The following is a 138,476-nucleotide window of genomic DNA, read 5'->3' as shown; positions in this document are numbered from 1 at the left end:
ATCACTTAGAACAATAACCAGACTATTTTGTTTTGTCTCTGGCCGAGTTGCTCGAGGAGTCACTCACTTCACAACAATACTTTGGCTCAAACACATACACATATACTTCTTTGCTGGTGCAGCTACTGCTGCCTCCGGTGCAATATTAGGATTAGAGGGAGCATAACTTGATTCCTCCTCCGAAAAAGGAGTCTTATTGTTTACATATAAACTTAAAGCCGGAATTTTCATCAGACCTGTATTGCGGCCAAAATAGTGAAGTTCCTTTTAATGGCTTTTCAGGCCAGACAATTGGACAATACCTAACCATTGCTGTTTTTTTTTTTTTTTTTCCGCTAGTTTTTGGGTTGTTTTTCCAATTCCTTTTCTTTCTCCCCAAAGGACTGCCTTTACGCACAATTCCGAGGATTCTGCTTCTGAAGATCTCCAAGGATGGAGACTCCACAACCCCTCTCTGGGCAACCTGTTCCAGCAAAGACACCGTTGTGTTACCAACACTGTTTCAGCCACAACTCTGAAGCATAGGACCTGCTTCAGCAGCCAGAGAAGCTGCGGGCTAAACACCAGCATGGCACAGCTGTGGCTCTGCCGCTGAAAGCTTCTCCACGGCTTGTTCTGAAAGCAACGAGCAGGGAATCTTCCCGCGGCTGCCCAGGGCTTTCCTCTCGCAGCCCCGCCAGAGCCCGCCTCAAGCAACCTCTCCGCCAGCTCCACCGGCTCCGCTACCTGGTGCCCGCCTTCTCTGGGAGTCCTTCACAGTGCCTAGAGCCACAGGGCTCTGGCTGCCCGGACACGGGAGGATTCCCTGCTAATGCTCCTGCTCAAACTGCACTGCCAGGGCTGCCTGATGGGTGTCCAAGCTCGAGCGCGGTCTCTGCTGATGTGTGGGGAGTCAGGCAAAGAGCCAGGAAGCTTACCCAGATGACCGAGCAGAGCATCTCCCGGCAGAGCAGGTAACGCGCAGCTGATGGGAGCAGTTAGGGAGCTAAGCTGACTCCCCTGAGAAATCCTGACCTGGGGCTGAGCCGGGGGCACTGGCTGGAAGGAGCCTGAGGTGCCTGCCAATCCAGACCTTGCTGGGGCCGTGTGAGACGGTGTCCCTGGGGTGTCCGCCGACCACCGGGGCTTTGTGATGCGTGGGCGGTGGCGTACCCAAAGGCCATTGTGACACGGAGGGGTACCCATGGCAACGGTGTCCCTTATAAGGCCCGAGCCCCGGGCTGCCCACTCACTCTCAGGAGAGCAGCTCTGCCAGGAGGCAGCAGCTCCCCTGGGTGCCCGTTGGAGTTCTCGGTCAGAGGACCTGGAGCGTACCATGGAGCAGCAGAATAAGGATCACTCCCAGCCCGCTGAAGGGCAGCAGAGCGTACAGGAGCAGCGCCAGGTGAGGCTCAGGGACCAAGACAGGGACAGCAGCGTGACGGGACGGCACGGAGAGCACCAGGATGGGAACGGTGCTGGAGCAAGCTGGCCAGCTGGCCCTGAACACCTCCAGCCCGGACACAGTTATTCCCAAACCTGGGGTTTCTCCATGAAGAGCCGACCCCCAGGACAGCCAAAGCCCATGTGGCCCTGGCATTTCTGTGCCCAGAGGCACAAAGAGCAGCGTGGCCTAATTCAACCTGGCTGTCCGCAACCAGGAGCTGCCTCCATCGTCCCTCCATGCGGACAGGCTGCCAGTGCGGTCGTGCCCAGAGAGCGTGCGTCACACTGGCAGCTGCCACACGGAGTCGGGAGCCCCAGGAGGGTTCGGAAGAACATCTTTGGCAGCCCTGGCAGCCTCCGACGAGCAGGCAGCAATTCAGGAGGAGACAGGCAGGGCATTACCCTGGCAAGCCGAGCCCCGCTGTGCGTGGTCCCCTGCCAGGGCATGAATGGGGCCACTGCAGGGCAGCTCACAGGAGCACCATTAGGGGGCCGTGGAGGGGAATGGCAGAAATGACCAAAGTAACCCGGCCTTTCTCCTCAGTTTCTCTTGCAGATGGAGAAGCTGCAAGTCACGAAGACACTGCCACACAGTGGGGTGCGGCAGGAAGAGAGAATCCGTCTGCCAGCCGTGCCGCCTTTCCCAAGGCAGGCAGCGACTCAGGCAGCAGCAGCCAAGCAAGTGCCTGGAGCACAGACGTCGTCATCTGAAAGGGTCACTTGCAAGCTGCCCCCTCTACAAGCAACAGCCTCTTCATCTTCAGTTGGAGGAAGGGCAAAGGCATTGGGCACAGAGGCCTACAGCCACCAAGAGCTTCTGCCACCTCTTCCGTGCATCTCTGGTGAGAGGGACAAGGCAGTGAGGGCAGAGAGCCGGGAACGTGGCCCACACAGCCCTGTGGCCCCTGACGAGGACATGGAGTACACAGTACGGTCCTTCGTCTCCACAGTCATAAGAAACGCTCTAGCCTGCAACGAGGGAGCCAACAGCAAGGCAAGGCTTTCTCCCTCAGGCAGACGTCCCGGGACCAAAGGCTACAGAACACCATCTCTCACCACAGCAGTGCCCCAAAATGGGAAGAAGAAGAGTCAGCACTCGCCCAAAAGCAGCCCTGCAGCCCCTGCCGAAGAAATGGAAGACCCAGTAAAGGTCTTTGTCTCCACTGCCATTAGCAACGCCGTAGCCCGGAACCAGGGAGCCATGAGCGAGGCAAGGCTTTCTCCTTTGGACAGACGTCCCAGGAGCGAAGGCCGCATAACACCACCACTCCTCACAGCAGTGCCGCAGAATTGGAAGAAGAGTCAGCACCGTGCCAAAAACAGCCCTGCAGCCTCTGCCGAGGACATGGAACACCCAGTAAAGGCCTTCGTCTCCAGTGTCATTAGCAAGGCTATAGCCTGCAACGAGGGAGCCATGAGGGAGGCAGAGCTTCCTCCCTTGTGCAGAGGTCCCAGGAGCAAAGGCCACAGAACACCACCTCTCCTAACAGCAGCGCCCCAGGATTTGAAGGAGAGTCGGCAGGCTGCCCCACACTGCCCCACAGACTCTTTCACGGCACTGCGGGACACAGCACAGTCCCTTGTGTCTGAAGTCCTGGCAAAGACAATGGCTGAAAGCTGGGAACACGGCCAACGGCCTGCAGAACTGGAGGACCTGGCACACATGGGGTGCACAGCGACCTCAACAAGAGCAGTCCAGGTCCAGACAGACATGGACAGCAGGTGGACCACTGCTCTGCCAGGGCGCCATCACCAGGCACGTTCAGGAAAAGCGGCTGCTGGCAGAGCCCCTGCACCAGCAAGCCCAGACGGGGCTGAGAAGCAAGGGCAGCAGAGACAGATACACATCAAACCCAGGCAGGGGAGCGGCAAGGATGAGAAAAGCCAGGGCCGGGGCAGGAAGGAAAGTGGTCCTGTGGGTTCGGATGAAGAGGAAGAGATTGTCATCTTCAACTCCTGGATCAACCCCAGGTTCCCCAGCCTCTTCCAGGACCCACAGGCCTTTCCCCAGGAAGAGGGCAGCTCAGCCAGGAGCGCGGACAGGGAGGCTGCAGCACAAGAAGCAGAACCCCCAACAAGTGCCTCACTTGGCTCACTGGACACTGAACCATCGCCTGCTTGCCTGGCAGAGAGGCACGGCACGCCTCTCACCGCAACACAACCGTCAGAGAGCAGGCCAGCAAGTTGTCCATCAGCCCCTGCTTTTGAAGACAAGGGCTACAGAGCGCCTCCCCAGACACGTGGGGAAGAGATTGTCATCTTCAACTCCTGGATCAACCCCAGGTTCCCCAGCCTCTTCCAGGACCCACAGGCCTTTCCCCAGGAAGAGGGCAGCTCAGCCAGCAGCGTGGACAGGGAGGCTGCAGCAGAAGCAGCAGAACCCCCAACAAGCGCCTCTCTTGGCTCACTGGAACCCACGGACACTGCGCCATCAGCTGCTCCCCTGGCAGAAGGTCCAGGGGAAGAGAGGCACAGCACGCCTCTCGGTACTGCAACAGTACCGGCGGAGAGCAGGCCGGCAAGTCCTCCATCAGCCCCTGCTTTGGAAGACGAGGGGAACAGAGCGCCTCCCCTGACATGCCGGGTTCCAGAGTCAAAGCCATCAGCCTGTCCCACTCCCATCGAGCACAGCACTGCAGTGATGGTTGAGAGCCAGGGACGTGCCCAACACGCCTCCAGTGCCTGTGATGAAGATCTGTATGAAACAGCCCGGATCATCGTGTCTGCAGTCCTGCGCCATGCTGTAGCCATGAGCCAGGGAGCCACGAGCAAGGCACCAACTGCTCCCTCGGCCACAGGACCCAGCGTGCCTCCTCCCACAGCAGAGCCTGTAGACTGTACATCCTCGGCCTCTGCCTTGGCTGGAGGTGCTGTAGGGGAAGCCACGGAAGCCCCTCTCACTGCAGCAGCGGCGCCACAAGAAGAAGTGGCTTCTCCTGTGACTGCAGATCTTCTCAGGGAGGACATCACAGATCTCAGTCCAGCAGCAGCTGATGAAGCAGGAGCAGCAGCTACTCCCTTGGCTATGGTTCCGGGGCACCAGGTAAGCACAGCACGAGTGGTGGGCACCGGGCACCGAGGGCAGCCAGAGGCAGAAGTAGCACGTGGGGCGTGCGTGCTGGGGAGCTGTCTGCTGCTCTCCATTTCCAGACGCCCCAGGCACAAGGGCTGACATCCCTCTCATCACCTGCTTGTGCTCTTGCTCTCCCCATGCAGGTTGCCGCCGAGCAGGGAGGCCAAGCGCAGTCCTCCTCCTGCACCAAAGACATGCCAGCGGATGAGCCAGCAATGTCGCAGGCACAAGCACCGTCCCAGGGTCTGTTGGCCGGGCCTGTTCAGCGCAGCGAGCAGCACCAAGGACTAGGTAGGTTGGCAGCACCACGCGCCGGGGGGCTGGCTGGTCCTGGGCCACCCCTCCCTGGGAAAGGCCTTGAAGGGGGGGAAAGGCTTGCCCAGCCCCCGCTCAGGCCCAAACCTACACCTCTCTGTCCCCCACAGGCATCCTTGACCTCGCACAAGCCCCAGCACGCCAGCCACGGCCCTCCCGCCTCAGGAGGGCACTTCGGGCTCTGCGCAGGACTTTCTGCTGCAGCTGCATCGCAGGACAGCGAGAGTAGCGGCGCCCGGCTGCCAGCACCAGGACGGTGCTCGGAGGTGGCAGCTGGCCCTCAGGAAGCTTTGCAGTGCCCACAGAAGCATCACTGGGAGGCACAGGACAGCGCCCCAGGAATTCAGATGCCCCACCACATCCTGCCCCCAGCCTCAGCTCAGCTGCGGCTGCTTTCTGCTGTGAATAAAAGCTCAGGCAGACTTTTGCCCCCAATGCTCCTCTCTGTGTCGTTGATCTCAGGAGAAAGAGTGGTGCAGGCCATGCCAACCTGGCACCCTGGGCCTGTCACAGTCATGGAATTACAGGATCATGGAATCGCTTAGGTTGGAAAACACCTCAGAGATCATCACCTCCAACCGTTATCCTAGCACCGCCGAGTCTACCACTGAACCATGTCCCTAGGCACCAGATTTAGACGGCTTTCGAATACCTCCAGGGATAGTGACTCAACTACTTCCCTGGGCAGCCTGTTCCAATTCTTCACAACCCTTCAATTCAAGACATTTTGCCTAGTACCCACCTAAACCTCCCCCTGTGCCACTTTTTCCTCTTCTCCTATCGCCTGTTGCTTGGGAGAAGAGACTGACCCGCACGGCACTACAACCTTCTCTGAGGTCCTTGTACAGAGCGATAAGGTCCCCCCCGAGCCTCCTTTTCTCTAGGCTACGTAACCCCAGCTCCCTCAACACTCCTCACACGACTTGCTCCCTAGACCCTTCACCAGCTTCCTTGCCCTTGTTTGGACACTCTCCAGCACCTCCCCGTCCTTCTTGCAGCTAGGGGCCCAAAACTGAACACGGTATTCATGGTGCGGCCTCACCAGAGCTGAGTACAGGGGGAGAATCACTTCCCTTGTCCTACTGTGGCCTCCCTGGCCACACTATTTCTGGTACAAGACAGGATGTACCAGATCCTGGTACGGCCTTCTTTGCCACCTCAGCACACCGCTGCCTCATACTCATCTGGCTATCGACCAGTACCCCCACAGTCCCTTCCGACAGGCAGCTTTGCAGCCACTCTTCCCTCAGCCTGTGGCGCTGCATGGGCTTGTTGTGCCCTGTGAGAAAAATCTTAATATTTTTTTCAGACAGAGTCTTCTGTGAAGCTATACAATACACAATTGCAACAGCAGGACTATGGTGAGCAGGAGCGCCCAGCAAAAGTATATCATAACCTTATATTCCCTAGTACCTGATGCTTGATTCCTCCCCTGTTTCCTCATTGACTGAGCACTACAGCTTCACAAACTACGCGATGCTTACTACTATACCATATATGTACAATTTTATCTGACCAACCTTTAATTTCTCCTGTTCCTTTTGTTTTTTCTTCATCTCTCATGACTAGAGGGCCTGTGATTTTTGTTTTTACTCATTTTCAACTGCTTGTCTTGTTTATCTTAGTTATCCTTATTTTGGGACAGCGGGACCCTCCCCTTATCTGCTTAACGTACAACCCACTGCTACGCCGTGCTGTAGCCATAAGCCTGGGAGCCAAGAGCAAAGCACAAACTGCTCCCTCGGCCACAGGGCACAGGGTGATTCCTCTAACAGCAGAGCCTGTATAATGTGAATCTTCAGCATCTGCTTTAGCTGGAGGTCCTGTGGGGGAGACCAACAAAGGCCCTCTCACAGCAGAAGCAGCACCAGGAGAAGGAGACGTGGATTCTCCCTGAGCTGCTGACCCTGTGGGAGAAGCCAGTGAAGCCGCTCTTGCTCAAGCAGCAGCACCAGAGGAAGAAGAAGTGGCTTCTCCTTGGGCTGGAGGCCCTGTTTGGGAAGCCAGCGAAGCCACTCTCGCTGCAAGGTTTCCTTCAGTACGAAGTAAAAGAAAGGCCACTTGGGTCTAGAAGCCGCCCGCCATCACTGACAGCCAGGCTGGGGACAGCCCAAGGCCTCAGCCACCTTGTGGCTCGGGGGGAAAACAGAACTTCAAAATGGCCGCCAGTGCTGACAGGGAATGTATCGGGAGCCGCCCTGTCAGGAAGAGGCATTTCTCTCTCTGTTCACTGAGGCAGCATCTCTCTTGTAGGGCCACCAGTGAGCAGGTGAAAGAAGAAAGAAGCAATGTACTGTCTACAGCAGAGCCTGTAGACTGTACACCGTCAGCCTCTGCCTTGGCTGCAGGCCCTGTGGGGGAGAGCAATGAAGCCCCTCTCAGTGCAGAAGCAGCACCACGAGTAGGAGAAGTGGCTTCTCCCTCGGCTGGAGGCCCTGCGTGGGACGCCAAGGAGGCTGTTCTCTCTGAATCAGCAGCTTCAGCGTCCTCTTCACAGGCCTTTCCCCATGAAGTGTGCAGCTCATCCAGCTGCTCCCTCAGCCACAGGGCACAGGGTGCCTCCTCCCACAGCAGAGCCTGTAGACTGTACCTCCTCAGCCTCTGCCTTGGCTGCAGGCCCTGTGGGGGAGACCACTGAAGCCCCCCTCACTGCAGAAGCAGCACCATGAGAAGGAGAAGTGGATTCTCTCTGGGCTGCTGACCCTGTGGGAGAAGCCAGTGAAGCCGCTCTTGCTCAAGCAGCAGCACCAGACGAAGAAGAATTCGCTTCTCCATGGGCTGGAGGCCCTGTGGGGCAACAAGGCTGCCAATGCCGTGCTGCAGGCTGGCACGGCCCGCAGATCCCAGGCTGCCAAGCCCAACGTGCAGCCGCCAAGCAGGCGCCAGCTGCCAGAGGCTGCAGGAAGGTTCCAGAAGCAGCGGCAGCGCCCCGGGCAGGGGCAGCCACGAGTGCAGGAGCTGCTCGTGGGATGTGGGCTCAGGGGCAGACGCCTGCCCCTGCAGGGGACAAGGCCCACCCAGAGCCTGCCCACCGGCATGGGCCTGCCCAGACATCCTGGGGGGAAGCCCTGGCCACAGCCAGTGATCCGGGGGGATGCAGAAGCCCCTCACAAATGATGCGAAAAACGGGGCCCACAAGTGAGAGGCCATGTCACTTACAATGGAACCCTGCAGTACTTGGAGAAAAGAGGCACTGTCTCTCCAGACAGCAGGTTTCCTTCAGCACAAAGAAAAAGAAAGGCCTCTTGGGTCTAGATGCCGCCCGCCATCACTGACAGCCAGGCTGGGGACAGCCCAAGGCCTCAGCCAGCTTGTGGCACAGGGGGAAACCAGAAGTGCAAAATGGCCACCAGGGCTGTCAGAGCTGCCGGTCGGGAGCTGCCCAAGGTTAGTGGAATTAGTTGGGATCTTATCAATGTTTATAAATACCTGAAGCGTGGCAGACAGAGGCATTTGGCCAACCTCTTTTCAGTGGTTTGTGGGGACAGGACAAGGCGTAATGGCCACAAGATGGAGCCCAGGAAGTTCCGCACCAACATGCAAAAGGACTTCTTCACGGTGAGGGTGACAGAGCACTGAAACAGGCTGCCCAGGGAGGTTGTGGAGTGTCCTTCTCTGGAGATATTCAAGGCCCGTCTGGACACCTACCTGGGCAGCCTGCTCTAAGGAACCTGCTTTGGCAGGGCGGTTGGACGCGATGATCTCTCGAGGTCGCTTCCAACCCCAACAATTCTGTGATTCTGTGAAATTTCCACTGCACAAAACACCTGCCACTGCAAAAACACAACTTTGGTTCTCACAATTCCCCCCTCTTCTTTTCTCACTCCTATTGCTGTTTCTGCACTTCTACACATCCTCCATCCTTGAGTTTTTCCAACATTAGGGCACAATATTTTTCTTCCCAAGTCAGGGGGATGACAGATATGCAATGCCTTTATCATTGTAATACCAACAATACCGCCCTGTGGGGGAGGCCAGCAAAGCCCCTCTCACTGCAGCAGCAGCACCAAAGGAAGAACAAAAAGAAGTGGCTTCTCCTTTGGCTGGAGGCCCTGCGTGCGAAGTCAGCAAAGACCCTCTCACTCCAGGAGCAACGGCACAAGAAGGAGAAGCGGCTTCTCCCTGGGCTGGACAACCTGTGGAGGAAGCCAGTGAAGCCCCTCTTGGTCCAGCAGCAGCACCAGACGAAGAAGAAGTGGCTTCTCCTTTGAGTGCAGAGCCTCTCAGGGAGGACAGCACCGATCTTCTCAGCCCCGCAGCAGCTGAGGAAACAGGAGCAGTGGCTTCTCCCTTGGTTCCTGGGCGCCAGGTAAGCACAGCGTGCGTGGTGGGCACGAGGCCCTCAGGGAGCTTTGCAGCACCCACAGAAGCATCACAGGGAGGCACAGGACAGCGTCCCAGTGTGAGAAAAATCTCAATATTTTTTTAGTCAGGGTCTTCTGTAAAGCTATTTTATTCACGATTGCAATGGCGGGCCTCCTGCGAGCAGGAACGCGCACTGAAAGTATACCATAACCTTATATTCCCTATTACCCGACACCTGACTTCTCCCCTGTTTCCTCATGGGCTGAGTACTACGGGTTTACAACTACTTACGCCTTTCTATACCATATATGTACAATTTTATTTGACCAACCTTTCATTTCTCCTTTTCCTTTCCTTCATCTCTCGTGACTAGAGGGCCCGTGATTTATTTTTTTTTCTACCAATTTTGCGCAGCTCATCCTGTTTGTCTTAGCTACCCTCCTTATTTTGGGACAGCGGGACCTTCCCTTTATCTGCCTAATGTACTTCCCACTGCTTTGCTACTGCCATGCCTGCACAATCTCTTTGGAATATGCAAGGTTAGTGGAATTTTCCACTGCAAAAACACAACTGCCACTGCAAAAACACAACTTTGTTTCTCACAATGCCCCCCTCTTCTTTTCTTACTCCTCTTGCTGTTTCTGCACTTCTTCACATCCCCCACTCTTCTCTTTTTCCAACATTACGGCCCAATATTTTTCTTCCGATGTCACGGGGGATGACATTCGCAGTGCCATTATCTTTAGAATTCCAACAAATAGCTGTTTGAGCCAATTCCATTCAGGTAACCGCAAAAGTCACTTCCTCCCAAATGTTTCTAAATCCCCGGGAAGTGTCATCTTGAGCCGCTCTGTGTAGGATTTGTTTCCTTCCCAAATATTTTTGAGATCAGTCAAATTCGCCCCTTTTGATCTACAGACATACAACAACTAGCATTAATTACAATACACGCTCTCCTGTGAGGCTAAAAATAAATCAAATACCATTTGGTTCTGGAGTACTATTTTTGGCAAGCTTGTTACCTCCTCTTGTAGTGCCTGCACTGCATGCAGAGTGTTATTTTCTAGTTGCACAATGAGTGAAATTCCCTGTTTCCGTTTACTAGAGGATTATCTGGAGTCCTCTTAATTCTGCGTGCGGTCTCAAGGGGGCTTTGGCATTGTGGGTCTTCAATAATAGGAACATTTGGAATTATTGCCCCCAGGCTGCAAGCTTCCTTCCAGCCAAGGGGCAACACCTTCCTGGATGTATTGCCGCATAGCCAGTACCACCCCTTGCCATTCGGGACAGGCCATCCGGTTACAGGATTCTCATGTTGTATCTGCTGTACAAAAACTTCTAAACTGTTACTTAGATAACGCTCCTGCCTTCCTCTTTGTCACACTCAAAATGGTTAAGAACAAAATAGGATTACAAGATACGCCACCGGGCCCACGTAGTGGCCACCACCAATCGACACTTGGATAAAACAGCACTTCCTTTTCGATCTGTCATGCGCTTCGTTCATCTCCGGCCGTTCCCCTCACGGAGAATAACGAACCACGGATCGGAACTCCGCGCTCGCTTCGCAGCGATGCTGCGTCTCACTCCCACAGCACAATCACGCAATCACGCAGAGAGGCCCCTTAAACTTCTCATTCATGCTACAAGGATATATCACTTAGAACAATAACCAGACTATTTTGTTTTGTCTCTGGCCGAGTTGCTCGAGGAGTCACTCACTTCACAACAATACTTTGGCTCAAACACATACACATATACTTCTTTGCTGGTGCAGCTACTGCTGCCTCCAGTGCAATATTAGGATTAGAGGGAGCATAACTTGATTCCTCCTCCGAAAAAGGAGTCTTATTGTTTACATATAAACTTAAAGCCGGAATTTTCATCAGACCTGTATTGCGGCCAAAATAGTGAAGTTCCTTTTAATGGCTTTTCAGGCCAGACAATTGGACAATACCTAACCATTGCTGTTTTTTTTTTTTTTTTCCGCTAGTTTTTGGGTTGTTTTTCCAATTCCTTTTCTTTCTCCCCAAAGGACTGCCTTTACGCACAATTCCGAGGATTCTGCTTCTGAAGATCTCCAAGGATGGAGACTCCACAACCTCTCTGGGCAACCTGTTCCAGCAAAGACACCGTTGTGTTACCAACACTGTTTCAGCCACAACTCTGAAGCATAGGACCTGCTTCAGCAGCCAGAGAAGCTGCGGGCTAAACACCAGCATGGCACAGCTGTGGCTCTGCCGCTGAAAGCTTCTCCACGGCTTGTTCTGAAAGCAACGAGCAGGGAATCTTCCCGCGGCTGCCCAGGGCTTTCCTCTCGCAGCCCCGCCAGAGCCCGCCTCAAGCAACCTCTCCGCCAGCTCCACCGGCTCCGCTACCTGGTGCCCGCCTTCTCTGGGAGTCCTTCACAGTGCCTAGAGCCACAGGGCTCTGGCTGCCCGGACACGGGAGGATTCCCTGCTAATGCTCCTGCTCAAACTGCACTGCCAGGGCTGCCTGATGGGTGTCCAAGCTCGAGCGCGGTCTCTGCTGATGTGTGGGGAGTCAGGCAAAGAGCCAGGAAGCTTACCCAGATGACCGAGCAGAGCATCTCCCGGCAGAGCAGGTAACGCGCAGCTGATGGGAGCAGTTAGGGAGCTAAGCTGACTCCCCTGAGAAATCCTGACCTGGGGCTGAGCCGGGGGCACTGGCTGGAAGGAGCCTGAGGTGCCTGCCAATCCAGACCTTGCTGGGGCCGTGTGAGACGGTGTCCCTGGGGTGTCCGCCGACCACCGGGGCTTTGTGATGCGTGGGCGGTGGCGTACCCAAAGGCCATTGTGACACGGAGGGGTACCCATGGCAACGGTGTCCCTTATAAGGCCCGAGCCCCGGGCTGCCCACTCACTCTCAGGAGAGCAGCTCTGCCAGGAGGCAGCAGCTCCCCTGGGTGCCCGTTGGAGTTCTCGGTCAGAGGACCTGGAGCGTACCATGGAGCAGCAGAATAAGGATCACTCCCAGCCCGCTGAAGGGCAGCAGAGCGTACAGGAGCAGCGCCAGGTGAGGCTCAGGGACCAAGACAGGGACAGCAGCGTGACGGGACGGCACGGAGAGCACCAGGATGGGAACGGTGCTGGAGCAAGCTGGCCAGCTGGCCCTGAACACCTCCAGCCCGGACACAGTTATTCCCAAACCTGGGGTTTCTCCATGAAGAGCCGACCCCCAGGACAGCCAAAGCCCATGTGGCCCTGGCATTTCTGTGCCCAGAGGCACAAAGAGCAGCGTGGCCTAATTCAACCTGGCTGTCCGCAACCAGGAGCTGCCTCCATCGTCCCTCCATGCGGACAGGCTGCCAGTGCGGTCGTGCCCAGAGAGCGTGCGTCACACTGGCAGCTGCCACACGGAGTCGGGAGCCCCAGGAGGGTTCGGAAGAACATCTTTGGCAGCCCTGGCAGCCTCCGACGAGCAGGCAGCAATTCAGGAGGAGACAGGCAGGGCATTACCCTGGCAAGCCGAGCCCCGCTGTGCGTGGTCCCCTGCCAGGGCATGAATGGGGCCACTGCAGGGCAGCTCACAGGAGCACCATTAGGGGGCCGTGGAGGGGAATGGCAGAAATGACCAAAGTAACCCGGCCTTTCTCCTCAGTTTCTCTTGCAGATGGAGAAGCTGCAAGTCACGAAGACACTGCCACACAGTGGGGTGCGGCAGGAAGAGAGAATCCGTCTGCCAGCCGTGCCGCCTTTCCCAAGGCAGGCAGCGACTCAGGCAGCAGCAGCCAAGCAAGTGCCTGCAGCACAGACATCGTCATCTGAAAGGGTCACTTGCAAGCTGCCCCCTCTACAAGCAACAGCCTCTTCATCTTCAGCTGCAGGAAGGGCAAAGGCGTTGGGCACAGAGGCCCACAGCCACCAAGAGCTTCTGCCACCTCTTCCGTGCATCTCTGGTGAGAGGGACAAGGCAGTGAGGGCAGAGAGCCGGGAACGTGGCCCACACAGCCCTGTGGCCCCTGACGAGGACATGGAGTACACAGTACGGTCCTTCGTCTCCACAGTCATAAGAAACGCTCTAGCCTGCAACGAGGGAGCCAACAGCAAGGCAAGGCTTTCTCCCTCAGGCAGACGTCCCGGGACCAAAGGCTACAGAACACCATCTCTCACCACAGCAGTGCCCCAAAATGGGAAGAAGAAGAGTCAGCACTCGCCCAAAAGCAGCCCTGCAGCCCCTGCCGAAGAAATGGAAGACCCAGTAAAGGTCTTTGTCTCCACTGCCATTAGCAACGCCGTAGCCCGGAACCAGGGAGCCATGAGCGAGGCAAGGCTTTCTCCTTTGGACAGACGTCCCAGGAGCGAAGGCCGCATAACACCACCACTCCTCACAGCAGTGCCGCAGAATTGGAAGAAGAGTCAGCACCGTGCCAAAAACAGCCCTGCAGCCTCTGCCGAGGACATGGAACACCCAGTAAAGGCCTTCGTCTCCAGTGTCATTAGCAAGGCTATAGCCTGCAACGAGGGAGCCATGAGGGAGGCAGAGCTTCCTCCCTTGTGCAGAGGTCCCAGGAGCAAAGGCCACAGAACACCACCTCTCCTAACAGCAGCGCCCCAGGATTTGAAGGAGAGTCGGCAGGCTGCCCCACACTGCCCCACAGACTCTTTCACGGCACTGCGGGACACAGCACAGTCCCTTGTGTCTGAAGTCCTGGCAAAGACAATGGCTGAAAGCTGGGAACACGGCCAACGGCCTGCAGAACTGGAGGACCTGGCACACACGGGGTGCACAGCGACATCAACAAGAGCAGTCCAGGTCCAGACAGACATGGACAGCAGGTGGACCACTGCTCTGCCAGGGCGCCATCACCAGGCACGTTCAGGAAAAGCGGCTGCTGGCAGAGCCCCTGCACCAGCAAGCCCAGACGGGGCTGAGAAGCAAGGGCAGCAGAGACAGATACACATCAAACCCAGGCAGGGGAGCGGCAAGGATGAGAAAAGCCAGGGCCGGGGCAGGAAGGAAAGTGGTCCTGTGGGTTCGGATGAAGAGGAAGAGATTGTCATCTTCAACTCCTGGATCAACCCCAGGTTCCCCAGCCTCTTCCAGGACCCACAGGCCTTTCCCCAGGAAGAGGGCAGCTCAGCCAGGAGCGCGGACAGGGAGGCTGCAGCACAAGAAGCAGAACCCCCAACAAGTGCCTCACTTGGCTCATTGGACACTGAAACATCGCCTGCTTGCCTGGCAGAGAGGCACGGCACGCCTCTCACCGCAACACAACCGTCAGAGAGCAGGCCAGCAAGTTGTCCATCAGCCCCTGCTTTTGAAGACAAGGGCTACAGAGCGCCTCCCCAGACACGTGGGGAAGAGATTGTCATCTTCAACTCCTGGATCAACCCCAGGTTCCCCAGCCTCTTCCAGGACCCACAGGCCTTTCCCCAGGAAGAGGGCAGCTCAGCCAGCAGCGTGGACAGGGAGGCTGCAGCAGAAGCAGCAGAACCCCCAACAAGCGCCTCTCTTGGCTCACTGGAACCCACGGACACTGCGCCATCAGCTGCTCCCCTGGCAGAAGGTCCAGGGGAAGAGAGGCACAGCACGCCTCTCGGTACTGAAACAGTACCGGCGGAGAGCAGGCCGGCAAGTCCTCCATCAGCCCCTGCTTTGGAAGACGAGGGGAACAGAGCGCCTCCCCTGACATGCCGGGTTCCAGAGTCAAAGCCATCAGCCTGTCCCACTCCCATCGAGCACAGCACTGCAGTGATGGTTGAGAGCCAGGGACGTGCCCAACACGCCTCCAGTGCCTGTGATGAAGATCTGTATGAAACAGCCCGGATCATCGTGTCTGCAGTCCTACGCCATGCTGTAGCCATGAGCCAGGGAGCCACGAGCAAGGCACCAACTGCTCCCTCGGCCACAGGACCCAGCGTGCCTCCTCCCACAGCAGAGCCTGTAGACTGTACATCCTCGGCCTCTGCCTTGGCTGGAGGTGCTGTAGGGGAAGCCACGGAAGCCCCTCTCACTGCAGCAGCGGCGCCACAAGAAGAAGTGGCTTCTCCTGTGACTGCAGATCTTCTCAGGGAGGACATCACAGATCTCAGTCCAGCAGCAGCTGATGAAGCAGGAGCAGCAGCTACTCCCTTGGCTATGGTTCCGGGGCACCAGGTAAGCACAGCACGAGTGGTGGGCACCGGGCACCGAGGGCAGCCAGAGGCAGAAGTAGCACGTGGGGTGTGCGTGCTGGGGAGCTGTCTGCTGCTCTCCATTTCCAGACGCCCCAGGCACAAGGGCTGACATCCCTCTCATCACCTGCTTGTGCTCTTGCTCTCCCCATGCAGGTTGCCGCCGAGCAGGGAGGCCAAGCGCAGTCCTCCTCCTGCACCAAAGACATGCCAGCGGATGAGCCAGCAATGTCCCAGGCACAAGCACTGTCCCAGGGTCTGTTGGCCGGGCCTGTTCAGCGCAGCGAGCAGCACCAAGGACTAGGTAGGTTGGCAGCACCACGCGCCGGGGGGCTGGCTGGTCCTGGGCCACCCCTCCCTGGGAAAGGCCTTGAAGGGGGGGAAAGGCTTGCCCAGCCCCCGCTCAGGCCCTAACCTACACCTCTCTGTCCCCCACAGGCATCCTTGACCTCGCACAAGCCCCAGCACGCCAGCCACGGCCCTCCCGCCTCAGGAGGGCACTTCGGGCTCTGCGCAGGGCTTTCTGCTGCAGCTGCATCGCAGGACAGCGAGAGTAGCGGCGCCCGGCTGCCAGCACCAGGACGGTGCTCGGAGGTGGCAGCTGGCCCTCAGGAAGCTTTGCAGTGCCCACAGAAGCATCACTGGGAGGCACAGGACAGCGCCCCAGGAATTCAGATGCCCCACCACATCCTGCCCCCAGCCTCAGCTCAGCTGCGGCTGCTTTCTGCTGTGAATAAAAGCTCAGGCAGACTTTTGCCCCCAATGCTCCTCTCCGTGTCGTTGATCTCAGGAGAAAGAGTGGTGCAGGCCATGCCAACCTGGCACCCTGGGCCTGTCACAGTCATGGAATTACAGGATCATGGAATCGCTTAGGTTGGAAAACACCTCAGAGATCATCACCTCCAACCGTTATCCTAGCACCGCCGAGTCTACCACTGAACCATGTCCCTAGGCACCAGATTTAGACGGCTTTCGAATACCTCCAGGGATAGTGACTCAACTACTTCCCTGGGCAGCCTGTTCCAATTCTTCACAACCCTTCAATTCAAGACATTTTGCCTAGTACCCACCTAAACCTCCCCCTGTGCCACTTTTTCCTCTTCTCCTATCGCCTGTTGCTTGGGAGAAGAGACTGACCCGCATGGCACTACAACCTTCTCTGAGGTCCTTGTACAGAGCGATAAGGTCCCCCCCGAGCCTCCTTTTCTCTAGGCTACGTAACCCCAGCTCCCTCAACACTCCTCACACGACTTGCTCCCTAGACCCTTCACCGGCTTCCTTGCCCTTGTTTGGACACTCTCCAGCACCTCCCCGTCCTTCTTGCAGCTAGGGGCCCAAAACTGAACACGGTATTCATGGTGCGGCCTCACCAGAGCTGAGTACAGGGGGAGAATCACTTCCCTTGTCCTACTGTGGCCTCCCTGGCCACATTATTTCTGGTACAAGACAGGATGTACCAGATCCTGGTACGGCCTTCTTTGCCACCTCAGCACACCGCTGCCTCATACTCATCTGGCTATCGACCAGTACCCCCACAGTCCCTTCCGACAGGCAGCTTTGCAGCCACTCTTCCCTCAGCCTGTGGCGCTGCATGGGCTTGTTGTGCCCTGTGAGAAAAATCTTAATATTTTTTTCAGACAGAGTCTTCTGTGAAGCTATACAATACACAATTGCAACAGCAGGACTATGGTGAGCAGGAGCGCCCAGCAAAAGTATATCATAACCTTATATTCCCTAGTACCTGATGCTTGATTCCTCCCCTGTTTCCTCATTGACTGAGCACTACAGCTTCACAAACTACGCGATGCTTACTACAATACCATATATGTACAACTTTATTTGACCAACCTTTAATTTCTCCTGTTCGTTTTTTTTTTTTCTTCATCTCTCATGACTAGAGGGCCTGTGATTTTTGTTTTTACTCATTTTCAACTGCTTGTCTTGTTTATCTTAGTTATCCTTATTTTGGGACAGCGGGACCCTCCCCTTATCTGCTTAACGTGCAACCCACTGCTACGCCGTGCTGTAGCCATAAGCCTGGGAGCCAAGAGCAAAGCACAAACTGCTCCCTCGGCCACAGGGCACAGGGTGATTCCTCTAATAGCAGAGCCTGTATAATGTGAATCTACAGCATCTGCTTTAGCTGGAGGTCCTGTGGGGGAGACCAACAAAGGCCCTCTCACAGCAGAAGCAGCACCAGGAGAAGGAGACGTGGATCCTCCCTGAACTGCTGACCTTGTGGGAGAAGCCAGTGAAGCCGCTCTTGCTCAAGCAGCAGCACCAGAGGAAGAAGAAGTGGCTTCTCCCTGGGCTGGAGGCCCTGTTTGGGAAGCCAGCGAAGCCACTCTCGCTGCAAGGTTTCCTTCAGTACGAAGTAAAAGAAAGGCCACTTGGGTCTAGAAGCAGCCCGCCATCACTGACAGCCAGGCTGGGGACAGCCCAAGGCCTCAGCCAGCTTGTGGCTCGGGGGGAAAACAGAACTTCAAAATGGCCGCCAGTGCTGACAGGGAATGTATCGGGAGCCGCCCTGTCAGGAAGAGGCATTTCTCTCTCTGTTCACTGAGGCAGCATCTCTCTTGTAGGGCCACCAGTGAGCAGGTGAAAGAAGAAAGAAGCAATGTACTGTCTACAGCAGAGCCTGTAGACTGTACACCCTCAGCCTCTGCCTTGGCTGCAGGCCCTGTGGGGGAGACCAATGAAGCCCCTCTCAGTGCAGAAGCAGAACCACGAGAAGGAGAAGTGGCTTCTCCCTCGGCTGGAGGCCCTGCGTGGGACGCCAAGGAGGCTGTTCTCTCTGAATCAGCAGCTTCAGCGTCCTCTTCACAGGCCTTTCCCCATGAAGTGTGCAGCTCATCCAACTGCTCCCTCAGCCACAGGGCACAGGGTGCCTCCTCCCACAGCAGAGCCTGTAGACTGTACCTCCTCAGCCTCTGCCTTGGCTGCAGGCCCTGTGGGGGAGACCACTGAAGCCCCCCTCACTGCAGAAGCAGCACCATGAGAAGGAGAAGTGTATTCTCTCTGGGCTGCTGACCCTGTGGGAGAAGCCAGTGAAGCCGCTCTTGCTAAAGCAGCAGCACCAGACGAAGAAGAATTCGCTTCTCCATGGGCTGGAGGCCCTGTGGGGCAACAAGGCTGCCAATGCCGTGCTGCAGGCTGGCACGGCCCGCAGATCCCAGGCTGCCAAGCCCAACGTGCAGCCGCCAAGCAGGCGCCAGCTGCCAGAGGCTGCAGGAAGGTTCCAGAAGCAGCGGCAGCGCCCCGGGCAGGGGCAGCCACGAGTGCAGGAGCTGCTCGTGGGATGTGGGCTCAGGGGCAGACGCCTGCCCCTGCAGGGGACAAGGCCCACCCAGAGCCTGCCCACCGGCATGGGCCTGCCCAGACATCCTGGGGGGAAGCCCTGGCCACAGCCAGTGATCCGGGGGGATGCAGAAGCCCCTCACAAATGATGCGAAAAACGGGGCCCACAAGTGAGAGGCCATGTCACTTACAATGGAACCCTGCAGTACTTGGAGAAAAGAGGCACTGTCTCTCCAGACAGCAGGTTTCCTTCAGCACAAAGAAAAAGAAAGGCCTCTTGGGTCTAGATGCCGCCCGCCATCACTGACAGCCAGGCTGGGGACAGCCCAAGGCCTCAGCCAGCTTGTGGCACAGGGGGAAACCAGAAGTGCAAAATGGCCACCAGGGCTGTCAGAGCTGCCGGTCGGGAGCTGCCCAAGGTTAGTGGAATTAGTTGGGATCTTATCAATGTTTATAAATACCTGAAGCGTGGCAGACAGAGGCATTTGGCCAACCTCTTTTCAGTGGTTTGTGGGGACAGGACAAGGCGTAATGGCCACAAGATGGAGCCCAGGAAGTTCCGCACCAACATGCAAAAGGACTTCTTCACGGTGAGGGTGACAGAGCACTGAAACAGGCTGCCCAGGGAGGTTGTGGAGTGTCCTTCTCTGGAGATATTCAAGGCCCGTCTGGACACCTACCTGGGCAGCCTGCTCTAAGGAACCTGCTTTGGCAGGGCGGTTGGACGCGATGATCTCTCGAGGTCGCTTCCAACCCCAACAATTCTGTGATTCTGTGAAATTTCCACTGCACAAAACACCTGCCACTGCAAAAACACAACTTTGGTTCTCACAATTCCCCCCTCTTCTTTTCTCACTCCTATTGCTGTTTCTGCACTTCTACACATCCTCCATCCTTGAGTTTTTCCAACATTAGGGCACAATATTTTTCTTCCCAAGTCAGGGGGATGACAGATATGCAATGCCTTTATCATTGTAATACCAACAATACCGCCCTGTGGGGGAGGCCAGCAAAGCCCCTCTCACTGCAGCAGCAGCACCAAAGGAAGAACAAAAAGAAGTGGCTTCTCCTTTGGCTGGAGGCCCTGCGTGCGAAGTCAGCAAAGACCCTCTCACTCCAGGAGCAACGGCACAAGAAGGAGAAGCGGCTTCTCCCTGGGCTGGACAACCTGTGGAGGAAGCCAGTGAAGCCCCTCTTGGTCCAGCAGCAGCACCAGACGAAGAAGAAGTGGCTTCTCCTTTGAGTGCAGAGCCTCTCAGGGAGGACAGCACCGATCTTCTCAGCCCCGCAGCAGCTGAGGAAACAGGAGCAGTGGCTTCTCCCTTGGTTCCTGGGCGCCAGGTAAGCACAGCGTGCGTGGTGGGCACGAGGCCCTCAGGGAGCTTTGCAGCACCCACAGAAGCATCACAGGGAGGCACAGGACAGCGTCCCAGTGTGAGAAAAATCTCAATATTTTTTTAGTCAGGGTCTTCTGTAAAGCTATTTTATTCACGATTGCAATGGCGGGCCTCCTGCGAGCAGGAACGCGCACTGAAAGTATACCATAACCTTATATTCCCTATTACCCGACACCTGACTTCTCCCCTGTTTCCTCATGGGCTGAGTACTACGGGTTTACAACTACTTACGCCTTTCTATACCATATATGTACAATTTTATTTGACCAACCTTTCATTTCTCCTTTTCCTTTCCTTCATCTCTCGTGACTAGAGGGCCCGTGATTTATTTTTTTTTCTACCAATTTTGTGCAGCTCATCCTGTTTGTCTTAGCTACCCTCCTTATTTTGGGACAGCGGGACCTTCCCTTTATCTGCCTAATGTACTTCCCACTGCTTTGCTACTGCCATGCCTGCACAATCTCTTTGGAATATGCAAGGTTAGTGGAATTTTCCACTGCAAAAACACAACTGCCACTGCAAAAACACAACTTTGTTTCTCACAATGCCCCCCTCTTCTTTTCTTACTCCTCTTGCTGTTTCTGCACTTCTTCACATCCCCCACTCTTCTCTTTTTCCAACATTACGGCCCAATATTTTTCTTCCGATGTCACGGGGGATGACATTCGCAGTGCCATTATCTTTAGAATTCCAACAAATAGCTGTTTGAGCCAATTCCATTCAGGTAACCGCAAAAGTCACTTCCTCCCAAATGTTTCTAAATCCCCAGGAAGTGTCATCTTGAGCCGCTCTGTGTAGGATTTGTTTCCTTCCCAAATATTTTTGAGATCAGTCAAATTCGCCCCTTTTGATCTACAGACATACAACAACTAGCATTAATTACAATACACGCTCTCCTGTGAGGCTAAAAATAAATCAAATACCATTTGGTTCTGGAGTACTATTTTTGGCAAGCTTGTTACCTCCTCTTGTAGTGCCTGCACTGCATGCAGAGTGTTATTTTCTAGTTGCACAATGAGTGAAATTCCCTGTTTCAGTTTACTAGAGGATTATCTGGAGTCCTCTTAATTCTGCGTGCGGTCTCAAGGGGGCTTTGGCATTGTGGGTCTTCAATAATAGGAACATTTGGAATTATTGCCCCCAGGCTGCAAGCTTCCTTCCAGCCAAGGGGCAACACCTTCCTGGATGTATTGCCGCATAGCCAGTACCACCCCTTGCCATTCGGGACAGGCCATCCGGTTACAGGATTCTCATGTTGTATCTGCTGTACAAAAACTTCTAAACTGTTACTTAGATAACGCTCCTGCCTTCCTCTTTGTCACACTCAAAATGGTTAAGAACAAAATAGGATTACAAGATACGCCACCGGGCCCACGTAGTGGCCACCACCAATCGACACTTGGATAAAACAGCACTTCCTTTTCGATCTGTCATGCGCTTCGTTCATCTCCGGCCGTTCCCCTCACGGAGAATAACGAACCACGGATCGGAACTCCGCGCTCGCTTCGCAGCGATGCTGCGTCTCACTCCCACAGCACAATCACGCAATCACGCAGAGAGGCCCCTTAAACTTCTCATTCATGCTACAAGGATATATCACTTAGAACAATAACCAGACTATTTTGTTTTGTCTCTGGCCGAGTTGCTCGAGGAGTCACTCACTTCACAACAATACTTTGGCTCAAACACATACACATATACTTCTTTGCTGGTGCAGCTACTGCTGCCTCCGGTGCAATATTAGGATTAGAGGGAGCATAACTTGATTCCTCCTCCGAAAAAGAAGTCTTATTGTTTACATATAAACTTAAAGCCGGAATTTTCATCAGACCTGTATTGCGGCCAAAATAGTGAAGTTCCTTTTAATGGCTTTTCAGGCCAGAAAATTGGACAATACCTAACCATTGCTGTTTTTTTTTTTTTTTTCCGCTAGTTTTTGGGTTGTTTTTCCAATTCCTTTTCTTTCTCCCCAAAGGACTGCCTTTACGCACAATTCCGAGGATTCTGCTTCTGAAGATCTCCAAGGATGGAGACTCCACAACCCCTCTCTGGGCAACCTGTTCCAGCAAAGACACCGTTGTGTTACCAACACTGTTTCAGCCACAACTCTGAAGCATAGGACCTGCTTCAGCAGCCAGAGAAGCTGCGGGCTAAACACCAGCATGGCACAGCTGTGGCTCTGCCGCTGAAAGCTTCTCCACGGCTTGTTCTGAAAGCAACGAGCAGGGAATCTTCCCGCGGCTGCCCAGGGCTTTCCTCTCGCAGCCCCGCCAGAGCCCGCCTCAAGCAACCTCTCCGCCAGCTCCACCGGCTCCGCTACCTGGTGCCCGCCTTCTCTGGGAGTCCTTCACAGTGCCTAGAGCCACAGGGCTCTGGCTGCCCGGACACGGGAGGATTCCCTGCTAATGCTCCTGCTCAAACTGCACTGCCAGGGCTGCCTGATGGGTGTCCAAGCTCGAGCGCGGTCTCTGCTGATGTGTGGGGAGTCAGGCAAAGAGCCAGGAAGCTTACCCAGATGACCGAGCAGAGCATCTCCCGGCAGAGCAGGTAACGCGCAGCTGATGGGAGCAGTTAGGGAGCTAAGCTGACTCCCCTGAGAAATCCTGACCTGGGGCTGAGCCGGGGGCACTGGCTGGAAGGAGCCTGAGGTGCCTGCCAATCCAGACCTTGCTGGGGCCGTGTGAGACGGTGTCCCTGGGGTGTCCGCCGACCACCGGGGCTTTGTGATGCGTGGGCGGTGGCGTACCCAAAGGCCATTGTGACACGGAGGGGTACCCATGGCAACGGTGTCCCTTATAAGGCCCGAGCCCCGGGCTGCCCACTCACTCTCAGGAGAGCAGCTCTGCCAGGAGGCAGCAGCTCCCCTGGGTGCCCGTTGGAGTTCTCGGTCAGAGGACCTGGAGCGTACCATGGAGCAGCAGAATAAGGATCACTCCCAGCCCGCTGAAGGGCAGCAGAGCGTACAGGAGCAGCGCCAGGTGAGGCTCAGGGACCAAGACAGGGACAGCAGCGTGACGGGACGGCACGGAGAGCACCAGGATGGGAACGGTGCTGGAGCAAGCTGGCCAGCTGGCCCTGAACACCTCCAGCCCGGACACAGTTATTCCCAAACCTGGGGTTTCTCCATGAAGAGCCGACCCCCAGGACAGCCAAAGCCCATGTGGCCCTGGCATTTCTGTGCCCAGAGGCACAAAGAGCAGCGTGGCCTAATTCAACCTGGCTGTCCGCAACCAGGAGCTGCCTCCATCGTCCCTCCATGCGGACAGGCTGCCAGTGCGGTCGTGCCCAGAGAGCGTGCGTCACACTGGCAGCTGCCACACGGAGTCGGGAGCCCCAGGAGGGTTCGGAAGAACATCTTTGGCAGCCCTGGCAGCCTCCGACGAGCAGGCAGCAATTCAGGCGGAGACAGGCAGGGCATTACCCTGGCAAGCCGAGCCCCGCTGTGCGTGGTCCCCTGCCAGGGCATGAATGGGGCCACTGCAGGGCAGCTCACAGGAGCACCATTAGGGGGCCGTGGAGGGGAATGGCAGAAATGACCAAAGTAACCCGGCCTTTCTCCTCAGTTTCTCTTGCAGATGGAGAAGCTGCAAGTCACGAAGACACTGCCACACAGTGGGGTGCGGCAGGAAGAGAGAATCCGTCTGCCAGCCGTGCCGCCTTTCCCAAGGCAGGCAGCGACTCAGGCAGCAGCAGCCAAGCAAGTGCCTGCAGCACAGACATCGTCATCTGAAAGGGTCACTTGCAAGCTGCCCCCTCTACAAGCAACAGCCTCTGCATATTCAGTTGGAGGAAGGGCAAAGGCGTTGGGCACAGAGGCCCACAGCCACCAAGAGCTTCTGCCACCTCTTCCGTGCATCTCTGGTGACAGGGACAAGGCAGTGAGGGCAGAGAGCCGGGAACGTGGCCCACACAGCCCTGTGGCCCCTGACGAGGACATGGAGTACACAGTACGGTCCTTCGTCTCCACAGTCATAAGAAACGCTCTAGCCTGCAACGAGGGAGCCAACAGCAAGGCAAGGCTTTCTCCCTCAGGCAGACGTCCCGGGACCAAAGGCTACAGAACACCATCTCTCACCACAGCAGTGCCCCAAAATGGGAAGAAGAAGAGTCAGCACTCGCCCAAAAGCAGCCCTGCAGCCCCTGCCGAAGAAATGGAAGACCCAGTAAAGGTCTTTGTCTCCACTGCCATTAGCAACGCCGTAGCCCGGAACCAGGGAGCCATGAGCGAGGCAAGGCTTTCTCCTTTGGACAGACGTCCCAGGAGCGAAGGCCGCATAACACCACCACTCCTCACAGCAGTGCCGCAGAATTGGAAGAAGAGTCAGCACCGTGCCAAAAACAGCCCTGCAGCCTCTGCCGAGGACATGGAACACCCAGTAAAGGCCTTCGTCTCCAGTGTCATTAGCAAGGCTATAGCCTGCAACGAGGGAGCCATGAGGGAGGCAGAGCTTCCTCCCTTGTGCAGAGGTCCCAGGAGCAAAGGCCACAGAACACCACCTCTCCTAACAGCAGTGCCACAGGATTTGAAGGAGAGTCGGCAGGCTGCCCCACACTGCCCCACAGACTCTTTCACGGCACTGCGGGACACAGCACAGTCCCTTGTGTCTGAAGTCCTGGCAAAGACAATGGCTGAAAGCTGGGAACACGGCCAACGGCCTGCAGAACTGGAGGACCTGGCACACACGGGGTGCACAGCGACATCAACAAGAGCAGTCCAGGTCCAGACAGACATGGACAGCAGGTGGACCACTGCTCTGCCAGGGCGCCATCACCAGGCACGTTCAGGAAAAGCGGCTGCTGGCAGAGCCCCTGCACCAGCAAGCCCAGACGGGGCTGAGAAGCAAGGGCAGCAGAGACAGATACACATCAAACCCAGGCAGGGGAGCGGCAAGGATGAGAAAAGCCAGGGCCGGGGCAGGAAGGAAAGTGGTCCTGTGGGTTCGGATGAAGAGGAAGAGATTGTCATCTTCAACTCCTGGATCAACCCCAGGTTCCCCAGCCTCTTCCAGGACCCACAGGCCTTTCCCCAGGAAGAGGGCAGCTCAGCCAGGAGCGCGGACAGGGAGGCTGCAGCACAAGAAGCAGAACCCCCAACAAGTGCCTCACTTGGCTCATTGGACACTGAAACATCGCCTGCTTGCCTGGCAGAGAGGCACGGCACGCCTCTCACCGCAACACAACCGTCAGAGAGCAGGCCAGCAAGTTGTCCATCAGCCCCTGCTTTTGAAGACAAGGGCTACAGAGCGCCTCCCCAGACACGTGGGGAAGAGATTGTCATCTTCAACTCCTGGATCAACCCCAGGTTCCCCAGCCTCTTCCAGGACCCACAGGCCTTTCCCCAGGAAGAGGGCAGCTCAGCCAGCAGCGTGGACAGGGAGGCTGCAGCAGAAGCAGCAGAACCCCCAACAAGCGCCTCTCTTGGCTCACTGGAACCCACGGACACTGCGCCATCAGCTGCTCCCCTGGCAGAAGGTCCAGGGGAAGAGAGGCACAGCACGCCTCTCGGTACTGCAACAGTACCGGCGGAGAGCAGGCCGGCAAGTCCTCCATCAGCCCCTGCTTTGGAAGACGAGGGGAACAGAGCGCCTCCCCTGACATGCCGGGTTCCAGAGTCAAAGCCATCAGCCTGTCCCACTCCCATCGAGCACAGCACTGCAGTGATGGTTGAGAGCCAGGGACGTGCCCAACACGCCTCCAGTGCCTGTGATGAAGATCTGCATGAAACAGCCCGGATCATCGTGTCTGCAGTCCTACGCCATGCTGTAGCCATGAGCCAGGGAGCCACGAGCAAGGCACCAACTGCTCCCTCGGCCACAGGACCCAGCGTGCCTCCTCCCACAGCAGAGCCTGTAGACTGTACATCCTCGGCCTCTGCCTTGGCTGGAGGTGCTGTAGGGGAAGCCACGGAAGCCCCTCTCACTGCAGCAGCGGCGCCACAAGAAGAAGTGGCTTCTCCTGTGACTGCAGATCTTCTCAGGGAGGACATCACAGATCTCAGTCCAGCAGCAGCTGATGAAGCAGGAGCAGCAGCTACTCCCTTGGCTATGGTTCCGGGGCACCAGGTAAGCACAGCACGAGTGGTGGGCACCGGGCACCGAGGGCAGCCAGAGGCAGAAGTAGCACGTGGGGCGTGCGTGCTGGGGAGCTGTCTGCTGCTCTCCATTTCCAGACGCCCCAGGCACAAGGGCTGACATCCCTCTCATCACCTGCTTGTGCTCTTGCTCTCCCCATGCAGGTTGCCGCCGAGCAGGGAGGCCAAGCGCAGTCCTCCTCCTGCACCAAAGACATGCCAGCGGATGAGCCAGCAACGTCCCAGGCACAAGCACTGTCCCAGGGTCTGTTGGCCGGGCCTGTTCAGCGCAGCGAGCAGCACCAAGGACTAGGTAGGTTGGCAGCACCACGCGCCGGGGGGCTGGCTGGTCCTGGGCCACCCCTCCCTGGGAAAGGCCTTGAAGGGGGGGAAAGGCTTGCCCAGCCCCCGCTCAGGCCCTAACCTACACCTCTCTGTCCCCCACAGGCATCCTTGACCTCGCACAAGCCCCAGCGCGCCAGCCACGGCCCTCCCGCCTCAGGAGGGCACTTCGGGCTCTGCGCAGGGCTTTCTGCTGCAGCTGCATCGCAGGACAGCGAGAGTAGCGGCGCCCGGCTGCCAGCACCAGGACGGTGCTCGGAGGTGGCAGCTGGCCCTCAGGAAGCTTTGCAGTGCCCACAGAAGCATCACTGGGAGGCACAGGACAGCGCCCCAGGAATTCAGATGCCCCACCACATCCTGCCCCCAGCCTCAGCTCAGCTGCGGCTGCTTTCTGCTGTGAATAAAAGCTCAGGCAGACTTTTGCCTCCAATGCTCCTCTCTGTGTCGTTGATCTCAGGAGAAAGAGTGGTGCAGGCCATGCCAACCTGGCACCCTGGGCCTGTCACAGTCATGGAATTACAGGATCATGGAATCGCTTAGGTTGGAAAACACCTCAGAGATCATCACCTCCAACCGTTATCCTAGCACCGCCGAGTCTACCACTGAACCATGTCCCTAGGCACCAGATTTAGACGGCTTTCGAATACCTCCAGGGATAGTGACTCAACTACTTCCCTGGGCAGCCTGTTCCAATTCTTCACAACCCTTCAATTCAAGACATTTTGCCTAGTACCCACCTAAACCTCCCCCTGTGCCACTTTTTCCTCTTCTCCTATCGCCTGTTGCTTGGGAGAAGAGACTGACCCGCATGGCACTACAACCTTCTCTGAGGTCCTTGTACAGAGCGATAAGGTCCCCCCCGAGCCTCCTTTTCTCTAGGCTACGTAACCCCAGCTCCCTCAACACTCCTCACACGACTTGCTCCCTAGACCCTTCACCAGCTTCCTTGCCCTTGTTTGGACACTCTCCAGCACCTCCCCGTCCTTCTTGCAGCTAGGGGCCCAAAACTGAACACGGTATTCATGGTGCGGCCTCACCAGAGCTGAGTACAGGGGGAGAATCACTTCCCTTGTCCTACTGTGGCCTCCCTGGCCACACTATTTCTGGTACAAGACAGGATGTACCAGATCCTGGTACGGCCTTCTTTGCCACCTCAGCACACCGCTGCCTCATACTCATCTGGCTATCGACCAGTACCCCCACAGTCCCTTCCGACAGGCAGCTTTGCAGCCACTCTTCCCTCAGCCTGTGGCGCTGCATGGGCTTGTTGTGCCCTGTGAGAAAAATCTTAATATTTTTTTCAGACAGAGTCTTCTGTGAAGCTATACAATACACAATTGCAACAGCAGGACTATGGTGAGCAGGAGCGCCCAGCAAAAGTATATCATAACCTTATATTCCCTAGTACCTGATGCTTGATTCCTCCCCTGTTTCCTCATTGACTGAGCACTACAGCTTCACAAACTACGCGATGCTTACTACTATACCATATATGTACAATTTTATCTGACCAACCTTTAATTTCTCCTGTTCCTTTTGTTTTTTCTTCATCTCTCATGACTAGAGGGCCTGTGATTTTTGTTTTTACTCATTTTCAACTGCTTGTCTTGTTTATCTTAGTTATCCTTATTTTGGGACAGCGGGACCCTCCCCTTATCTGCTTAACGTACAACCCACTGCTACGCCGTGCTGTAGCCATAAGCCTGGGAGCCAAGAGCAAAGCACAAACTGCTCCCTCGGCCACAGGGCACAGGGTGATTCCTCTAACAGCAGAGCCTGTATAATGTGAATCTTCAGCATCTGCTTTAGCTGGAGGTCCTGTGGGGGAGACCAACAAAGGCCCTCTCACAGCAGAAGCAGCACCAGGAGAAGGAGACGTGGATTCTCCCTGAGCTGCTGACCCTGTGGGAGAAGCCAGTGAAGCCGCTCTTGCTCAAGCAGCAGCACCAGAGGAAGAAGAAGTGGCTTCTCCTTGGGCTGGAGGCCCTGTTTGGGAAGCCAGCGAAGCCACTCTCGCTGCAAGGTTTCCTTCAGTACGAAGTAAAAGAAAGGCCACTTGGGTCTAGAAGCCGCCCGCCATCACTGACAGCCAGGCTGGGGACAGCCCAAGGCCTCAGCCACCTTGTGGCTCGGGGGGAAAACAGAACTTCAAAATGGCCGCCAGTGCTGACAGGGAATGTATCGGGAGCCGCCCTGTCAGGAAGAGGCATTTCTCTCTCTGTTCACTGAGGCAGCATCTCTCTTGTAGGGCCACCAGTGAGCAGGTGAAAGAAGAAAGAAGCAATGTACTGTCTACAGCAGAGCCTGTAGACTGTACACCCTCAGCCTCTGCCTTGGCTGCAGGCCCTGTGGGGGAGAGCAGTGAAGCCCCTCTCAGTGCAGAAGCAGAACCACGAGAAGGAGAAGTGGCTTCTCCCTCGGCTGGAGGCCCTGCGTGGGACGCCAAGGAGGCTGTTCTCTCTGAATCAGCAGCTTCAGCGTCCTCTTCACAGGCCTTTCCCCATGAAGTGTGCAGCTCATCCAACTGCTCCCTCAGCCACAGGGCACAGGGTGCCTCCTCCCACAGCAGAGCCTGTAGACTGTACCTCCTCAGCCTCTGCCTTGGCTGCAGGCCCTGTGGGGGAGACCACTGAAGCCCCCCTCACTGCAGAAGCAGCACCATGAGAAGGAGAAGTGTATTCTCTCTGGGCTGCTGACCCTGTGGGAGAAGCCAGTGAAGCCGCTCTTGCTAAAGCAGCAGCACCAGACGAAGAAGAATTCGCTTCTCCATGGGCTGGAGGCCCTGTGGGGCAACAAGGCTGCCAATGCCGTGCTGCAGGCTGGCACGGCCCGCAGATCCCAGGCTGCCAAGCCCAACGTGCAGCCGCCAAGCAGGCGCCAGCTGCCAGAGGCTGCAGGAAGGTTCCAGAAGCAGCGGCAGCGCCCCGGGCAGGGGCAGCCACGAGTGCAGGAGCTGCTCGTGGGATGTGGGCTCAGGGGCAGACGCCTGCCCCTGCAGGGGACAAGGCCCACCCAGAGCCTGCCCACCGGCATGGGCCTGCCCAGACATCCTGGGGGGAAGCCCTGGCCACAGCCAGTGATCCGGGGGGATGCAGAAGCCCCTCACAAATGATGCGAAAAACGGGGCCCACAAGTGAGAGGCCATGTCACTTACAATGGAACCCTGCAGTACTTGGAGAAAAGAGGCACTGTCTCTCCAGACAGCAGGTTTCCTTCAGCACAAAGAAAAAGAAAGGCCTCTTGGGTCTAGATGCCGCCCGCCATCACTGACAGCCAGGCTGGGGACAGCCCAAGGCCTCAGCCAGCTTGTGGCACAGGGGGAAACCAGAAGTGCAAAATGGCCACCAGGGCTGTCAGAGCTGCCGGTCGGGAGCTGCCCAAGGTTAGTGGAATTAGTTGGGATCTTATCAATGTTTATAAATACCTGAAGCGTGGCAGACAGAGGCATTTGGCCAACCTCTTTTCAGTGGTTTGTGGGGACAGGACAAGGCGTAATGGCCACAAGATGGAGCCCAGGAAGTTCCGCACCAACATGCAAAAGGACTTCTTCACGGTGAGGGTGACAGAGCACTGAAACAGGCTGCCCAGGGAGGTTGTGGAGTGTCCTTCTCTGGAGATATTCAAGGCCCATCTGGACACCTACCTGGGCAGCCTGCTCTAAGGAACCTGCTTTGGCAGGGCGGTTGGACGCGATGATCTCTCGAGGTCGCTTCCAACCCCAACAATTCTGTGATTCTGTGAAATTTCCACTGCACAAAACACCTGCCACTGCAAAAACACAACTTTGGTTCTCACAATTCCCCCCTCTTCTTTTCTCACTCCTATTGCTGTTTCTGCACTTCTACACATCCTCCATCCTTGAGTTTTTCCAACATTAGGGCACAATATTTTTCTTCCCAAGTCAGGGGGATGACAGATATGCAATGCCTTTATCATTGTAATACCAACAATACCGCCCTGTGGGGGAGGCCAGCAAAGCCCCTCTCACTGCAGCAGCAGCACCAAAGGAAGAACAAAAAGAAGTGGCTTCTCCTTTGGCTGGAGGCCCTGCGTGCGAAGTCAGCAAAGACCCTCTCACTCCAGGAGCAACGGCACAAGAAGGAGAAGCGGCTTCTCCCTGGGCTGGACAACCTGTGGAGGAAGCCAGTGAAGCCCCTCTTGGTCCAGCAGCAGCACCAGACGAAGAAGAAGTGGCTTCTCCTTTGAGTGCAGAGCCTCTCAGGGAGGACAGCACCGATCTTCTCAGCCCCGCAGCAGCTGAGGAAACAGGAGCAGTGGCTTCTCCCTTGGTTCCTGGGCGCCAGGTAAGCACAGCGTGCGTGGTGGGCACGAGGCCCTCAGGGAGCTTTGCAGCACCCACAGAAGCATCACAGGGAGGCACAGGACAGCGTCCCAGTGTGAGAAAAATCTCAATATTTTTTTAGTCAGGGTCTTCTGTAAAGCTATTTTATTCACGATTGCAATGGCGGGCCTCCTGCGAGCAGGAACGCGCACTGAAAGTATACCATAACCTTATATTCCCTATTACCCGACACCTGACTTCTCCCGCTTCCTCATGGGCTGAGTACTACGGGTTTACAACTACTTACGCCTTTCTATACCATATATGTACAATTTTATTTGACCAACCTTTCATTTCTCCTTTTCCTTTCCTTCATCTCTCGTGACTAGAGGGCCCGTGATTTATTTTTTTTTCTACCAATTTTGCGCAGCTCATCCTGTTTGTCTTAGCTACCCTCCTTATTTTGGGACAGCGGGACCTTCCCTTTATCTGCCTAATGTACTTCCCACTGCTTTGCTACTGCCATGCCTGCACAATCTCTTTGGAATATGCAAGGTTAGTGGAATTTTCCACTGCAAAAACACAACTGCCACTGCAAAAACACAACTTTGTTTCTCACAATGCCCCCCTCTTCTTTTCTTACTCCTCTTGCTGTTTCTGCACTTCTTCACATCCCCCACTCTTCTCTTTTTCCAACATTACGGCCCAATATTTTTCTTCCGATGTCACGGGGGATGACATTCGCAGTGCCATTATCTTTAGAATTCCAACAAATAGCTGTTTGAGCCAATTCCATTCAGGTAACCGCAAAAGTCACTTCCTCCCAAATGTTTCTAAATCCCCAGGAAGTGTCATCTTGAGCCGCTCTGTGTAGGATTTGTTTCTTTCCCAAATATTTTTGAGATCAGTCCAATTTGCCCCTTTTGATCTACAGACATACAGCAACTAGCATTAATTACAGTACACGCTCTGCTGTGAGGCTAATAATAAATCGAATACCATTTAGTTCTGGAGTACTATTTTTGGCAAGCTTGTTACCTCCTCTTGTAGTGCCTGCACTGCATGCAGAGTGTTATTTTCTAGTTGCACAATGAGTGAAATTCCCTGTTTCAGTTTACTAGAGGATTATCTGGAGTCCTCTTAATTCTGCGTGCGGTCTCAAGGGGGCTTTGGCATTGTGGGTCTTCAATAATAGGAACATTTGGAATTATTGCCCCCAGGCTGCAAGCTTCCTTCCAGCCAAGGGGCAACACCTTCCTGGATGTATTGCCGCATAGCCAGTACCACCCCTTGCCATTCGGGACAGGCCATCCGGTTACAGGATTCTCATGTTGTATCTGCTGTACAAAAACTTCTAAACTGTTACTTAGATAACGCTCCTGCCTTCCTCTTTGTCACACTCAAAATGGTTAAGAACAAAATAGGATTACAAGATACGCCACCGGGCCCACGTAGTGGGCACCACCAATCGACACTTGGATAAAACACACTTCCTTTTCGATCTGTCATGCGCTTCGTTCATCTCCGGCCGTTCCCCTCACGGAGAATAACGAACCACGGATCGGAACTCCGCGCTCGCTTCGCAGCGATGCTGCGTCTCACTCCCACAGCACAATCACGCGATCACGCAGAGAGGCCCCTTAAACTTCTCATTCATGCTACAAGGATATATCACTTAGAAAAATAACCAGACTATTTTGTATCGTCTCTGGCCGAGTTGCTCGAGGAGTCACTCACTTCACAACAATACTTTGGCTCAAACACATACACATATACTTCCTTGCTGGTGCAGCTACTGCTGCCTCCGGTGCAATATTAGGATTAGAGGGAGCATAACTTGATTCCTCCTCCGAAAAAGGAGTCTTATTGTTTACATATAAACTTAAAGCCGGAATTTCCATCAGACCCGCATTGTGGCCAAAATAGTGAAGTTCCTTTTAATGGCTTTTCAGGCCAGACAATTAGACAATATCTAACCATTCATAGGGACCTGCTTCAGACAGGGACAGCAGCTGACGGGCTAAACACCAGCATGGAGAGCACCAGGATGCCAGCTGAGAACGGTTCTCCACGGCTTGTTCTGAAAGCAGCGAGCAGCTGGGAATCTTCCCGCCGACGCAGTTATTCCCAAACCTGGGGTTTCCTCCATGCAGCCCTGCCGACCCGCCTTCAGCAACCTCTGCCAGCTCCACCGGCTCCGCCCTGGTGCCCGCCTTCTCTGGGAGTGCCTTCACAGTGCACTAGAGCCAGCAGGGCAAATTCAACCTGGCTGCCCGGACACGGGAGGATTCCCTGCTAATCGTCCTCCTGCTCAAACTGCACTGCCAGGGCCTGCCTGATGGGTGTCACACTGGCAGCGTGCTCTGCTGATGTGTGGGGAGTCAGGCAAAGAGCCAGGAAGAACATCTTTACCCAGCAGCCTCCGACCGAGCAGGCAGCAATCTCCCGGCAGGAGACAGGCAGCTGGCAGCTGATGGGAGCAGTTAGGGAGCTAAGCTGAGCTCCCCTGAGAAATCCTGACCTGGGGCTGAGCCGGGGGCACTGGCTGGAAGGAGCCTGAGGTGCAGCTCATCCAGAGCACCATTAGGGGGCCGTGTGAGACGGTGTCCCTGGGTGTCCCAAAGTAACCCGGCCTTTGTGATGCGTGGGCGGTGGCAAGTCACCAAAGGCCATTGTGACACGGAGGGGTACCCATGGCAACGGAGAATCCCTTATAAGGCCCGAGCCCGGGCTGCCCACTCACTCTCAGGCAGAGCAGCGACTGCAGGCAGCAGCAGCTCAAGCAAGTGCCTGGAGCACAGACATCGGTCATCTGAAAGGGACCTGGAGCGTACCATGGAGCAGCAGCAATCAGCCTCCCAGCCCGCTGCAGGAAGGGCAGCAGAGCGTACAGGAGCCCAGCGCCAGGCTTCTGAGGCTCAGGGACCAAGACAGGGACAGCAGCGTGAGGGGACGGCACGGAGACGTGGCCCACCAGGATGGGAGCCTGACGAGGACATGGAGCAAGCTGGCCAGCTGGCCCTGAACACCTCTAGCCTGCACCGGACACAGTTATTCCCAAACCTGGGGTTTCTCCATGAAGGCAGCCGACCCGGGACCAAAGGCTACAGCCAAAGCCCATGTGGCCCTGGCATTTCAGCAGTGCCCAGATGGGCACAAAGAAGCAGCGTGGCCTAATTCAACCTGGCTGTCCGCAACCAGGAGCTGCCCTGTCAGCCTCCATGCGGACAGGCTGCCAGTGCGGTCTTTGTGCCCAGAGAGCGTGCGTCACACTGGCAGCTGCCACGGAACCAGGTCGAGCCCCAGCGAGGAGGTTCCTTTGGAAGAACATCCCAGGAGCAGCCCATAACAGCCTCCGACGAGCAGGCAGCAGAATTCAGGCGGAGACAGGCAGGGCATTACCCTGGCAAGCCGAGCCTCCCGCTGTGCGTAAAGGTCCTTCCTGCCAGTGGCATGAATGGGGCCACTGCAGGGCAGCTCACAGAGCACCATTAGGGGGGCCGTGGAGGGAATGGCAGAAATGACCAAAGTAACCCGGCCTTTCTCCTCAGTTTCTCTTGCAGAGGTCCCAGGAGCAAAGCTGCCACAGAAGACACTGCCACACAGTGCCACAGGTGAAGGCAGGAGAGAATCCGTCTGCCCCAGCACTGCCCCACAAGGACTCTTTCAGGCAGCGGGACTCACAGCAGCAGTCCCTTGTGTCTGAAGTGCCTGCAGCACAGACATCGTCATCTGAAAGGGTCACGGCCAAGCTGCCCCTGCAGAACTGGAGGCCTCTGGCATCTTCAGCTGCACAGCGAAGGGCACAAGAGCAGTCCAGGTCCAGACAGACAGGCACAGGCCACCCGGGACCAGAGGCTCTGCCAGGGCGCCATCACCAGGCATCTCTGTCTTCAGTGAAAAGGCGGCTGCTGGCAGAGCCCCTGCACCAGCAAGCCCAGACAGGGCTGAGAAGCAAGGGCAGCAGGGACATGGAGTACACAGTGTACAAACCTTCAGTCTCCACAGTCATAAGACAACGCCAGGGCCTGCAACGAGGGAGCCAACAGTGGTCCTGTGGGTTCGGATGAAGAGGAAGAGATTGTCAGCCTGCAATTCCGGGACCAACCCCAGGCTACAGAACACCATCTCTCACCACAGCAGGCCTTTCCCCAAAATGGGAAGAAGAAGAGTCAGCACTCGCCCAAAAGCAGCCCTGTACAGCCCCTGCCGAAGAAATGGAAGACCCAGTAAAGGTCTTTGTCTCCACTGCCATTAGCAACGCCGTAGCTTGCCAGGGCAGCCATGAGCGAGGCAAGGCTTTCTCACCTTTGGACAGACGTCCCAGGAGCAGGCCAGCATAAGTTGTCCACCACCCCTCACAGACGAGTGGCCAGAATTGGAAGAAGAGTCAGCACCGTGCCAAAAACAGCCCTGCAGCCTCTGCCGAGGACATGGAACACCCAGTAGGAGGCCTTCGTCTCCAGTGTCATTAGCACAGGCACTGCAATGAGGGAGCCATGAGGAGGCAGAGCTTCCAGTCCCTTGTGCAGAGGTCCCAGGAGCAAAGGCCACAGAACACCTGGTTTCCTCTCCTAACAGCAGTGGCCAGGATTTGAAGGAGAGTCGGCAGGCTGCCCCACACTGCCCCACAGACTCTTTCACGGCACTGCAGGGACACAGCCAGTCCCACTGTCTGAAGTCCTGCAGACAATGGCTGCAAAGCTGGGAACACGGCCAACGGCCTGCAGAACTGGAGGACCTGGCACACACGGGGTGCACAGCGACATCAACAAGATCAGTCCAGGTCCAGACAGACATGGACAGCAGGTGGACCACTGCTCTGCCAGGCGCCTGATCACCAGGCACGTTCAGGAAGCGGCATGCTGCAAGTAGAGACCCTGCACCAGCAAGCCCAGACAGGGCTGAGAAGCAAGGGCAGCAGGGACAGATACACATCAAACCCAGGCAGGGGAGCGGCAAGGATGAGAAAAGCCAGGGCCGGGGCAGGAAGGAAAGTGGTCCTGTGGGTTCGGATGAAGAGGAAGAGATTGTCATCTTCAACTCCTGGATCAACCCCAGGTTCCCCAGCCTCTTCCAGGACCCACAGGCCTTTCCCCAGGAAGAGGGCAGCTCAGCCAGCAGCGTGGACAGGAGGCTGCAGCAGAAGCAGCAGAACCCCCAACAAGTGCCTCACTTGGCTCACTGGACACTGAAACATCGCCTGCTTGCCTGGAAGAGAGGCACGGCACGCCTCTCACCGCAACAGTACCGGTCAGAGAGCAGGCCAGCAAGTTGTCCATCAGCCCCTGCTTTTGAAGACAAGGGCTACAGAGCGCCTCCCCAGACACGTGGGGAAGAGATTGTCATCTTCAACTCCTGGATCAACCCCAGGTTCCCCAGCCTCTTCCAGGACCCACACTCCCCATCGAGCACAGCAGCGTGGACAGGGATGGCTGCAGCAGAAGCAGGGAACCCCCAACAAGCTCTCTTGGCCCAACCCACGGACACTGCGCCATCAGCTGCTCCCCTGGCAGAAGGTCCAGGGGAAGAGAGGCACAGCACGCCTCTCACTGAAACAGTACCGGCGGAGAGCAGGCCGGCAAGTCCTCCATCAGCCCCTGCTTTTGAAGACGAGGGGAACAGAGCGCCTCCCCTGACATGCCGGGTTCCAGAGTCAAAGCCATCAGCCTGTCCCACTCCCATCGAGCACAGCACTGCAGTGATGGTTGAGAGCCAGGGACGTGCCCAACACGCCTCCAGTGCCTGTGATGAAGATCTGTATGAAACAGCCCGGATCATCGTGTCTGCAGTCCTACGCCATGCTGTAGCCATGAGCCAGGGAGCCACGAGCAAGGCACCAACTGCTCCCTCGGCCACAGGACCCAGCGTGCCTCCTCCCACAGCAGAGCCTGTAGACTGTACATCCTCGGCCTCTGCCTTGGCTGGAGGTGCTGTAGGGGAAGCCATGGAAGCCCCTCTCACTGCAGCAGCGGCGCCACAAGAAGAAGTGGCTTCTCCTGTGACTGCAGATCTTCTCAGGGAGGACATCACAGATCTCAGTCCAGCAGCAGCTGATGAAGCAGGAGCAGCAGCTACTCCCTTGGCTATGGTTCCGGGGCACCAGGTAAGCACAGCACGAGTGGTGGGCACCGGGCACCGAGGGCAGCCAGAGGCAGAAGTAGCACGTGGGGTGTGCGTGCTGGGGAGCTGTCTGCTGCTCTCCATTTCCAGACGCCCCAGGCACAAGGGCTGACATCCCTCTCATCACCTGCTTGTGCTCTTGCTCTCCCCATGCAGGTTGCCGCCGAGCAGGGAGGCCAAGCGCAGTCCTCCTCCTGCACCAAAGACATGCCAGCGGATGAGCCAGCAACGTCCCAGGCACAAGCACCGTCCCAGGGTCTGTTGGCCGGGCCTGTTCAGCGCAGCGAGCAGCACCAAGGACTAGGTAGGTTGGCAGCACCACGCGCCGGGGGGCTGGCTGGTCCTGGGCCACCCCTCCCTGGGAAAGGCCTTGAAGGGGGGGAAAGGCTTGCCCAGCCCCCGCTCAGGCCCTAACCTACACCTCTCTTTCCCCCACAGGCATCCTTGACCTCGCACAAGCCCCAGCGCGCCAGCCACGGCCCTCCCGCCTCAGGAGGGCACTTCGGGCTCTGCGCAGGGCTTTCTGCTGCAGCTGCATCGCAGGACAGCGAGAGTAGCGGCGCCCGGCTGCCAGCACCAGGACGGTGCTTGGAGGTGGCAGCTGGCCCTCAGGAAGCTTTGCAGTGCCCACAGAAGCATCACTGGGAGGCACAGGACAGCGCCCCAGGAATTCAGATGCCCCACCACATCCTGCCCCCAGCCTCAGCTCAGCTGCGGCTGCTTTCTGCTGTGAATAAAAGCTCAGGCAGACTTTTGCCCCCAATGCTCCTCTCTGTGCCGTTGATCTCAGGAGAAAGAGTGATGCAGGCCATGCCAACCTGGCACCCTGGGCCTGTCACAGTCATGGAATTACAGGATCATGGAATCGCTTAGGTTGGAAAACACCTCAGAGATCATCACCTCCAACCGTTATCCTAGCACCGCCGAGTCTACCACTGAACCATGTCCCTAGGCACCAGATTCACATGGCTTTCGAATACCTCCAGGGATGGTGACTCATTTACTTCCCTGGGCAGCCTGTTCCAATTCTTCACAACCCTTCAATTCAAGACATTTTGCCTAGTACCCACCTAAACCTCCCCCTGTGCCACTTTTTCCTCTTCTCCTATCGCCTGTTGCTTGGGAGAAGAGACTGACCCGCATGGCACTACAACCTTCTCTGAGGTCCTTGTACAGAGCGATAAGGTCCCCCCCGAGCCTCCTTTTCTCTAGGCTACGTAACCCCAGCTCCCTCAACACTCCTCACACGACTTGCTCCCTAGACCCTTCACCGGCTTCCTTGCCCTTGTTTGGACACTCTCCAGCACCTCCCCGTCCTCCTTGCAGCTAGGGGCCCAAAACTGAACACGGTATTCATGGTGCGGCCTCACCAGAGCTGAGTACAGGGGGAGAATCACTTCCCTTGTCCTACTGTGGCCTCCCTGGCCACACTATTTCTGGTACAAGACAGGATGTACCAGATCCTGGTACGGCCTTCTTTGCCACCTCAGCACACCGCTGCCTCATACTCATCTGGCTATCGACCAGTACCCCCACAGTCCCTTCCGACAGGCAGCTTTGCAGCCACTCTTCCCTCAGCCTGTGGCGCTGCATGGGCTTGTTGTGCCCTGTGAGAAAAATCTTAATATTTTTTTCAGACAGAGTCTTCTGTGAAGCTATACAATACACAATTGCAACAGCAGGACTATGGTGAGCAGGAGCGCCCAGCAAAAGTATATCATAACCTTATATTCCCTAGTACCTGATGCTTGATTCCTCCCCTGTTTCCTCATTGACTGAGCACTACAGCTTCACAAACTACGCGATGCTTACTACAATACCATATATGTACAACTTTATTTGACCAACCTTTAATTTCTCCTGTTCGTTTTTTTTTTTCTTCATCTCTCATGACTAGAGGGCCTGTGATTTTTGTTTTTACTCATTTTCAACTGCTTGTCTTGTTTATCTTAGTTATCCTTATTTTGGGACAGCGGGACCCTCCCCTTATCTGCTTAACGTACAACCCACTGCTACGCCGTGCTGTAGCCATAAGCCTGGGAGCCAAGAGCAAAGCACAAACTGCTCCCTCGGCCACAGGGCACAGGGTGATTCCTCTAACAGCAGAGCCTGTATAATGTGAATCTACAGCATCTGCTTTAGCTGGAGGTCCTGTGGGGGAGACCAACAAAGGCCCTCTCACAGCAGAAGCAGCACCAGGAGAAGGAGACGTGGATTCTCCCTGAACTGCTGACCTTGTGGAAGAAGCCAGTGAAGCCGCTCTTGCTCAAGCAGCAGCACCAGAGGAAGAAGAAGTGGCTTCTCCCTGGGCTGGAGGCCCTGTTTGGGAAGCCAGCGAAGCCACTCTCGCTGCAAGGTTTCCTTCAGTACGAAGTAAAAGAAAGGCCACTTGGGTCTAGAAGCCGCCCGCCATCACTGACAGCCATGCTGGGGACAGCCCAAGGCCTCAGCCAGCTTGTGGCTCGGGGGGAAAACAGAACTTCAAAATGGCCGCCAGTGCTGACAGGGACTGTATCGGGAGCCGCCCTGTCAGGAAGAGGCATTTCTCTCTCTGTTCACTGAGGCAGCATCTCTCTTGTAGGGCCACCAGTGAGCAGGTGAAAGAAGAAAGAAGCAATGTACTGTCTACAGCAGAGCCTGTAGACTGTACACCGTCAGCCTCTGCTTTAGCTGCAGGCCCTGTGGGGGAGAGCAGTGAAGCCCCTCTCAGTGCAGAAGCAGAACCACGAGAAGGAGAAGTGGCTTCTCCCTCGGCTGGAGGCCCTGCGTGGGACGCCAAGGAGGCTGTTCTCTCTGAATCAGCAGCTTCAGCGTCCTCTTCACAGGCCTTTCCCCATGAAGTGTGCAGCTCATCCAACTGCTCCCTCAGCCACAGGGCACAGGGTGCCTCCTCCCACAGCAGAGCCTGTAGACTGTACCTCCTCAGCCTCTGCCTTGGCTGCAGGCCCTGTGGGGGAGACCACTGAAGCCCCCCTCACTGCAGAAGCAGCACCATGAGAAGGAGAAGTGTATTCTCTCTGGGCTGCTGACCCTGTGGGAGAAGCCAGTGAAGCCGCTCTTGCTAAAGCAGCAGCACCAGACGAAGAAGAATTCGCTTCTCCATGGGCTGGAGGCCCTGTGGGGCAACAAGGCTGCCAATGCCGTGCTGCAGGCTGGCACGGCCCGCAGATCCCAGGCTGCCAAGCCCAACGTGCAGCCGCCAAGCAGGCGCCAGCTGCCAGAGGCTGCAGGAAGGTTCCAGAAGCAGCGGCAGCGCCCCGGGCAGGGGCAGCCACGAGTGCAGGAGCTGCTCGTGGGATGTGGGCTCAGGGGCAGACGCCTGCCCCTGCAGGGGACAAGGCCCACCCAGAGCCTGCCCACCGGCATGGGCCTGCCCAGACATCCTGGGGGGAAGCCCTGGCCACAGCCAGTGATCCGGGGGGATGCAGAAGCCCCTCACAAATGATGCGAAAAACGGGGCCCACAAGTGAGAGGCCATGTCACTTACAATGGAACCCTGCAGTACTTGGAGAAAAGAGGCACTGTCTCTCCAGACAGCAGGTTTCCTTCAGCACAAAGAAAAAGAAAGGCCTCTTGGGTCTAGATGCCGCCCGCCATCACTGACAGCCAGGCTGGGGACAGCCCAAGGCCTCAGCCAGCTTGTGGCACAGGGGGAAACCAGAAGTGCAAAATGGCCACCAGGGCTGTCAGAGCTGCCGGTCGGGAGCTGCCCAAGGTTAGTGGAATTAGTTGGGATCTTATCAATGTTTATAAATACCTGAAGCGTGGCAGACAGAGGCATTTGGCCAACCTCTTTTCAGTGGTTTGTGGGGACAGGACAAGGCGTAATGGCCACAAGATGGAGCCCAGGAAGTTCCGCACCAACATGCAAAAGGACTTCTTCACGGTGAGGGTGACGGAGCACTGAAACAGGCTGCCCAGGGAGGTTGTGGAGTGTCCTTCTCTGGAGATATTCAAGGCCCATCTGGACACCTACCTGGGCAGCCTGCTCTAAGGAACCTGCTTTGGCAGGGCGGTTGGACGCGATGATCTCTCGAGGTCCCTTCCAACCCCAACAATTCTGTGATTCTGTGAAATTTCCACTGCAAAAACACCTGCCACTGCAAAAACACAACTTTGGTTCTCACAATTCCCCCTTCTTCTTTTCTCACTCCTATTGTTGTTTCTGCACTTCTACACATCCTCCATCCTTGAGTTTTTCCAACATTAGGGCACAATATTTTTCTTCCCAAGTCAGGGGGATGACAGATATGCAATGCCTTTATCATTTTAATACCAACAATACCGCCCTGTGGGGGAGGCCAGCAAAGCCCCTCTCACTGCAGCAGCAGCACCAAAGGAAGAACGAAAAGAAGTGGCTTCTCCTTTGGCTGGAGGCCCTGCGTGCGAAGTCAGCAAAGACCCTCTCGCTCCAGGAGCAACGGCACAAGAAGGAGAAGCGGCTTCTCCCTGGGCTGGACAACCTGTGGAGGAAGCCAGTGAAGCCCCTCTTGGTCCAGCAGCAGCACCAGACGAAGAAGAAGTGGCTTCTCCTTTGAGTGCAGAGCCTCTCAAGGAGGACAGCACCGATCTTCTCAGCCCCGCAGCAGCTGAGGAAACAGGAGCAGTGGCTTCTCCCTTGGTTCCTGGGTGCCAGGTAAGCACAGCGTGCGTGGTGGGCACGAGGCCCTCAGGGAGCTTTGCAGCACCCACAGAAGCATCACAGGGAGGCACAGGACAGCGTCCCAGTGTGAGAAAAATCTCAATATTTTTTTAGTCAGGGTCTTCTGTAAAGCTATTTTATTCACAATTGCAATGGTGGGCCTCCTGCGAGCAGGAACGCGCACTGAAAGTATACCATAACCTTATATTCCCTATTACCCGACACCTGACTTCTCCCCTGTTTCCTCATGGGCTGAGTACTACGGGTTTACAACTACTTACGCCTTTCTATACCATATATGTACAATTTTATTTGACCAACCTTTCATTTCTCCTTTTCCTTTCCTTCATCTCTCGTGACTAGAGGGCCCGTGATTTATTTTTTTTCTACTAATTTTGCGCAGCTCATCCTGTTTGTGTTAGCTACCCTCCTTATTTTGGGACAGCGGGACCTTCCCTTTATCTGCCTAATGTACTTCCCACTGCTTTGCTACTGCCATGCCTGCACAATCTCTTTGGAATATGCAAGGTTAGTGGAATTTTCCCATGCAAAAACACCTGCCGCTGCAAAAACACAACTTTGTTTCTCACAATGCCCCCCTCTTCTTTTCTTACTCCTCTTGCTGTTTCTGCACTTCTTCACATCCCCCACTCTTCTCTTTTTCCAACATTACGGCCCAATGTCACGGGGGATGACATTCGCAGTGCCATTATCTTTAGAATTCCAACAAATAGCTGTTTGAGCCAATTCCATTCAGGTAACCGCAAAAGTCACTTCCTCCCAAATGTTTCTAAATCCCCGGGAAGTGTCATCTTGAGCCGCTCTGTGTAGGATTTGTTTCCTTCCCAAATATTTTTGAGATCAGTCAAATTCGCCCCTTTTGATCTACAGACATACAACAACTAGCATTAATTACAATACACGCTCTCCTGTGAGGCTAAAAATAAATCAAATACCATTTGGTTCTGGAGTACTATTTTTGGCAAGTTTGTTACTTCCTCTTGTAGTGCCTGCACTGCATGCAGAGTGTTATTTTCTAGTTGCACAATGAGTGACAGTGGAGTGGCAAGGATGACACAAGCCAGGGCCAGGGCAGGAAGGAAAGTGGTCCTGTGGGTTCAGATGAAGAGGAAGAGATTGTCATCTTCAAGTCCTGGATCAACCCCAGGTTCCCCAGCCTCTTTGAGGACCCACGGACATTTTCCCCAGGAAGAGGGCAGCTCAGCCAGGAGCGCGGACAGGGAGGCTGCAGCACAAGAAGCAGAACCCTCAACAAGTGTCTCTCTTGGCTCATTGGACACGGAAACATCGCCTGCTTGCCTGGAAGAGAGGCACGGCACGCCTCTCACCGCAACACAACCGTCAGAGAGCAGGCCAGCAAGTTGTCCATCAGCCCCTGCTTTTGAAGACGAGGGCTACAGAGCGCCTCCCCAGACACGTGGGGCTCAAGAGTCAAAGCCATCAGCCTGCCCCACTCCCATCGAGCACAGCACTGCAGTGATGGTTGAGAGCCAGGGACGTGCCCAACATGCCTCCAGTGCCTGTGATGAAGATCTGCATGAAACAGCCCGGACCCTGGTTTCCGCAGTCCTAAGACAAGCTGTAGCCATGAGCCGGGGAGCCACGAGCAAGGCACCAACTGCTCCCTTGGCCACAGGACCCAGGGTGCCTCCTCCCACTGCAGAGCCTGCAGACTCTGCATCCTCAGCATCTGCCTTGGCTGGAGCACTGGGGGACCTGGCACACACGGGGTGCACAGTGACAGCAACAAGATCAGCCGGGGTCCAGACAGACGCGGAGAGCAGGTGGACCACTGCTCTGCCAGGGCCTGATCCCCGGCTATGTGCAGGAAGAATGGCTGCAAGCAGAGACCCGGCACCAGCTAGCCCAGACGGGGGTGAGAAGCAAGGGCAACAGAGAGAGCAACATGTCAAACCCAGGCAGGGGAGTGGCGACAAGGCGACAAGCCAGGGCTGGGGCAGGAAGGAAAGTGGTCCTGTGGGTTCGGATGAAGAGGAAGAAATGGTCATCTTCACCTCCTGGATCAACCCCAGGCTCCCCAGCCTCTTCCAGGACCCACAGGCCTTTCCCCACACATAGGGCAGTTCACCCAGCAGCGTAGACTGCAAGGCTGCAGCAGAAGAAGCAGAACACCCGACAAGCGCCTCTCTTGGCTCACTGGAGCCCACGGACACTGCACCGTCAGCTGCTTCCGTGGCTGAATGTCCAGGGGAAGAGAGGTACGGCACGCCTCTCACGGGAATAAAACTGGCAGAGAGCAGGCCAGCAGGTCCTCCGTTAGCCCCTGCTTGAGAAGGTGAGGGCTACAGAGCGCCTCCCCCCACACCAGTGTCTCAGGACTCAAAGCCATCAGCCTGTCCCCTCCCCAGCGAGCACAGCACTGCGGCAATGGCTGAGACCCAGGGAAGCGACCAACATGCCTGCAGTGCCTGTGACGAAGACCTTTATGACAGCCCAGATCATCGTCTCTGCAGTCCTACACCATGCTGTAGCCACGAGCCAGGGAACCACGAGCAAGGCAACAAATCTCCCTCGGCCACAGGGCCCAGGGTGCCTCCTTCCACAGCAGAGCCTGCAGCGTCTATATCCTCAGCATCTGCTTTAGCTGGAGGCCCTCCTGGGAAGGCCAATGAAGCCCCTCTTGCTCAAGCAGCAGCACCAGAGGAAGAAGAAGTGGCTTCTCCCTGGGCTGGAGGCCCTGTGTGGGAAGCCACGAAGCCACTCTCGCTGCAAGGTTTCCTTCAGTACGAAGGAAAGGAAAGGTCTCTTGGGTCTAGGTCGCCCGCCATCACTGACGGCCAGGCTGGGGACAGCCCAAGGCCTCAGCCAGCTTGTGGCACAGCGGGAAACCAGAACTGCAAACTGGCAGCCAGGGCTGTCAGAGGATGTTTCGGGAGCTGCCCAGTCAGGGAGAGGCGTTCCGATCTCTGTTCACTAAGGCAGCATCTCTCTTGTAGGGCCACCAGTGAGCTGAGCAACCCGGGGCCAAAAGCCACCGCTCACCACCTCTCAGCACAGCAATGTCCCAAAATTGGAAGAAGAGTTAGCACCCTGCCCCACGCAGCCCTGCAGCTCCTGCCGAGGACATGGAAGGCCAAGTAAAGGCCTCCGTCTCCAGGGGCATTAGCAATGCCATAGCCTGCAACGAGGGAGCCACGAGGCAGCCAAAGCTTTCTGCTTTGTGCAGAGGTCCCAGGAGCAAAGGCCACACAACACCACCTCTCCTAACAACAGTGCCCCAAAATTTGAAGAAGAGTCATCACCCTGCCAAAAACAGCCCTGCAGAACGTGCCAGAGAAATGGAAGACCAGGTAAAAGCCTTAGTCTCCCGTGTCATTAGCAATGCAATAGCCCGCAACGAGAGACCTATAAGGGAGGCAACGCTTTCTCCCTTGGACAGAGGCCCCAGGAGCAAAGGCTGCAAAACATCACCTCTCCTCACAGCAGTGCCCGAAAATTTGAAGAAGAGTCAGCACTCGTCCAAAAAAAAGCCCTGCAGCCCCTGCCAAGGACATAGAAGACCCAGTAAAGGCCTTCATCTCCAGGGTCATTAGCAGTGCCATAGCCTGCAACGAGGAATCTATGAGGGAGGCAAGGCTTTTTGCCCTGGGCAGAGGTCCAAGGAGCAAAGGCTACACAAGACCACCTCTCCTCAAAGCAGTGCCCCAAAATTTGAAGAAGAGTCAGCACCGTGCCAAAAACAGCCCTGCATCCCCTGCCAAGGACATGGAAGGCCAAGTAAAGGCCTTCGTCTCCAGGGGCATTAGCATTGCCGTAGCCTGCAATGAGGGAGCTATGAGGGAGGCAAGGATTTTGCCCTGGCCAGAGGACTTATAAGCAGAGGCCACAGGACACCACCTCTCGTCACAGCAGTGCCCCAAAATTTGAAGAAGAGTCAGCACCCTGCCAAAAACAGCCCTGCAGCCCCTGCCAAAGAAATGGAAGACCAAGTAAACATCTTCGTCCTCAGTGTCATTAGCAATGCCATTGCCTGCAACGAGGGAGCCATGAGGGAGGCAATGCTTTCTCCCTTGGACAGACGTCCCAGGATCAAAGGCCACAGAACACCACCTCTTCCCACAGCAGTGCCCCAGAATTTGAGAAGAGTGAGCACCCTGCCCCACACAGCCCCACAGACACTTTCATGGCACTGTGGGACACAGCACAGTCCCTTGTGTCTGAAGTCCTGGCAAAGACGATGGCTGGAAGCTGGTAATACGGCCAAAGACCTGCAGAACCGGGGGATCTGGCACACACAGGGTGCAAAGTGACACCAACAAGAGCAGTCAAGGTCCAGACAGACATGGACAGCAGGTGACGACTGCTCTGCCAGGCGCGATCACCTGGAAGGTAAACGAACCACGGCTGCCAGCCAGAGCCCCTGTGCCAGCAAGCCCAGGCAAGGGGGGAGAAGCAAGAGCAGCAGAGAGAGCAAAACTTCAAACCCAGGTAGGGGAGCGGCAACGAGGGGACAAGCCAGGGCCTGGGCAGGAAACCAAAGGGTCACGGGGGATGGGATGAGGAGGAAGAAATGGTCATCTTCACCTCCTGGATCAACCCCAGGCTCCCCAGCCTCTTCCAGGACCCACAGGCCTGTCCCCAGAAAGTGTACAGCTCATCCAGCAGCACAGACCGGAAGTCTGCAGCACAAGAAGCAGAACCCCCCAAAAACGCCTCTCTTGGCTCATTGGAGTCCACAGAGACTGAACCATCAGATGCTTGCCTGGCAGAAGGTCCAGGGGAAGAGAGGCACGGCACGCCTCCCACCGCAACACAACCGTCAGAGAGCAGGCCGGCAAGTCCTCCATCAGCCCCTGCTTTTGAAGACGAGGGCTACAGAGCGCCTCCCCAGACACGTGGGGCTCAAGAGTCAAAGCCATCAGCCTGCCCCACTCCCATCGAGCACAGCACTGCAGTGATGGTTGAGAGCCAGGGACGTGCCCAACATGCCTCCAGTGCCTGTGATGAAGATCTGCATGAAACAGCCCGGACCCTGGTTTCCGCAGTCCTAAGACAAGCTGTAGCCATGAGCCGGGGAGCCACGAGCAAGGCACCAACTGCTCCCTTGGCCACAGGACCCAGGGTGCCTCCTCCCACTGCAGAGCCTGCAGACTCTGCATCCTCAGCATCTGCCTTGGCTGGAGCACTGGGGGACCTGGCACACACGGGGTGCACAGTGACAGCAACAAGATCAGCCGGGGTCCAGACAGACGCGGAGAGCAGGTGGACCACTGCTCTGCCAGGGCCTGATCCCCGGCTATGTGCAGGAAGAATGGCTGCAAGCAGAGACCCGGCACCAGCTAGCCCAGACAGGGGTGAGAAGCAAGGGCAACAGAGAGAGCAACATGTCAAACCCAGGCAGGGGAGTGGCGACAAGGCGACAAGCCAGGGCTGGGGCAGGAAGGAAAGTGGTCCTGTGGGTTCGGATGAAGAGGAAGAAATGGTCATCTTCACCTCCTGGATCAACCCCAGGCTCCCCAGCCTCTTCCAGGACCCACAGGCCTTTCCCCACACATAGGGCAGTTCACCCAGCAGCGTAGACTGCAAGGCTGCAGCAGAAGAAGCAGAACACCCGACAAGCGCCTCTCTTGGCTCACTGGAGCCCACGGACACTGCACCGTCAGCTGCTTCCGTGGCTGAATGTCCAGGGGAAGAGAGGTACGGCACGCCTCTCACGGGAATAAAACTGGCAGAGAGCAGGCCAGCAGGTCCTCCGTTAGCCCCTGCTTGAGAAGGTGAGGGCTACAGAGCGCCTCCCCCCACACCAGTGTCTCAGGACTCAAAGCCATCAGCCTGTCCCCTCCCCAGCGAGCACAGCACTGCGGCAATGGCTGAGACCCAGGGAAGCGACCAACATGCCTGCAGTGCCTGTGACGAAGACCTTTATGACAGCCCAGATCATCGTCTCTGCAGTCCTACACCATGCTGTAGCCACGAGCCAGGGAACCACGAGCAAGGCAACAAATCTCCCTCGGCCACAGGGCCCAGGGTGCCTCCTTCCACAGCAGAGCCTGCAGCGTCTATATCCTCAGCATCTGCTTTAGCTGGAGGCCCTCCTGGGAAGGCCAATGAAGCCCCTCTTGCTCAAGCAGCAGCACCAGAGGAAGAAGAAGTGGCTTCTCCCTGGGCTGGAGGCCCTGTGTGGGAAGCCACGAAGCCACTCTCGCTGCAAGGTTTCCTTCAGTACGAAGGAAAGGAAAGGTCTCTTGGGTCTAGGTCGCCCGCCATCACTGACGGCCAGGCTGGGGACAGCCCAAGGCCTCAGCCAGCTTGTGGCACAGCGGGAAACCAGAACTGCAAACTGGCAGCCAGGGCTGTCAGAGGATGTTTCGGGAGCTGCCCAGTCAGGGAGAGGCGTTCCGATCTCTGTTCACTAAGGCAGCATCTCTCTTGTAGGGCCACCAGTGAGCTGAGCAACCCGGGGCCAAAAGCCACCGCTCACCACCTCTCAGCACAGCAATGTCCCAAAATTGGAAGAAGAGTTAGCACCCTGCCCCACGCAGCCCTGCAGCTCCTGCCGAGGACATGGAAGGCCAAGTAAAGGCCTCCGTCTCCAGGGGCATTAGCAATGCCATAGCCTGCAACGAGGGAGCCACGAGGCAGCCAAAGCTTTCTGCTTTGTGCAGAGGTCCCAGGAGCAAAGGCCACACAACACCACCTCTCCTAACAACAGTGCCCCAAAATTTGAAGAAGAGTCATCACCCTGCCAAAAACAGCCCTGCAGAACGTGCCAGAGAAATGGAAGACCAGGTAAAAGCCTTAGTCTCCCGTGTCATTAGCAATGCAATAGCCCGCAACGAGAGACCTATAAGGGAGGCAACGCTTTCTCCCTTGGACAGAGGCCCCAGGAGCAAAGGCTGCAAAACATCACCTCTCCTCACAGCAGTGCCCGAAAATTTGAAGAAGAGTCAGCACTCGTCCAAAAAAAAGCCCTGCAGCCCCTGCCAAGGACATAGAAGACCCAGTAAAGGCCTTCATCTCCAGGGTCATTAGCAGTGCCATAGCCTGCAACGAGGAATCTAGGAGGGAGGCAAGGCTTTTTGCCCTGGGCAGAGGTCCAAGGAGCAAAGGCTACACAAGACCACCTCTCCTCAAAGCAGTGCCCCAAAATTTGAAGAAGAGTCAGCACCGTGCCAAAAACAGCCCTGCATCCCCTGCCAAGGACATGGAAGGCCAAGTAAAGGCCTTCGTCTCCAGGGGCATTAGCATTGCCGTAGCCTGCAATGAGGGAGCTATGAGGGAGGCAAGGATTTTGCCCTGGCCAGAGGACTTATAAGCAGAGGCCACAGGACACCACCTCTCGTCACAGCAGTGCCCCAAAATTTGAAGAAGAGTCAGCACCCTGCCAAAAACAGCCCTGCAGCCCCTGCCAAAGAAATGGAAGACCAAGTAAACATCTTCGTCCTCAGTGTCATTAGCAATGCCATTGCCTGCAACGAGGGAGCCATGAGGGAGGCAATGCTTTCTCCCTTGGACAGACGTCCCAGGATCAAAGGCCACAGAACACCACCTCTTCCCACAGCAGTGCCCCAGAATTTGAGAAGAGTGAGCACCCTGCCCCACACAGCCCCACAGACACTTTCATGGCACTGTGGGACACAGCACAGTCCCTTGTGTCTGAAGTCCTGGCAAAGACGATGGCTGGAAGCTGGTAATACGGCCAAAGACCTGCAGAACCGGGGGATCTGGCACACACAGGGTGCAAAGTGACACCAACAAGAGCAGTCAAGGTCCAGACAGACATGGACAGCAGGTGACGACTGCTCTGCCAGGCGCGATCACCTGGAAGGTAAACGAACCACGGCTGCCAGCCAGAGCCCCTGTGCCAGCAAGCCCAGGCAAGGGGGGAGAAGCAAGAGCAGCAGAGAGAGCAAAACTTCAAACCCAGGTAGGGGAGCGGCAACGAGGGGACAAGCCAGGGCCTGGGCAGGAAACCAAAGGGTCACGGGGGATGGGATGAGGAGGAAGAAATGGTCATCTTCACCTCCTGGATCAACCCCAGGCTCCCCAGCCTCTTCCAGGACCCACAGGCCTGTCCCCAGAAAGTGTACAGCTCATCCAGCAGCACAGACCGGAAGTCTGCAGCACAAGAAGCAGAACCCCCCAAAAACGCCTCTCTTGGCTCATTGGAGTCCACAGAGACTGAACCATCAGATGCTTGCCTGGCAGAAGGTCCAGGGGAAGAGAGGCACGGCACGCCTCCCACCGCAACACAGCCGTCAGAGAGCAGGCCGGCAAGTCCTCCATCAGCCCCTGCTTTTGAAGACGAGGGCTACAGAGCGCCTCCCCAGACACGTGGGGCTCAAGAGTCAAAGCCATCAGCCTGCCCCACTCCCATCGAGCACAGCACTGCAGTGATGGTTGAGAGCCAGGGACGTGCCCAACATGCCTCCAGTGCCTGTGATGAAGATCTGCATGAAACAGCCCGGACCCTGGTTTCCGCAGTCCTAAGACAAGCTGTAGCCATGAGCCGGGGAGCCACGAGCAAGGCACCAACTGCTCCCTTGGCCACAGGACCCAGGGTGCCTCCTCCCACTGCAGAGCCTGCAGACTCTGCATCCTCAGCATCTGCCTTGGCTGGAGCACTGGGGGACCTGGCACACACGGGGTGCACAGTGACAGCAACAAGATCAGCCGGGGTCCAGACAGACGCGGAGAGCAGGTGGACCACTGCTCTGCCAGGGCCTGATCCCCGGCTATGTGCAGGAAGAATGGCTGCAAGCAGAGACCCGGCACCAGCTAGCCCAGACAGGGGTGAGAAGCAAGGGCAACAGAGAGAGCAACATGTCAAACCCAGGCAGGGGAGTGGCGACAAGGCGACAAGCCAGGGCTGGGGCAGGAAGGAAAGTGGTCCTGTGGGTTCGGATGAAGAGGAAGAAATGGTCATCTTCACCTCCTGGATCAACCCCAGGCTCCCCAGCCTCTTCCAGGACCCACAGGCCTTTCCCCACACATAGGGCAGTTCACCCAGCAGCGTAGACTGCAAGGCTGCAGCAGAAGAAGCAGAACACCCGACAAGCGCCTCTCTTGGCTCACTGGAGCCCACGGACACTGCACCGTCAGCTGCTTCCGTGGCTGAATGTCCAGGGGAAGAGAGGTACGGCACGCCTCTCACGGGAATAAAACTGGCAGAGAGCAGGCCAGCAGGTCCTCCGTTAGCCCCTGCTTGAGAAGGTGAGGGCTACAGAGCGCCTCCCCCCACACCAGTGTCTCAGGACTCAAAGCCATCAGCCTGTCCCCTCCCCAGCGAGCACAGCACTGCGGCAATGGCTGAGACCCAGGGAAGCGACCAACATGCCTGCAGTGCCTGTGACGAAGACCTTTATGACAGCCCAGATCATCGTCTCTGCAGTCCTACACCATGCTGTAGCCACGAGCCAGGGAACCACGAGCAAGGCAACAAATCTCCCTCGGCCACAGGGCCCAGGGTGCCTCCTTCCACAGCAGAGCCTGCAGCGTCTATATCCTCAGCATCTGCTTTAGCTGGAGGCCCTCCTGGGAAGGCCAATGAAGCCCCTCTTGCTCAAGCAGCAGCACCAGAGGAAGAAGAAGTGGCTTCTCCCTGGGCTGGAGGCCCTGTGTGGGAAGCCACGAAGCCACTCTCGCTGCAAGGTTTCCTTCAGTACGAAGGAAAGGAAAGGTCTCTTGGGTCTAGGTCGCCCGCCATCACTGACGGCCAGGCTGGGGACAGCCCAAGGCCTCAGCCAGCTTGTGGCACAGCGGGAAACCAGAACTGCAAACTGGCAGCCAGGGCTGTCAGAGGATGTTTCGGGAGCTGCCCAGTCAGGGAGAGGCGTTCCGATCTCTGTTCACTAAGGCAGCATCTCTCTTGTAGGGCCACCAGTGAGCTGAGCAACCCGGGGCCAAAAGCCACCGCTCACCACCTCTCAGCACAGCAATGTCCCAAAATTGGAAGAAGAGTTAGCACCCTGCCCCACGCAGCCCTGCAGCTCCTGCCGAGGACATGGAAGGCCAAGTAAAGGCCTCCGTCTCCAGGGGCATTAGCAATGCCATAGCCTGCAACGAGGGAGCCACGAGGCAGCCAAAGCTTTCTGCTTTGTGCAGAGGTCCCAGGAGCAAAGGCCACACAACACCACCTCTCCTAACAACAGTGCCCCAAAATTTGAAGAAGAGTCATCACCCTGCCAAAAACAGCCCTGCAGAACGTGCCAGAGAAATGGAAGACCAGGTAAAAGCCTTAGTCTCCCGTGTCATTAGCAATGCAATAGCCCGCAACGAGAGACCTATAAGGGAGGCAACGCTTTCTCCCTTGGACAGAGGCCCCAGGAGCAAAGGCTGCAAAACATCACCTCTCCTCACAGCAGTGCCCGAAAATTTGAAGAAGAGTCAGCACTCGTCCAAAAAAAAGCCCTGCAGCCCCTGCCAAGGACATAGAAGACCCAGTAAAGGCCTTCATCTCCAGGGTCATTAGCAGTGCCATAGCCTGCAACGAGGAATCTAGGAGGGAGGCAAGGCTTTTTGCCCTGGGCAGAGGTCCAAGGAGCAAAGGCTACACAAGACCACCTCTCCTCAAAGCAGTGCCCCAAAATTTGAAGAAGAGTCAGCACCGTGCCAAAAACAGCCCTGCATCCCCTGCCAAGGACATGGAAGGCCAAGTAAAGGCCTTCGTCTCCAGGGGCATTAGCATTGCCGTAGCCTGCAATGAGGGAGCTATGAGGGAGGCAAGGATTTTGCCCTGGCCAGAGGACTTATAAGCAGAGGCCACAGGACACCACCTCTCGTCACAGCAGTGCCCCAAAATTTGAAGAAGAGTCAGCACCCTGCCAAAAACAGCCCTGCAGCCCCTGCCAAAGAAATGGAAGACCAAGTAAACATCTTCGTCCTCAGTGTCATTAGCAATGCCATTGCCTGCAACGAGGGAGCCATGAGGGAGGCAATGCTTTCTCCCTTGGACAGACGTCCCAGGATCAAAGGCCACAGAACACCACCTCTTCCCACAGCAGTGCCCCAGAATTTGAGAAGAGTGAGCACCCTGCCCCACACAGCCCCACAGACACTTTCATGGCACTGTGGGACACAGCACAGTCCCTTGTGTCTGAAGTCCTGGCAAAGACGATGGCTGGAAGCTGGTAATACGGCCAAAGACCTGCAGAACCGGGGGATCTGGCACACACAGGGTGCAAAGTGACACCAACAAGAGCAGTCAAGGTCCAGACAGACATGGACAGCAGGTGACGACTGCTCTGCCAGGCGCGATCACCTGGAAGGTAAACGAACCACGGCTGCCAGCCAGAGCCCCTGTGCCAGCAAGCCCAGGCAAGGGGGGAGAAGCAAGAGCAGCAGAGAGAGCAAAACTTCAAACCCAGGTAGGGGAGCGGCAACGAGGGGACAAGCCAGGGCCTGGGCAGGAAACCAAAGGGTCACGGGGGATGGGATGAGGAGGAAGAAATGGTCATCTTCACCTCCTGGATCAACCCCAGGCTCCCCAGCCTCTTCCAGGACCCACAGGCCTGTCCCCAGAAAGTGTACAGCTCATCCAGCAGCACAGACCGGAAGTCTGCAGCACAAGAAGCAGAACCCCCCAAAAACGCCTCTCTTGGCTCATTGGAGTCCACAGAGACTGAACCATCAGATGCTTGCCTGGCAGAAGGTCCAGGGGAAGAGAGGCACGGCACGCCTCCCACCGCAACACAGCCGTCAGAGAGCAGGCCGGCAAGTCCTCCATCAGCCCCTGCTTTTGAAGACGAGGGCTACAGAGCGCCTCCCCAGACACGTGGGGCTCAAGAGTCAAAGCCATCAGCCTGCCCCACTCCCATCGAGCACAGCACTGCAGTGATGGTTGAGAGCCAGGGACGTGCCCAACATGCCTCCAGTGCCTGTGATGAAGATCTGCATGAAACAGCCCGGACCCTGGTTTCCGCAGTCCTAAGACAAGCTGTAGCCATGAGCCGGGGAGCCACGAGCAAGGCACCAACTGCTCCCTTGGCCACAGGACCCAGGGTGCCTCCTCCCACTGCAGAGCCTGCAGACTCTGCATCCTCAGCATCTGCCTTGGCTGGAGCACTGGGGGACCTGGCACACACGGGGTGCACAGTGACAGCAACAAGATCAGCCGGGGTCCAGACAGACGCGGAGAGCAGGTGGACCACTGCTCTGCCAGGGCCTGATCCCCGGCTATGTGCAGGAAGAATGGCTGCAAGCAGAGACCCGGCACCAGCTAGCCCAGACAGGGGTGAGAAGCAAGGGCAACAGAGAGAGCAACATGTCAAACCCAGGCAGGGGAGTGGCGACAAGGCGACAAGCCAGGGCTGGGGCAGGAAGGAAAGTGGTCCTGTGGGTTCGGATGAAGAGGAAGAAATGGTCATCTTCACCTCCTGGATCAACCCCAGGCTCCCCAGCCTCTTCCAGGACCCACAGGCCTTTCCCCACACATAGGGCAGTTCACCCAGCAGCGTAGACTGCAAGGCTGCAGCAGAAGAAGCAGAACACCCGACAAGCGCCTCTCTTGGCTCACTGGAGCCCACGGACACTGCACCGTCAGCTGCTTCCGTGGCTGAATGTCCAGGGGAAGAGAGGTACGGCACGCCTCTCACGGGAATAAAACTGGCAGAGAGCAGGCCAGCAGGTCCTCCGTTAGCCCCTGCTTGAGAAGGTGAGGGCTACAGAGCGCCTCCCCCCACACCAGTGTCTCAGGACTCAAAGCCATCAGCCTGTCCCCTCCCCAGCGAGCACAGCACTGCGGCAATGGCTGAGACCCAGGGAAGCGACCAACATGCCTGCAGTGCCTGTGACGAAGACCTTTATGACAGCCCAGATCATCGTCTCTGCAGTCCTACACCATGCTGTAGCCACGAGCCAGGGAACCACGAGCAAGGCAACAAATCTCCCTCGGCCACAGGGCCCAGGGTGCCTCCTTCCACAGCAGAGCCTGCAGCGTCTATATCCTCAGCATCTGCTTTAGCTGGAGGCCCTCCTGGGAAGGCCAATGAAGCCCCTCTTGCTCAAGCAGCAGCACCAGAGGAAGAAGAAGTGGCTTCTCCCTGGGCTGGAGGCCCTGTGTGGGAAGCCACGAAGCCACTCTCGCTGCAAGGTTTCCTTCAGTACGAAGGAAAGGAAAGGTCTCTTGGGTCTAGGTCGCCCGCCATCACTGACGGCCAGGCTGGGGACAGCCCAAGGCCTCAGCCAGCTTGTGGCACAGCGGGAAACCAGAACTGCAAACTGGCAGCCAGGGCTGTCAGAGGATGTTTCGGGAGCTGCCCAGTCAGGGAGAGGCGTTCCGATCTCTGTTCACTAAGGCAGCATCTCTCTTGTAGGGCCACCAGTGAGCTGAGCAACCCGGGGCCAAAAGCCACCGCTCACCACCTCTCAGCACAGCAATGTCCCAAAATTGGAAGAAGAGTTAGCACCCTGCCCCACGCAGCCCTGCAGCTCCTGCCGAGGACATGGAAGGCCAAGTAAAGGCCTCCGTCTCCAGGGGCATTAGCAATGCCATAGCCTGCAACGAGGGAGCCACGAGGCAGCCAAAGCTTTCTGCTTTGTGCAGAGGTCCCAGGAGCAAAGGCCACACAACACCACCTCTCCTAACAACAGTGCCCCAAAATTTGAAGAAGAGTCATCACCCTGCCAAAAACAGCCCTGCAGAACGTGCCAGAGAAATGGAAGACCAGGTAAAAGCCTTAGTCTCCCGTGTCATTAGCAATGCAATAGCCCGCAACGAGAGACCTATAAGGGAGGCAACGCTTTCTCCCTTGGACAGAGGCCCCAGGAGCAAAGGCTGCAAAACATCACCTCTCCTCACAGCAGTGCCCGAAAATTTGAAGAAGAGTCAGCACTCGTCCAAAAAAAAGCCCTGCAGCCCCTGCCAAGGACATAGAAGACCCAGTAAAGGCCTTCATCTCCAGGGTCATTAGCAGTGCCATAGCCTGCAACGAGGAATCTAGGAGGGAGGCAAGGCTTTTTGCCCTGGGCAGAGGTCCAAGGAGCAAAGGCTACACAAGACCACCTCTCCTCAAAGCAGTGCCCCAAAATTTGAAGAAGAGTCAGCACCGTGCCAAAAACAGCCCTGCATCCCCTGCCAAGGACATGGAAGGCCAAGTAAAGGCCTTCGTCTCCAGGGGCATTAGCATTGCCGTAGCCTGCAATGAGGGAGCTATGAGGGAGGCAAGGATTTTGCCCTGGCCAGAGGACTTATAAGCAGAGGCCACAGGACACCACCTCTCGTCACAGCAGTGCCCCAAAATTTGAAGAAGAGTCAGCACCCTGCCAAAAACAGCCCTGCAGCCCCTGCCAAAGAAATGGAAGACCAAGTAAACATCTTCGTCCTCAGTGTCATTAGCAATGCCATTGCCTGCAACGAGGGAGCCATGAGGGAGGCAATGCTTTCTCCCTTGGACAGACGTCCCAGGATCAAAGGCCACAGAACACCACCTCTTCCCACAGCAGTGCCCCAGAATTTGAGAAGAGTGAGCACCCTGCCCCACACAGCCCCACAGACACTTTCATGGCACTGTGGGACACAGCACAGTCCCTTGTGTCTGAAGTCCTGGCAAAGACGATGGCTGGAAGCTGGTAATACGGCCAAAGACCTGCAGAACCGGGGGATCTGGCACACACAGGGTGCAAAGTGACACCAACAAGAGCAGTCAAGGTCCAGACAGACATGGACAGCAGGTGACGACTGCTCTGCCAGGCGCGATCACCTGGAAGGTAAACGAACCACGGCTGCCAGCCAGAGCCCCTGTGCCAGCAAGCCCAGGCAAGGGGGGAGAAGCAAGAGCAGCAGAGAGAGCAAAACTTCAAACCCAGGTAGGGGAGCGGCAACGAGGGGACAAGCCAGGGCCTGGGCAGGAAACCAAAGGGTCACGGGGGATGGGATGAGGAGGAAGAAATGGTCATCTTCACCTCCTGGATCAACCCCAGGCTCCCCAGCCTCTTCCAGGACCCACAGGCCTGTCCCCAGAAAGTGTACAGCTCATCCAGCAGCACAGACCGGAAGTCTGCAGCACAAGAAGCAGAACCCCCCAAAAACGCCTCTCTTGGCTCATTGGAGTCCACAGAGACTGAACCATCAGATGCTTGCCTGGCAGAAGGTCCAGGGGAAGAGAGGCACGGCACGCCTCCCACCGCAACACAGCCGTCAGAGAGCAGGCCGGCAAGTCCTCCATCAGCCCCTGCTTTTGAAGACGAGGGCTACAGAGCGCCTCCCCAGACACGTGGGGCTCAAGAGTCAAAGCCATCAGCCTGCCCCACTCCCATCGAGCACAGCACTGCAGTGATGGTTGAGAGCCAGGGACGTGCCCAACATGCCTCCAGTGCCTGTGATGAAGATCTGCATGAAACAGCCCGGACCCTGGTTTCCGCAGTCCTAAGACAAGCTGTAGCCATGAGCCGGGGAGCCACGAGCAAGGCACCAACTGCTCCCTTGGCCACAGGACCCAGGGTGCCTCCTCCCACTGCAGAGCCTGCAGACTCTGCATCCTCAGCATCTGCCTTGGCTGGAGCACTGGGGGACCTGGCACACACGGGGTGCACAGTGACAGCAACAAGATCAGCCGGGGTCCAGACAGACGCGGAGAGCAGGTGGACCACTGCTCTGCCAGGGCCTGATCCCCGGCTATGTGCAGGAAGAATGGCTGCAAGCAGAGACCCGGCACCAGCTAGCCCAGACAGGGGTGAGAAGCAAGGGCAACAGAGAGAGCAACATGTCAAACCCAGGCAGGGGAGTGGCGACAAGGCGACAAGCCAGGGCTGGGGCAGGAAGGAAAGTGGTCCTGTGGGTTCGGATGAAGAGGAAGAAATGGTCATCTTCACCTCCTGGATCAACCCCAGGCTCCCCAGCCTCTTCCAGGACCCACAGGCCTTTCCCCACACATAGGGCAGTTCACCCAGCAGCGTAGACTGCAAGGCTGCAGCAGAAGAAGCAGAACACCCGACAAGCGCCTCTCTTGGCTCACTGGAGCCCACGGACACTGCACCGTCAGCTGCTTCCGTGGCTGAATGTCCAGGGGAAGAGAGGTACGGCACGCCTCTCACGGGAATAAAACTGGCAGAGAGCAGGCCAGCAGGTCCTCCGTTAGCCCCTGCTTGAGAAGGTGAGGGCTACAGAGCGCCTCCCCCCACACCAGTGTCTCAGGACTCAAAGCCATCAGCCTGTCCCCTCCCCAGCGAGCACAGCACTGCGGCAATGGCTGAGACCCAGGGAAGCGACCAACATGCCTGCAGTGCCTGTGACGAAGACCTTTATGACAGCCCAGATCATCGTCTCTGCAGTCCTACACCATGCTGTAGCCACGAGCCAGGGAACCACGAGCAAGGCAACAAATCTCCCTCGGCCACAGGGCCCAGGGTGCCTCCTTCCACAGCAGAGCCTGCAGCGTCTATATCCTCAGCATCTGCTTTAGCTGGAGGCCCTCCTGGGAAGGCCAATGAAGCCCCTCTTGCTCAAGCAGCAGCACCAGAGGAAGAAGAAGTGGCTTCTCCCTGGGCTGGAGGCCCTGTGTGGGAAGCCACGAAGCCACTCTCGCTGCAAGGTTTCCTTCAGTACGAAGGAAAGGAAAGGTCTCTTGGGTCTAGGTCGCCCGCCATCACTGACGGCCAGGCTGGGGACAGCCCAAGGCCTCAGCCAGCTTGTGGCACAGCGGGAAACCAGAACTGCAAACTGGCAGCCAGGGCTGTCAGAGGATGTTTCGGGAGCTGCCCAGTCAGGGAGAGGCGTTCCGATCTCTGTTCACTAAGGCAGCATCTCTCTTGTAGGGCCACCAGTGAGCTGAGCAACCCGGGGCCAAAAGCCACCGCTCACCACCTCTCAGCACAGCAATGTCCCAAAATTGGAAGAAGAGTTAGCACCCTGCCCCACGCAGCCCTGCAGCTCCTGCCGAGGACATGGAAGGCCAAGTAAAGGCCTCCGTCTCCAGGGGCATTAGCAATGCCATAGCCTGCAACGAGGGAGCCACGAGGCAGCCAAAGCTTTCTGCTTTGTGCAGAGGTCCCAGGAGCAAAGGCCACACAACACCACCTCTCCTAACAACAGTGCCCCAAAATTTGAAGAAGAGTCATCACCCTGCCAAAAACAGCCCTGCAGAACGTGCCAGAGAAATGGAAGACCAGGTAAAAGCCTTAGTCTCCCGTGTCATTAGCAATGCAATAGCCCGCAACGAGAGACCTATAAGGGAGGCAACGCTTTCTCCCTTGGACAGAGGCCCCAGGAGCAAAGGCTGCAAAACATCACCTCTCCTCACAGCAGTGCCCGAAAATTTGAAGAAGAGTCAGCACTCGTCCAAAAAAAAGCCCTGCAGCCCCTGCCAAGGACATAGAAGACCCAGTAAAGGCCTTCATCTCCAGGGTCATTAGCAGTGCCATAGCCTGCAACGAGGAATCTAGGAGGGAGGCAAGGCTTTTTGCCCTGGGCAGAGGTCCAAGGAGCAAAGGCTACACAAGACCACCTCTCCTCAAAGCAGTGCCCCAAAATTTGAAGAAGAGTCAGCACCGTGCCAAAAACAGCCCTGCATCCCCTGCCAAGGACATGGAAGGCCAAGTAAAGGCCTTCGTCTCCAGGGGCATTAGCATTGCCGTAGCCTGCAATGAGGGAGCTATGAGGGAGGCAAGGATTTTGCCCTGGCCAGAGGACTTATAAGCAGAGGCCACAGGACACCACCTCTCGTCACAGCAGTGCCCCAAAATTTGAAGAAGAGTCAGCACCCTGCCAAAAACAGCCCTGCAGCCCCTGCCAAAGAAATGGAAGACCAAGTAAACATCTTCGTCCTCAGTGTCATTAGCAATGCCATTGCCTGCAACGAGGGAGCCATGAGGGAGGCAATGCTTTCTCCCTTGGACAGACGTCCCAGGATCAAAGGCCACAGAACACCACCTCTTCCCACAGCAGTGCCCCAGAATTTGAGAAGAGTGAGCACCCTGCCCCACACAGCCCCACAGACACTTTCATGGCACTGTGGGACACAGCACAGTCCCTTGTGTCTGAAGTCCTGGCAAAGACGATGGCTGGAAGCTGGTAATACGGCCAAAGACCTGCAGAACCGGGGGATCTGGCACACACAGGGTGCAAAGTGACACCAACAAGAGCAGTCAAGGTCCAGACAGACATGGACAGCAGGTGACGACTGCTCTGCCAGGCGCGATCACCTGGAAGGTAAACGAACCACGGCTGCCAGCCAGAGCCCCTGTGCCAGCAAGCCCAGGCAAGGGGGGAGAAGCAAGAGCAGCAGAGAGAGCAAAACTTCAAACCCAGGTAGGGGAGCGGCAACGAGGGGACAAGCCAGGGCCTGGGCAGGAAACCAAAGGGTCACGGGGGATGGGATGAGGAGGAAGAAATGGTCATCTTCACCTCCTGGATCAACCCCAGGCTCCCCAGCCTCTTCCAGGACCCACAGGCCTGTCCCCAGAAAGTGTACAGCTCATCCAGCAGCACAGACCGGAAGTCTGCAGCACAAGAAGCAGAACCCCCCAAAAACGCCTCTCTTGGCTCATTGGAGTCCACAGAGACTGAACCATCAGATGCTTGCCTGGCAGAAGGTCCAGGGGAAGAGAGGCACGGCACGCCTCCCACCGCAACACAGCCGTCAGAGAGCAGGCCGGCAAGTCCTCCATCAGCCCCTGCTTTTGAAGACGAGGGCTACAGAGCGCCTCCCCAGACACGTGGGGCTCAAGAGTCAAAGCCATCAGCCTGCCCCACTCCCATCGAGCACAGCACTGCAGTGATGGTTGAGAGCCAGGGACGTGCCCAACATGCCTCCAGTGCCTGTGATGAAGATCTGCATGAAACAGCCCGGACCCTGGTTTCCGCAGTCCTAAGACAAGCTGTAGCCATGAGCCGGGGAGCCACGAGCAAGGCACCAACTGCTCCCTTGGCCACAGGACCCAGGGTGCCTCCTCCCACTGCAGAGCCTGCAGACTCTGCATCCTCAGCATCTGCCTTGGCTGGAGCACTGGGGGACCTGGCACACACGGGGTGCACAGTGACAGCAACAAGATCAGCCGGGGTCCAGACAGACGCGGAGAGCAGGTGGACCACTGCTCTGCCAGGGCCTGATCCCCGGCTATGTGCAGGAAGAATGGCTGCAAGCAGAGACCCGGCACCAGCTAGCCCAGACAGGGGTGAGAAGCAAGGGCAACAGAGAGAGCAACATGTCAAACCCAGGCAGGGGAGTGGCGACAAGGCGACAAGCCAGGGCTGGGGCAGGAAGGAAAGTGGTCCTGTGGGTTCGGATGAAGAGGAAGAAATGGTCATCTTCACCTCCTGGATCAACCCCAGGCTCCCCAGCCTCTTCCAGGACCCACAGGCCTTTCCCCACACATAGGGCAGTTCACCCAGCAGCGTAGACTGCAAGGCTGCAGCAGAAGAAGCAGAACACCCGACAAGCGCCTCTCTTGGCTCACTGGAGCCCACGGACACTGCACCGTCAGCTGCTTCCGTGGCTGAATGTCCAGGGGAAGAGAGGTACGGCACGCCTCTCACGGGAATAAAACTGGCAGAGAGCAGGCCAGCAGGTCCTCCGTTAGCCCCTGCTTGAGAAGGTGAGGGCTACAGAGCGCCTCCCCCCACACCAGTGTCTCAGGACTCAAAGCCATCAGCCTGTCCCCTCCCCAGCGAGCACAGCACTGCGGCAATGGCTGAGACCCAGGGAAGCGACCAACATGCCTGCAGTGCCTGTGACGAAGACCTTTATGACAGCCCAGATCATCGTCTCTGCAGTCCTACACCATGCTGTAGCCACGAGCCAGGGAACCACGAGCAAGGCAACAAATCTCCCTCGGCCACAGGGCCCAGGGTGCCTCCTTCCACAGCAGAGCCTGCAGCGTCTATATCCTCAGCATCTGCTTTAGCTGGAGGCCCTCCTGGGAAGGCCAATGAAGCCCCTCTTGCTCAAGCAGCAGCACCAGAGGAAGAAGAAGTGGCTTCTCCCTGGGCTGGAGGCCCTGTGTGGGAAGCCACGAAGCCACTCTCGCTGCAAGGTTTCCTTCAGTACGAAGGAAAGGAAAGGTCTCTTGGGTCTAGGTCGCCCGCCATCACTGACGGCCAGGCTGGGGACAGCCCAAGGCCTCAGCCAGCTTGTGGCACAGCGGGAAACCAGAACTGCAAACTGGCAGCCAGGGCTGTCAGAGGATGTTTCGGGAGCTGCCCAGTCAGGGAGAGGCGTTCCGATCTCTGTTCACTAAGGCAGCATCTCTCTTGTAGGGCCACCAGTGAGCTGAGCAACCCGGGGCCAAAAGCCACCGCTCACCACCTCTCAGCACAGCAATGTCCCAAAATTGGAAGAAGAGTTAGCACCCTGCCCCACGCAGCCCTGCAGCTCCTGCCGAGGACATGGAAGGCCAAGTAAAGGCCTCCGTCTCCAGGGGCATTAGCAATGCCATAGCCTGCAACGAGGGAGCCACGAGGCAGCCAAAGCTTTCTGCTTTGTGCAGAGGTCCCAGGAGCAAAGGCCACACAACACCACCTCTCCTAACAACAGTGCCCCAAAATTTGAAGAAGAGTCATCACCCTGCCAAAAACAGCCCTGCAGAACGTGCCAGAGAAATGGAAGACCAGGTAAAAGCCTTAGTCTCCCGTGTCATTAGCAATGCAATAGCCCGCAACGAGAGACCTATAAGGGAGGCAACGCTTTCTCCCTTGGACAGAGGCCCCAGGAGCAAAGGCTGCAAAACATCACCTCTCCTCACAGCAGTGCCCGAAAATTTGAAGAAGAGTCAGCACTCGTCCAAAAAAAAGCCCTGCAGCCCCTGCCAAGGACATAGAAGACCCAGTAAAGGCCTTCATCTCCAGGGTCATTAGCAGTGCCATAGCCTGCAACGAGGAATCTAGGAGGGAGGCAAGGCTTTTTGCCCTGGGCAGAGGTCCAAGGAGCAAAGGCTACACAAGACCACCTCTCCTCAAAGCAGTGCCCCAAAATTTGAAGAAGAGTCAGCACCGTGCCAAAAACAGCCCTGCATCCCCTGCCAAGGACATGGAAGGCCAAGTAAAGGCCTTCGTCTCCAGGGGCATTAGCATTGCCGTAGCCTGCAATGAGGGAGCTATGAGGGAGGCAAGGATTTTGCCCTGGCCAGAGGACTTATAAGCAGAGGCCACAGGACACCACCTCTCGTCACAGCAGTGCCCCAAAATTTGAAGAAGAGTCAGCACCCTGCCAAAAACAGCCCTGCAGCCCCTGCCAAAGAAATGGAAGACCAAGTAAACATCTTCGTCCTCAGTGTCATTAGCAATGCCATTGCCTGCAACGAGGGAGCCATGAGGGAGGCAATGCTTTCTCCCTTGGACAGACGTCCCAGGATCAAAGGCCACAGAACACCACCTCTTCCCACAGCAGTGCCCCAGAATTTGAGAAGAGTGAGCACCCTGCCCCACACAGCCCCACAGACACTTTCATGGCACTGTGGGACACAGCACAGTCCCTTGTGTCTGAAGTCCTGGCAAAGACGATGGCTGGAAGCTGGTAATACGGCCAAAGACCTGCAGAACCGGGGGATCTGGCACACACAGGGTGCAAAGTGACACCAACAAGAGCAGTCAAGGTCCAGACAGACATGGACAGCAGGTGACGACTGCTCTGCCAGGCGCGATCACCTGGAAGGTAAACGAACCACGGCTGCCAGCCAGAGCCCCTGTGCCAGCAAGCCCAGGCAAGGGGGGAGAAGCAAGAGCAGCAGAGAGAGCAAAACTTCAAACCCAGGTAGGGGAGCGGCAACGAGGGGACAAGCCAGGGCCTGGGCAGGAAACCAAAGGGTCACGGGGGATGGGATGAGGAGGAAGAAATGGTCATCTTCACCTCCTGGATCAACCCCAGGCTCCCCAGCCTCTTCCAGGACCCACAGGCCTGTCCCCAGAAAGTGTACAGCTCATCCAGCAGCACAGACCGGAAGTCTGCAGCACAAGAAGCAGAACCCCCCAAAAACGCCTCTCTTGGCTCATTGGAGTCCACAGAGACTGAACCATCAGATGCTTGCCTGGCAGAAGGTCCAGGGGAAGAGAGGCACGGCACGCCTCCCACCGCAACACAGCCGTCAGAGAGCAGGCCGGCAAGTCCTCCATCAGCCCCTGCTTTTGAAGACGAGGGCTACAGAGCGCCTCCCCAGACACGTGGGGCTCAAGAGTCAAAGCCATCAGCCTGCCCCACTCCCATCGAGCACAGCACTGCAGTGACGGTTGAGAGCCAGGGACGTGCCCAACATGCCTCCAGTGCCTGTGATGAAGATCTGCATGAAACAGCCCGGACCCTGGTTTCCGCAGTCCTAAGACAAGCTGTAGCCATGAGCCGGGGAGCCACGAGCAAGGCACCAACTGCTCCCTTGGCCACAGGACCCAGGGTGCCTCCTCCCACTGCAGAGCCTGCAGACTCTGCATCCTCAGCATCTGCCTTGGCTGGAGCACTGGGGGACCTGGCACACACGGGGTGCACAGTGACAGCAACAAGATCAGCCGGGGTCCAGACAGACGCGGAGAGCAGGTGGACCACTGCTCTGCCAGGGCCTGATCCCCGGCTATGTGCAGGAAGAATGGCTGCAAGCAGAGACCCGGCACCAGCTAGCCCAGACAGGGGTGAGAAGCAAGGGCAACAGAGAGAGCAACATGTCAAACCCAGGCAGGGGAGTGGCGACAAGGCGACAAGCCAGGGCTGGGGCAGGAAGGAAAGTGGTTCTGTGGGTTCGGATGAAGAGGAAGAAATGGTCATCATCACCTCCTGGATCAACCCCAGGCTCCCCAGCCTCTTCCAGGACCCACAGGCCTTTCCCCACACATAGGGCAGTTCACCCAGCAGCGTAGACTGCAAGGCTGCAGCAGAAGAAGCAGAACACCCGACAAGCGCCTCTCTTGGCTCACTGGAGCCCACGGACACTGCACCGTCAGCTGCTTCCGTGGCTGAATGTCCAGGGGAAGAGAGGTACGGCACGCCTCTCACGGGAATAAAACTGGCAGAGAGCAGGCCAGCAGGTCCTCCGTTAGCCCCTGCTTGAGAAGGTGAGGGCTACAGAGCGCCTCCCCCCACACCAGTGTCTCAGGACTCAAAGCCATCAGCCTGTCCCCTCCCCAGCGAGCACAGCACTGCGGCAATGGCTGAGACCCAGGGAAGCGACCAACATGCCTGCAGTGCCTGTGACGAAGACCTTTATGACAGCCCAGATCATCGTCTCTGCAGTCCTACACCATGCTGTAGCCACGAGCCAGGGAACCACGAGCAAGGCAACAAATCTCCCTCGGCCACAGGGCCCAGGGTGCCTCCTTCCACAGCAGAGCCTGCAGCGTCTATATCCTCAGCATCTGCTTTAGCTGGAGGCCCTCCTGGGAAGGCCAATGAAGCCCCTCTTGCTCAAGCAGCAGCACCAGAGGAAGAAGAAGTGGCTTCTCCCTGGGCTGGAGGCCCTGTGTGGGAAGCCACGAAGCCACTCTCGCTGCAAGGTTTCCTTCAGTACGAAGGAAAGGAAAGGTCTCTTGGGTCTAGGTCGCCCGCCATCACTGACGGCCAGGCTGGGGACAGCCCAAGGCCTCAGCCAGCTTGTGGCACAGCGGGAAACCAGAACTGCAAACTGGCAGCCAGGGCTGTCAGAGGATGTTTCGGGAGCTGCCCAGTCAGGGAGAGGCGTTCCGATCTCTGTTCACTAAGGCAGCATCTCTCTTGTAGGGCCACCAGTGAGCTGAGCAACCCGGGGCCAAAAGCCACCGCTCACCACCTCTCAGCACAGCAATGTCCCAAAATTGGAAGAAGAGTTAGCACCCTGCCCCACGCAGCCCTGCAGCTCCTGCCGAGGACATGGAAGGCCAAGTAAAGGCCTCCGTCTCCAGGGGCATTAGCAATGCCATAGCCTGCAACGAGGGAGCCACGAGGCAGCCAAAGCTTTCTGCTTTGTGCAGAGGTCCCAGGAGCAAAGGCCACACAACACCACCTCTCCTAACAACAGTGCCCCAAAATTTGAAGAAGAGTCATCACCCTGCCAAAAACAGCCCTGCAGAACGTGCCAGAGAAATGGAAGACCAGGTAAAAGCCTTAGTCTCCCGTGTCATTAGCAATGCAATAGCCCGCAACGAGAGACCTATAAGGGAGGCAACGCTTTCTCCCTTGGACAGAGGCCCCAGGAGCAAAGGCTGCAAAACATCACCTCTCCTCACAGCAGTGCCCGAAAATTTGAAGAAGAGTCAGCACTCGTCCAAAAAAAAGCCCTGCAGCCCCTGCCAAGGACATAGAAGACCCAGTAAAGGCCTTCATCTCCAGGGTCATTAGCAGTGCCATAGCCTGCAACGAGGAATCTAGGAGGGAGGCAAGGCTTTTTGCCCTGGGCAGAGGTCCAAGGAGCAAAGGCTACACAAGACCACCTCTCCTCAAAGCAGTGCCCCAAAATTTGAAGAAGAGTCAGCACCGTGCCAAAAACAGCCCTGCATCCCCTGCCAAGGACATGGAAGGCCAAGTAAAGGCCTTCGTCTCCAGGGGCATTAGCATTGCCGTAGCCTGCAATGAGGGAGCTATGAGGGAGGCAAGGATTTTGCCCTGGCCAGAGGACTTATAAGCAGAGGCCACAGGACACCACCTCTCGTCACAGCAGTGCCCCAAAATTTGAAGAAGAGTCAGCACCCTGCCAAAAACAGCCCTGCAGCCCCTGCCAAAGAAATGGAAGACCAAGTAAACATCTTCGTCCTCAGTGTCATTAGCAATGCCATTGCCTGCAACGAGGGAGCCATGAGGGAGGCAATGCTTTCTCCCTTGGACAGACGTCCCAGGATCAAAGGCCACAGAACACCACCTCTTCCCACAGCAGTGCCCCAGAATTTGAGAAGAGTGAGCACCCTGCCCCACACAGCCCCACAGACACTTTCATGGCACTGTGGGACACAGCACAGTCCCTTGTGTCTGAAGTCCTGGCAAAGACGATGGCTGGAAGCTGGTAATACGGCCAAAGACCTGCAGAACCGGGGGATCTGGCACACACAGGGTGCAAAGTGACACCAACAAGAGCAGTCAAGGTCCAGACAGACATGGACAGCAGGTGACGACTGCTCTGCCAGGCGCGATCACCTGGAAGGTAAACGAACCACGGCTGCCAGCCAGAGCCCCTGTGCCAGCAAGCCCAGGCAAGGGGGGAGAAGCAAGAGCAGCAGAGAGAGCAAAACTTCAAACCCAGGTAGGGGAGCGGCAACGAGGGGACAAGCCAGGGCCTGGGCAGGAAACCAAAGGGTCACGGGGGATGGGATGAGGAGGAAGAAATGGTCATCTTCACCTCCTGGATCAACCCCAGGCTCCCCAGCCTCTTCCAGGACCCACAGGCCTTTCCCCACACATAGGGCAGTTCACCCAGCAGCGTAGACTGCAAGGCTGCAGCAGAAGAAGCAGAACACCCGACAAGCGCCTCTCTTGGCTCACTGGAGCCCACGGACACTGCACCGTCAGCTGCTTCCGTGGCTGAATGTCCAGGGGAAGAGAGGTACGGCACGCCTCTCACGGGAATAAAACTGGCAGAGAGCAGGCCAGCAGGTCCTCCGTTAGCCCCTGCTTGAGAAGGTGAGGGCTACAGAGCGCCTCCCCCCACACCAGTGTCTCAGGACTCAAAGCCATCAGCCTGTCCCCTCCCCAGCGAGCACAGCACTGCGGCAATGGCTGAGACCCAGGGAAGCGACCAACATGCCTGCAGTGCCTGTGACGAAGACCTTTATGACAGCCCAGATCATCGTCTCTGCAGTCCTACACCATGCTGTAGCCACGAGCCAGGGAACCACGAGCAAGGCAACAAATCTCCCTCGGCCACAGGGCCCAGGGTGCCTCCTTCCACAGCAGAGCCTGCAGCGTCTATATCCTCAGCATCTGCTTTAGCTGGAGGCCCTCCTGGGAAGGCCAATGAAGCCCCTCTTGCTCAAGCAGCAGCACCAGAGGAAGAAGAAGTGGCTTCTCCCTGGGCTGGAGGCCCTGTGTGGGAAGCCACGAAGCCACTCTCGCTGCAAGGTTTCCTTCAGTACGAAGGAAAGGAAAGGTCTCTTGGGTCTAGGTCGCCCGCCATCACTGACGGCCAGGCTGGGGACAGCCCAAGGCCTCAGCCAGCTTGTGGCACAGCGGGAAACCAGAACTGCAAACTGGCAGCCAGGGCTGTCAGAGGATGTTTCGGGAGCTGCCCAGTCAGGGAGAGGCGTTCCGATCTCTGTTCACTAAGGCAGCATCTCTCTTGTAGGGCCACCAGTGAGCTGAGCAACCCGGGGCCAAAAGCCACCGCTCACCACCTCTCAGCACAGCAATGTCCCAAAATTGGAAGAAGAGTTAGCACCCTGCCCCACGCAGCCCTGCAGCTCCTGCCGAGGACATGGAAGGCCAAGTAAAGGCCTCCGTCTCCAGGGGCATTAGCAATGCCATAGCCTGCAACGAGGGAGCCACGAGGCAGCCAAAGCTTTCTGCTTTGTGCAGAGGTCCCAGGAGCAAAGGCCACACAACACCACCTCTCCTAACAACAGTGCCCCAAAATTTGAAGAAGAGTCATCACCCTGCCAAAAACAGCCCTGCAGAACGTGCCAGAGAAATGGAAGACCAGGTAAAAGCCTTAGTCTCCCGTGTCATTAGCAATGCAATAGCCCGCAACGAGAGACCTATAAGGGAGGCAACGCTTTCTCCCTTGGACAGAGGCCCCAGGAGCAAAGGCTGCAAAACATCACCTCTCCTCACAGCAGTGCCCGAAAATTTGAAGAAGAGTCAGCACTCGTCCAAAAAAAAGCCCTGCAGCCCCTGCCAAGGACATAGAAGACCCAGTAAAGGCCTTCATCTCCAGGGTCATTAGCAGTGCCATAGCCTGCAACGAGGAATCTAGGAGGGAGGCAAGGCTTTTTGCCCTGGGCAGAGGTCCAAGGAGCAAAGGCTACACAAGACCACCTCTCCTCAAAGCAGTGCCCCAAAATTTGAAGAAGAGTCAGCACCGTGCCAAAAACAGCCCTGCATCCCCTGCCAAGGACATGGAAGGCCAAGTAAAGGCCTTCGTCTCCAGGGGCATTAGCATTGCCGTAGCCTGCAATGAGGGAGCTATGAGGGAGGCAAGGATTTTGCCCTGGCCAGAGGACTTATAAGCAGAGGCCACAGGACACCACCTCTCGTCACAGCAGTGCCCCAAAATTTGAAGAAGAGTCAGCACCCTGCCAAAAACAGCCCTGCAGCCCCTGCCAAAGAAATGGAAGACCAAGTAAACATCTTCGTCCTCAGTGTCATTAGCAATGCCATTGCCTGCAACGAGGGAGCCATGAGGGAGGCAATGCTTTCTCCCTTGGACAGACGTCCCAGGATCAAAGGCCACAGAACACCACCTCTTCCCACAGCAGTGCCCCAGAATTTGAGAAGAGTGAGCACCCTGCCCCACACAGCCCCACAGACACTTTCATGGCACTGTGGGACACAGCACAGTCCCTTGTGTCTGAAGTCCTGGCAAAGACGATGGCTGGAAGCTGGTAATACGGCCAAAGACCTGCAGAACCGGGGGATCTGGCACACACAGGGTGCAAAGTGACACCAACAAGAGCAGTCAAGGTCCAGACAGACATGGACAGCAGGTGACGACTGCTCTGCCAGGCGCGATCACCTGGAAGGTAAACGAACCACGGCTGCCAGCCAGAGCCCCTGTGCCAGCAAGCCCAGGCAAGGGGGGAGAAGCAAGAGCAGCAGAGAGAGCAAAACTTCAAACCCAGGTAGGGGAGCGGCAACGAGGGGACAAGCCAGGGCCTGGGCAGGAAACCAAAGGGTCACGGGGGATGGGATGAGGAGGAAGAAATGGTCATCTTCACCTCCTGGATCAACCCCAGGCTCCCCAGCCTCTTCCAGGACCCACAGGCCTTTCCCCACACATAGGGCAGTTCACCCAGCAGCGTAGACTGCAAGGCTGCAGCAGAAGAAGCAGAACACCCGACAAGCGCCTCTCTTGGCTCACTGGAGCCCACGGACACTGCACCGTCAGCTGCTTCCGTGGCTGAATGTCCAGGGGAAGAGAGGTACGGCACGCCTCTCACGGGAATAAAACTGGCAGAGAGCAGGCCAGCAGGTCCTCCGTTAGCCCCTGCTTGAGAAGGTGAGGGCTACAGAGCGCCTCCCCCCACACCAGTGTCTCAGGACTCAAAGCCATCAGCCTGTCCCCTCCCCAGCGAGCACAGCACTGCGGCAATGGCTGAGACCCAGGGAAGCGACCAACATGCCTGCAGTGCCTGTGACGAAGACCTTTATGACAGCCCAGATCATCGTCTCTGCAGTCCTACACCATGCTGTAGCCACGAGCCAGGGAACCACGAGCAAGGCAACAAATCTCCCTCGGCCACAGGGCCCAGGGTGCCTCCTTCCACAGCAGAGCCTGCAGCGTCTATATCCTCAGCATCTGCTTTAGCTGGAGGCCCTCCTGGGAAGGCCAATGAAGCCCCTCTTGCTCAAGCAGCAGCACCAGAGGAAGAAGAAGTGGCTTCTCCCTGGGCTGGAGGCCCTGTGTGGGAAGCCACGAAGCCACTCTCGCTGCAAGGTTTCCTTCAGTACGAAGGAAAGGAAAGGTCTCTTGGGTCTAGGTCGCCCGCCATCACTGACGGCCAGGCTGGGGACAGCCCAAGGCCTCAGCCAGCTTGTGGCACAGCGGGAAACCAGAACTGCAAACTGGCAGCCAGGGCTGTCAGAGGATGTTTCGGGAGCTGCCCAGTCAGGGAGAGGCGTTCCGATCTCTGTTCACTAAGGCAGCATCTCTCTTGTAGGGCCACCAGTGAGCTGAGCAACCCGGGGCCAAAAGCCACCGCTCACCACCTCTCAGCACAGCAATGTCCCAAAATTGGAAGAAGAGTTAGCACCCTGCCCCACGCAGCCCTGCAGCTCCTGCCGAGGACATGGAAGGCCAAGTAAAGGCCTCCGTCTCCAGGGGCATTAGCAATGCCATAGCCTGCAACGAGGGAGCCACGAGGCAGCCAAAGCTTTCTGCTTTGTGCAGAGGTCCCAGGAGCAAAGGCCACACAACACCACCTCTCCTAACAACAGTGCCCCAAAATTTGAAGAAGAGTCATCACCCTGCCAAAAACAGCCCTGCAGAACGTGCCAGAGAAATGGAAGACCAGGTAAAAGCCTTAGTCTCCCGTGTCATTAGCAATGCAATAGCCCGCAACGAGAGACCTATAAGGGAGGCAACGCTTTCTCCCTTGGACAGAGGCCCCAGGAGCAAAGGCTGCAAAACATCACCTCTCCTCACAGCAGTGCCCGAAAATTTGAAGAAGAGTCAGCACTCGTCCAAAAAAAAGCCCTGCAGCCCCTGCCAAGGACATAGAAGACCCAGTAAAGGCCTTCATCTCCAGGGTCATTAGCAGTGCCATAGCCTGCAACGAGGAATCTAGGAGGGAGGCAAGGCTTTTTGCCCTGGGCAGAGGTCCAAGGAGCAAAGGCTACACAAGACCACCTCTCCTCAAAGCAGTGCCCCAAAATTTGAAGAAGAGTCAGCACCGTGCCAAAAACAGCCCTGCATCCCCTGCCAAGGACATGGAAGGCCAAGTAAAGGCCTTCGTCTCCAGGGGCATTAGCATTGCCGTAGCCTGCAATGAGGGAGCTATGAGGGAGGCAAGGATTTTGCCCTGGCCAGAGGACTTATAAGCAGAGGCCACAGGACACCACCTCTCGTCACAGCAGTGCCCCAAAATTTGAAGAAGAGTCAGCACCCTGCCAAAAACAGCCCTGCAGCCCCTGCCAAAGAAATGGAAGACCAAGTAAACATCTTCGTCCTCAGTGTCATTAGCAATGCCATTGCCTGCAACGAGGGAGCCATGAGGGAGGCAATGCTTTCTCCCTTGGACAGACGTCCCAGGATCAAAGGCCACAGAACACCACCTCTTCCCACAGCAGTGCCCCAGAATTTGAGAAGAGTGAGCACCCTGCCCCACACAGCCCCACAGACACTTTCATGGCACTGTGGGACACAGCACAGTCCCTTGTGTCTGAAGTCCTGGCAAAGACGATGGCTGGAAGCTGGTAATACGGCCAAAGACCTGCAGAACCGGGGGATCTGGCACACACAGGGTGCAAAGTGACACCAACAAGAGCAGTCAAGGTCCAGACAGACATGGACAGCAGGTGACGACTGCTCTGCCAGGCGCGATCACCTGGAAGGTAAACGAACCACGGCTGCCAGCCAGAGCCCCTGTGCCAGCAAGCCCAGGCAAGGGGGGAGAAGCAAGAGCAGCAGAGAGAGCAAAACTTCAAACCCAGGTAGGGGAGCGGCAACGAGGGGACAAGCCAGGGCCTGGGCAGGAAACCAAAGGGTCACGGGGGATGGGATGAGGAGGAAGAAATGGTCATCTTCACCTCCTGGATCAACCCCAGGCTCCCCAGCCTCTTCCAGGACCCACAGGCCTGTCCCCAGAAAGTGTACAGCTCATCCAGCAGCACAGACCGGAAGTCTGCAGCACAAGAAGCAGAACCCCCCAAAAACGCCTCTCTTGGCTCATTGGAGTCCACAGAGACTGAACCATCAGATGCTTGCCTGGCAGAAGGTCCAGGGGAAGAGAGGCACGGCACGCCTCCCACCGCAACACAGCCGTCAGAGAGCAGGCCGGCAAGTCCTCCATCAGCCCCTGCTTTTGAAGACGAGGGCTACAGAGCGCCTCCCCAGACACGTGGGGCTCAAGAGTCAAAGCCATCAGCCTGCCCCACTCCCATCGAGCACAGCACTGCAGTGACGGTTGAGAGCCAGGGACGTGCCCAACATGCCTCCAGTGCCTGTGATGAAGATCTGCATGAAACAGCCCGGACCCTGGTTTCCGCAGTCCTAAGACAAGCTGTAGCCATGAGCCGGGGAGCCACGAGCAAGGCACCAACTGCTCCCTTGGCCACAGGACCCAGGGTGCCTCCTCCCACTGCAGAGCCTGCAGACTCTGCATCCTCAGCATCTGCCTTGGCTGGAGCACTGGGGGACCTGGCACACACGGGGTGCACAGTGACAGCAACAAGATCAGCCGGGGTCCAGACAGATGCGGAGAGCAGGTGGACCACTGCTCTGCCAGGGCCTGATCCCCGGCTATGTGCAGGAAGAATGGCTGCAAGCAGAGACCCGGCACCAGCTAGCCCAGACAGGGCTGAGAAGCAAGGGCAACAGAGAGAGCAACATGTCAAACCCAGGCAGGGGAGTGGCGACAAGGCGACAAGCCAGGGCTGGGGCAGGAAGGAAAGTGGTTCTGTGGGTTCGGATGAAGAGGAAGAAATGGTCATCTTCACCTCCTGGATCAACCCCAGGCTCCCCAGCCTCTTCCAGGACCCACAGGCCTTTCCCCACACATAGGGCAGTTCACCCAGCAGCGTAGACTGCAAGGCTGCAGCAGAAGAAGCAGAACACCCGACAAGCACCTCTCTTGGCTCACTGGAGCCCACGGACACTGCACCGTCAGCTGCTTCCGTGGCTGAATGTCCAGGGGAAGAGAGGTACGGCACGCCTCTCACGGGAATAAAACTGGCAGAGAGCAGGCCAGCAGGTCCTCCGTTAGCCCCTGCTTGAGAAGGTGAGGGCTACAGAGCGCCTCCCCCCACACCAGTGTCTCAGGACTCAAAGCCATCAGCCTGTCCCCTCCCCAGCGAGCACAGCACTGCGGCAATGGCTGAGACCCAGGGAAGCGACCAACATGCCTGCAGTGCCTGTGACGAAGACCTTTATGACAGCCCAGATCATCGTCTCTGCAGTCCTACACCATGCTGTAGCCACGAGCCAGGGAACCACGAGCAAGGCAACAAATCTCCCTCGGCCACAGGGCCCAGGGTGCCTCCTTCCACAGCAGAGCCTGCAGCGTCTATATCCTCAGCATCTGCTTTAGCTGGAGGCCGTCCTGGGAAGGCCAATGAAGCCCCTCTTGCTCAAGCAGCAGCACCAGAGGAAGAAGAAGTGGCTTCTCCCTGGGCTGGAGGCCCTGTGTGGGAAGCCACGAAGCCACTCTCGCTGCAAGGTTTCCTTCAGTACCAAGGAAAGGAAAGGTCTCTTGGGTCTAGGTCGCCCGCCATCACTGACGGCCAGGCTGGGGACAGCCCAAGGCCTCAGCCAGCTTGTGGCACAGCGGGAAACCAGAACTGCAAACTGGCAGCCAGGGCTGTCAGAGGATGTTTCGGGAGCTGCCCAGTCAGGGAGAGGCGTTCCGATCTCTGTTCACTAAGGCAGCATCTCTCTTGTAGGGCCACCAGTGAGCTGAGCAACCCGGGGCCAAAAGCCACCGCTCACCACCTCTCAGCACAGCAATGTCCCAAAATTGGAAGAAGAGTTAGCACCCTGCCCCACGCAGCCCTGCAGCTCCTGCCGAGGACATGGAAGGCCAAGTAAAGGCCTCCGTCTCCAGGGGCATTAGCAATGCCATAGCCTGCAACGAGAGAGCCACGAGGCAGCCAAAGCTTTCTGCTTTGTGCAGAGGTCCCAGGAGCAAAGGCCACACAACACCACCTCTCCTAACAACAGTGCCCCAAAATTTGAAGAAGAGTCATCACCCTGCCAAAAACAGCCCTGCAGAACGTGCCAGAGAAATGGAAGACCAGGTAAAAGCCTTAGTCTCCCGTGTCATTAGCAATGCAATAGCCCGCAACGAGAGACCTATAAGGGAGGCAACGCTTTCTCCCTTGGACAGAGGCCCCAGGAGCAAAGGCTGCAAAACATCACCTCTCCTCACAGCAGTGCCCGAAAATTTGAAGAAGAGTCAGCACTCGTCCAAAAAAAAGCCCTGCAGCCCCTGCCAAGGACATAGAAGACCCAGTAAAGGCCTTCATCTCCAGGGTCATTAGCAGTGCCATAGCCTGCAACGAGGAATCTAGGAGGGAGGCAAGGCTTTTTGCCCTGGGCAGAGGTCCAAGGAGCAAAGGCTACACAAGACCACCTCTCCTCAAAGCAGTGCCCCAAAATTTGAAGAAGAGTCAGCACCGTGCCAAAAACAGCCCTGCATCCCCTGCCAAGGACATGGAAGGCCAAGTAAAGGCCTTCGTCTCCAGGGGCATTAGCATTGCCGTAGCCTGCAATGAGGGAGCTATGAGGGAGGCAAGGATTTTGCCCTGGCCAGAGGACTTATAAGCAGAGGCCACAGGACACCACCTCTCGTCACAGCAGTGCCCCAAAATTTGAAGAAGAGTCAGCACCCTGCCAAAAACAGCCCTGCAGCCCCTGCCAAAGAAATGGAAGACCAAGTAAACATCTTCGTCCTCAGTGTCATTAGCAATGCCATTGCCTGCAACGAGGGAGCCATGAGGGAGGCAATGCTTTCTCCCTTGGACAGACGTCCCAGGATCAAAGGCCACAGAACACCACCTCTTCCCACAGCAGTGCCCCAGAATTTGAGAAGAGTGAGCACCCTGCCCCACACACACTTTCATGGCACTGTGGGACACAGCACAGTCCCTTGTGTCTGAAGTCCTGGCAAAGACGATGGCTGGAAGCTGGTAATACGGCCAAAGACCTGCAGAACCGGGGGATCTGGCACACACAGGGTGCAAAGTGACACCAACAAGAGCAGTCAAGGTCCAGACAGACATGGACAGCAGGTGACGACTGCTCTGCCAGGCGCGATCACCTGGAAGGTAAACGAACCACGGCTGCCAGCCAGAGCCCCTGTGCCAGCAAGCCCAGGCAAGGGGGGAGAAGCAAGAGCAGCAGAGAGAGCAAAACTTCAAACCCAGGTAGGGGAGCGGCAACGAGGGGACAAGCCAGGGCCTGGGCAGGAAACCAAAGGGTCACGGGGGATGGGATGAGGAGGAAGAAATGGTCATCTTCACCTCCTGGATCAACCCCAGGCTCCCCAGCCTCTTCCAGGACCCACAGGCCTGTCCCCAGAAAGTGTACAGCTCATCCAGCAGCACAGACCGGAAGTCTGCAGCACAAGAAGCAGAACCCCCCAAAAACGCCTCTCTTGGCTCATTGGAGTCCACAGAGACTGAACCATCAGATGCTTGCCTGGCAGAAGGTCCAGGGGAAGAGAGGCACGGCACGCCTCCCACCGCAACACAACCGTCAGAGAGCAGGCCGGCAAGTCCTCCATCAGCCCCTGCTTTCGAAGACGAGGGCTACAGAGCGCCTCCCCAGACACGTGGGGCTCAAGAGTCAAAGCCATCAGCCTGCCCCACTCCCATCGAGCACAGCACTGCAGTGACGGTTGAGAGCCAGGGACGTGCCCAACATGCCTCCAGTGCCTGTGATGAAGATCTGCATGAAACAGCCCGGACCCTGGTTTCCGCAGTCCTAAGACAAGCTGTAGCCATGAGCCGGGGAGCCACGAGCAAGGCACCAACTGCTCCCTTGGCCACAGGACCCAGGGTGCCTCCTCCCACTGCAGAGCCTGCAGACTCTGCATCCTCAGCATCTGCCTTGGCTGGAGCACTGGGGGACCTGGCACACACGGGGTGCACAGCGACAGCAACAAGATCAGCCGGGGTCCAGACAGACGCGGAGAGCAGGTGGACCACTGCTCTGCCAGGGCCTGATCCCCGGCTATGTGCAGGAAGAATGGCTGCAAGCAGAGACCCTGCACCAGCAAGCCCAGACAGGGCTGAGAAGCAAGGGCAGCAGAGACAGATACACATCAAACCCAGGCAGGGGAGCAGCAAGGATGAGACAAGCCAGGGCCAGGGCAGGAAGGAAAGTGGTCCTGTGGGTTCGGATTAAGAGGAAGTTGTCCCAGCCAACATGGGTTCACAAGGGTTAGGCCCTGTTTAACAAATCTGATTTCCTTTTTAACAATTTTGATTTCCACGGGCTGGCACGGCCCACCAATCCCAGGCTGCCAAGCCCAACGTGCGGACGCCAAGCAGGCGCCAGCTGCCAGAGGCTGCAGGAAGGTTCCAGAAGCAGCGGCAGCGCCCCGGGCTGGGGCAGCCACGAGTGCAGGAGCTGCTCGTGGGATGTGGGCTCAGGGGCAGACGCCTGCCCCTGCAGGGGACAAGGCCCACCCAGAGCCTGCCCACCGGCATGGGCCTGCCCAGACATCCTGGGGGGAAGCCCTGGCCACAGCCAGTGATCCGGGGGGATGCAGAAGCCCCTCACAAATGATGCGAAAAACGGGGCCCACAAGTGAGAGGCCATGTCACTTACAATGGAACCCTGCAGTACTTGGAGAAAAGAGGCACTGTCTCTCCAGACAGCAGGTTTCCTTCAGCACAAAGAAAAAGAAAGGCCTCTTGGGTCTAGATGCCGCCCGCCATCACTGACAGCCAGGCTGGGGACAGCCCAAGGCCTCAGCCAGCTTGTGACACGGGGAAACCAGAAGTGCAAAATGGCCGCCAGGGCTGTCAGAGGATGGGTCGGGACACAGCATAGTCCCTCGTGTCTAAAGTCCTGGCGAGGACGATGGTGAAAGCTGGCAAGACGGCCAATAACGGCAGCCCTGGGGGACCTGGCACACACCGGGTGCACAGTGACACCAACAAGAGCAGCCGAGGTCATGGACAGCAGGTGGACCGCTGCTTTGCCAGGGCCCGATCCCAAGGAATGACACAGGAACAACGGCTGCCGGCAGAGCCCCTGTCCCAGCTAGCCAAGACAGGGTTGGGAAGCAAGGGCAAAAGAGACAGCTAAACATCAAACCCAGGCAGGGGACGGGAAAGGATGGGACAAGCCAAAGCTGGGGCAGGAAAGAAAGGAATCCTGTGAGATGGCATGAAGATGAAGAGATCATCATCCTCAACTTCTGGATCAACCCCAGGTTCCCCAGCCTCTTCCAGGAACCACAGCCCTTTCCCCAGGAAGAGGGCAGCTCATCCAGCAGTGTGGACAGGGAGGCTGCAGTAGAAGTAGCAGAACAACCAACAAGCGCCTCTCTTGGCTCATTGGAGCCCACGGACACTGCACCACCAGCTGCTCCCCTGGCAGAAGGTCCAGGGGAAGGAAGGCACAGCACGCCTCTCGGTACTGCAACAGTACCGGCGGAGAGCAGGCCAGCAAGTCCTCCATCAGCCCCTGCTTTTGAAGATGAGGGGAACAGAGCGCCTCCCCCCATTCCAGTGTCTCGAGACTCAAAGCCATCAGCCTGTCCCATCCCCAGTGAGCACAGCACTATGGCCAGCAACATCCCAGACACAAGCTCCGTCCCAGGGTCTGTTTGCCGGGCCTGTTCATCGCAGCGAGCAGCACCAAGAACTACGTTGGCAGCACCACGCGCCGGGGGGCTGGCTGGTCCTGGGCCACACCTCCCCGGGGAAAGGCCTTGGAGGGGGGGAAAGGCTTGCCCAGCACGCGCTCAGGCCCTTAGGCCGCTTAGGCTGGAAAAAACCTCGAAGACCATCATGTCCAACCGTTATCCTAGCACCGCCGAGTCTACCACTGAACCATGTCCCGAGGCACCAGATTCACATGGCTTTCGAATACCTCCAGGGATGGTGACTCATTTACTTCCCTGGGCAGCCTGTTCCAATTCTTCACAACCCTTCAATTCAAGACATTTTTCCTAGTATCCACCTAAACCTCCCCCGGTGCCACTTTTTCCTCTTCTCCTATTGCCTGTTGCTTGGGAGAAGAGACTGACCCGCATGGCACTACAACCTTCTCTGAGGTCCTTGTACAGAGCGATAAGGTCCCCCCCGAGCCTCCTTTTCTCTAGGCTACGTAACCCCAGCTCCCTCAACACTCCTCACACGACTTGCTCCCTGGACCCTTCACCAGCTTCCTTGCCCTTGTTTGGACACTCTCCAGCACCTCCCCGTCCTTCTTGCAGCTAGGGGCCCAAAACTGAACACGGTATTCATGGTGCGGCCTCACCAGAGCTGAGTACAGGGGGAGAATCACTTCCCTTGTCCTACTGTGGCCTCCCTGGCCACACTATTTCTGGTACAAGACAGGATGTACCAGATCCTGGTACGGCCTTCTTTGCCACCTCAGCATACCGCTGCCTCATACTCATCTGGCTATCGACCAGTACCCCCACAGTCCTTTCCGACAGGCAGCTTTGCAGCCACTCTTCCCTCAGCCTGTGGCGCTGCATGGGCTTGTTGTGCCCTGTGAGAAAAATCTTAATATTTTTTTCAGACAGTGTCTTATGTGAAGCTATACAATACACAATTGCAACAGCAGGACTATGGTGAGCAGGAGCGCCCAGCAAAAGTATATCATAACCTTATATTCCCTAGTACCTGATGCTTGATTCCTCCCGTTTCCTCATTGACTGAGCACTACAGCTTCACAAACTACGTGATGCTTACTACTATACCATATATGTACAATTTTATTTGACCAACCTTTAATTTCTCCTGTTCCTTTTTTTTTTTTTTTCTTCATCTCTCATGACTAGAGGGCCTGTGATTTTTGCTTTTACTCATTTTCAACTGCTTGTCTTGTTTATCTTAGCTATCCTTATTTTGGGACAGCGGGACCTTCCCCTTATCTGCTTAACGTACAACCCACTGCTACGCTGTGCTGTAGCCATAAGCCTGGGAGCCAAGAGCAAAGCACAAACTGCTCCCTCGGCCACAGAGTTAGCGTTCATGAAGACACATAATCCACAAAGTGATTATATGAAGGTGCTTTATTAGGCGCCGGAAGTTAGGGGCATGCCTGCCCAAATCTAACTTCGTCTGATTTGTTTTCTTAGTTCTCTTTTATCTCCTAAGATACTACATATGCATTAGGTTTCACAACTCATCTATGCATATTCATTTCCTAGCTCCAGCTAGCCTCGCTTCGTATGCTAATTATCTTATCAGTCCTTCTGCGCTTGCGTATTACTCTCTGGTGGTCGTCCGGGTGGTCGTCGGGATGAAGTAAGATGTCTTCATCAGAGTTGAACTTTTTAACCTTTCCTTTTCACGCATGCTCTCTAAGCCCTTGGTCTCAGTCCAAACCGCAAGGTTGGTTTGACCCAGTTCCCATTCTCATGTTACCCTTGCACATATATTTTGTATCTTCCAAGCGCAGCCTCGTAACAGTACATCGCAAATGTAACATACTAAACAATATTGTATTATTTCTTCTTCTATTACTAACATTTCCCCCCTTTGAAAGCATTTCACTCCTTTCGAGGAGGGCAAATGCTCTCACTAACTAACTAAAATATTTTACACTCAGTGCTCACCAATAATATAATCACGGAAAATTACATCATTAAGAATCAAGGAAATTACAAAGATTAGGATTGTCACAACATTTCATAAGTCCACCACTTCTGCTTTATGTTAGGTTCACCCTTCTGGTTGGGTTCACTTGATCTGAAACTGATCTTGTCTATTCGGTTTTCATTCCATTTCACCTCCTGGGTTCCTCAGATTCTTTCTCTGAAGTCCAAAGTTGTTAGATGCCGGTGGAGGATATTGAGGATGTGGTTCCATTTGCCGAGCAATAGTTTGCATCACTGTCCGGTTCCAGGTTGTCTTCCTTAGGATCAGACTTTTCAGCATTATAAATGTTAACCAAATTAGTACCCCTACAATCACCAATATAATTATTGTCTCCAGTAAGGACTTAACCCAATTACTAATATTCCATCCACTAAAAATTTTATCCAACCAGCTTGTTGTCATATCTTTCTCTTCCTGTTCTGCATCTTGTTCCACTCGAGCCAGTTGTTCTATGTCATGTTCTACATCAATAGTCACATTTGGAATGTGGATGCAGCAATGATCAATACGATCTTTTAGAAATCCACATACTCCATGTTCCTTTAATAACAGTGTATCTAATGCTAATCGATTCTGTAGCACCATTTTAGTTGTAGCTTGTAGTTGGATATTAAGGTCTCTAAAGCCTTCTTTTGTGGCTCTCGCAAGCCTACTCACTTGTCCTGTAAGTTTATAAATCATTTCCCTATTTCGATAAGTAGCTACCTGTGCAAATAGAGATTCTAACGCCCAACTGAATTTTACTCCATCTGAGGGTTCATGCCATGTATCTTCATCTGCCCCTTCTTCTAAACTTCTTTTTGCCCTATTAATTTGTAGGGTTTCCAACTTTCCCTTAAAAGGAGACTTTTTCCATATTGGACACAATGTGGGGAGTCCTAGAGTTATTTCTTTTACTTCCCCATCTATCGGCAGGTGTGTAGTCCAAGTTCCATCACTGGCTGCCCATACAAATTGTCCTGGACTTTGTATGGTACTATAGCTACAATCCACTGCGACTTGACTAGCCTGGCTATTTCTTTCCGAATTGTACTTAATTCCTCGGCAAGCACATCCTGCCCTAAGAGCTATCAATACCGGAAGTAAGTGCTCAACATCTTCATTATTACTGTCGCAAGTATATTTCTTCTCACAAGTCCACCAAGCTACCTTTGTTGACTCTTGTCTACCACTACTGTCAACCCGGCTTACTGTATAAAACTGATCAGTTCCATTCTGCTTTCCCTGCCATTTAATACACCATGATGTATTCCCTCCATACTGGAATTTCTGCAATAAACTTACTGTCCAATCACAATCCCACCCTTTCATTCCTTTTGGCTTATTTTTCTCTTGACATTCCCAAACAATCTTTTCTCTAACTCCTTCTACTACACGTAGTTCGTCGTAATAACACTGTCCCACATTCTTAAATCTGCCTATTGTTATGAAATGGTAGTTCTTCTTCTTTTCACATTCAGACCTTGATGTTGGGGGGCTCAGTTTCCTATAGTATTGTGTAACATTTATCCTCTCTAGAACTTTCACTTCTTTACATTGAATTGTTTCATTTCCTTTTACTTGGGGCAGTGGGGAGGTTATTATACCCCACTCAAGCGGGTCCCCCGTTGCTTTTGGGATGGGCAAACAAGCAGTAATTCTATCAGTTCCTTTCATTATGGCAAAATCTTTAATCAATCCTACCAGTAAATTCTCTGATGGTTGCCTAGGTGGGATCTGTACCACTTGTGTCCATGGTGCCTGGCCCTCTCTTCTTCTTCTAGATCCTTTTTGGTGGGCTACCAATATTCCTTTATCCAATTTTGGATATACCAATATCTCTCTCATCCCGTAATCTGTGCCATTTTCATGTGTTACCACGCACCGGTAATTTCCTTTGTTGACTTTAGTAACACTAAACAGGGTTAAGGTGGTAGCTCCTCTCAGTTGTTGGCCCAATTCTATGGTTATACTTACGTACGCCTTCCCCTTCCATCCAGCCTTCAATCCTGTATTGTCCCTGGTTGTGTCTACGTATATTTCCTGGCTCTGTCCAGAGTCACTTATTTTTTCCCAGACCACCTGTAGAGAGCTAATTGTTATTGGTTTATCGTTGTGCATTCCACATTCCAAAGTAACATTTTCTCCTCTGAATATTTCCTCTTTCTTATATTTTTCTGGTATTTCTAGGAACCCAATTACAAGGTATTTACACAAAACAATTACTGTTATCGTTACTGTTGTTAAGAACCCCAACATTGTATGGTTATACGCGCTTCATCTGTAGTTTTGTATCTCCGATTGCTCGCACTGACCAAAATTCGGGAACCTTTTTCACCCGAGTATAATGAATCCAAGCATCCACCCCTTCTACCTTTACAGCTGTAAAAGTAGTCAATAATACTTGATAAGGTCCGGCCGGCCCACCGTTCTCTCAGGGGTTCTTCATTCCAGTTTTTAATGTACACTTGGTCACCTGGCTGAATGTCGTGGACAGGATTTTCCAGTGCCAACGGTCGGTTCCACACCAGAACACTTCGAAGTTGAGCTAAAGTTTTACCAAGAGACAATACATAATTATAAACATCCTGGCTCCCTGTTATATGCATATTAGGATTTGGTTCTGGGGATTCATAAGGCTTTCCATACGTAATCTCATACGGGCTTACTGACATTCCACTCCTTGGCTTTATCCTTATTCTCAGTAAAGCTATAGGCAAAGCTTGTGGCCATTGTATTTTGGCTTCCTGGCAGATTTTACTGATCTGTCCCTTTAGTGTTTGGTTCATCCTTTCTACCTGTCCACTAGATTGGGGTCTCCATGCAGTATGTAAATTCCAAGAAATTCCTAATAGCCGACTTACGTCTTTAACCACAGATGAAACAAAGTGCGGCCCCCTATCCGAGGATATTCCTAATGGTACCCCAAACCTCGGAATGATTTCCCGCAGTAACCATTTTACTGTCTCTTTAGCTTGATTGGTGCGACAGGGAAGGGCTTCTGGCCATCTGAAAAAGGTGTCAACCCCTACTAACAAATACCTACATCCCCTAGTCCTAGGTAACTCTACAAAATCAACTTGCCAGTAATCTCCTGGTTCTATTCCTACTCTAACTCTTCCCATTTCAGCATGTTTTCTTGCTACTGGATTATTTTTCAGACAAATCTCACACTTTGACATTACTGATTTTGCCATTGTTAACATATGTGTAGAGATGATGCTACGTTTTAAAATGTTACCATTGCCTCTGCACCCCAGTGACACTCATTATGTCTTGTCTGAAGTATTTCTCGCATCACCAAGGGGGGTATTACTACCTGGCCCGTAGCAGTTACATACCATCCATCAGAGTTCTTTCGGGCCTTTAGGAGATGTGCTAATTTCTCATCCTCTGGTGAATATCTTGGTTCCTTGGGAAGATTAAGACAAGTGGGGCCTACCTTAAGTGGTACCAAAGCCATTACATTCCACACCTCCCGAGCAATTTGTCGAGCTGCTCGATCTGCCAGCCGATTCCCTTCTGATATTTTCAAGGTTCCTCCTTGATGAGCTTTACAGTGCATAATAGCCACTTGTTTTGGTTTTTGCACCGCATTTATCAAATTTAACACCTCCTCTTGATATCTTATATTGGCTCCTTGTGAGGACAACAGCCCTCTTTCTTTCCATAATGCTCCATGAACATGGACTACTCCAAAAGCATACTTTGAATCTGTCCAAATATTTACCATCTTTCCTTTACTCAGTTCCAGTGCTCGAGTTAGGGCTATCAGTTCCGCTCGCTGTGCTGATGTTCCAGGTGGTAAAGGTTTGGCTTCAATTACTGTCTTCAGGGTTGTTACTGCATACCCTGCATATCGTGTTCCATTCTCCACAAAACTACTACCATCAGTAAAAAGTTCCCAGTCATACCTTTCAAGGGGTACATCCTTCAAATCCTCACGGCTCGCATGGGTATGTTCAATTATTTCCACACAATTGTGTTCCAACGGTCCTTCTTCTGGAACAGTTCCTAGAAAGACTGCTGAATTTAACAGGTTAGTTGTTTTCAAGGTTACGTCATCTTGTTCAGTTAGTATTGCCTGATATTTCATCATTCGGCTGGGTGATAACCAGTGGCCCCCCTTTTGTTCTAAAACAGTTGTTACCATATGTGGTACAAAAACTTCAATACGTTTTCCCACGGTAAGTTTCCTTGCTTCCTGGATTAAGAGAACTGTTGCCGCTACTGCCCGCAAACATGAGGGCCATCCTGCACTTACAGCATCCAACTGCTTAGAAAAGTATCCCACAGGTCTTTTCCAGCTTCCCAGTCGCTGGGTTAGTACCCCTAGTGCTAGTCGTTGTCTTTCATATACAAATAACTGGAAATCTTTTGATAAATCCGGTAGGCCCAAAGCTGGTGACTTCATTAAGGCATCTGTAAGTTTCTTGAAAGCTTCTTTCTGTACTTTTCCCCAAATAAAATCCTGTGCCTTCTGAGCTTCATAAAGGGGCTTAGCTATTAGTCCATAATCCATTATCCATAATCTGCACCAGCCAGCCATTCCTAAGAAGGCCCTTAGCTCATGGAGATTTTGAGGTTCCGGGATGGTGCATATAGCTTTTATCCTATTGACACCCAGACTTCTTTGTCCCTGGGAAATCTCACACCCCAAATATGTTACAGTTGAGCAAACTATTTGTGCTTTTTCCTTTGAAACTTTATAACCACCCATTCCCAACTGATTTAAAATTTCGATGGTTATTTGGGTGCAGAGCGACTCATTCTCTGTAGCAATCAAAATATCATCTACATATTGTAACAGCAAATACTGACTTCTGGGTACCTGTATTTGTCCTTGCGTTGTCCAGATTTCCAGTTCCTTGGCCAGCTGGCTTCCAAAGAGGGTCGGGCTATTCTTGAAGCCTTGTGGGAGTCTTGTCCAAGTTAATTGTGTCTTTCGTCCACTCTGAGGATTTTCCCATTCGAAGGCAAATAATTTTCTACTATCTTTATCAAGAGGTATGCAAAAGAAGGCATCCTTTAAATCTATCACAGTAAACCATTTATATTTCTCTCTCACAGATGTTAACAATGTGTAAGGATTAGCCACTACCGGGTGAATGTCCTTTGTTATTTCATTTATTGCTCTAAGATCTTGTACCAATCTATACTCACCATTCGGCTTCCTTACTGGAAAAATTGGAGTATTGTATTCCGATTTACATTCTTCCGGAATCTGATGTTTGAGAAATTTGTCAATAATTTTCACTGTCCCCTGCCTAGCTTCTATCTTAAGTGGATATTGTTTGATTCGAACAGGTTTGGCTCCTTCCTTTAATTCCACCTTTACCGGTTGTGCCAGTTTCGACTTCCCTGGTACATCTGTTTCCCGTACTGTTGCTATAACTGCATTTTCTACTTCTCTTGGAATATTAACAAAGGGTTTATCTTTGATCATTAGGATTTGTCCTACTTTGGACTCAGGTACCTTCATTATTAATTCTCCATCCTCAAAGGTTATTGTTGCATCTAATTTAGCTAATAGATCCCGTCCCAAGAGTGGAATCGGGCATTCTGGTACATACAAAAATTCATGGGTTAGTTCCTTACCCCCAAAACGCAAATCAAGGGGTTGTAAGAATGGCCGTTCCTCCTCCTTCCCTGTGGCTCCAATTATTGTAGTTGTCTTAGTTCCCAATCGTCCTTTTAAACTATTTAACACTGAATATGTTGCTCCTGTATCTATCAAGAACTTTACTTCCTTATCCCCTAATTGAATCTTTACTAAAGGTTCTTTGACTGTTTTATGTTCTGTATCTAGTCAGCTACTAAAATCTCCCAGCACCATTGCCTTAATGGCCTCCTGATTCTGAAATGAACTTCCCGAGAATTGGTCTCTTCTAAACGGACACTCATTTTTCCAATGCCCTTCCTTTTTACACTAAGCACACTGATTCAATCCTAATCTTTCTCCCGGATTTCCACCAAAGTCTCCGCGACCCCTTCCGATACTAACTCCCCGTCCTCTAGCAAATCCTCTTCCTCTCCCTCTGAATCCTTGGTTTCCTCTGCCTTGAATTACTGCTAACAAATTCTGTTGCTGCCTCCTGGTGGATTCTTTTTCTCTATTGTTGTATACTTTCCAGGCTATTTCTAACAGTCTATCCATATTTCTCAGGTCTCCTCCCTCCAGTTTCTGTAATTTCTTCCGGATATCCTCCTGTGATTGCCCTAAAAAGATAAGAGCTAATTGTGCTTTAGCTTGTTCTGTTTCTATATCTAGGTCAGTATATTTCTTTGCAGTTTCCTTAAGCCTTTCCAAAAATGCAGAGGGAGATTCGGTTTTCTCCTGCCTAACATTATACAATTTAGACCAATTTATAGTTTTAGGCATGGCACTCTGCACCCCTATTTGGATCCAATCCTGGTATCTCTTCAATCTCCTCAGACCATCCCCTGTATTATAGTCCCATTGCGGGTCTTCCGTCGGGAAGTTCTGATCTACGCTTCCCGAGACTAATCCATTCCGAACATCCTCTTTTGCTCTTTCTCTAGCTGCCCTTAACACCGTATCTTTTTCTGTCGAGTCCATTAATGTATCTAATATTACTTGAAGATCATCCCAGTCCGGATTCTGGGTTTTAATTATCATTTTCATTACCCTGGCTACTTTATCCGGGTTTTCCCGATATGTCCCTGCTGCTTGTTTCCAAATTACTAGGTCTCCCGGAGTAAACGGTACTTTAACATATACTGGCCCTTCCGTCCCTACTCCTTGTCTGAGTGGAGCAATTATGTTTCCCTTTTGTCTTATTCCGCCTTTCTTTCTTATCATCCATTCACCCACAACTTTCTGCTCTCGTTGTCGGGTTCTATACGATACCGGGGTAGCCGAAGCTACCGCTCCGTTTTCTTCCTCCTCCCCCTCACTATCCCCGCTTCCTTCCCTGACAGTCTGCCCTTGTTCTAACGGGGCTGATGGTACTACTTCCAAATCTATATTTCCATCATCTCGTCTATAATACCTATCATTCTCTAACGCTTGATGTCCTATACAGCGTCTTTCTCCTCTGCATCCTTTACAATGCTCATCAACAGTTATTTTAGCCACCATTATCCCGCAAGCGCGTTGCCACTCAGGCTTATCTCGCAAATAGAAAAATAGTTCTACATAAGGAATCTCGTCCCACTTGCCTTTTCGCTTACAAAATAACATTAATTGTAAGATAGTATTGTACTGTAAGGTTCCGTTTTCTGGCCAACTTTCTTGATCTTCTAGTTCATACTGTGGCCACCAAACATTACAGTAATCAACCAGTTTACCCTTTCGTAACTCCTGCCCGAAACACCCCTCCTTCCAGTGTGCTAATAAACAGCCCAAAGGGGAGGATCGCGGTACCGAAGCATTACCGCCCAGAATACTTTTAAGTTTTTCCATTATCAGCTATAGCTTTTACCGAACCGAACCAGATGCTGAGCCTGCAGCAAAACCAGACCACTGATGCCGAACCTGCAGCGCTTTCGCGACTGTCTGACGGACGGCGCCTAGGCTTACCACGGGAATTCCCTAGCCCAACCGTGCGTGGCTTTCACCGCGTCTGACCGGCAGGCTCCCAGACCAGTTCGGTACCGATTACCAGAAAGCACCTTTTTCTTACCCTTTCAGAGGTACGTTGTGAGCAGCGGGGGTCGGTCGCGGCCGATGGCTCCCCGAGAAACTCCTCGGTGCCGGCTGGAGCGTGATCAGTTCGCGAGACGCCTCAGCAGTGCCCGCAAGGTCCCATCTGGGTCGCCAAAATGTTAGCGTTCATGAAGACACATAATCCACAAAGTGATTATATGAAGGTGCTTTATTAGGCGCCGGAAGTTAGGGGCATGCCTGCCCAAATCTAACTTCGTCTGATTTGTTTTCTTAGTTCTCTTTTATCTCCTAAGATACTACATATGCATTAGGTTTCACAACTCATCTATGCATATTCATTTCCTAGCTCCAGCTAGCCTCGCTTCGTATGCTAATTATCTTATCAGTCCTTCTGCGCTTGCGTATTACTCTCTGGTGGTCGTCCGGGTGGTCGTCGGGATGAAGTAAGATGTCTTCATCAGAGTTGAACTTTTTAACCTTTCCTTTTCACGCATGCTCTCTAAGCCCTTGGTCTCAGTCCAAACCGCAAGGTTGGTTTGACCCAGTTCCCAGAGTCCAAGAAGCCCCAGTTATCTAGATGTCTTGCAAATTGAGCATTCTTTTAATCCTCCTTACTCCTCATCATGAATTGGTGCATTCTCATGTTACCCTTGCACATATATTTTGTATCTTCCAAGCGCAGCCTCGTAACAGTACATCGCAAATGTAACATACTAAACAATATTGTATTATTTCTTCTTCTATTACTAACACCAATGCCGTGCTGCAGGCTGGCACGGCCTGCAGATCCCAGGCTGCCAAGCCCAACGTGCAGCCGCCAAGCAGGCGCCAGCTGCCAGAGGCTGCAGGAAGGTTCCAGAAGCAGCGGCAGCGCCCCGGGCAGGGGCAGCCACGAGTGCAGGAGCTGCTCGTGGGATGTGGGCTCAGGGGCAGACGCCTGCCCCTGCAGGGGACAAGGCCCACCCAGAGCCTGCCCACCGGCATGGGCCTGCCCAGACATCCTGGGGGGAAGCCCTGGCCACAGCCAGTGATCCGGGGGGATGCAGAAGCCCCTCACAAATGATGATGAAAAACAGGGCCCACAAGTGAGAGGCCATGTCACTTACAATGGAACCCTGCAGTACTTGGAGAAAAGAGGCACTGTCTCTCCAGACAGCAGGTTTCCTTCAGCACAAAGAAAAAGAAAGGCCACTTGGGTCTAGATGCCGCCCGCCATCACCGACAGCCAGGCTGGGGACAGCCCAAGGCCTCAGCCAGCTTGTGGCACAGGGGGAAACCAGAAGTGCAAAATGGCCGCCAGGGCTGTCAGAGGATGGGTCGGGAGCTGCCCAAGGTTAGTGGAATTAGTTGGGATCTTATCAATGTTTATAAATACCTGAAGCGTGGCAGACAGAGGCATTTGGCCAACCTCTTTTCAGTGGTTTGTGGGGACAGGACAAGGCGTAATGGCCACAAGATGGAGCCCAGGAAGTTCCGCACCAACATGCAAAAGGACTTCTTCACGGTGAGGGTGACGGAGCACTGAAACAGGCTGCCCAGGGAGGTTGTGGAGTGTCCTTCTCTGGAGATATTCAAGGCCCATCTGGACACCTACCTGGGCAGCCTGCTCTAAGGAACCTGCTTTGGCAGGGCGGTTGGACGCGATGATCTCTCGAGGTCCCTCCCAACCCCAACAATTCTGTGATTCTGTGAAATTTCCACTGCAAAAACACCTGCCACTGCAAAAACACAACTTTGGTTCTCACAATTCCCCCCTCTTCTTTTCTCACTCCTATTGTTGTTTCTGCACTTCTACACATCCTCCATCCTTGAGTTTTTCCAACATTAGGGCACAATATTTTTCTTCCCAAGTCAGGGGGATGACAGATATGCAATGCCTTTATCACTGTAATACCAACAATATCGCCCTGTGGGGGAGGCCAGCAAAGCCCCTCTCACTGCAGCAGCAGCACCAAAGGAAGAACGAAAAGAAGTGGCTTCTCCTTTGGCTGGAGGCCCTGCGTGCGAAGTCAGCAAAGACCCTCTCGCTCCAGGACCAACGCCACAAGAAGGAGAAGCGGCTTCTCCCTGGGCTGGACAACCTGTGGAGGAAGCCAGTGAAGCCCCTCTTGGTCCAGCAGCAGCACCAGACGAAGAAGAAGTGGCTTCTCCTTTGAGTGCAGAGCCTCTCAGGGAGGACAGCGCCGATCTTCTCAGCCCCGCAGCAGCTGAGGAAACAGGAGCAGTGGCTTCTCCCTTGGTTCCTGGGCGCCAGGTAAGCACAGCGTGCGTGGTGGGCACGAGGCCCTCAGGGAGCTTTGCAGCACCCACAGAAGCATCACAGGGAGGCACAGGACAGCGTCCCAGTGTGAGAAAAATCTCAGTATTTTTTTCAGTCAGGGTCTTCCGTGAAGCGATTTTATTCACAATTGCAATGGCGGGCCTCCTGCGAGCAGGAGCGCGCACTAAAAGTATACCATAACCTTATATTCCCTATTACCCGACACCTGACTTCTCCCGCTTCCTCATGGGCTGAGTACTACAGGTTTACAAACTACTTACGCCTTTCTATACCATATATGTACAATTTTATTTGACCAACCTTTCATTTCTCCTTTTCCTTTCCTTTTCTTCATCTCTCGTGACTAGAGGGCTCCTGATTTATTTTTTTTCTACTAATTTTGCGCAGCTCATCCTGTTTGTCTTAGCTATCCTCCTTATTTTGGGACAGCGGGACCTTCCCTTTATCTGCCTAATGTACTTCCCACTGCTTTGCTACTGCCATGCCTGCACAATCTCTTGTGAATATGCAAGGTTAGTGGAATTTTCCCATGCAAAAACACCTGCCGCTGCAAAAACACAACTTTGTTTCTCACAATGCCCCCCTCTTCTTTTCTTACTCCTCTTGCTGTTTCTGCACTTCTTCACATCCCCCACTCTTCTCTTTTTCCAACATTACGGCCCAATATTTTTCTTCCGATGTCACGGGGGATGACAGATTCGCAGTGCCATTATCTTTAGAATTCCAACAAATAGCTGTTTGAGCCAATTCCATTCAGGTAACCGCAAAAGTCACTTCCTCCCAAATGTTTCTAAATCCCCAGGAAGTGTCATCTTGAGCCGCTCTGTGTAGGATTTGTTTCTTTCCCAAATATTTTTGAGATCAGTCCAATTTGCCCCTTTTGATCTACAGACATACAGCAACTAGCATTAATTACAGTACACGCTCTGCTGTGAGGCTAATAATAAATCGAATACCATTTAGATCTGGAGTACTATTTTTGGCAAGCTTGTTACCTCCTCTTGTAGTGCCTGCACTGCATGCAGAGTGTTATTTTCTAGTTGCACAATGAGTGAAATTCCCTGTTTCAGTTTACTAGAGGATTATCTGGAGTCCTCTTAATTCTGCGTGCGGTCTCAAGGGGGCTTTGGCATTGTGGGTCTTCAATAATAGGAACATTTGGAATTATTGCCCCCAGGCTGCAAGCTTCCTTCCAGCCAAGGGGCAACACCTTCCTGGATGTATTGCCGCATAGCCAGTACCACCCCTTGCCATTCGGGACAGGCCATCCGGTTACAGGATTCTCATGTTGTATCTGCTGTACAAAAACTTCTAAACTGTTACTTAGATAACGCTCCTGCCTTCCTCTTTGTCACACTCAAAATGGTTAAGAACAAAATAGGATTACAAGATACGCCACCGGGCCCACGTAGTGGGCACCACCAATCGACACTTGGATAAAACACACTTCCTTTTCGATCTGTCATGCGCTTCGTTCATCTCCGGCCGTTCCCCTCACGGAGAATACAGAACCACGGATCGGAACTCCGCGCTCGCTTCGCAGCGATGCTGCGTCTCACTCCCACAGCACAATCACGCGATCACGCAGAGAGGCCCCTTAAACTTCTCATTCATGCTACAAGGATATATCACTTAGAAAAATAACCAGACTATTTTGTATCGTCTCTGGCCGAGTTGCTCGAGGAGTCACTCACTTCACAACAATACTTTGGCTCAAACACATACACATATACTTCCTTGCTGGTGCAGCTACTGCTGCCTCCGGTGCAATATTAGGATTAGAGGGAGCATAACTTGATTCCTCCTCTGAAAAAGGAGTCTTATTGTTTACATATAAACTTAAAGCCGGAATTTCCATCAGACCCGCATTGTGGCCAAAATAGTGAAGTTCCTTTTAATGGCTTTTCAGGCCAGACAATTAGACAATATCTAACCATTGCTTTTTTTTTTTTTTTCTTTTTCCCTAGTTTTTGGGTTGTTTTTCCAATTCCTTTTATTTCTCCCCAAAGGACTGCCTTTACGCACAATTCCGAGGATTCTGCTTCTGAAGATCTCCAAGGATGGAGACTCTACAACCCCTCTGGGCAACCAGTTCCAGGAAATACAACCTGTTCCAGCAGCAGAGCGTACAGGAGCAGCGCCAGGTGAGGCTCAGGGAGCGAGACAGGGACAGCAGCGTGACGGGACGGCATGGAGAGCACCAGGATGAGGAGAACGGTTCTGGAGCAAGCCGGCCAGCTGGCCCTGAGCACCTCCGGCCTGGACGCAGTTATTCCCAAACCTGGGGTTTCTCCATGAAGAGCCGACCCCCAGGACAGCCAAAGCCCACAGGGCCCTGGCATTTCTGTGCCCAGAGGCACAAAGAGCAGCGTTGCCTAATTCAACCTGGCTGTCCGCAACCAGGAGCTGCCTCCATCGTCCCTCCATGCGGACAGGCTGCCAGTGCGGTCGTGCCCAGAGAGCGTGCGTCACACTGGCAGCTGCCACACGGAGTCGGGAGCCCCAGGAGGGTTCGGAAGAACATCTTTGGCAGCCCTGGCAGCCTCCGACGAGCAGGCAGCAATTCAGGCGGAGACAGGCAGGGCATTACCCTGGCAAGCCGAGCCCCGCTGTGCGTGGTCCCCTGCCAGGGCATGAATGGGGCCACTGCAGGGCAGCTCACAGGAGCACCATTAGGGGGCCGTGGAGGGGAATGGCAGAAATGACCAAAGTAACCCGGCCTTTCTCCTCAGTTTCTCTTGCAGATGGAGAAGCTGCAAGTCACGAAGACACTGCCACACAGTGGGGTGCGGCAGGAAGAGAGAATCCGTCTGCCAGCCGTGCCGCCTTTCCCAAGGCAGGCAGCGACTCAGGCAGCAGCACCCAAGCAAGTGCCTGCAGCACAGACGTCATCATCTGAAAGGGTCACTTGCAAGCTGCCCCCTCTACAAGCAACAGCCTCTTCATCTTCAGCTGCAGGAAGGGCAAAGGCATTGGGCACAGAGGCCCACAGCCACCAAGAGCTTCTGCCACCTCTTCCGTGCATCTCTGGTGAGAGGGACAAGGCAGTGAGGGCAGAGAGCCGGGAACGTGGCCCACACAGCCCTGTGGCCCCTGACGAGGACATGGAGTACACAGTACGGTCCTTCGTCTCCACAGTCATAAGAAACGCTCTAGCCTGCAACGAGGGAGCCAACAGCAAAGCAAGGCTTTCTCCCTCAGGCAGAGGTCCCGGGACCAAAGGCTACAGAACACCATCTCTCACCACAGCAGTGCCCCAAAATGGGAAGAAGAAGAGTCAGCACTCGCCCAAAAGCAGCCCTGCAGCCCCTGCCAAAGAAATGGAAGACCCAGTAAAGGTCTTTGTCTCCACTGCCATTAGCAATGCCGTAGCCCGGAACCAGGGAGCCATGAGCGAGGCAAGGCTTTCTCCTTTGGACAGACGTCCCAGGAGCGAAGGCCGCATAACACCACCACTCCTCACAGCAGTGCCGCAGAATTGGAAGAAGAGTCAGCACCGTGCCAAAAACAGCCCTGCAGCCTCTGCCGAGGACATGGAACACCCAGTAAAGGCCTTCGTCTCCAGTGTCATTAGCAAGGCTATAGCCTGCAACGAGGGAGCCATGAGGGAGGCAGAGCTTCCTCCCTTGTGCAGAGGTCCCAGGAGCAAAGGCCACAGAACACCACCTCTCCTAACAGCAGCGCCCCAGAATTTGAAGGAGAGTCGGCAGGCTGCCCCACACTGCCCCACAGACTCTTTCACGGCACTGCGGGACACAGCACAGTCCCTTGTGTCTGAAGTCCTGGCAAAGACAATGGCTGAAAGGTGGGAACACGGCCCACGGCCTGCAGAACTGGAGGACCTGGCACACACGGGGTGCACAGCGACATCAACAAGAGCAGTCCAGGTCCAGACAGACATGGACAGCAGGTGGACCACTGCTCTGCCAGGGCGCCATCACCAGGCACGTTCAGGAAAAGCGGCTGCTGGCAGAGCCCCTGCACCAGCAAGCCCAGACAGGGCTGAGAAGCAAGGGCAGCAGGGACAGATACACATCAAACCCAGGCAGTGGAGCGGCAAGGATGAGACAAGCCAGGGCCGGGGCAGGAAGGAAAGTGGTCCTGTGGGTTCGGATGAAGAGGAAGAGATTGTCATCTTCAACTCCTGGATCAACCCCAGGTTCCCCAGCCTCTTTGAGGACCCACAGGCCTTTCCCCAGGAAGAGGGCAGCTCACCCAGGAGCGCGGACAGGGAGGCTGCAGCACAAGAAGCAGAACCCCCAACAAGTGTCTCTCTTGGCTCATTGGACAATGAAACATCGCCTGCTTCCCTGGCAGAGAGGCACGGCACGCCTCTCACCGCAACACAACCGTCAGAGAGCAGGCCAGCAAGTTGTCCATCAGCCCCTGCTTTTGAAGACGAGGGCTACAGAGCGCCTCCCCAGACACGTGGGGCTCAAGAGTCAAAGCCATCAGCCTGCCCCACTCCCATCGAGCACAGCACTGCAGTGATGGTTGAAAGCCAGGGACGTGCCCAACATGCCTCCAGTGCCTGTGATGAAGATCTGCATGAAACAGCCCGGACCCTGGTTTCCGCAGTCCTAAGACAAGCTGTAGCCATGAGCCGGGGAGCCACGAGCAAGGCACCAACTGCTCCCTTGGCCACAGGACCCAGGGTTCCTCCTCCCACTGCAGAGCCTGCAGACTCTGCATCCTCAGCATCTGCCTTGGCTGGAGCACTGGGGGACCTGGCACACACGGGGTGCACAGTGACAGCAACAAGATCAGCCGGGGTCCAGACAGACGCGGAGAGCAGGTGGACCACTGCTCTGCCAGGGCCTGATCCCTGGGTATGTGCAGGAACCATGGCTGCAAGTAGAGACCCTGCACAAGCTAGCCCAAACAGGAGTGAGAAGCAAGGGCAGCAGAGACAGATACACATCAAACCCAGGCAGGGGAGCAGCAAGGATGAGACAAGCCAGGGCCAGGGCAGGAAGGAAAGTGGTCCTGTGGGTTCGGATGAAGAGGAAGAGATTGTCATCTTCAAGTCCTGGATCAACCCCAGGTTCCCCAGCCTCTTCCAGGACCCACAGGCCTTTCCCCAGGAAGAGGGCAGCTCAGCCAGCAGCGTGGACAGGGAGGCTGCAGCAGAAGCAGCAGAACCCCCAACAAGCGCCTCTCTTGGCTCACTGGAACCCACGGACACTGCGCCATCAGCTGCTCCCCTGGCTGAAGGTCCAGGGGAAGAGAGGCACAGCACGCCTCTCACTGAAACAGTACCGGCGGAGAGCAGGCCGGCAAGTCCTCCATCAGCCCCTGCTTTGGAAGACGAGGGGAACAGAGCGCCTCCCCTGACATGCCGGGTTCCAGAGTCAAAGCCATCAGCCTGTCCCACTCCCATCGAGCACAGCACTGCAGTGATGGTTGAGAGCCAGGGACGTGCCCAACACGCCTCCAGTGCCTGTGATGAAGATCTGCATGAAACAGCCCGGATCATCGTGTCTGCAGTCCTACGCCATGCTGTAGCCATGAGCCAGGGAGCCACGAGCAAGGCACCAACTGCTCCCTCGGCCACAGGACCCAGCGTGCCTCCTCCCACAGCAGAGCCTGTAGACTGTACATCCTCGGCCTCTGCCTTGGCTGGAGGTGCTGTAGGGGAAGCCACGGAAGCCCCTCTCACTGCAGCAGCGGCGCCACAAGAAGAAGTGGCTTCTCCTGTGACTGCAGATCTTCTCAGGGAGGACATCACAGATCTCAGTCCAGCAGCAGCTGATGAAGCAGGAGCAGCAGCTACTCCCTTGGCTATGGTTCTGGGGCACCAGGTAAGCACAGCACGAGTGGTGGGCACCGGGCACCGAGGGCAGCCAGAGGCAGAAGTAGCACGTGGGGTGTGCGTGCTGGGGAGCTGTCTGCTGCTCTCCATTTCCAGACGCCCCAGGCACAAGGGCTGACATCCCTCTCATCACCTGCTTGTGCTCTTGCTCTCCCCATGCAGGTTGCCGCCGAGCAGGGAGGCCAAGCGCAGTCCTCCTCCTGCACCAAAGACATGCCAGCGGATGAGCCAGCAACGTCCCAGGCACAAGCACTGTCCCAGGGTCTGTTGGCCGGGCCTGTTCAGCGCAGCGAGCAGCACCAAGGACTAGGTAGGTTGGCAGCACCACGCGCCGGGGGGCTGGCTGGTCCTGGGCCACCCCTCCCTGGGAAAGGCCTTGAAGGGGGGAAAGGCTTGCCCAGTCCCCGCTCAGGCCCTAACCTACACCTCTCTGTCCCCCACAGGCATCCTTGACCTCGCACAAGCCCCAGCGTGCCAGCCACGGCCCTCCCGCCTCAGGAGGGCACTTCGGGCTCTGTGCAGGGCTTTCTGCTGCAGCTGCATCGCAGGACAGCGAGAGTAGCGGCGCCCGGCTGCCAGCACCAGGACGGCGCTCGGAGGTGGCAGCTGGCCCTCAGGAAGCTTTGCAGTGCCCACAGAAGCATCACTGGGAGGCACAGGACAGCGCCCCAGGAAGTCAGATGCCCCACCACATCCTGCCCCCAGCCTCAGCTCAGCTGCGGCTGCTTTCTGCTGTGAATAAAAGCTCAGGCAGACTTTTGCCTCCAATGCTCCTCTCTGTGCCGTTGATCTCAGGAGAAAGAGTGATGCAGGCCATGCCAACCTGGCACCCTGGGCCTCTCACAGTCATGGAATTATAGGATCATGGAATCGCTTAGGTTGGAAAACACCTCGAAGACCATCACAATCCAACCGTTATCCTAGCACCGCCGAGTCTACCACTGAACCATGTCCCTAGGCACCAGATTCACATGGCTTTCGAATACCTCCAGGGATGGTGACTCATTTACTTCCCTGGGCAGCCTGTTCCAATTCTTCACAACCCTTCAATTCAAGACATTTTTCCTAGTATCCACCTAAACCTCCCCCGGTGCCACTTTTTCCTCTTCTCCTATTGCCTGTTGCTTGGGAGAAGAGACTGACCCACATGGCACTACAACCTTCTCTGAGGTCCTTGTACAGAGCGATAAGGTCCCCCCCGAGCCTCCTCTTCTCTAGGCTACGTAACCCCAGCTCCCTCAACACTCCTCACACGACTTGCTCCCTGGACCCTTCACCGGCTTCCTTGCCCTTGTTTGGACACTCTCCAGCACCTCCCCGTCCTTCTTGCAGCTAGGGGCCCAAAACTGAACATGGTATTCATGGTGCGGCCTCACCAGAGCTGAGTACAGGGGGAGAATCACTTCCCTTGTCCTACTGTGGCCTCCCTGGCCACACTATTTCTGGTACAAGCCAGGACGTACCACATCCTGGTACGGCCTTCTTTGCCACCTCAGCACACCGCTGCCTCATACTCATCTGGCTATCGACCAGTACCCCCACAGTCCTTTCCGACAGGCAGCTTTGCAGCCACTCTTCCCTCAGCCTGTGGCACTGCATGGGCTTGTTGTGCCCTGGGGGAAAAAATCTTAATATTTTTTTCAGACAGAGTCTTCTGTGAAGCTATACAATGCACAATTGCAACAGCAGGACTATGGTGAGCAGGAGCGCCCAGCAAAAGTATATCATAACCTTATATTCCCTAGTACCTGATGCTTGATTCCTCCCCTGTTTCCTCATTGACTGAGCACTACAGCTTCACAAACTACGCGATGCTTACTACTATACCATATATGTACAATTTTATCTGACCAACCTTTAATTTCTCCTGTTCCTTTTTTTTTTCTTCATCTCTCATGACTAGAGGGCCTGTGATTTTTGTTTTTACTCATTTTCAACTGCTTGTCTTGTTTATCTTAGTTATCCTTATTTTGGGACAGCGGGACCCTCCCCTTATCTGCTTAACGTACAACCCACTGCTACGCCGTGCTGTAGCCATAAGCCTGGGAGCCAAGAGCAAAGCACAAACTGCTCCCTCGGCCACAGGGCACAGGGTGATTCCTCTAACAGCAGAGCCTGTATAATGTGAATCTTCAGCATCTGCTTTAGCTGGAGGTCCTGTGGGGGAGACCAACAAAGGCCCTCTCACAGCAGAAGCAGCACCAGGAGAAGGAGACGTGGATTCTCCCTGAGCTGCTGACCCTGTGGGAGAAGCCAGTGAAGCCGCTCTTGCTCAAGCAGCAGCACCAGAGGAAGAAGAAGTGGCTTCTCCCTGGGCTGGAGGCCCTGTTTGGGAAGCCAGCGAAGCCACTCTCGCTGCAAGGTTTCCTTCAGTACGAAGTAAAAGAAAGGCCACTTGGGTCTAGAAGCCGCCCGCCATCACTGACAGCCAGGCTGGGGACAGCCCAAGGCCTCAGCCACCTTGTGGCTCGGGGGGAAAACAGAACTTCAAAATGGCCGCCAGTGCTGACAGGGAATGTATCGGGAGCCGCCCTGTCAGGAAGAGGCATTTCTCTCTCTGTTCACTGAGGCAGCATCTCTCTTGTAGGGCCACCAGTGAGCAGGTGAAAGAAGAAAGAAGCAATGTACTGTCTACAGCAGAGCCTGTAGACTGTACACCGTCAGCCTCTGCCTTGGCTGCAGGCCCTGTGGGGGAGACCAATGAAGCCCCTCTCAGTGCAGAAGCAGCACCACGAGAAGGAGAAGCGGCTTCTCCCTGGGCTGGACAACCTGTGGAGGAAGCCAGTGAAGCCCCTCTTGGTCCAGCAGCAGCACCATTAAATACCATTTAGTTCTGGAGTACTATTTTTGGCAAGCTTGTTACCTCCTCTTGTAGTGCCTGCACTGCATGCAGAGTGTTATTTTCTAGTTGCACAATGAGTGAAATTCCCTGTTTCCGTTTACTAGAGGATTATCTGGAGTCCTCTTAATTCTGCGTGCGGTCTCAAGGGGGCTTTGGCATTGTGGGTCTTCAATAATAGGAACATTTGGAATTATTGCCCCCAGGCTGCAAGCTCCCTTCCAGCCAAGGGGCAACACCTTCCTGGATGTATTGCCGCATAGCCAGTACCACCCCTTGCCATTCGGGACAGGCCATCCGGTTACAGGATTCTCATGTTGTATCTGCTGTACAAAAACTTCTAAACTGTTACTTAGATAACGCTCCTGCCTTCCTCTTTGTCACACTCAAAATGGTTAAGAACAAAATAGGATTACAAGATACGCCACCGGGCCCATGTAGTGGGCACCACCAATCGACACTTGGATAAAATAGCACTTCCTTTTCGATCTGTCATGCGCTTCGTTCATCTCCGGCCGTTCCCCTCACGGAGAATACAGAACCACGGATAGGAACTCCGCGCTCGCTTCGCAGCGATGCTGCCTCTCACTCCCACAGCACAATCACGCGATCACGCAGAGAGGCCCCTTAAACTTCTCATTCATGCTACAAGGATATATCACTTAGAAAAATAACCAGACTATTTTGTATCGTCTCTGGCCGAGTTGCTCGAGGAGTCACTCACTTCACAACAATACTTTGGCTCAAACACATACACATATACTTCCTTGCTGGTGCAGCTACTGCTGCCTCCGGTGCAATATTAGGATTAGAGGGAGCATAACTTGATTCCTCCTCCGAAAAAGGAGTCTTATTGTTTACATATAAACTTAAAGCCGGAATTTCCATCAGACCCGCATTGTGGCCAAAATAGTGAAGTTCCTTTTAATGGCTTTTCAGGCCAGACAATTGGACAATACCTAACCATTGCTGGTTTTTTTTTTTTTTTCCGCTAGTTTTTGGGTTGTTTTTCCAATTCCTTTTCTTTCTCCCCAAAGGACTGCCTTTACGCACAATTCCGAGGATTCTGCTTCTGAAGATCTCCAAGGATGGAGACTCCACAACCCCTCTGGGCAACCAGTTCCAGCAAATACAACCTGTTCCAGCAGCAGAGCGTACAGGAGCAGCGCCAGGTGAGGCTCAGGGACCGAGACAGGGACAGCAGCGTGACGGGACGGCATGGAGAGCACCAGGATGAGGAGAACGGTTCTGGAGCAAGCCGGCCAGCTGGCCCTGAGCACCTCCGGCCTGGACGCAGTTATTCCCAAACCTGGGGTTTCTCCATGAAGAGCCGACCCCCAGGACAGCCAAAGCCCACAGGGCCCTGGCATTTCTGTGCCCAGAGGCACAAAGAGCAGCGTGGCCTAATTCAACCTGGCTGTCCGCAACCAGGAGCTGCCTCCATCATCCCTCCATGCGGACAGGCTGCCAGTGCGGTCGTGCCCAGAGAGCGTGTGTCACACTGGCAGCTGCCACACGGAGTCGGGAGCCCCAGGAAGGTTCGGAAGAACATCTTTGGCAGCCCTGGCAGCCTCCGACGAGCAGGCAGCACTTGCAGGAGGAGACAGGAAGGGCATTACCCTGGCAAGCCGAGCCCCGCTGTGCGTGGTCAGCTGCCAGGGCATGAATGGGGCCACTGCAGGGCAGCTCACAAAAGCACTTCTACAGGGACGTGGAGAGGAATGGCAGAAATGACCAAAGTAACTTGGCCTTTCCCCTCGATTCTCTTGCAGATGGAGAAGCTGCGAGTCACGAAGACACTGCCACACAGTGGTGTGCGGCAGGAGGAGATAATCCATCTGCCAGCCATGCCGCCTTTCCCAAGGCAGGCAGCGACTCAGGCAGCAGCAGCCAAGCAAGTGCCTGCAGCACAGACGTCGTCATCTGAAAGGGTCACTTGCAAGCTGCCCCCTCTACAAGCAACAGCCTCTTCATCTTCAGCTGCAGGAAGGGCAAAGGCGTTGGGCACAGAGGCCCACAGCCACCAAGAGCTTCTGCCACCTCTTCCGTGCATCTCTGGTGACAGGGACAAGGCAGTGAGGGCAGTGAGGGATGTGGGCTCAGGGGCAGACGCCTGCCCCTGCAGGGGACAAGGCAAACCCAGAGCCCAAAACCAAACCCAGAGATACTGCATCCCCAACTTTCCAGTCCCTGGAAAGCAAATACCCCTAAACTGGAGCGGTGGCGGCGCGAGCGAAGCCCCTGAGGCAACCATGAGTGTCTGAAAAGTACTCATCAAGAATGCGGACATGTCAGAAGAGGTGCAGCAAGATGCTGTGGATTGTGCCACTCAGGCCTTGGAGAAGCATATCAAGAAGGACATTGCTGTGCACATCAGGAAGGAATTTGACAAGAAATACAATCCCACCCAATACTGCATTACAGGAAGAAACTGTGTCAGCTCTGTGACTCATGATACCAAGCACTTCGTCTACTTCTACCTTAGCCAAGTTGCTATTCTTTTCAAGTCTGGTTAGAACCATGGACTCCTACTGACACTTGCATCTGGTTACAGGACTTTGCTGGCTCCTATGACTGGTTACTTCAGCCTTCCTGAGGAAACAAACCTTGGTCTTCAAGGGCAATGGAAGGGATTATGCTATAGAAGAAGGTGTTACATTGTGGATATAAAAAGGAAAAATACCAAAAAAAAAGTCTTCCTTGTATTTATTTTTTTTTGTCTTAAAGGCTTCATCTTTGCTAGTAGAGCTGTTGGAGGAGTTTGGTCTTTAAGAGTTCTCTAGCCATCTACAGTGTTGCCTCATTTCTGCTTGTGCTATGTGAGTATTGACAGTGTTTTGATCTTCCTGTTCCAAACATCTCCTATTTCTATTTTCTTGTATTGCTGGATATAATAAAAAACACGGCTATGCTGTCACAAAGCCTGAGCTGTTTCTTTTTCTGCTGATGCCTCTTGGAAATTTGATTTGGAAAATAAATGCCAAGCCCCAATTTAAAATTTTAAAATTAAAAAATTTGGATCCATACAAGTCCATGTGTCTGGATGGGATTCATCCCAGAGTGCTTAGAGAGCTGGCTGACATCATCGTGGGACCTCTCTCAATTATTTTTCAATGGTCTTGGGAATCTGGAGAGGTCCCAGTAGACTGGAAGCTGGCAAATGTTGCACCAATTTTCAAGAAGGGCAAGAAAGAAGACTCTGGTAATTACAGGCCTGTCAGTCTCACGTGAGTGCCTGGTAAAATTACGGAGAAGATTATCCTTGAGGTTATTGAAGCGCACCTGGGGGACAATGCGGTCATTTGTCCCAGCCAACATGGGTTCACAAGGGCTAGGTCCTGTTTAACAAATCTGATTTCCTTTTTAACAATTTTGATTTCCACGGGCTGGCACGGCCCACCGATCCCAGGCTGCCAAGCCCAACGTGCAGCCGCCAAGCAGGCGCCAGCTGCCAGAGGCTGCAGGAAGGTTCCAGAAGCAGCGGCAGCGCCCCGGGCAGGGGCAGCCACGAGTGCAGGAGCTGCTCGTGGGATGTGGGCTCAGGGGCAGACGCCTGCCCCTGCAGGGGACAAGGCCCACCCAGAGCCTGCCCACCGGCATGGGCCTGCCCAGACATCCTGGGGGGAAGCCCTGGCCACAGCCAGTGATCTGGGGGGATGCAGAAGCCCCTCACAAATGATGATGAAAAACAGGGCCCACAAAGTGAGAGGCCATGTCACTTACAATGGAACCCTGCAGTACTTGGAGAAAAGAGGCACTGTCTCTCCAGACAGCAGGTTTCCTTCAGCACAAAGAAAAAGAAAGGCCTCTTGGGTCTAGATGCCGCCCGCCATCACTGACAGCCAGGCTGGGGACAGCCCAAGGCCTCAGCCAGCTTGTGGCACAGGGGGAAACCAGAAGTGCAAAATGGCCGCCAGGGCTGTCAGAGGATGGGTCGGGACACAGCATAGTCCCTCGTGTCTAAAGTCCTGGCGAGGACGATGGTGAAAGCTGGCAAGACGGCCAATAACGGCAGCCCTGGGGGACCTGGCACACACCGGGTGCACAGTGACACCAACAAGAGCAGTCGAGGTCCAGACAGTCATGGACAGCAGGTGGACCGCTGCTTTGCCAGGGCCTGATCCCAAGGAATGACACAGGAACAACGGCTGCCGGCAGAGCCCCTGTCCCGGCTAGCCAAGACAGGGTTGGGAAGCAAGGGCAAAAGAGACAGCTAAACATCAAACCCAGGCAGGGGACGGGAAAGGATGGGACAAGCCAAAGCTGGGGCAGGAAAGAAAGGAATCCTGTGAGATGGTATGAAGATGAAGAGATCATCATCCTCAACTTCTGGATCAACCCCAGGTTCCCCAGCCTCTTCCAGGACCCACAGGCCTTTCCCCAGGAAGAGGGCAGCTCAGCCAGCAGCGTGGACAGGGAGGCTGCAGCAGAAGCAGCAGAACCCCCAACAAGCGCCTCTCTTGGCTCACTGGAACCCACGGACACTGCGCCATCAGCTGCTCCCCTGGCAGAAGGTCCAGGGGAAGAGAGGCACAGCACGCCTCTCACTGAAACAGTACCGGCGGAGAGCAGGCCGGCAAGTCCTCCATCAGCCCCTGCTTTGGAAGACGAGGGGAACAGAGCGCCTCCCCTGACATGCCGGGTTCCAGAGTCAAAGCCATCAGCCTGTCCCACTCCCATCGAGCACAGCACTGCAGTGATGGTTGAGAGCCAGGGACGTGCCCAACACGCCTCCAGTGCCTGTGATGAAGATCTGCATGAAACAGCCCGGATCATCGTGTCTGCAGTCCTACGCCATGCTGTAGCCATGAGCCAGGGAGCCACGAGCAAGGCACCAACTGCTCCCTCGGCCACAGGACCCAGCGTGCCTCCTCCCACAGCAGAGCCTGTAGACTGTACATCCTCGGCCTCTGCCTTGGCTGGAGGTGCTGTAGGGGAAGCCACGGAAGCCCCTCTCACTGCAGCAGCGGCGCCACAAGAAGAAGTGGCTTCTCCTGTGACTGCAGATCTTCTCAGGGAGGACATCACAGATCTCAGTCCAGCAGCAGCTGATGAAGCAGGAGCAGCAGCTACTCCCTTGGCTATGGTTCCGGGGCACCAGGTAAGCACAGCACGAGTGGTGGGCACCGGGCACCGAGGGCAGCCAGAGGCAGAAGTAGCACGTGGGGCGTGCGTGCTGGGGAGCTGTCTGCTGCTCTCCATTTCCAGACGCCCCAGGCACAAGGGCTGACATCCCTCTCATCACCTGCTTGTGCTCTTGCTCTCCCCATGCAGGTTGCCGCCGAGCAGGGAGGCCAAGCGCAGTCCTCCTCCTGCACCAAAGACATGCCAGCGGATGAGCCAGCAACGTCCCAGGCACAAGCACTGTCCCAGGGTCTGTTGGCCGGGCCTGTTCAGCGCAGCGAGCAGCACCAAGGACTAGGTAGGTTGGCAGCACCACGCGCCGGGGGGCTGGCTGGTCCTGGGCCACCCCTCCCGGGGAAAGGCCTTGAAGGGGGGGAAAGGCTTGCCCAGTCCCCGCTCAGGCCCTAACCTACACCTCTCTGTCCCCCACAGGCATCCTTGACCTCGCACAAGCCCCAGCGCGCCAGCCACGGCCCTCCCGCCTCAGGAGGGCACTTCGGGCTCTGCGCAGGGCTTTCTGCTGCAGCTGCATCGCAGGACAGCGAGAGTAGCGGCGCCCGGCTGCCAGCACCAGGACGGCGCTCGGAGGTGGCAGCTGGCCCTCAGGAAGCTTTGCAGTGCCCACAGAAGCATCACTGGGAGGCACAGGACAGCGCCCCAGGAATTCAGATGCCCCACCACATCCTGCCCCCAGCCTCAGCTCAGCTGCGGCTGCTTTCTGCTGTGAATAAAAGCTCAGGCAGACTTTTGCCTCCAATGCTCCTCTCTGTGCCGTTGATCTCAGGAGAAAGAGTGATGCAGGCCATGCCAACCTGGCACCCTGGGCCTGTCACAGTCATGGAATTACAGGATCATGGAATCGCTTAGGTTGGAAAACACCTCAGAGATCATCACCTCCAACCGTTATCCTAGCACCGCCGAGTCTACCACTGAACCATGTCCCTAGGCACCAGATTCACATGGCTTTCGAATACCTCCAGGGATAGTGACTCAACTACTTGCCTGGGCAGCCTGTTCAAATGCTTCACAACCCTGTCATTGAAGAAATTTTGCCTAGTATCCACCTAAACCTCCCCCGGCGCCACTTTTTCCTCTTCTCCTATCGCCTGCTGCCTGGGAGAAGGGACTGACCCCCGTCGCACTACAACCTTCTCTGAGGTCCTTGTACAGAGCGATAAGGTCTCCCCCCAGCCTCCTTTCCTCTAGGCTACATAACCCCAGCTCCCTCAACACTCCTCACACGACTTGCTCCCTAGGCCCTTCAGCTGCTTCTTTGCCCTTCTTTGGACAGGCCCCAGGACCTCCCCGTCCTTCTTGGAGTGACGGCCCCAAAGCTGAGCAGGGTATTCACAGTGCGGCCTCACCAGAGCTGAGTACAGGGGGAGAATTAGGTTCACAAACTACGTGATGCTTACTACTATACCATGTATGTACAATTTTATTTGACCAACCTTTAATTTCTCCTGATCCCTTTTCTTTTTTTTTTCATCTCTCATGAATGGAGGGCCTGTGATTTTTGTTTTTACTGATTTTGCACTGCTTGTCCTGTTTTTCTTAGCTATCCTCCTCATTTTGTGACTGTGGGACGTTCCCCTTATCTGTTTAACGTACTTCACCTGCTATGCTACTGCCATGCCTGCACAATCACTTTTGAAAATGCAAGGTTAGTGGAATTTTCCAATGCAAAAACCTGACGTGCTGTCAGCAGCCTGTAAGCTCTCCTGACGTGCTGTCAGCAGCCTGCAAGCACACAAGAGGAGGAAGTGCTGCAACAGCTGTTGCTCACCAACCAGCTGCCCGGCAAGGAAAAGGCAGTCAGTAGGACATGTGTCAGGACACTTTTCCTGCCGATGTGGCCAAATTCACATAAGAAAGAATCAGGAAAAGTTTCTTTCTTATGTGGGACTCCGTGAAGACAGGCAAAGTTCTCCGAGAGCTGAAAGGTGGGCTTCTTTCCATGGAGGAGCTCAAAGCCCCCCATGGGCAGCCCCAGTTTAATAAGGAAGGAGGCACCCAGCCCAGGTACTAAGACACGCTGAAAAGCAAGAAAGGAGGAACAGTATTTAAGCATTTCTGGGACTGGAAATCCCGTGTGGGACTTCTCCAATAAAGAAGATGGGCCCTTGTGCTTTGGCCACTGCTCATGGGAAGGTGCCAGGTGGCGTCACTCTGGAGAGCCCTGGAGATGGCCTCAATGTCTGGGAGTTTCCCAGCTCCCTTCTTGTTGCCATCTAAAGAAGATCTGGGCTAGTAAGAGCAGAGCCAACACCCTCAGCCCAGGAAAATCCCTCCACGGGGTTCCCAACTAATAGGGAAAGCCTTGAGAACCGGCTCCAACTACATGCTGGCCTGCCCAATCAGGCCATAGGCAACGCACAAGCGCCAGGAGGTACGGATCCCGTCCTTCTGCTGGAGCTGGGCTTTTTTGTGCATAATGCCAGAGCAGCAACAGGCCCCTGGCACATCTGCAGTTTGCAGGCTACCGCTGGGGTGTTACTTCTGCTTGAGGAGGCGTTCTGTGGGGTGGCAGCTCCTGGAAGGAGCAGGGTATGAGGGAAGGACGAGGCTGCAAAGCCCATCTTGTTCAGTGCGAACTGCCTGTGCATGTGGTGGGATATTGCATCCCCAACTGTCCCAGTGCCTGGAAAGCAAATCCCCCAAATCCCCCTTCAGCTGTGCCCTGGGGTCGGCAACAAGGCCGCCAATGCCGTGCTGCAGGCTGGCACGGCCCGCAGATCCCAGGCTGCCAAGCCCAACGTGCAGCCGCCAAGCAGGCGCCAGCTGCCAGAGGCTGCAGGAAGGTTCCAGAAGCAGCGGCAGCGCCCCGGGCAGGGGCAGCCACGAGTGCAGGAGCTGCTCGTGGGATGTGGGCTCAGGGGCAGACGCCTGCCCCTGCAGGGGACAAGGCCCACCCAGAGCCTGCCCACCGGCATGGGCCTGCCCAGACATCCTGGGGGGAAGCCCTGGCCACAGCCAGTGATCCGGGGGGATGCAGAAGCCCCTCACAAATGATGCGAAAAACGGGGCCCACAAGTGAGAGGCCATGTCACTTACAATGGAACCCTGCAGTACTTGGAGAAAAGAGGCACTGTCTCTCCAGACAGCAGGTTTCCTTCAGCACAAAGAAAAAGAAAGGCCTCTTGGGTCTAGATGCCGCCCGCCATCACTGACAGCCAGGCTGGGGACAGCCCAAGGCCTCAGCCAGCTTGTGGCACAGGGGGAAACCAGAAGTGCAAAATGGCCGCCAGGGCTGTCAGAGGATGGGTCGGGAGCTGCCCAAGGTTAGTGGAATTAGTTGGGATCTTATCAATGTTTATAAATACCTGAAGCATGGCAGACAGAGGCATTTGGCCAACCTCTTTTCAGTGGTTTGTGGGGACAGGACAAGGGGTAACGGCCACAAGATGGAGCCCAGGAAGTTCCGCATCAACATGCAAAAGGACTTCTTCACGGTGAGGGTGACGGAGCACTGAAACAGGCTGCCCAGGGAGGTTGTGGAGTGTCCTTCTCTGGAGATATTCAAGGCCCGTCTGGACACCTACCTGGGCAGCCTGCTCTAAGGAACCTGCTTTGGCAGGGCGGTTGGACGCGATGATCTCTCGAGGTCCCTCCCAACCCCAACAATTCTGTGATTCTGTGAAATTTCCACTGCAAAAACACCTGCCACTGCAAAAACACAACTTTGGTTCTCACAATTCCCCCCTCTTCTTTTCTCACTCCTGTTGTTGTTTCTGCACTTCTACACATCCTCCATCCTTGAGTTTTTCCAACATTAGGGCACAATATTTTTCTTCCCAAGTCAGGGGGATGACAGATATGCAATGCCTTTATCATTGTAATACCAACAATACCGCCCTGTGGGGGAGGCCAGCAAAGCCCCTCTCACTGCAGCAGCAGCACCAAAGGAAGAACGAAAAGAAGTGGCTTCTCCTTTGGCTGGAGGCCCTGCGTGCGAAGTCAGCAAAGACCCTCTCACTCCAGGAGCAACGGCACAAGAAGGAGAAGCGGCTTCTCCCTGGGCTGGACAACCTGTGGAGGAAGCCAGTGAAGCCCCTCTTGGTCCAGCAGCAGCACCAGACGAAGAAGAAGTGGCTTCTCCTTTGAGTGCAGAGCCTCTCAGGGAGGACAGCACCGATCTTCTCAGCCCCGCAGCAGCTGAGGAAACAGGAGCAGTGGCTTCTCCCTTGGTTCCTGGGCGCCAGGTAAGCACAGCGTGCGTGGTGGGCACGAGGCCCTCAGGGAGCTTTGCAGCACCCACAGAAGCATCACAGGGAGGCACAGGACAGCGTCCCAGTGGGAGAAAAATCTCAATATTTTTTTAGTCAGGGTCTTCTGTAAAGCTATTTTATTCACGATTGCAATGGCGGGCCTCCTGCGAGCAGGAACGCGCACTGAAAGTATACCATAACCTTATATTCCCTATTACCCGACACCTGACTTCTCCCCTGTTTCCTCATGGGCTGAGTACTACGGGTTTACAACTACTTACGCCTTTCTATACCATATATGTACAATTTTATTTGACCAGCCTTTCATTTCTCCTTTTCCTTTCCTTCATCTCTCGTGACTAGAGGGCCCGTGATTTATTTTTTTTTCTACTAATTTTGTGCAGCTCATCCTGTTTGTCTTAGCTACCCTCCTTATTTTGGGACAGCGGGACCTTCCCTTTATCTGCCTAATGTACTTCCCACTGCTTTGCTACTGCCATGCCTGCACAATCTCTTGTGAATATGCAAGGTTAGTGGAATTTTCCCATGCAAAAACACCTGCCGCTGCAAAAACACAACTTTGTTTCTCACAATGCCCCCCTCTTCTTTTCTTACTCCTCTTGCTGTTTCTGCACTTCTTCACATCCCCCACTCTTCTCTTTTTCCAACATTACGGCCCAATATTTTTCTTCCGATGTCACGGGGGATGACAGATTCGCAGTGCCATTATCTTTAGAATTCCAACAAATAGCTGTTTGAGCCAATTCCATTCAGGTAACCGCAAAAGTCACTTCCTCCCAAATGTTTCTAAATCCCCAGGAAGTGTCATCTTGAGCCGCTCTGTGTAGGATTTGTTTCCTTCCCAAATATTTTTGAGATCAGTCAAATTCGCCCCTTTTGATCTACAGACATACAACAACTAGCATTAATTACAATACACGCTCTCCTGTGAGGCTAAAAATAAATCAAATACCATTTGGTTCTGGAGTACTATTTTTGGCAAGCTTGTTACCTCCTCTTGTAGTGCCTGCACTGCATGCAGAGTGTTATTTTCTAGTTGCACAATGAGTGAAATTCCCTGTTTCCGTTTACTAGAGGATTATCTGGAGTCCTCTTAATTCTGCGTGCGGTCTCAAGGGGGCTTTGGCATTGTGGGTCTTCAATAATAGGAACATTTGGAATTATTGCCCCCAGGCTGCAAGCTTCCTTCCAGCCAAGGGGCAACACCTTCCTGGATGTATTGCCGCATAGCCAGTACCACCCCTTGCCATTCGGGACAGGCCATCCGGTTACAGGATTCTCATGTTGTATCTGCTGTACAAAAACTTCTAAACTGTTACTTAGATAACGCTCCTGCCTTCCTCTTTGTCACACTCAAAATGGTTAAGAACAAAATAGGATTACAAGATACGCCACCGGGCCCACGTAGTGGCCACCACCAATCGACACTTGGATAAAACAGCACTTCCTTTTCGATCTGTCATGCGCTTCGTTCATCTCCGGCCGTTCCCCTCACGGAGAATAACGAACCACGGATCGGAACTCCGCGCTCGCTTCGCAGCGATGCTGCGTCTCACTCCCACAGCACAATCACGCAATCACGCAGAGAGGCCCCTTAAACTTCTCATTCATGCTACAAGGATATATCACTTAGAACAATAACCAGACTATTTTGTTTTGTCTCTGGCCGAGTTGCTCGAGGAGTCACTCACTTCACAACAATACTTTGGCTCAAACACATACACATATACTTCTTTGCTGGTGCAGCTACTGCTGCCTCCGGTGCAATATTAGGATTAGAGGGAGCATAACTTGATTCCTCCTCCGAAAAAGGAGTCTTATTGTTTACATATAAACTTAAAGCCGGAATTTTCATCAGACCTGTATTGCGGCCAAAATAGTGAAGTTCCTTTTAATGGCTTTTCAGGCCAGACAATTGGACAATACCTAACCATTGCTGTTTTTTTTTTTTTTTTCCGCTAGTTTTTGGGTTGTTTTTCCAATTCCTTTTCTTTCTCCCCAAAGGACTGCCTTTACGCACAATTCCGAGGATTCTGCTTCTGAAGATCTCCAAGGATGGAGACTCCACAACCCCTCTCTGGGCAACCTGTTCCAGCAAAGACACCGTTGTGTTACCAACACTGTTTCAGCCACAACTCTGAAGCATAGGACCTGCTTCAGCAGCCAGAGAAGCTGCGGGCTAAACACCAGCATGGCACAGCTGTGGCTCTGCCGCTGAAAGCTTCTCCACGGCTTGTTCTGAAAGCAACGAGCAGGGAATCTTCCCGCGGCTGCCCAGGGCTTTCCTCTCGCAGCCCCGCCAGAGCCCGCCTCAAGCAACCTCTCCGCCAGCTCCACCGGCTCCGCTACCTGGTGCCCGCCTTCTCTGGGAGTCCTTCACAGTGCCTAGAGCCACAGGGCTCTGGCTGCCCGGACACGGGAGGATTCCCTGCTAATGCTCCTGCTCAAACTGCACTGCCAGGGCTGCCTGATGGGTGTCCAAGCTCGAGCGCGGTCTCTGCTGATGTGTGGGGAGTCAGGCAAAGAGCCAGGAAGCTTACCCAGATGACCGAGCAGAGCATCTCCCGGCAGAGCAGGTAACGCGCAGCTGATGGGAGCAGTTAGGGAGCTAAGCTGACTCCCCTGAGAAATCCTGACCTGGGGCTGAGCCGGGGGCACTGGCTGGAAGGAGCCTGAGGTGCCTGCCAATCCAGACCTTGCTGGGGCCGTGTGAGACGGTGTCCCTGGGGTGTCCGCCGACCACCGGGGCTTTGTGATGCGTGGGCGGTGGCGTACCCAAAGGCCATTGTGACACGGAGGGGTACCCATGGCAACGGTGTCCCTTATAAGGCCCGAGCCCCGGGCTGCCCACTCACTCTCAGGAGAGCAGCTCTGCCAGGAGGCAGCAGCTCCCCTGGGTGCCCGTTGGAGTTCTCGGTCAGAGGACCTGGAGCGTACCATGGAGCAGCAGAATAAGGATCACTCCCAGCCCGCTGAAGGGCAGCAGAGCGTACAGGAGCAGCGCCAGGTGAGGCTCAGGGACCAAGACAGGGACAGCAGCGTGACGGGACGGCACGGAGAGCACCAGGATGGGAACGGTGCTGGAGCAAGCTGGCCAGCTGGCCCTGAACACCTCCAGCCCGGACACAGTTATTCCCAAACCTGGGGTTTCTCCATGAAGAGCCGACCCCCAGGACAGCCAAAGCCCATGTGGCCCTGGCATTTCTGTGCCCAGAGGCACAAAGAGCAGCGTGGCCTAATTCAACCTGGCTGTCCGCAACCAGGAGCTGCCTCCATCGTCCCTCCATGCGGACAGGCTGCCAGTGCGGTCGTGCCCAGAGAGCGTGCGTCACACTGGCAGCTGCCACACGGAGTCGGGAGCCCCAGGAGGGTTCGGAAGAACATCTTTGGCAGCCCTGGCAGCCTCCGACGAGCAGGCAGCAATTCAGGCGGAGACAGGCAGGGCATTACCCTGGCAAGCCGAGCCCCGCTGTGCGTGGTCCCCTGCCAGGGCATGAATGGGGCCACTGCAGGGCAGCTCACAGGAGCACCATTAGGGGGCCATGGAGGGGAATGGCAGAAATGACCAAAGTAACCCGGCCTTTCTCCTCAGTTTCTCTTGCAGATGGAGAAGCTGCAAGTCACGAAGACACTGCCACACAGTGGGGTGCGGCAGGAAGAGAGAATCCGTCTGCCAGCCGTGCCGCCTTTCCCAAGGCAGGCAGCGACTCAGGCAGCAGCAGCCAAGCAAGTGCCTGCAGCACAGACATCGTCATCTGAAAGGGTCACTTGCAAGCTGCCCCCTCTACAAGCAACAGCCTCTTCATCTTCAGTTGGAGGAAGGGCAAAGGCGTTGGGCACAGAGGCCTACAGCCACCAAGAGCTTCTGCCACCTCTTCCGTGCATCTCTGGTGACAGGGACAAGGCAGTGAGGGCAGAGAGCCGGGAACGTGGCCCACACAGCCCTGTGGCCCCTGACGAGGACATGGAGTACACAGTACGGTCCTTCGTCTCCACAGTCATAAGAAACGCTCTAGCCTGCAACGAGGGAGCCAACAGCAAAGCAAGGCTTTCTCCCTCAGGCAGACGTCCCGGGACCAAAGGCTACAGAACACCATCTCTCACCACAGCAGTGCCCCAAAATGGGAAGAAGAAGAGTCAGCACTCGCCCAAAAGCAGCCCTGCAGCCCCTGCCGAAGAAATGGAAGACCCAGTAAAGGTCTTTGTCTCCACTGCCATTAGCAACGCCGTAGCCCGGAACCAGGGAGCCATGAGCGAGGCAAGGCTTTCTCCTTTGGACAGACGTCCCAGGAGCGAAGGCCGCATAACACCACCACTCCTCACAGCAGTGCCGCAGAATTGGAAGAAGAGTCAGCACCGTGCCAAAAACAGCCCTGCAGCCTCTGCCGAGGACATGGAACACCCAGTAAAGGCCTTCGTCTCCAGTGTCATTAGCAAGGCTATAGCCTGCAACGAGGGAGCCATGAGGGAGGCAGAGCTTCCTCCCTTGTGCAGAGGTCCCAGGAGCAAAGGCCACAGAACACCACCTCTCCTAACAGCAGCGCCCCAGGATTTGAAGGAGAGTCGGCAGGCTGCCCCACACTGCCCCACAGACTCTTTCACGGCACTGCGGGACACAGCACAGTCCCTTGTGTCTGAAGTCCTGGCAAAGACAATGGCTGAAAGCTGGGAACACGGCCAACGGCCTGCAGAACTGGAGGACCTGGCACACACGGGGTGCACAGCGACATCAACAAGAGCAGTCCAGGTCCAGACAGACATGGACAGCAGGTGGACCACTGCTCTGCCAGGGCGCCATCACCAGGCACGTTCAGGAAAAGCGGCTGCTGGCAGAGCCCCTGCACCAGCAAGCCCAGACGGGGCTGAGAAGCAAGGGCAGCAGAGACAGATACACATCAAACCCAGGCAGGGGAGCGGCAAGGATGAGAAAAGCCAGGGCCGGGGCAGGAAGGAAAGTGGTCCTGTGGGTTCGGATGAAGAGGAAGAGATTGTCATCTTCAACTCCTGGATCAACCCCAGGTTCCCCAGCCTCTTCCAGGACCCACAGGCCTTTCCCCAGGAAGAGGGCAGCTCAGCCAGGAGCGCGGACAGGGAGGCTGCAGCACAAGAAGCAGAACCCCCAACAAGTGCCTCACTTGGCTCATTGGACACTGAAACATCGCCTGCTTGCCTGGCAGAGAGGCACGGCACGCCTCTCACCGCAACACAACCGTCAGAGAGCAGGCCAGCAAGTTGTCCATCAGCCCCTGCTTTTGAAGACAAGGGCTACAGAGCGCCTCCCCAGACACGTGGGGAAGAGATTGTCATCTTCAACTCCTGGATCAACCCCAGGTTCCCCAGCCTCTTCCAGGACCCACAGGCCTTTCCCCAGGAAGAGGGCAGCTCAGCTAGCAGCGTGGACAGGGAGGCTGCAGCAGAAGCAGCAGAACCCCCAACAAGCGCCTCTCTTGGCTCACTGGAACCCACGGACACTGCGCCATCAGCTGCTCGCCTGGCAGAAGGTCCAGGGGAAGAGAGGCACAGCACGCCTCTCACTGAAACATTACCGGCGGAGAGCAGGCCGGCAAGTCCTCCATCAGCCCCTGCTTTGGAAGACGAGGGGAACAGAGCGCCTCCCCTGACATGCCGGGTTCCAGAGTCAAAGCCATCAGCCTGTCCCACTCCCATCGAGCACAGCACTGCAGTGATGGTTGAGAGCCAGGGACGTGCCCAACACGCCTCCAGTGCCTGTGATGAAGATCTGCATGAAACAGCCCGGATCATCGTGTCTGCAGTCCTACGCCATGCTGTAGCCATGAGCCAGGGAGCCACGAGCAAGGCACCAACTGCTCCCTCGGCCACAGGACCCAGCGTGCCTCCTCCCACAGCAGAGCCTGTAGACTGTACATCCTCGGCCTCTGCCTTGGCTGGAGGTGCTGTAGGGGAAGCCACGGAAGCCCCTCTCACTGCAGCAGCGGCGCCACAAGAAGAAGTGGCTTCTCCTGTGACTGCAGATCTTCTCAGGGAGGACATCACAGATCTCAGTCCAGCAGCAGCTGATGAAGCAGGAGCAGCAGCTACTCCCTTGGCTATGGTTCCGGGGCACCAGGTAAGCACAGCACGAGTGGTGGGCACCGGGCACCGAGGGCAGCCAGAGGCAGAAGTAGCACGTGGGGCGTGCGTGCTGGGGAGCTGTCTGCTGCTCTCCATTTCCAGACGCCCCAGGCACAAGGGCTGACATCCCTCTCATCACCTGCTTGTGCTCTTGCTCTCCCCATGCAGGTTGCCGCCGAGCAGGGAGGCCAAGCGCAGTCCTCCTCCTGCACCAAAGACATGCCAGCGGATGAGCCAGCAACGTCCCAGGCACAAGCACTGTCCCAGGGTCTGTTGGCCGGGCCTGTTCAGCGCAGCGAGCAGCACCAAGGACTAGGTAGGTTGGCAGCACCACGCGCCGGGGGGCTGGCTGGTCCTGGGCCACCCCTCCCGGGGAAAGGCCTTGAAGGGGGGGAAAGGCTTGCCCAGCCCCCGCTCAGGCCCTAACCTACACCTCTCTGTCCCCCACAGGCATCCTTGACCTCGCACAAGCCCCAGCGCGCCAGCCACGGCCCTCCCGCCTCAGGAGGGCACTTCGGGCTCTGCGCAGGGCTTTCTGCTGCAGCTGCATCGCAGGACAGCGAGAGTAGCGGCGCCCGGCTGCCAGCACCAGGACGGCGCTCGGAGGTGGCAGCTGGCCCTCAGGAAGCTTTGCAGTGCCCACAGAAGCATCACTGGGAGGCACAGGACAGCGCCCCAGGAATTCAGATGCCCCACCACATCCTGCCCCCAGCCTCAGCTCAGCTGCGGCTGCTTTCTGCTGTGAATAAAAGCTCAGGCAGACTTTTGCCCCCAATGCTCCTCTCTGTGTCGTTGATCTCAGGAGAAAGAGTGGTGCAGGCCATGCCAACCTGGCACCCTGGGCCTGTCACAGTCATGGAATTACAGGATCATGGAATCGCTTAGGTTGGAAAACACCTCAGAGATCATCACCTCCAACCGTTATCCTAGCACCGCCGAGTCTACCACTGAACCATGTCCCTAGGCACCAGATTTAGACGGCTTTCGAATACCTCCGGGGATAGTGACTCAACTACTTCCCTGGGCAGCCTGTTCCAATTCTTCACAACCCTTCAATTCAAGACATTTTGCCTAGTACCCACCTAAACCTCCCCCTGTGCCACTTTTTCCTCTTCTCCTATCGCCTGTTGCTTGGGAGAAGAGACTGACCCGCACGGCACTACAACCTTCTCTGAGGTCCTTGTACAGAGCGATAAGGTCCCCCCCGAGCCTCCTTTTCTCTAGGCTACGTAACCCCAGCTCCCTCAACACTCCTCACACGACTTGCTCCCTAAACCCTTCACCGGCTTCCTTGCCCTTGTTTGGACACTCTCCAGCACCTCCCCGTCCTTCTTGCAGCTAGGGGCCCAAAACTGAACACGGTATTCATGGTGCGGCCTCACCAGAGCTGAGTACAGGGGGAGGATCACTTCCCTTGTCCTACTGTGGCCTCCCTGGCCACACTATTTCTGGTACACGACAGGATGTACCAGATCCTGGTACGGCCTTCTTTGCCACCTCAGCACACCGCTGCCTCATACTCATCTGGCTATCGACCAGTACCCCCACAGTCCCTTCCGACAGGCAGCTTTGCAGCCACTCTTCCCTCAGCCTGTGGCGCTGCATGGGCTTGTTGTGCCCTGTGAGAAAAATCTTAATATTTTTTTCAGACAGAGTCTTCTGTGAAGCTATACAATACACAATTGCAACAGCAGGACTATGGTGAGCAGGAGCGCCCAGCAAAAGTATATCATAACCTTATATTCCCTAGTACCTGATGCTTGATTCCTCCCCTGTTTCCTCATTGACTGAGCACTACAGCTTCACAAACTACGCGATGCTTACTACTATACCATATATGTACAATTTTATCTGACCAACCTTTAATTTCTCCTGTTCCTTTTTTTTTTTTCTTCATCTCTCATGACTAGAGGGCCTGTGATTTTTGTTTTTACTCATTTTCAACTGCTTGTCTTGTTTATCTTAGTTATCCTTATTTTGGGACAGCGGGACCCTCCCCTTATCTGCTTAACGTACAACCCACTGCTACGCCGTGCTGTAGCCATAAGCCTGGGAGCCAAGAGCAAAGCACAAACTGCTCCCTCGGCCACAGGGCACAGGGTGATTCCTCTAACAGCAGAGCCTGTATAATGTGAATCTTCAGCATCTGCTTTAGCTGGAGGTCCTGTGGGGGAGACCAACAAAGGCCCTCTCACAGCAGAAGCAGCACCAGGAGAAGGAGAAGTGGATTCTCTCTGGGCTGCTGACCCTGTGGGAGAAGCCAGTGAAGCCGCTCTTGCTCAAGCAGCAGCACCAGACGAAGAAGAATTCGCTTCTCCCTGGGCTGGAGGCCCTGTGGGGCAACAAGGCTGCCAATGCCGTGCTGCAGGCTGGCACGGCCCGCACATCCCAGGCTGCCAAGCCCAACGTGCGGCCGCCAAGCAGGCGCCAGCTGCCAGAGGCTGCAGGAAGGTTCCAGAAGCAGCGGCAGCGCCCCGGGCAGGGGCAGCCACGAGTGCAGGAGCTGCTCGTGGGATGTGGGCTCAGGGGCAGACGCCTGCCCCTGCAGGGGACAAGGCCCACCCAGAGCCTGCCCACTGGCATGGGCCTGCCCAGACATCCTGGGGGGAAGCCCTGGCCACAGCCAGTGATCTGGGGGGATGCAGAAGCCCCTCACAAATGATGCGAAAAACGGGGCCCACAAAGTGAGAGGCCATGTCACTTACAATGGAACCCTGCAGTACTTGGAGAAAAGAGGCACTGTCTCTCCAGACAGCAGGTTTCCTTCAGCACAAAGAAAAAGAAAGGCCTCTTGGGTCTAGATGCTGCCCGCCATCACTGACGGCCAGGCTGGGGACAGCCCAAGGCCTCAGCCAGCTTGTGGCACAGGGGAAACCAGAAGTGCAAAATGGCCGCCAGGGCTGTCAGAGCTGCCGGTCGGGAGCTGCCCAAGGTTAGTGGAATTAGTTGGGATCTTATCAATGTTTATAAATACCTGAAGCGTGGCAGACAGAGGCATTTGGCCAACCTCTTTTCAGTGGTTTGTGGGGACAGGACAAGGCGTAATGGCCACAAGATGGAGCCCAGGAAGTTCCGCACCAACATGCTAAAGGACTTCTTCACGGTGAGGGTGACGGAGCACTGAAACAGGCTGCCCAGGGAGGTTGTGGAGTGTCCTTCTCTGGAGATATTCAAGGCCCGTCTGGACACCTACCTGGGCAGCCTGCTCTAAGGAACCTGCTTTGGCAGGGCGGTTGGACGCGATGATCTCTCGAGGTCCCTCCCAACCCCAACAATTCTGTGATTCTGTGAAATTTCCACTGCAAAAACACCTGCCACTGCAAAAACACAACTTTGGTTCTCACAATTCCCCCCTCTTCTTTTCTCACTCCTATTGTTGTTTCTGCACTTCTACACATCCTCCATCCTTGAGTTTTTCCAACATTAGGGCACAATATTTTTCTTCCCAAGTCAGGGGGATGACAGATATGCAATGCCTTTATCATTTTAATACCAACAATACCGCCCTGTGGGGGAGGCCAGCAAAGCCCCTCTCACTGCAGCAGCAGCACCAAAGGAAGAACGAAAAGAAGTGGCTTCTCCTTTGGCTGGAGGCCCTGCGTGCGAAGTCAGCAAAGACCCTCTCGCTCCAGGAGCAACGGCACAAGAAGGAGAAGCGGCTTCTCCCTGGGCTGGACAACCTGTGGAGGAAGCCAGTGAAGCCCCTCTTGGTCCAGCAGCAGCACCAGACGAAGAAGAAGTGGCTTCTCCTTTGAGTGCAGAGCCTCTCAGGGAGGACAGCGCCGATCTTCTCAGCCCCGCAGCAGCTGAGGAAACAGGAGCAGTGGCTTCTCCCTTGGTTCCTGGGCGCCAGGTAAGCACAGCGTGCGTGGTGGGCACGAGGCCCTCAGGGAGCTTTGCAGCACCCACAGAAGCATCACAGGGAGGCACAGGACAGCGTCCCAGTGTGAGAAAAATCTCAATATTTTTTTAGTCAGGGTCTTCTGTAAAGCTATTTTATTCACGATTGCAATGGCGGGCCTCCTGCGAGCAGGAACGCGCACTGAAAGTATACCATAACCTTATATTCCCTATTACACGACACCTGACTTCTCCCCTGTTTCCTCATGGGCTGAGTACTACGGGTTTACAACTACTTACGCCTTTCTATACCATATATGTACAATTTTATTTGACCAGCCTTTCATTTCTCCTTTTCCTTTCCTTCATCTCTCGTGACTAGAGGGCCCGTGATTTATTTTTTTTCTACTAATTTTGCGCAGCTCATCCTGTTTGTCTTAGCTATCCTCCTTATTTTGGGACAGCGGGACCTTCCCTTTATCTGCCTAATGTACTTCCCACTGCTTTGCTACTGCCATGCCTGCACAATCTCTTTGGAATATGCAAGGTTAGTGGAATTTTCCACTGCAAAAACACCTGCCGCTGCAAAAACACAACTTTGTTTCTCACAATGCCCCCCTCTTCTTTTCTTACTCCTCTTGCTGTTTCTGCACTTCTTCACATCCCCCACTCTTCTCTTTTTCCAACATTACGGCCCAATGTCACGGGGGATGACATTCGCAGTGCCATTATCTTTATAATTCCAACAAATAGCTGTTTGAGCCAATTCCATACAGGTAACCGCAAAAGTCACTTCCTCCCAAATGTTTCTAAATCCCCAGGAAGTGTCATCTTGAGCCGCTCTGTGTAGGATTTGTTTCTTTCCCAAATATTTTTGAGATCAGTCAAATTCGCCCCTTTTGATCTACAGACATACAACAACTAGCATTAATTACAATACACGCTCTCCTGTGAGGCTAAAAATAAATCAAATACCATTTGGTTCTGGAGTACTATTTTTGGCAAGTTTGTTACCTCCTCTTGTAGTGCCTGCACTGCATGCAGAATGTTATTTTCTAGTTGCACAATGAGTGACAGGGGAGTGGCAAGGATGAGACAAGCCAGGGCCAGGGCAGGAAGGAAAGTGGTCCTGTGGGTTCGGATGAAGAGGAAGAGATTGTCATCTTCAAGTCCTGGATCAACCCCAGGTTCCCCAGCCTCTTTGAGGACCCACAGACATTTTCCCCAGGAAGAGGGCAGCTCAGCCAGGAGCGCGGACAGGGAGGCTGCAGCACAAGAAGCAGAACCCTCAACAAGTGTCTCTCTTGGCTCATTGGACACGGAAACATCGCCTGCTTGCCTGGAAGAGAGGAACGGCACGCCTCTCACCGCAACACAACCGTCAGAGAGCAGGCCAGCAAGTCCTCCATCAGCCCCTGCTTTCGAAGACGAGGGCTACAGAGCGCCTCCCCAGAGCCTCCCCAGACACGTGGGGCTCAAGAGTCAAAGCCATCAGCCTGCCCCACTCCCATCGAGCACAGCACTGCAGTGATGGTTGAGAGCCAGGGACGTGCCCAACATGCCTCCAGTGCCTGTGATGAAGATCTGCATGAAACAGCCCGGACCCTGGTTTCCGCAGTCCTAAGACAAGCTGTAGCCATGAGCCGGGGAGCCACGAGCAAGGCACCAACTGCTCCCTTGGCCACAGGACCCAGGGTGCCTCCTCCCACTGCAGAGCCTGCAGACTCTGCATCCTCAGCATCTGCCTTGGCTGGAGCACTGGGGGACCTGGCACACACGGGGTGCACAGTGACAGCAACAAGATCAGCCGGGGTCCAGACAGACGCGGAGAGCAGGTGGACCACTGCTCTGCCAGGGCCTGATCCCCGGCTATGTGCAGGAAGAATGGCTGCAAGCAGAGACCTGGCACCAGCTAGCCCAGACAGGGGTGAGAAGCAAGGGCAACAGAGAGAGCAACATGTCAAACCCAGGCAGGGGAGTGGCGACAAGGCGACAAGCCAGGGCTGGGGCAGGAAGGAAAGTGGTCCTGTGGGTTCGGATGAAGAGGAAGAAATGGTCATCTTCACCTCCTGGATCAACCCCAGGCTCCCCAGCCTCTTCCAGGACCCACAGGCCTTTCCCCACACATAGGGCAGTTCACCCAGCAGCGTAGACTGCAAGGCTGCAGCAGAAGAAGCAGAACACCCGACAAGCGCCTCTCTTGGCTCACTGGAGCCCATGGACACTGCACCGTCAGCTGCTTCCGTGGCTGAATGTCCAGGGGAAGAGAGGTACGGCACGCCTCTCACGGGAATAAAACTGGCAGAGAGCAGGCCAGCAGGTCCTCCGTTAGCCCCTGCTTGAGAAGGTGAGGGCTACAGAGCGCCTCCCCCCACACCAGTGTCTCAGGACTCAAAGCCATCAGCCTGTCCCCTCCCCAGCGAGCACAGCACTACGGCAATGGCTGAGACCCAGGGAAGCGACCAACATGCCTGCAGTGCCTGTGACGAAGACCTTTATGACAGCCCAGATCATCGTCTCTGCAGTCCTACACCATGCTGTAGCCACGAGCCAGGGAACCACAAGCAAGGCAACAAATCTCCCTCGGCCACAGGGCCCAGGGTGCCTCCTTCCACAGCAGAGCCTGCAGCGTCTATATCCTCAGCATCTGCTTTAGCTGGAGGCCCTCCTGGGAAGGCCAATGAAGCCCCTCTTGCTCAAGCAGCAGCACCAGAGGAAGAAGAAGTGGCTTCTCCCTGGGCTGGAGGCCCTGTGTGGGAAGCCACGAAGCCACTCTCGCTGCAAGGTTTCCTTCAGTACGAAGGAAAGGAAAGGTCTCTTGGGTCTAGGTCGCCCGCCATCACTGACGGCCAGGCTGGGGACAGCCCAAGGCCTCAGCCAGCTTGTGGCACAGCGGGAAACCAGAACTGCAAACTGGCAGCCAGGGCTGTCAGAGGATGTTTCGGGAGCTGCCCAGTCAGGGAGAGGCGTTCCGATCTCTGTTCACTAAGGCAGCATCTCTCTTGTAGGGCCACCAGTGAGCTGAGCAACCCGGGGCCAAAAGCCACCGCTCACCACCTCTCAGCACAGCAATGTCCCAAAATTGGAAGAAGAGTTAGCACCCTGCCCCACGCAGCCCTGCAGCTCCTGCCGAGGACATGGAAGGCCAAGTAAAGGCCTCCGTCTCCAGGGGCATTAGCAATGCCATAGCCTGCAACGAGGGAGCCACGAGGCAGCCAAAGCTTTCTGCTTTGTGCAGAGGTCCCAGGAGCAAAGGCCACACAACACCACCTCTCCTAACAACAGTGCCCCAAAATTTGAAGAAGAGTCATCACCCTGCCAAAAACAGCCCTGCAGAACGTGCCAGAGAAATGGAAGACCAGGTAAAAGCCTTAGTCTCCCGTGTCATTAGCAATGCAATAGCCCGCAACGAGAGACCTATAAGGGAGGCAACGCTTTCTCCCTTGGACAGAGGCCCCAGGAGCAAAGGCTGCAAAACATCACCTCTCCTCACAGCAGTGCCCGAAAATTTGAAGAAGAGTCAGCACTCGTCCAAAAAAAAGCCCTGCAGCCCCTGCCAAGGACATAGAAGACCCAGTAAAGGCCTTCATCTCCAGGGTCATTAGCAGTGCCATAGCCTGCAACGAGGAATCTAGGAGGGAGGCAAGGCTTTTTGCCCTGGGCAGAGGTCCAAGGAGCAAAGGCTACACAAGACCACCTCTCCTCAAAGCAGTGCCCCAAAATTTGAAGAAGAGTCAGCACCGTGCCAAAAACAGCCCTGCATCCCCTGCCAAGGACATGGAAGGCCAAGTAAAGGCCTTCGTCTCCAGGGGCATTAGCATTGCCGTAGCCTGCAATGAGGGAGCTATGAGGGAGGCAAGGATTTTGCCCTGGCCAGAGGACTTATAAGCAGAGGCCACAGGACACCACCTCTCGTCACAGCAGTGCCCCAAAATTTGAAGAAGAGTCAGCACCCTGCCAAAAACAGCCCTGCAGCCCCTGCCAAAGAAATGGAAGACCAAGTAAACATCTTCGTCCTCAGTGTCATTAGCAATGCCATTGCCTGCAACGAGGGAGCCATGAGGGAGGCAATGCTTTCTCCCTTGGACAGACGTCCCAGGATCAAAGGCCACAGAACACCACCTCTTCCCACAGCAGTGCCCCAGAATTTGAGAAGAGTGAGCACCCTGCCCCACACAGCCCCACAGACACTTTCATGGCACTGTGGGACACAGCACAGTCCCTTGTGTCTGAAGTCCTGGCAGAGACGATGGCTGGAAGCTGGTAATACGGCCAAAGACCTGCAGAACCGGGGGATCTGGCACACACAGGGTGCAAAGTGACACCAACAAGAGCAGTCAAGGTCCAGACAGACACGGACAGAAGGTGACGACTGCTCTGCCAGGCGCGATCACCTGGAAGGTAAACAAACCACGGCTGCCAGCCAGAGCCCCTGTGCCAGCAAGCCCAGGCAAGGGGGGAGAAGCAAGAGCAGCAGAGAGAGCAAAACTTCAAACCCAGGTAGGGGAGCGGCAACGAGGGGACAAGCCAGGGCCTGGGCAGGAAACCAAAGGGTCACGGGGGATGGGATGAGGAGGAAGAAATGGTCATCTTCACCTCCTGGTTCAACCCCAGGCTCCCCAGCCTCTTCCAGGACCCACAGGCCTGTCCCCAGAAAGTGTACAGCTCATCCAGCAGCACAGACCGGAAGTCTGCAGCACAAGAAGCAGAACCCCCCAAAAACGCCTCTCTTGGCTCATTGGAGTCCACAGAGACTGAACCATCAGATGCTTGCCTGGCAGAAGGTCCAGGGGAAGAGAGGCACGGCACGCCTCCCACCGCAACACAACCGTCAGAGAGCAGGCCGGCAAGTCCTCCATCAGCCCCTGCTTTCGAAGACGAGGGCTACAGAGCGCCTCCCCAGACACGTGGGGCTCAAGAGTCAAAGCCATCAGCCTGCCCCACTCCCATCGAGCACAGCACTGCAGTGATGGTTGAGAGCCAGGGACGTGCCCAACATGCCTCCAGTGCCTGTGATGAAGATCTGCATGAAACAGCCCGGACCCTGGTTTCCGCAGTCCTAAGACAAGCTGTAGCCATGAGCCGGGGAGCCACGAGCAAGGCACCAACTGCTCCCTTGGCCACAGGACCCAGGGTGCCTCCTCCCACTGCAGAGCCTGCAGACTCTGCATCCTCAGCATCTGCCTTGGCTGGAGCACTGGGGGACCTGGCACACACGGGGTGCACAGTGACAGCAACAAGATCAGCCGGGGTCCAGACAGACGCGGAGAGCAGGTGGACCACTGCTCTGCCAGGGCCTGATCCCCGGCTATGTGCAGGAAGAATGGCTGCAAGCAGAGACCCGGCACCAGCTAGCCCAGACAGGGGTGAGAAGCAAGGGCAACAGAGAGAGCAACATGTCAAACCCAGGCAGGGGAGTGGCGACAAGGCGACAAGCCAGGGCTGGGGCAGGAAGGAAAGTGGTCCTGTGGGTTCGGATGAAGAGGAAGAAATGGTCATCTTCACCTCCTGGATCAACCCCAGGCTCCCCAGCCTCTTCCAGGACCCACAGGCCTTTCCCCACACATAGGGCAGTTCACCCAGCAGCGTAGACTGCAAGGCTGCAGCAGAAGAAGCAGAACACCCGACAAGCGCCTCTCTTGGCTCACTGGAGCCCATGGACACTGCACCGTCAGCTGCTTCCGTGGCTGAATGTCCAGGGGAAGAGAGGTACGGCACGCCTCTCACGGGAATAAAACTGGCAGAGAGCAGGCCAGCAGGTCCTCCGTTAGCCCCTGCTTGAGAAGGTGAGGGCTACAGAGCGCCTCCCCCCACACCAGTGTCTCAGGACTCAAAGCCATCAGCCTGTCCCCTCCCCAGCGAGCACAGCACTACGGCAATGGCTGAGACCCAGGGAAGCGACCAACATGCTTGCAGTGCCTGTGACGAAGACCTTTATGACAGCCCAGATCATCGTCTCTGCAGTCCTACACCATGCTGTAGCCACGAGCCAGGGAACCACAAGCAAGGCAACAAATCTCCCTCGGCCACAGGGCCCAGGGTGCCTCCTTCCACAGCAGAGCCTGCAGCGTCTATATCCTCAGCATCTGCTTTAGCTGGAGGCCCTCCTGGGAAGGCCAATGAAGCCCCTCTTGCTCAAGCAGCAGCACCAGAGGAAGAAGAAGTGGCTTCTCCCTGGGCTGGAGGCCCTGTGTGGGAAGCCACGAAGCCACTCTCGCTGCAAGGTTTCCTTCAGTACGAAGGAAAGGAAAGGTCTCTTGGGTCTAGGTCGCCCGCCATCACTGACGGCCAGGCTGGGGACAGCCCAAGGCCTCAGCCAGCTTGTGGCACAGCGGGAAACCAGAACTGCAAACTGGCAGCCAGGGCTGTCAGAGGATGTTTCGGGAGCTGCCCAGTCAGGGAGAGGCGTTCCGATCTCTGTTCACTAAGGCAGCATCTCTCTTGTAGGGCCACCAGTGAGCTGAGCAACCCGGGGCCAAAAGCCACCGCTCACCACCTCTCAGCACAGCAATGTCCCAAAATTGGAAGAAGAGTTAGCACCCTGCCCCACGCAGCCCTGCAGCTCCTGCCGAGGACATGGAAGGCCAAGTAAAGGCCTCCGTCTCCAGGGGCATTAGCAATGCCATAGCCTGCAACGAGGGAGCCACGAGGCAGCCAAAGCTTTCTGCTTTGTGCAGAGGTCCCAGGAGCAAAGGCCACACAACACCACCTCTCCTAACAACAGTGCCCCAAAATTTGAAGAAGAGTCATCACCCTGCCAAAAACAGCCCTGCAGAACGTGCCAGAGAAATGGAAGACCAGGTAAAAGCCTTAGTCTCCCGTGTCATTAGCAATGCAATAGCCCGCAACGAGAGACCTATAAGGGAGGCAACGCTTTCTCCCTTGGACAGAGGCCCCAGGAGCAAAGGCTGCAAAACATCACCTCTCCTCACAGCAGTGCCCGAAAATTTGAAGAAGAGTCAGCACTCGTCCAAAAAAAAGCCCTGCAGCCCCTGCCAAGGACATAGAAGACCCAGTAAAGGCCTTCATCTCCAGGGTCATTAGCAGTGCCATAGCCTGCAACGAGGAATCTAGGAGGGAGGCAAGGCTTTTTGCCCTGGGCAGAGGTCCAAGGAGCAAAGGCTACACAAGACCACCTCTCCTCAAAGCAGTGCCCCAAAATTTGAAGAAGAGTCAGCACCGTGCCAAAAACAGCCCTGCATCCCCTGCCAAGGACATGGAAGGCCAAGTAAAGGCCTTCGTCTCCAGGGGCATTAGCATTGCCGTAGCCTGCAATGAGGGAGCTATGAGGGAGGCAAGGATTTTGCCCTGGCCAGAGGACTTATAAGCAGAGGCCACAGGACACCACCTCTCGTCACAGCAGTGCCCTAAAATTTGAAGAAGAGTCAGCACCCTGCCAAAAACAGCCCTGCAGCCCCTGCCAAAGAAATGGAAGACCAAGTAAACATCTTCGTCCTCAGTGTCATTAGCAATGCCATTGCCTGCAACGAGGGAGCCATGAGGGAGGCAATGCTTTCTCCCTTGGACAGACGTCCCAGGATCAAAGGCCACAGAACACCACCTCTTCCCACAGCAGTGCCCCAGAATTTGAGAAGAGTGAGCACCCTGCCCCACACAGCCCCACAGACACTTTCATGGCACTGTGGGACACAGCACAGTCCCTTGTGTCTGAAGTCCTGGCAGAGACGATGGCTGGAAGCTGGTAATACGGCCAAAGACCTGCAGAACCGGGGGATCTGGCACACACAGGGTGCAAAGTGACACCAACAAGAGCAGTCAAGGTCCAGACAGACACGGACAGAAGGTGACGACTGCTCTGCCAGGCGCGATCACCTGGAAGGTAAACAAACCACGGCTGCCAGCCAGAGCCCCTGTGCCAGCAAGCCCAGGCAAGGGGGGAGAAGCAAGAGCAGCAGAGAGAGCAAAACTTCAAACCCAGGTAGGGGAGCGGCAACGAGGGGACAAGCCAGGGCCTGGGCAGGAAACCAAAGGGTCACGGGGGATGGGATGAGGAGGAAGAAATGGTCATCTTCACCTCCTGGTTCAACCCCAGGCTCCCCAGCCTCTTCCAGGACCCACAGGCCTGTCCCCAGAAAGTGTACAGCTCATCCAGCAGCACAGACCGGAAGTCTGCAGCACAAGAAGCAGAACCCCCCAAAAACGCCTCTCTTGGCTCATTGGAGTCCACAGAGACTGAACCATCAGATGCTTGCCTGGCAGAAGGTCCAGGGGAAGAGAGGCACGGCACGCCTCCCACCGCAACACAACCGTCAGAGAGCAGGCCGGCAAGTCCTCCATCAGCCCCTGCTTTCGAAGACGAGGGCTACAGAGCGCCTCCCCAGACACGTGGGGCTCAAGAGTCAAAGCCATCAGCCTGCCCCACTCCCATCGAGCACAGCACTGCAGTGATGGTTGAGAGCCAGGGACGTGCCCAACATGCCTCCAGTGCCTGTGATGAAGATCTGCATGAAACAGCCCGGACCCTGGTTTCCGCAGTCCTAAGACAAGCTGTAGCCATGAGCCGGGGAGCCACGAGCAAGGCACCAACTGCTCCCTTGGCCACAGGACCCAGGGTGCCTCCTCCCACTGCAGAGCCTGCAGACTCTGCATCCTCAGCATCTGCCTTGGCTGGAGCACTGGGGGACCTGGCACACACGGGGTGCACAGTGACAGCAACAAGATCAGCCGGGGTCCAGACAGACGCGGAGAGCAGGTGGACCACTGCTCTGCCAGGGCCTGATCCCCGGCTATGTGCAGGAAGAATGGCTGCAAGCAGAGACCCGGCACCAGCTAGCCCAGACAGGGGTGAGAAGCAAGGGCAACAGAGAGAGCAACATGTCAAACCCAGGCAGGGGAGTGGCGACAAGGCGACAAGCCAGGGCTGGGGCAGGAAGGAAAGTGGTCCTGTGGGTTCGGATGAAGAGGAAGAAATGGTCATCTTCACCTCCTGGATCAACCCCAGGCTCCCCAGCCTCTTCCAGGACCCACAGGCCTTTCCCCACACATAGGGCAGTTCACCCAGCAGCGTAGACTGCAAGGCTGCAGCAGAAGAAGCAGAACACCCGACAAGCGCCTCTCTTGGCTCACTGGAGCCCATGGACACTGCACCGTCAGCTGCTTCCGTGGCTGAATGTCCAGGGGAAGAGAGGTACGGCACGCCTCTCACGGGAATAAAACTGGCAGAGAGCAGGCCAGCAGGTCCTCCGTTAGCCCCTGCTTGAGAAGGTGAGGGCTACAGAGCGCCTCCCCCCACACCAGTGTCTCAGGACTCAAAGCCATCAGCCTGTCCCCTCCCCAGCGAGCACAGCACTACGGCAATGGCTGAGACCCAGGGAAGCGACCAACATGCCTGCAGTGCCTGTGACGAAGACCTTTATGACAGCCCAGATCATCGTCTCTGCAGTCCTACACCATGCTGTAGCCACGAGCCAGGGAACCACAAGCAAGGCAACAAATCTCCCTCGGCCACAGGGCCCAGGGTGCCTCCTTCCACAGCAGAGCCTGCAGCGTCTATATCCTCAGCATCTGCTTTAGCTGGAGGCCCTCCTGGGAAGGCCAATGAAGCCCCTCTTGCTCAAGCAGCAGCACCAGGGGAAGAAGAAGTGGCTTCTCCCTGGGCTGGAGGCCCTGTGTGGGAAGCCACGAAGCCACTCTCGCTGCAAGGTTTCCTTCAGTACGAAGGAAAGGAAAGGTCTCTTGGGTCTAGGTCGCCCGCCATCACTGACGGCCAGGCTGGGGACAGCCCAAGGCCTCAGCCAGCTTGTGGCACAGCGGGAAACCAGAACTGCAAACTGGCAGCCAGGGCTGTCAGAGGATGTTTCGGGAGCTGCCCAGTCAGGGAGAGGCGTTCCGATCTCTGTTCACTAAGGCAGCATCTCTCTTGTAGGGCCACCAGTGAGCTGAGCAACCCGGGGCCAAAAGCCACCGCTCACCACCTCTCAGCACAGCAATGTCCCAAAATTGGAAGAAGAGTTAGCACCCTGCCCCACGCAGCCCTGCAGCTCCTGCCGAGGACATGGAAGGCCAAGTAAAGGCCTCCGTCTCCAGGGGCATTAGCAATGCCATAGCCTGCAACGAGGGAGCCACGAGGCAGCCAAAGCTTTCTGCTTTGTGCAGAGGTCCCAGGAGCAAAGGCCACACAACACCACCTCTCCTAACAACAGTGCCCCAAAATTTGAAGAAGAGTCATCACCCTGCCAAAAACAGCCCTGCAGAACGTGCCAGAGAAATGGAAGACCAGGTAAAAGCCTTAGTCTCCCGTGTCATTAGCAATGCAATAGCCCGCAACGAGAGACCTATAAGGGAGGCAACGCTTTCTCCCTTGGACAGAGGCCCCAGGAGCAAAGGCTGCAAAACATCACCTCTCCTCACAGCAGTGCCCGAAAATTTGAAGAAGAGTCAGCACTCGTCCAAAAAAAAGCCCTGCAGCCCCTGCCAAGGACATAGAAGACCCAGTAAAGGCCTTCATCTCCAGGGTCATTAGCAGTGCCATAGCCTGCAACGAGGAATCTAGGAGGGAGGCAAGGCTTTTTGCCCTGGGCAGAGGTCCAAGGAGCAAAGGCTACACAAGACCACCTCTCCTCAAAGCAGTGCCCCAAAATTTGAAGAAGAGTCAGCACCGTGCCAAAAACAGCCCTGCATCCCCTGCCAAGGACATGGAAGGCCAAGTAAAGGCCTTCGTCTCCAGGGGCATTAGCATTGCCGTAGCCTGCAATGAGGGAGCTATGAGGGAGGCAAGGATTTTGCCCTGGCCAGAGGACTTATAAGCAGAGGCCACAGGACACCACCTCTCGTCACAGCAGTGCCCTAAAATTTGAAGAAGAGTCAGCACCCTGCCAAAAACAGCCCTGCAGCCCCTGCCAAAGAAATGGAAGACCAAGTAAACATCTTCGTCCTCAGTGTCATTAGCAATGCCATTGCCTGCAACGAGGGAGCCATGAGGGAGGCAATGCTTTCTCCCTTGGACAGACGTCCCAGGATCAAAGGCCACAGAACACCACCTCTTCCCACAGCAGTGCCCCAGAATTTGAGAAGAGTGAGCACCCTGCCCCACACAGCCCCACAGACACTTTCATGGCACTGTGGGACACAGCACGGTCCCTTGTGTCTGAAGTCCTGGCAAAGACGATGGCTGGAAGCTGGTAATACGGCCAAAGACCTGCAGAACCGGGGGATCTGGCACACACAGGGTGCAAAGTGACACCAACAAGAGCAGTCAAGGTCCAGGCAGACATGGACAGCAGGTGACGATTGCTCTGCCAGGCGCGATCACCTGGAAGGTAAACGAACCACGGTTGCCAGCCAGAGCCCCTGTGCCAGCAAGCCCAGGCAAGGGGGGAGAAGCAAGAGCAGCAGAGAGAGCAAAACTTCAAACCCAGGTAGGGGAGCGGCAACGAGGGGACAAGCCAGGGCCTGGGCAGGAAACCAAAGGGTCACGGGGGATGGGATGAGGAGGAAGAAATGGTCATCTTCACCTCCTGGATCAACCCCAGGCTCCCCAGCCTCTTCCAGGACCCACAGGCCTGTCCCCAGAAAGTGTACAGCTCATCCAGCAGCACAGACCGGAAGTCTGCAGCACAAGAAGCAGAACCCCCCAAAAACGCCTCTCTTGGCTCATTGGAGTCCACAGAGACTGAACCATCAGATGCTTGCCTGGCAGAAGGTCCAGGGGAAGAGAGGCACGGCACGCCTCCCACCGCAACACAACCGTCAGAGAGCAGGCCGGCAAGTCCTCCATCAGCCCCTGCTTTCGAAGACGAGGGCTACAGAGCGCCTCCCCAGACACGTGGGGCTCAAGAGTCAAAGCCATCAGCCTGCCCCACTCCCATCGAGCACAGCACTGCAGTGATGGTTGAGAGCCAGGGACGTGCCCAACATGCCTCCAGTGCCTGTGATGAAGATCTGCATGAAACAGCCCGGACCCTGGTTTCCGCAGTCCTAAGACAAGCTGTAGCCATGAGCCGGGGAGCCACGAGCAAGGCACCAACTGCTCCCTTGGCCACAGGACCCAGGGTGCCTCCTCCCACTGCAGAGCCTGCAGACTCTGCATCCTCAGCATCTGCCTTGGCTGGAGCACTGGGGGACCTGGCACACACGGGGTGCACGGTGACAGCAACAAGATCAGCCGGGGTCCAGACAGACGCGGAGAGCAGGTGGACCACTGCTCTGCCAGGGCCTGATCCCCGGCTATGTGCAGGAAGAATGGCTGCAAGCAGAGACCCGGCACCAGCTAGCCCAGACAGGGGTGAGAAGCAAGGGCAACAGAGAGAGCAACATGTCAAACCCAGGCAGGGGAGTGGCGACAAGGCGACAAGCCAGGGCTGGGGCAGGAAGGAAAGTGGTCCTGTGGGTTCGGATGAAGAGGAAGAAATGGTCATCTTCACCTCCTGGATCAACCCCAGGCTCCCCAGCCTCTTCCAGGACCCACAGGCCTTTCCCCACACATAGGGCAGTTCACCCAGCAGCGTAGACTGCAAGGCTGCAGCAGAAGAAGCAGAACACCCGACAAGCGCCTCTCTTGGCTCACTGGAGCCCACGGACACTGCACCGTCAGCTGCTTCCGTGGCTGAATGTCCAGGGGAAGAGAGGTACGGCACGCCTCTCACGGGAATAAAACTGGCAGAGAGCAGGCCAGCAGGTCCTCCGTTAGCCCCTGCTTGAGAAGGTGAGGGCTACAGAGCGCCTCCCCCCACACCAGTGTCTCAGGACTCAAAGCCATCAGCCTGTCCCCTCCCCAGCGAGCACAGCACTACGGCAATGGCTGAGACCCAGGGAAGCGACCAACATGCCTGCAGTGCCTGTGACGAAGACCTTTATGACAGCCCAGATCATCGTCTCTGCAGTCCTACACCATGCTGTAGCCACGAGCCAGGGAACCACAAGCAAGGCAACAAATCTCCCTCGGCCACAGGGCCCAGGGTGCCTCCTTCCACAGCAGAGCCTGCAGCGTCTATATCCTCAGCATCTGCTTTAGCTGGAGGCCCTCCTGGGAAGGCCAATGAAGCCCCTCTTGCTCAAGCAGCAGCACCAGGGGAAGAAGAAGTGGCTTCTCCCTGGGCTGGAGGCCCTGTGTGGGAAGCCACGAAGCCACTCTCGCTGCAAGGTTTCCTTCAGTACGAAGGAAAGGAAAGGTCTCTTGGGTCTAGGTCGCCCGCCATCACTGACGGCCAGGCTGGGGACAGCCCAAGGCCTCAGCCAGCTTGTGGCACAGCGGGAAACCAGAACTGCAAACTGGCAGCCAGGGCTGTCAGAGGATGTTTCGGGAGCTGCCCAGTCAGGGAGAGGCGTTCCGATCTCTGTTCACTAAGGCAGCATCTCTCTTGTAGGGCCACCAGTGAGCTGAGCAACCCGGGGCCAAAAGCCACCGCTCACCACCTCTCAGCACAGCAATGTCCCAAAATTGGAAGAAGAGTTAGCACCCTGCCCCACGCAGCCCTGCAGCTCCTGCCGAGGACATGGAAGGCCAAGTAAAGGCCTCCGTCTCCAGGGGCATTAGCAATGCCATAGCCTGCAACGAGGGAGCCACGAGGCAGCCAAAGCTTTCTGCTTTGTGCAGAGGTCCCAGGAGCAAAGGCCACACAACACCACCTCTCCTAACAACAGTGCCCCAAAATTTGAAGAAGAGTCATCACCCTGCCAAAAACAGCCCTGCAGAACGTGCCAGAGAAATGGAAGACCAGGTAAAAGCCTTAGTCTCCCGTGTCATTAGCAATGCAATAGCCCGCAACGAGAGACCTATAAGGGAGGCAACGCTTTCTCCCTTGGACAGAGGCCCCAGGAGCAAAGGCTGCAAAACATCACCTCTCCTCACAGCAGTGCCCGAAAATTTGAAGAAGAGTCAGCACTCGTCCAAAAAAAAGCCCTGCAGCCCCTGCCAAGGACATAGAAGACCCAGTAAAGGCCTTCATCTCCAGGGTCATTAGCAGTGCCATAGCCTGCAACGAGGAATCTAGGAGGGAGGCAAGGCTTTTTGCCCTGGGCAGAGGTCCAAGGAGCAAAGGCTACACAAGACCACCTCTCCTCAAAGCAGTGCCCCAAAATTTGAAGAAGAGTCAGCACCGTGCCAAAAACAGCCCTGCATCCCCTGCCAAGGACATGGAAGGCCAAGTAAAGGCCTTCGTCTCCAGGGGCATTAGCATTGCCGTAGCCTGCAATGAGGGAGCTATGAGGGAGGCAAGGATTTTGCCCTGGCCAGAGGACTTATAAGCAGAGGCCACAGGACACCACCTCTCGTCACAGCAGTGCCCCAAAATTTGAAGAAGAGTCAGCACCCTGCCAAAAACAGCCCTGCAGCCCCTGCCAAAGAAATGGAAGACCAAGTAAACATCTTCGTCCTCAGTGTCATTAGCAATGCCATTGCCTGCAACGAGGGAGCCATGAGGGAGGCAATGCTTTCTCCCTTGGACAGACGTCCCAGGATCAAAGGCCACAGAACACCACCTCTTCCCACAGCAGTGCCCCAGAATTTGAGAAGAGTGAGCACCCTGCCCCACACAGCCCCACAGACACTTTCATGGCACTGTGGGACACAGCACGGTCCCTTGTGTCTGAAGTCCTGGCAAAGACGATGGCTGGAAGCTGGTAATACGGCCAAAGACCTGCAGAACCGGGGGATCTGGCACACACAGGGTGCAAAGTGACACCAACAAGAGCAGTCAAGGTCCAGACAGACATGGACAGCAGGTGACGACTGCTCTGCCAGGCGCGATCACCTGGAAGGTAAACGAACCACGGCTGCCAGCCAGAGCCCCTGTGCCAGCAAGCCCAGGCAAGGGGGGAGAAGCAAGAGCAGCAGAGAGAGCAAAACTTCAAACCCAGGTAGGGGAGCGGCAACGAGGGGACAAGCCAGGGCCTGGGCAGGAAACCAAAGGGTCACGGGGGATGGGATGAGGAGGAAGAAATGGTCATCTTCACCTCCTGGATCAACCCCAGGCTCCCCAGCCTCTTCCAGGACCCACAGGCCTGTCCCCAGAAAGTGTACAGCTCATCCAGCAGCACAGACCGGAAGTCTGCAGCACAAGAAGCAGAACCCCCCAAAAACGCCTCTCTTGGCTCATTGGAGTCCACAGAGACTGAACCATCAGATGCTTGCCTGGCAGAAGGTCCAGGGGAAGAGAGGCACGGCACGCCTCCCACCGCAACACAGCCGTCAGAGAGCAGGCCGGCAAGTCCTCCATCAGCCCCTGCTTTCGAAGACGAGGGCTACAGAGCGCCTCCCCAGACACGTGGGGCTCAAGAGTCAAAGCCATCAGCCTGCCCCACTCCCATCGAGCACAGCACTGCAGTGATGGTTGAGAGCCAGGGACGTGCCCAACATGCCTCCAGTGCCTGTGATGAAGATCTGCATGAAACAGCCCGGACCCTGGTTTCCGCAGTCCTAAGACAAGCTGTAGCCATGAGCCGGGGAGCCACGAGCAAGGCACCAACTGCTCCCTTGGCCACAGGACCCAGGGTGCCTCCTCCCACTGCAGAGCCTGCAGACTCTGCATCCTCAGCATCTGCCTTGGCTGGAGCACTGGGGGACCTGGCACACACGGGGTGCACAGTGACAGCAACAAGATCAGCCGGGGTCCAGACAGACGCGGAGAGCAGGTGGACCACTGCTCTGCCAGGGCCTGATCCCCGGCTATGTGCAGGAAGAATGGCTGCAAGCAGAGACCCGGCACCAGCTAGCCCAGACAGGGGTGAGAAGCAAGGGCAACAGAGAGAGCAACATGTCAAACCCAGGCAGGGGAGTGGCGACAAGGCGACAAGCCAGGGCTGGGGCAGGAAGGAAAGTGGTCCTGTGGGTTCGGATGAAGAGGAAGAAATGGTCATCTTCACCTCCTGGATCAACCCCAGGCTCCCCAGCCTCTTCCAGGACCCACAGGCCTTTCCCCACACATAGGGCAGTTCACCCAGCAGCGTAGACTGCAAGGCTGCAGCAGAAGAAGCAGAACACCCGACAAGCGCCTCTCTTGGCTCACTGGAGCCCACGGACACTGCACCGTCAGCTGCTTCCGTGGCTGAATGTCCAGGGGAAGAGAGGTACGGCACGCCTCTCACGGGAATAAAACTGGCAGAGAGCAGGCCAGCAGGTCCTCCGTTAGCCCCTGCTTGAGAAGGTGAGGGCTACAGAGCGCCTCCCCCCACACCAGTGTCTCAGGACTCAAAGCCATCAGCCTGTCCCCTCCCCAGCGAGCACAGCACTGCGGCAATGGCTGAGACCCAGGGAAGCGACCAACATGCCTGCAGTGCCTGTGACGAAGACCTTTATGACAGCCCAGATCATCGTCTCTGCAGTCCTACACCATGCTGTAGCCACGAGCCAGGGAACCACGAGCAAGGCAACAAATCTCCCTCGGCCACAGGGCCCAGGGTGCCTCCTTCCACAGCAGAGCCTGCAGCGTCTATATCCTCAGCATCTGCTTTAGCTGGAGGCCCTCCTGGGAAGGCCAATGAAGCCCCTCTTGCTCAAGCAGCAGCACCAGAGGAAGAAGAAGTGGCTTCTCCCTGGGCTGGAGGCCCTGTGTGGGAAGCCACGAAGCCACTCTCGCTGCAAGGTTTCCTTCAGTACGAAGGAAAGGAAAGGTCTCTTGGGTCTAGGTCGCCCGCCATCACTGACGGCCAGGCTGGGGACAGCCCAAGGCCTCAGCCAGCTTGTGGCACAGCGGGAAACCAGAACTGCAAACTGGCAGCCAGGGCTGTCAGAGGATGTTTCGGGAGCTGCCCAGTCAGGGAGAGGCGTTCCGATCTCTGTTCACTAAGGCAGCATCTCTCTTGTAGGGCCACCAGTGAGCTGAGCAACCCGGGGCCAAAAGCCACCGCTCACCACCTCTCAGCACAGCAATGTCCCAAAATTGGAAGAAGAGTTAGCACCCTGCCCCACGCAGCCCTGCAGCTCCTGCCGAGGACATGGAAGGCCAAGTAAAGGCCTCCGTCTCCAGGGGCATTAGCAATGCCATAGCCTGCAACGAGGGAGCCACGAGGCAGCCAAAGCTTTCTGCTTTGTGCAGAGGTCCCAGGAGCAAAGGCCACACAACACCACCTCTCCTAACAACAGTGCCCCAAAATTTGAAGAAGAGTCATCACCCTGCCAAAAACAGCCCTGCAGAACGTGCCAGAGAAATGGAAGACCAGGTAAAAGCCTTAGTCTCCCGTGTCATTAGCAATGCAATAGCCCGCAACGAGAGACCTATAAGGGAGGCAACGCTTTCTCCCTTGGACAGAGGCCCCAGGAGCAAAGGCTGCAAAACATCACCTCTCCTCACAGCAGTGCCCGAAAATTTGAAGAAGAGTCAGCACTCGTCCAAAAAAAAGCCCTGCAGCCCCTGCCAAGGACATAGAAGACCCAGTAAAGGCCTTCATCTCCAGGGTCATTAGCAGTGCCATAGCCTGCAACGAGGAATCTAGGAGGGAGGCAAGGCTTTTTGCCCTGGGCAGAGGTCCAAGGAGCAAAGGCTACACAAGACCACCTCTCCTCAAAGCAGTGCCCCAAAATTTGAAGAAGAGTCAGCACCGTGCCAAAAACAGCCCTGCATCCCCTGCCAAGGACATGGAAGGCCAAGTAAAGGCCTTCGTCTCCAGGGGCATTAGCATTGCCGTAGCCTGCAATGAGGGAGCTATGAGGGAGGCAAGGATTTTGCCCTGGCCAGAGGACTTATAAGCAGAGGCCACAGGACACCACCTCTCGTCACAGCAGTGCCCCAAAATTTGAAGAAGAGTCAGCACCCTGCCAAAAACAGCCCTGCAGCCCCTGCCAAAGAAATGGAAGACCAAGTAAACATCTTCGTCCTCAGTGTCATTAGCAATGCCATTGCCTGCAACGAGGGAGCCATGAGGGAGGCAATGCTTTCTCCCTTGGACAGACGTCCCAGGATCAAAGGCCACAGAACACCACCTCTTCCCACAGCAGTGCCCCAGAATTTGAGAAGAGTGAGCACCCTGCCCCACACAGCCCCACAGACACATTTGGGACACAGCACATGTGCACTGTGGGAACACAGCACGGGGGATCTCCCTTGTGTCTGAAGTCCTGGCAAAGACGACGGCTGCCAGCCAGGCTGGAAGCTGGTAAAGGGCCTGGGCAGGAAACCAAAGGGTCACGGGGGATGGGATGAGGAGGAAGAAATGGTCATCTTCACCTCCTGGATCAACCCCAGGCTCCCCAGCCTCTTCCAGGACCCACAGGCCTGTCCCCAGAAAGTGTACAGCTCATCCAGCAGCACAGACCGGAAGTCTGCAGCACAAGAAGCAGAACCCCCCAAAAACGCCTCTCTTGGCTCATTGGAGTCCACAGAGACTGAACCATCAGATGCTTGCCTGGCAGAAGGTCCAGGGGAAGAGAGGCACGGCACGCCTCCCACCGCAACACAGCCGTCAGAGAGCAGGCCGGCAAGTCCTCCATCAGCCCCTGCTTTCGAAGACGAGGGCTACAGAGCGCCTCCCCAGACACGTGGGGCTCAAGAGTCAAAGCCATCAGCCTGCCCCACTCCCATCGAGCACAGCACTGCAGTGATGGTTGAGAGCCAGGGACGTGCCCAACATGCCTCCAGTGCCTGTGATGAAGATCTGCATGAAACAGCCCGGACCCTGGTTTCCGCAGTCCTAAGACAAGCTGTAGCCATGAGCCGGGGAGCCACGAGCAAGGCACCAACTGCTCCCTTGGCCACAGGACCCAGGGTGCCTCCTCCCACTGCAGAGCCTGCAGACTCTGCATCCTCAGCATCTGCCTTGGCTGGAGCACTGGGGGACCTGGCACACACGGGGTGCACAGTGACAGCAACAAGATCAGCCGGGATCCATACAGACGCGGAGAGCAGGTGCACCACTGCTCTGCCAGGGCCTGATCCCCGGGTATGTGCAGGAACCATGGCTGCAAGCAGAGACCCTGCACCAGCTAGCCCAGACAGGAGTGAGAAGCAAGGGCAGCAGAGACAGATACACATCAAACCCAGGAAGGAAAGGCAGGAAGGATTGTCATCTTCAAGCAGCAAGGATGAGACAAGCCAGGGCGGACAGGCTGCAGGAAGGAAAGTGGTCCTGTGGGTTCGGATGAAGAGGAAGAAATGGTCATCTTCAAGTCCTGGATCAACCCCAGTGAGGTTCCCCAGCCTCTGAAACAGCCCGGATCATCGTGTCTGCAGTCCTACGCCATGCTGTAGCCATGAGCCAGGGAGCCACGAGCAAGGCACCAACTGCTCCCTCGGCCACAGGACCCAGCGTGCCTCCTCCCACAGCAGAGCCTGTAGACTGTACATCCTCGGCCTCTGCCTTGGCTGGAGGTGCTGTAGGGGAAGCCACGGAAGCCCCTCTCACTGCAGCAGCGGCGCCACAAGAAGAAGTGGCTTCTCCTGTGACTGCAGATCTTCTCAGGGAGGACATCACAGATCTCAGTCCAGCAGCAGCTGATGAAGCAGGAGCAGCAGCTACTCCCTTGGCTATGGTTCCGGGGCACCAGGTAAGCACAGCACGAGTGGTGGGCACCGGGCACCGAGGGCAGCCAGAGGCAGAAGTAGCACGTGGGGTGTGCGTGCTGGGGAGCTGTCTGCTGCTCTCCATTTCCAGACGCCCCAGGCACAAGGGCTGACATCCCTCTCATCACCTATTTTTATTTTCTTGTATTGCTGGATATAATAAAAAACACGGCTATGCTGTCACAAAGCCTGAGCTGTTTCTTTTTCTGCTGATGCCTCTTGGAAATTTGATTTGGAAAATAAATGCCAAGCCCCAATTTAAAATTTTAAAATTAAAAAATTTGGATCCATACAAGTCCATGTGTCTGGATGGGATTCATCCCAGAGTGCTTAGAGAGCTGGCTGACATCATCGTGGGACCTCTCTCAATTATTTTTCAATGGTCTTGGGAATCTGGAGAGGTCCCAGTAGACTGGAAGCTGGCAAATGTTGCACCAATTTTCAAGAAGGGCAAGAAAGAAGACTCTGGTAATTACAGGCCTGTCAGTCTCACGTGAGTGCCTGGTAAAATTACAGAGAAGATTATCCTTGAGGTTATTGAAGCGCACCTGGGGGACAATGCGGTCATTTGTCCCAGCCAACATGGGTTCACAAGGGTTAGGTCCTGTTTAACAAATCTGATTTCCTTTTTAACAATTTTGATTTCCACGGGCTGGCACGGCCCACCGATCCCAGGCTGCCAAGCCCAACGTGCGGACGCCAAGCAGGCGCCAGCTGCCAGAGGCTGCAGGAAGGTTCCAGAAGCAGCGGCAGCGCCCCGGGCAGGGGCAGCCACGAGTGCAGGAGCTGCTCGTGGGATGTGGGCTCAGGGGCAGACGCCTGCCCCTGCAGGGGACAAGGCCCACCCAGAGCCTGCCCACCGGCATGGGCCTGCCCAGACATCCTGGGGGGAAGCCCTGGCCACAGCCAGTGATCCGGGGGGATGCAGAAGCCCCTCACAAATGATGATGAAAAACAGGGCCCACAAAGTGAGAGGCCATGTCACTTACAATGGAACCCTGCAGTACTTGGAGAAAAGAGGCACTGTCTCTCCAGACAGCAGGTTTCCTTCAGCACAAAGAAAAAGAAAGGCCTCTTGGGTCTAGATGCCGCCCGCCATCACTGACAGCCAGGCTGGGGACAGCCCAAGGCCTCAGCCAGCTTGTGGCACAGGGGGAAACCAGAAGTGCAAAATGGCCGCCAGGGCTGTCAGAGGATGGGTCGGGACACAGCATAGTCCCTCGTGTCTAAAGTCCTGGCGAGGACGATGGTGAAAGCTGGCAAGACGGCCAATAACGGCAGCCCTGGGGGACCTGGCACACACCGGGTGCACAGTGACACCAACAAGAGCAGTCGAGGTCCAGACAGTCATGGACAGCAGGTGGACCGCTGCTTTGCCAGGGCCCGATCCCCAGGAATGACACAGGAACAACGGCTGCCGGCAGAGCCCCTGTCCCAGCTAGCCAAGACAGGGTTGGGAAGCAAGGGCAAAAGAGACAGCTAAACATCAAACCCAGGCAGGGGACGGGAAAGGATGGGACAAGCCAAAGCTGGGGCAGGAAAGAAAGGAATCCTGTGAGATGGCATGAAGATGAAGAGATCATCATCCTCAACTTCTGGATCAACCCCAGGTTCCCCAGCCTCTTCCAGGAACCACAGCCCTTTCCCCAGGAAGAGGGCAGCTCATCCAGCAGTGTGGACAGGGAGGCTGCAGTAGAAGTAGCAGAACAACCAACAAGCGCCTCTCTTGGCTCATTGGAGCCCACGGACACTGCACCACCAGCTGCTCCCCT

General features: G+C 55.6%; 5 protein-coding genes, 3 long non-coding RNA genes and 1 pseudogene across 9 annotated transcripts in view; 8 read left to right on the top strand and 1 right to left on the bottom strand.

Annotated features, from left to right (window-relative positions):
- LOC136789870 (uncharacterized) overlaps positions 1–4,172 on the top strand; it is a 7,999-nt gene extending 3,827 nt beyond the window's left edge. The window contains exons 2-4 of the mRNA XM_066991147.1: positions 382–1,384; positions 1,970–4,069; positions 4,155–4,172. Coding sequence (XP_066847248.1) covers positions 1,184–1,384; positions 1,970–4,069; positions 4,155–4,172 — 2,319 coding nt within the window. The 5' untranslated portion in view covers positions 382–1,183. The remainder of the gene's footprint in view (positions 1–381; positions 1,385–1,969; positions 4,070–4,154) is intronic.
- Positions 4,173–4,186: 14 nt separating this feature from the next.
- On the top strand, positions 4,187–5,521 carry LOC136789639 (uncharacterized). Its single transcript, XR_010828446.1, has 3 exons — positions 4,187–4,468; positions 4,642–4,789; positions 4,924–5,521. It is a non-coding gene; the product is annotated as an uncharacterized lncRNA (long non-coding RNA).
- Positions 5,522–17,701: 12,180 nt separating this feature from the next.
- LOC136789861 (sialidase-like) lies at positions 17,702–25,715 on the top strand. The gene is made up of 4 exons (XM_066991071.1): positions 17,702–19,893; positions 21,925–22,927; positions 23,513–25,612; positions 25,698–25,715. Exons 2-4 carry the CDS (start codon positions 22,727–22,729, stop codon positions 25,713–25,715), a joined length of 2,319 nt encoding a protein of 772 aa, XP_066847172.1. The 5' UTR covers positions 17,702–19,893; positions 21,925–22,726.
- A 10,665-nt stretch (positions 25,716–36,380) lies between these two features.
- On the top strand, positions 36,381–37,537 carry LOC136789631 (myristoylated alanine-rich C-kinase substrate-like). The gene is made up of 3 exons (XM_066989935.1): positions 36,381–36,749; positions 36,923–37,070; positions 37,205–37,537. The coding sequence occupies exons 1-3, from the start codon at positions 36,456–36,458 to the stop codon at positions 37,321–37,323; spliced, it is 561 nt and encodes a 186-aa protein (XP_066846036.1). The 5' UTR covers positions 36,381–36,455; the 3' UTR covers positions 37,324–37,537.
- Positions 37,538–78,816: 41,279 nt separating this feature from the next.
- Positions 78,817–87,037, bottom strand: LOC136789633 (uncharacterized). The gene is made up of 2 exons (XR_010828443.1): positions 83,317–87,037; positions 78,817–81,950 (listed from the first exon to the last, which is right to left on the bottom strand). It is a non-coding gene; the product is annotated as an uncharacterized lncRNA (long non-coding RNA).
- Positions 87,038–92,603: 5,566 nt separating this feature from the next.
- On the top strand, positions 92,604–96,007 carry LOC136789630 (pneumococcal serine-rich repeat protein-like). Of its 2 annotated transcripts, XM_066989934.1 has the most exons (4): positions 92,604–93,472; positions 94,358–95,114; positions 95,288–95,435; positions 95,569–96,006. In XM_066989934.1, the coding sequence occupies exons 1-4, from the start codon at positions 92,634–92,636 to the stop codon at positions 95,685–95,687; spliced, it is 1,863 nt and encodes a 620-aa protein (XP_066846035.1). In that variant the 5' UTR covers positions 92,604–92,633; the 3' UTR covers positions 95,688–96,006. The 2 variants fall into 2 exon arrangements, with proteins under 2 accessions (XP_066846035.1, XP_066846034.1); XM_066989933.1 differs by having other exon boundaries at positions 92,605–95,114; positions 95,569–96,007.
- Positions 96,008–100,216: 4,209 nt separating this feature from the next.
- On the top strand, positions 100,217–102,529 carry LOC136789632 (dynein light chain 1, cytoplasmic-like; annotated as a pseudogene).
- A 152-nt stretch (positions 102,530–102,681) lies between these two features.
- On the top strand, positions 102,682–103,618 carry LOC136789634 (uncharacterized). The gene is made up of 3 exons (XR_010828444.1): positions 102,682–103,065; positions 103,239–103,386; positions 103,521–103,618. It is a non-coding gene; the product is annotated as an uncharacterized lncRNA (long non-coding RNA).
- A 1,979-nt stretch (positions 103,619–105,597) lies between these two features.
- LOC136789629 (microtubule-associated protein futsch-like) lies at positions 105,598–114,441 on the top strand. Its single transcript, XM_066989932.1, has 5 exons — positions 105,598–107,290; positions 109,322–110,324; positions 110,910–113,405; positions 113,579–113,726; positions 113,861–114,441. Exons 2-5 carry the CDS (start codon positions 110,124–110,126, stop codon positions 113,977–113,979), a joined length of 2,964 nt encoding a protein of 987 aa, XP_066846033.1. The 5' UTR covers positions 105,598–107,290; positions 109,322–110,123; the 3' UTR covers positions 113,980–114,441.
- Positions 114,442–138,476: the final 24,035 nt, after the last annotated feature.

Source organism: Anser cygnoides, chromosome 1 (assembly GCF_040182565.1).
Source record: "Anser cygnoides isolate HZ-2024a breed goose chromosome 1, Taihu_goose_T2T_genome, whole genome shotgun sequence".
Lineage (NCBI taxonomy): Eukaryota > Metazoa > Chordata > Aves > Anseriformes > Anatidae > Anser > Anser cygnoides.
Note: the sequence above shows the minus strand (reverse complement) of the source record. Positions and strands in the feature narration are given on the sequence as shown.

Excerpts from the sequence above, each read along its gene's own strand:
- LOC136789861 (XM_066991071.1), top strand. The coding sequence starts at position 22,727 with ATGGCAACGGTGTCCCTTATAAGGCCCGAGCCCCGGGCTGCCCACTCA. Across the intron at positions 22,928-23,512 it reads GCGTACAGGAGCAGCGCCAG|TTTCTCTTGCAGATGGAGAA; the intron begins GTGAGGCTCAGG and ends CTTTCTCCTCAG.
- LOC136789629 (XM_066989932.1), top strand. The coding sequence starts at position 110,124 with ATGGCAACGGTGTCCCTTATAAGGCCCGAGCCCCGGGCTGCCCACTCA. Across the intron at positions 113,406-113,578 it reads CTATGGTTCCGGGGCACCAG|GTTGCCGCCGAGCAGGGAGG; the intron begins GTAAGCACAGCA and ends CTCCCCATGCAG. Across the intron at positions 113,727-113,860 it reads CGAGCAGCACCAAGGACTAG|GCATCCTTGACCTCGCACAA; the intron begins GTAGGTTGGCAG and ends TGTCCCCCACAG.
- LOC136789630 (XM_066989933.1), top strand. The coding sequence starts at position 92,634 with ATGGAAGACCCAGTAAAGGTCTTTGTCTCCACTGCCATTAGCAATGCC. Across the intron at positions 95,115-95,287 it reads CTATGGTTCTGGGGCACCAG|GTTGCCGCCGAGCAGGGAGG; the intron begins GTAAGCACAGCA and ends CTCCCCATGCAG. Across the intron at positions 95,436-95,568 it reads CGAGCAGCACCAAGGACTAG|GCATCCTTGACCTCGCACAA; the intron begins GTAGGTTGGCAG and ends TGTCCCCCACAG.
- LOC136789631 (XM_066989935.1), top strand. The coding sequence starts at position 36,456 with ATGAGCCAGGGAGCCACGAGCAAGGCACCAACTGCTCCCTCGGCCACA. Across the intron at positions 36,750-36,922 it reads CTATGGTTCCGGGGCACCAG|GTTGCCGCCGAGCAGGGAGG; the intron begins GTAAGCACAGCA and ends CTCCCCATGCAG. Across the intron at positions 37,071-37,204 it reads CGAGCAGCACCAAGGACTAG|GCATCCTTGACCTCGCACAA; the intron begins GTAGGTTGGCAG and ends TTTCCCCCACAG.